General features: G+C 46.8%; 2 protein-coding genes across 2 annotated transcripts in view; one reads left to right on the top strand and one right to left on the bottom strand.

The window, feature by feature from the left end:
- Positions 1-25,615: 25,615 nt before the first annotated feature.
- emp2 (epithelial membrane protein 2) lies at positions 25,616-95,590 on the top strand. The gene is made up of 5 exons (XM_072481713.1): positions 25,616-25,788; positions 75,294-75,430; positions 88,812-88,908; positions 89,821-89,961; positions 91,694-95,590. Exons 2-5 carry the CDS (start codon positions 75,353-75,355, stop codon positions 91,858-91,860), a joined length of 483 nt encoding a protein of 160 aa, XP_072337814.1. The 5' UTR covers positions 25,616-25,788; positions 75,294-75,352; the 3' UTR covers positions 91,861-95,590.
- Positions 95,591-116,835: 21,245 nt separating this feature from the next.
- The window catches only part of atf7ip2 (activating transcription factor 7 interacting protein 2), a 144,840-nt gene continuing 117,496 nt past the window's right edge, over positions 116,836-144,179 (bottom strand). Inside the window, exons 10-12 of the mRNA XM_072479815.1 lie at positions 143,907-144,092; positions 121,677-121,762; positions 116,836-117,243 (exon numbers count right to left, since the gene is read on the bottom strand). Of these exons, the coding sequence (XP_072335916.1) occupies positions 116,836-117,243; positions 121,677-121,762; positions 143,907-144,092 (680 nt within the window). The remainder of the gene's footprint in view (positions 117,244-121,676; positions 121,763-143,906; positions 144,093-144,179) is intronic.

The following is a 144,179-nucleotide window of genomic DNA, read 5'->3' as shown; positions in this document are numbered from 1 at the left end:
CTGTTCTATCCCCCTTGTAAATAGTTAAGTGGAAATAATTACTTAATATTACTCCATCTCTCTATTGTTATCTGTGGTATTATCCTATCTGTCCATTAATAGTCCTATTCCAATCCTAACCTTTTGTTCTTTACTGATAGAACATAGAACATGACATTCAGCCCTCGATGTTGTGCCGAGCATTGTCTGAAACCAAGATCAAGCTATCCCACTCCCTGTCATTCTGGTGTGCTCCATGTGCCTATCCAATAACCGCTTGAAAGTTCCTAAAGTGTCCGACTCCACTATCACAGCAGGCAGTCCATTCCACGCCCTAACCACTCTCTGAGTAAAGAACCTACCTCGGACATCCCTCCTATATCTCCCACCCTGAATCTTATAGTTATGCCCCCTTGTAACAGTTACATCCACCCGAGGAAATAGTCTCTGAACGTCCACTCTATCTATCCCCCTCATTATCTTATAAACCTCTATTAAGTCGCCTCTCATCCTCCTCCGCTCCAAAGAGAAAAGCCCTAGCTCCCTCAACCTTTCTTCATAAGACCTATCCTGCAAACCAGGCAGCATCCTGGTAAATCTCCTTTGCACTCTTTCCAGTGCTTCCACATCCTTCCTATAACGAGGTGACCAGAACTGCACACAATACTCCAAATGTGGTCTCACCAGGGTCATGTACAGTTGCAGCATAACCCCGCGGCTCTTAAACTCAAGCCCCCTGTTAATAAACGCTAACACACTATATGCCTTCTTCACGGCCCTATCCACTTGAGTGGCAATCTTCAGAGATCTGTGGACATGAACCCCAAGATCTCTCTGTTCCTCCACATTCCTCAGAACCCTGCCATTGACCCTGTAATCTGCATTCAAATTTTTTCTCCCAAAATGAATCACCTCGCACTTATCAGGGTTAAACTCCATCTGCCATTTTTCAGCCCAGCTCTGCATCTATCAATGTCTCTTTGCAGCCTACAACAGCCCTCCACCTCATCCACTACTCCACCAATCTTGGTGTCATCAGGAAATTTACTGACCCACCCTTCAGCCCCCTCCTCCAAGTCATTGATAAAAATCACAAATAGCAGAGGACCCAGCACTGATCCCTGTGGTACACCGCTAGTAACTGGTCTCCAGTCTGAAAATTTTCCATCCACCACCTTCTTGTGGCCTCCAGTCTTCTATGTAATAGCCAGTTACTTATCCAATTGGCCAAATTTCCCTCTATCCCACACCTCCTTACTTTCTTAATGAGCCGACCATGGGGAACCTTATCAAATGCCTTACCAAAATCCATGTATACGACATCAACTGCTCTACCTTCATCTACACACTTAGTTACCTCCTCAAAGAATTCAATCAAATTTGTGAGGCAAGACCTACCCTTCACGAGTCCGTGTTGACTATCCCGGATTAAGCTGCATCTTTCCAAATGGTCATAAATCCTATCCTTCAGGACCTTTTCCATTATCTTCCCGACCACCGAAGTAAGACTAACTGGCCTATAATTACCAGGGTCATTCCTATTCCCTTTCTTGAACAGAGGAACAACATTCACCACTCTCCAGTCCTCTGGCACTGTCCCCGTGGACAGCGAGGACCCAAAGATCAAAGCCAAAGGCGCTGCAATCTCATCCCTTGCCTCCCAAAGAATCCTTGGGTATATCCCATCTGGCCTAGGGGACTTGTCGACCCTCAGGTTTTTCAAAATTGCTAATACATCCTTCCTCAGAACATCTACTTCCTCCAGCCTACTTACTGGAGGACTGAATCACACTCTCATCCTCAAAAACATGGCCCCTCTCCTTTGTGAACACTGAAGAAAAGTATTCATTCAACGCCTCTCCTATTTCTTCTGACTCCATGCACAGGTTCCCACTACTGTTCTTGACCGGCCCTACCCTCACCCTGGTCATTCTTTTATTTCTCATATAAGAGTAAAAAGCCTTGGGGTTTTCCTTGATCCGACCCGCCAAGGACTTCTCATGCCCCCTCCTAGCTCTCCTAAGCCCTTTTTTCAGCTCATTCCTTGCTACCTTGTAACCCTCAAGCGACCCTACTGAACCTTGTTTTCTCATCCTTACATACTCTTCCTTTTTCCTCTTGACAAGACATTCAACCTCTTTTGTGAATCATGGTTCCCTCACACGGCCATTTCCTCCCTGCCTGACAGGGACATGCCTATCAAGGACACGCAGTATTTGTTCCTTGAACAAGCTCCACTTTTCATTTGTGCCTTTCCCTGACAGTTTCTGTTCCCATCCTATGCTCCCTAATTCTTGCCTAATCGCATCATAATTACCCCTCCCCCAATTATAAACCTTGCCCTGCCGTATGGCCCTATCCCTCTCCATTGCAATAATGAAAGACACCGAATTATGGTCACTATCTCCAAAGTGCTCTCCCACAAACAAATCTAACACTTGGCCCGGTTCATTACCCAGTACCAAATCCAATGTGGTCCCCCTCTTGTCGGCCTATCCACATATTGTGCCTGTAAAATACCTTACTATTTTATTTCATGTTCCTCGATAATTCTATTTCATAGTTCCTTTTGTGCTGTCCTAATTGTTATTTTGAGTTATCTCATAATCTGTTTGTGTTCTCTCTTATCGTGTACACTTCCGCTGACCATGAACTTAAAGTATGTCTCTTTTCTTACAATCAATTGTCCCCTTCTAACTTTATTCATCATGGTGTTTCATTAGTGCTTCATTTATTCTTTACTTTGCGAGAAATATGTTTTCCCTGCGCTCTGTTGAACACCATTTTAAATGTCTCCTCTTATTATTCTACATTTCTGTTTGCCAATATTGTTAACTATTTTACTTTCCCAGGTCCTATTTTCAGCTTCACAAAATGTGCTTTTTTCCAGTCTATTAGCTTGGTTTTCATCAGACTTATGGCCTTTTTTATTGTCATCTTAAAGCGTATAATGTTATGGTCACTATTGCCTAGATGTTCCTCTACTTCTGCTTCCCTTATTTGCTCTTCTTCATTCCCATGACTAGATCCAGCATCAAATCTTCTCTTGTTGCACTTTTTCATATGGGCAGCACGGTAGCATTGTGGATAGCACAATTGCTTCACAGCTCCAGGGTCCCAGGTTCAATTCCGGCTAGGGTCACTGTCTGTGCGGAGTCTGCACATTCTCCCCGTGTGTGCGTGGGTTTCCTCCGGGTGCTCCGATTTCCTCCCACAGTCCAAAGATGTGCAGGTTAGGTGGATTGGCCATGATAAATTGTCCTTAGTGTCCAATTGTGCCCTTAGTGTTGGGTGGGGTTACTGGGTTGTGGGGATAGGATGGAGGTGTTGAACTTGGGTAGGGTGCTCTTTCCAAGAGCCGGTGCAGAATCGATGGGCCGAATGGCCTCCTTCTGCACTGTAAATTCTATGATTCTATGGTATTAGCAACCAACTTTGTAGGAACTCCATTCCTTTATCCTCTTTACCTAATTCTTGTGTCCAATTAATTTTGGGGTGGATGAAATCCCCCATGATTCTTATTGTTTTTTCAGTCAATTCTCTATTTTGTCACCATATTTCTTCTTCCACCTCCCCTCCACCATTAGGTGGCTTGTACACTAAATCTGTCAGTGTGATTGATGCCTCATTATCTTTTATTTCTATCTATATGGATTCTATTTTAGTCTTGTTGATAGCTGCATCCTTTTTTGTTACTGCCATTATGTTATCCAGGAGGTCTTGTGGCTCAGTGGGTAATGCCCCTGCCTCTGAACCAGAAACCCCAGGTTCGAGTCCCACCCTAAGACTTGATGACTGAGGAAGGTGTGTTCATAAAGCAACCAAACAGGTGGATTGTGTCAACCTGCAAATACTTCCAAACGTGCCAATGGTTGGTGCTAAGAGTGGGAGAGATTTCTGGTCAGTCTCGCTTGATGTGGAGTAGCGCCCTTGAAGCTACAAGCCCCGGCGACAGTCTAGTAATCTGTTCTGGGAATAATTAGCTACGGACGCAGAGGAAAGTCTGCCTTAGTGTACCATTGGATGCAGGAAGAGATTTGGAATTATGTTATCCTGAATAAGTACAGTTACTCCACCCCAGTCTTTCTCTCTCTATCGTTTATAAATATTTATTAACCTGCAATGTTTAATTTCCGGTCCTGATTTTTCTGAATTTACAAATGTTGATAGGGTTGCGAATACATGGAGATGCAATTCCAAAATAATGTTCCCAGAGGTTCCGGGATAGTTTTTCATTTTCAAAGGGTCTGCACTGTGGAGGGAACAGGGAACACACACTCACCTCCAATTAATAGTCCATTAAAATCTTTAAGGAGCTTATTTTAAGAGGGTTGTATGGTGGTGATAGAAATTTTCAAACCTTAATGTGACGAACCCAGTCTGGTGCACATTAGGGTTTACTGCAGGGACACCAGACATTTTCTCTCCATGTCATTTCCTATCCTGAACTAACTTGCACCAGTTCAAGCACTTAGCCTGCATGGCCACCTCCAGCCAGCTGGCTCTCTAAGGAGCTGCCTGCTCTCCTTAGAAACATAGAAACTAGGAGCAGGGGTAGGTTATTTGGCCCTTCGAGGCTACTCTGCTATTCAACATGACATACTGGCGCTGGAGGGTGTGCAGAGGAGATTCACTAAATTAATGCCAGAGTTGAGGGGATTGGATTACGAGGAGAGGTTGAGTAAACTGGGACTGTGCTCGTTGGAATTTAGAAGGAAGCGGGGGGATCTTATAGAAACGTATAAAATTATGAAGTGAATAGATAGGATAGATGCGGGCAGGTTGTTTCCACTGGCGGGTGAAAGCAGAACTAGGGGGCATAGCCTCAAAATAAGGGGAAGTAGATTTAGGACAGAGTTTCGGAGGAACGTCTTCACCCACAGGGTTTTGAATCTATGGAATTCCTTGCCCAGTGAAGCAGTAGAGGCTCCTTCATTAAATATTTTCAAGATAAAGATCAATAGTTTTTTGAAGAATAAAGGAATAAAGGGTTATGGTGTTTGGGCCAGAAAGTGGAGCTGAGTCCACGAAAGATCAGCCATGATCTCATTGAATGGCGGAGCAGGCTCGAGGGGCCAGATGGCCTACTCCTGCTCTTAGTTCTTATGTTCTTATGATCATGGTTGATCCTCTATCTCAATGCCATTTTTCCTCTTCTCAGTCATAAATCAGGTAACGTCCAACAGGTTTGTTTTGAATCACTAGCTTTCAGAGCGTAGCTCCTTCATCAGGTGAATCAGCTGCACTCCGAAAGCTAGTGATTCGAAACAAACCTGTTGGACTTTAACCTGGTGTTGTAAGACTTCTTACTGTGCCCACCCCAGTCTAACACCGGCATTTCCACATCAGTCGTAAATGGCGTACCCCATATGCCTGAGACTGTGACCCCTTGTTCTAGACACCCCAGCCAGAGGAAACAACATCCCTGCATCCAGTCTGTCCCGTCCTGTCAGAATGTTTTACATTTCAATTAGATCTGCTTTCATTCTTCTAAATTCCAGTGAATACGGGGCCAGTCGACCCAATCTCTTTTCATACGACAACCCTGCCATCCCAGAAATCAGTCTGGTGAACCTTCACTGCCCTCCCTCTGTGGCACGTACGTCCTTTCTTAGGTAGGGTGACAAAGACTGCACCAAAACCCTGTACAACTGCAGTAAGACATCCTTCCCAGTCTATCACCATTGAAATAATACCCAGCCTTGCTGCTTTTCCTTCCTAAGTGGATTTCTTCCACATTTATCTACGTAATACTGCATCTGCCATGTATATGCTCAACCACTCAACTTGCATAAATCGTCTTGAAGCCTCTTAACATCCTTCTCTCCACACACCTTCCCACTAAGTTTTGTGTCATCAGGAAACTTGGAAATATTACATTTTGGTTCCCTCATCCAAATCATTGATGTATATTGTGACAGCTGAGGCCCAAGCACCAATCCCTGAGGACCCCACTTGTCATGGCCTGCCATTTTGAAAAAGACCCATTTATTCCTACTCTCTGTCTCCTTTTTGCTAACCAATGCCCAATCCACTTCAATATAACACATTTAAATATCCCAGAGGAACTTAGGCTGCTTTCCCCTTTGAGAGAGAGAGCTGTCTGGTGGTGATTTAACCTGAGGGTCACCACACCTCAGGCAAGGAGCAAGGTTGAGAAGGCGGGGCCGTCATGAATGTATTACCCCCAATCCCATAGGCTTTAATTTTGCACACTAACCTCTTATGTGGGATTTTATCACAAGCTTTCTGAAAATCCAAATACATAATAATCTTTATTGTCACAAGTAGGCTTACATTAACACTGCAATGAAGTTACTGTGAAAATCCCCAAGTTGCCGCATTCCGGCGCCTGTTTGGGTACACTGAGGGAGAATTCAGAATGTCCAATTCACCTAACAGCACATCTGTCAGGACTTGTGAGAGGAAACCGGAGCACCCGGAGGAAACCCACGCAGACACGGGGAGAATGTGCAGACTCCGCACAGACAGCGACCCAAGCTGGGAATCGAACCCGGGTCCCTGGCGCTGTGAAGCAGCTGTGCTAACCACTGTGCTGCCGTGCCGGCCTCCACACCACATCCACTGGTTCTCCCTGATATACTCTGCTAGTTACATTCTCACAAAGCTCCAGTAGGTTTGTCAAGCATAATTTCTCTTTCATAAATCTAAATTAACTTTATCTAGTCCCATTGACATTTTCTATGTGCCCTGTTATCACATCCTTTACAATAGACTGCCATTTTCCATATTGTTGATGTTAAGCTAACCAGTCTGCAATTCCCTGTTTTTCAATGATGTCAGAGGGTGGGTGGAGCTGGGCTCTCTGTCTGCTTTTACTTACACTTTGGGCTTGCAGCTACAGGGTGTGTTTGGTTTTGTTTTACATTTGGAGAAGCCGCAGTCACAGCAGGATGTGTATGAAACTCTGCAAGCTTATGAATGTTCATTTGTTGATTTCAAAGTGGTAACTGTTCTCAGTAGTGACTTTAAACCTGATGTATTTCTGTAAAAAGGGTTCTTTTTGTCTTATGGATGTTGCAAGGAAAGATTAAGAGTTACTTAGAGAGTACTGTATTTTGGGGGGATTTATTGGTGTTGATAGTTGTTAAGATATTTACTGTAGGTTTATAAAGTATTAACTGGTTTCATAAATAAACATTGTTTTAATTTAAAAGTACTGTAGATTTCTGTTGCATCACACCTGCAGAGTGGGCCCGTGTGCTCCCCATAACCACAATCTATTAAAAGTTGTGGGTCAGGTGAACTCCATGATAGACTTCGGGTTTCTCTAAACCCTGGCCCATAACAAATTGAAAAATAAAAAATGCTGGAAAAACTCAACACATCCGGCAGCATCTATGTAGAGAGAAACAGAGTTAAGTTTTGAGTCCGTATGACTCTTGTTTAATTGCTCTGTCATCTCCTTGGTCTCTGTTATAAATTCCCCCTTTTTGGACTGTAAAGGTCCTACATTTATCTTCACTAATCCTTTTCTTTTTATATACTTATCAAAGCTTTTACCGTCCGCTTTTATGTTCCTTGCAAGGTTTGGCAGCAGCCTCCAACATGGCTACCACCTGCCTTTGCTCCAGGTGCTGGACGGGTTAAATGGAAGACTTAATTATAGCACAGTAAATGACAGGCTGCCAGATATGTTAAAAGTGAATTAATTAATTAAATGGGCATATGAGTCATGGAAACGTATCTGGCAAACCTTTGTTTTGCTACTAAACACATTTCCTGATGGTATATTTGCACCACATGTGTAACTGTGATGCAAATACTTGCCAAATTGATTTGTGACATTACTCACAGCTCTGCCCATTTGGTGGGACTGTTGCTGTTCAGTCAGACGGTTGTGAATTCTCATAGTGTTGGCTGTGATTTTCATCTGTACTATGGGAGTGTTGTGTTGTTCGTACTCAAATATATATATTTTTAAAATGTGTTCATTCCTAGTATGTTTGTGTCACTGGCAATGCAAGAACCCATTGTCCAAACCTAACTTTCTTAGTTTTGGTCTACTTCAGAAGAATGTTAAGAATGAACTGAGTTGGCTTGCGACTGGGGGCAGGTTCCCATCCAAAGGGCATTAGTGAACCCTGTTGGGTTTTTAACAGAAATCTGACTGCTTCATGGTCACTTTTAGAGATAAAAGATTTTCTCATTTTCAGGCTTTCCTTATGAAACTGGATTCCGATTCTCAATCTACTTTGGTGGGATTTGAACTTGCACATGGTGCATTGTTAGTTATAACGTCTAGATTACGTCCTCAGTAACATAACCATGTCACTCCCAGAATTGTACATCTGCTTGTTTTGGTGGGCCAGGAGGAGGTTAACAAAATCAAATGGTTCTTCCACAATGATCAGTAGGCAGTGTTCTGATCAATATTTTCCCTCAGTCAATATTATCACCTAAAGCAAATCTGCTGGTTATTTATTGCTGGCTGAAAGTTTTTTTTTGTGTGGAGCTAACAGATGGGTGGGCAAGAGGCGGAAGGGATTACAGGCATGAGGAAGACCATCACCTTGGCTTTTCCAAATCAGTACAATGTGAGTGACCTCCAATGGTCCCATTAAGGACCCCTCGTTACATCACTCGAATGGAGCATGAACTCGACACTCACGCCTGAAAATTGTGATGGAGGTCTTAGGATTATCATACGGCTCCAATTTTTATATTTAAAATGCCTGTTTCAGGCTAATGGGCTATTTAGCACCTCCCACCCCCCCGAAAATGACAACAAGTGGGTCTTGGGTCTCGGATTGATGGGCATGGAAATGTTCACAATTCACTTGTTGGCCACCCTTTTCTCAGGTGAGATACGGGCACAGAAGTTTGAAAATCGCCCCCTACCATTGCATACGAAACCTATCATTGCATGAAGCTCTTTGACAGGCCTTGAGAGGTGAAATATAAATTTATTAAGCACAGCAAAGCAATTTTCTCAAATCAGTAACTCGCAGTTAGATATGTCACTCATAGGAACAGCACAGTAACTGTAAAAAATAACCTCTGAAGAGGCATCATTTAGCCTTGTCAGACATATAATTGCAAAAACAAAATCGCTATGTGCAGCAGGGCCTGCTCTTAGCAGAATTGATTGTCGGTAGTCAAGATCAAGTAATGAAAATCTGTCCGAAGATTTCAAATACCTTTAGAAATCAAAAGGAGCACTGATTTTTAACATTGGTTTCAAGCTATAGATATCCAGGATATAGTTGGTTGTACATCAGCATGCATAATGCACATTGTAAAATATATTTGATCAATAATCTTTTCAAACTAAAGTCCAATGCAATCAACTGTGATTATAGTCAACGTCTTGCCAGGCACTAATGATGTAGGCAGCAATGTCACACCACAGTTGTATTATTCACTTTATTTTGTCATGGGAAAATGGACAGAAGTTGAATAAAGTGGACTCCTTGCATTGTTCGATTTAAGTATGAATTAGTAGCATCAGTCGGCCACTCAGCCCCTCGAGCCTGCCCCACCATTCAATAAAATCATAGCTGATCTGATTGTAATCACAATTCCACATTCCCACCTACCTCTGATTACCTTTCACCCCTTGCCTATGTCATGATAGGGAGATATTCGGAATTTGGGCCCAGAAATGGGGTCCAAGATGAAGCAGGCAATTTAGGGGGTTAAAACAGAATGAAAAAAACAAAGACTGCTCGCAGCAGAGTCAAGGAGATATGCCCACTACTGGCTGAGTTACACTTAAACTCTCTAGGGAATGCATAAGTATTGAGATCCTTGATACTTGAAATACTTGAGAACCATTGTCTTTCAGGACATTTCTGCATGACTAGCCATTATCTCATTAACCGTGTCTGATGACCTAATGGTCTATAAATGGGAGATAGTTGCACATGAATGGCATAGCTCTGGCCTTTTGTGTAAATAGGAGAGGGCTATCAGCCAATATGACGAGAATTGATTCAGGTTTGACCACCTCAGGGGAGAATCTTTGTTTGAACAGCTGGGAGGAGCTTAAAGAGAGAGAGAGAGAGACAGGAAATGTTTTTTGGATAGTTACAAGGATAAGGCTGTAGAAGTCACTGAAACAGGTCATGAAATCTGCTCCAGAGAGAAGGATGTGAACAGCCAGGAAAGAGGTCATGAAAATTGCCATAGCAAAAGGGAATCTGAAAGAGATGTCCTAATAGAAGAAAGATTGCTTCCTAAATGCAAGAATCATCTTGACCTGTCTATGTAAGTGGAAAGAGAGCTGTGTTTTATTTAGAGTGATGTTTAATGGCAACTGATTGTGTTAAGGTTAAGAAATTGCATGTAATCTGTTAGTGTTGGAACCATTAAGTAAAACTTTAAATATTGTTGCCTTTTCTTTTGTTTTAGTCAAGTTTTGCTTATAAAATAGCCAAGCCCTACTTCTTATATTCTCACTCCCAGAACAAATCGATCTTTCTGCACAGTCATAAAAGTTAAAAACGTTACACGTTTGGTTCAGTGTCCGAGCCATTGTTGAGGATTGACCAGGCGTCCATAACAGTTATCAAGAATCTATCTAGCTCAGTCTTAAAATTATTCAAAGAATATTCAAACATTCACTTTCTTGATGGTAAAATTGAAGTCTTAGTGGTAACATAAATTAAATTGCCAGTCATTTTGATGAAGTTTCACTTACTCTTAGTGAGTGGAGTTGGTCTGCATACAGATGTTCTTGAAAATATTTATTTATACCACTTTCAAAGACACCATGGTAAGTACATGGTTGTATGTATCTTGCTCTCTTAAAGACGTTCGGTCATCTGACCCTGATATCATGCTGACATCATCATTAACATAACCATTAGCCCTTTAACCTACATCACCCCACCTCAAGTATAATCTCAAAACTGTTACGTTATTTTAGACATAGAAACATAGACGCAGAAAATCCCCTCAGTGCAGAAGGAGGTCATTCGGCCCATCAAGTCTGCACTACCCTCTGAAAGAGCACCCTACCTAGGCCCACTTCCCTGTCCTACACCGTAACCCCACCTAACCTGCACATCTTTGGACACTAAGGGGCAATTTAGCATGGCAAATCCACCTAACCTGCACATGTTTGGACTGTGGGAGTGATGCACTATCAATTACGACGAGACGAGAGTCGAGAGTAATCGAGGCTTTATTACACAGAGATGTGTGGCCTCCTACAGCTGCAGCCAAAATGGCTGCCGTTCGGAGAGCACACACATTTATACTCTGCCTACTGGGCGGAGCCAGCAGGCAGGGATTTACCCCCATACCTGTAGTACAGGGGCCTTACCATAATACCCTCGTATGCAGTGCAGTATATACAATATAATACAACAGGGAGGAAACTGGAGCACCCGGAGGAAACCCAAGCAGACACGGGGAGAAAGTGCAAACCCCACAGTCATCCAGGTTTGAATTGAACCTGGGTCCCTAGTGCTGTGTGGCAGCATTGCTAGCCACTGTGCCGCCATGCCGCCCTTCTTTTAAACTATTCCCATCATCTGTTAACCACATTTCCATCTAACTCCTACCTCCCTTTCCCCCTCCAAGTCACTATCACTAAAGGCACCAATCCTCAACAGTGTCCTTGGCTCTCTTAGTGGATGTGTAGTTTGTCAGTGCTCCCTTATCTTGTGTACAGTTCAGGTCTCCGCTATAGAAAGGAAGTGATTCTTCTGGGGGCAGAGGAGATTCACGGGGATATTACCTGGGCCATATTGTTTCAGCTATCAAGAGAGACTGGATAGGCTGGGCTTGTTTTCCCTGGAGCCGAGAAGGCTGAGGGGGGGACCTGATTGAGGTGTATAAAATTATGGGGAACATCGATAGGGTGGATAGGAAGGTACTTTTTCCCTTGGTGGTGGAGGTCAATAACCAGGGGACGTAGATTTAAGGTGAGGGGATGTGAGGAAGAACCTTTTCACCCAGAGGGTGGTTGGAATCTGGAACTCGCTGTCTGAAAGAATGGTAGAGGCGGGAACCCTCACAACTTTTAAGAAGTATTTAGATGAGCACTTGAAATGCCATTGTATACAAGGCTGCGTACTAAGTGCTGGAAAATGGGATTAGAATAGTTAGGTGCTCGATGGTCGGTGTGGTGCAATGGGCTGAATGGTGTCTTTCCATGCTGTTAAACTACTCTGTATCTTGCTCTCTTGGAGTCTTTTGGTCATCTGACCCTGATGTCATGCTTACATCATCATTGTCACATTAACATAACCATTAACCCTTTACTCTACAGAAGTTAGGAAGCAAGATGAGGAAGAATCCAGTTTCATCGCTCCATTTACTAAGCTGACACCCGCTACAGGAACACGCAAAGGCCTAGGACTTATCCAATAGCATGTCATTCCTGACATCGTAATCGGAACTGTGCACCACTTAACGCTGTCTCTCTTTTTCCCTTTTTCCACACAATTAGATTTAGAATTCTAAGTGTGGGTGACAAGCATGGAAAACATGTGCGGTTCAGAAGTGGGGGCAGCTTTTGATTGGGGGAACCTGCCACCAGCTGACAATACAACAGGTACAGGTGGGCTAAAAGAACCAAGAAGTCTCGACATCACAGCAATAATTGTCATTATTGGAAACACAAAGGTGGCACGGGCGTTATTCAAAATTGAACTTCACTTGTAAATATTTCTCATTACATTGATTTCACTTTATTCATGTGTACATCATTGTTATTTATTGATACTAGCTCAGTTAGAGAGATAAATGTACTTGGATACCTCCTGGTTGACATACATTGATGGTTACAGAGGAATTGGGGACATTTCCATTATTGTGGAACTCTTTATTGACTGTTCATGTGAGTGTCGAGTGTGGGTGGCACTTGCCACTCTGTGGGACATAGCTGAACTTGAAGGGCCAGCTGGTCTTCCCTCCTATGCATTTTAAAATAGATTGTCCAAGATCACTTTAAGTGGGATCATTGAAATGTTGTGGGTGAACTTAAAACCCCATAAGGCCCTGCGATGGATACACATCTGGACAATTCTGACTGCCCTCTAGGTCCCTCATTTTGTTAAGTTGACTGGCTGCCCCCATCACATCCCGGACGTCAGGCCCTTCCCTCTTCCACTCCGCCATGCCCCCAACCCTTTTCCAAACACCCTCCAATCCTGACTTCCACTAATTGGTCCTGAGCATCCATGCAAGCATTCATTCTCTTGCTCCCTCCCATGCAGATAAACAAGGAAAGCCCCTGACCATATACACAACTGCATTAAACTAATGACGTATGCCATCTTTACGCAATCATGAACTAGAAGCCACAAGATTCCCGTGCACCATTTGCTTCATCTCAAAGGTAAGAGTTTATTTAAAAACTGTTTCACCCTGATGAGTATTCAAGGCAAGCGAGGATATTGTAAATACGAAGCCATCACAGGCCGATATAATGCTCAAAATGCCACTGACTTTATTCCTGCATCTCAACCCACCATCGGGAAATTGATGTTGTGCGTTCCACCTATTTAAGTCACCCCGCAGGACACATCACCCACTCTTGTGGGATTCATAAAATTCTCCCTAAAAACACTGCAGAGGCTGAAAATGTGAAATAAAAGCAAAAATTCCATAAATATTCAGCAAGTCAAGCAGTATCTGTAGAGAAAAATAATGAATGGGTGGAATAGATTGTACACGCTGCACCTCCCCCACCACCTCCTTGCGAGGGTGGGGGCGTGGGGTGTCAGTGTGATTGGGTGTGAGTTTGCCACTTAGGTGTCATATCACGTTGCCACTGCTATTCAACCAGCAGCGGGCAGGGCACTCGTTATTCGGCGAGGCCATCCAACAAACCCTGTCAGGTTTGCCAATGGCCTACCAGAAAGAGGAAGGGGGTCTCTTGTTCACAGTTACTCTGTACCCAATTGAGGGGCCCAGCATCAAGAAGCAGGAAGCCTGCCCTTTACTGGTGAGCCACTCTCCTCCACCTAGCATATCCATCGCACCGAAATCCACACCGTAGTACTGGTAATGGCCACCACTCTTGGTGTCACTGCCGATACTGCAGAGCCTCCATCCTCTGACTGGCTGCCAGTTCTCCGGGGTAGGACCTTTGCACTATTGGTGCCTTAATCAGATGGGGGGGGGGGGAGGGGGAGGTGGTTAGGGGTTGCAGGTGCTGCCCAAGGAAGTGCCTGATTAGAAAGAGGTTGCATCAGGCCTCCTGGGGAAAACAGTGTGCGGCTCGCACCGGTCCTCCAATTGTTGCTCGCGTAAAATCGTCGCCAATGTTTCAGGTTGATGAGCTTTTATCAGAGCTGGGAGAAATGAATCATTTACAAAAGAGTCATCAAGGAACCATAGTGACCATCTCTTGTGTAAAATTCTAGACCATTGATATTTAAATATTATTTGATATCAGTTGCCTTCTTCGGGTAATTTTGTAAAAGCTTCTGACTTCAGTTGACTCTTAACGCCCTTTTCAAGTCACCAGTTGTAAAATATAGCTACGAAATTAATGCAGACCCTGTTACAATTAGCAGGTGCATTTGTGCCGATGTGATTTATTCGCTATATGCAGCACGTGGTAAAATCTTAATAGATTGTAAGAAGTCTTACAACACCAGGTTGAAGCCCAACAGGTTTGTTTCGATGTCATTAGCTTTCGGAGCGCTGTTCCTTCCTCAGGTGAATGCAGAGGTATGTTCCTCTGCAAGACGTGCCAGATCATCGACATGGATACCACTATTACACGTGAGAACACCACCCACCAGGTACGCGGTACATACTCGTGCGACTCGGCCAACGTTGTCTACCTCATACGCTGCAGGAAAGGATGTCCTGAAGCGTGGTACATTGGCGAGACCATGCAGACGCTGCGACAACGAATGAACGGACATCGCGCGATAATCACCAGGCAGGAATGTTCCCTTCCAGTCGGGGAACACCTCAGCAGTCAAGGGCATTCAGCCTCTGATCTACGGGTAACCGTTCTCCAAGGCGGCCTTCAGGACGCGCAACAACGCAGAATCGCTGAACAGAAGCTTCTAGCCAAGTTCCGCACACATGAGTGCGGCCTCAACCGGGACCTGGGATTCATGTCGCATTACATTCATCCCCTCACTATCTGGCCTGCGAAATCCTGCCAACTGTCCTGGCTTGACACAATTCACACCTCTTTAACCTGGGGTCACCCCATCTCTGGATCTGTAAAGATTTAATCTCCTGCTAATGCTTGCATTCCAAGCATTGTCTGGCATCTTTGAATCTGTCTATATATGTGTTTCTGGAACATACCTCGTCATTCACCTGAGGAAGGAGCAGCGCTCCGAAAGCTAGTGACATCGAAACAAACCTGTTGGACTTTAACCTGGTGTTGTAAGACTTCTTACTGTGCTCATCCCAGTCCAACGCCGGCATCTCCACATCTTAATAGATTGAACTGCAAACACTCCCATTGTTGGTAACATGGTGATAAACTGATTTGCCTGAATCAACAGATCTTTTAAATCGCTAAATGCTGAACCACACAAACTAGTAATTCTCCCTTATTGTGTAGACAACAACTTGCACTGCCAGGGTGCTCAGGTGGCATGGCCAGGTTGGCAGTGCCAAGGTACCCTGGTGGCATTTGCCCATGCCAGGGATCAGGCCAGGGGGTGCCCTGCCATTGAGGTAGGGTCCAGGGGGCTCAAGGACCCCCCAACAGGTGAGTTGGGGCTTTGGGGGTCCGGGGCTGGTATCCAGGGATCAAGAGATTGGAATGGCTCCCCGCTATCTTCCTGCACTGAGGAGCTCCGCTTGTTAGAGCTCCTGAGTGCGGGAAATGTGACTAAGCGCGGCCTCGGTGGGGTGTTCCCCATCGATGCCCCCCAAAAAAAACAGAGTGCTGTTAGATAGTAGGGCCATCCCTGACGCTACAAGTGCCGTGAACGACGCCTCTAATCCTGCCCAGAATGGACTCTTTTTTTGGTTACGCCTTGCCCAATGTTTCTAATTAGCTACTCCACAGGGAACCTCTTAAATAAATAACAATCCATGATCTCAAACTTTTACAATGCTTTAATTGCACCGCTGTCTCCCATGAAGACTGATTTGCAAACCAGGATTTTAAAAAACATGACTGCAGCAGTCATACACACATTACCAAGGCTTTTGATCCTGACTGCACCAAATACGTATAATATAATACATCTCTCCCCCCCCACAACAGGACCAACACCACCCCTCCTGACCCCCGGCCCCCACCCCCTCTGGCCCGAACCAGCCCCAACCTACGGTGTGACCCAAAGCCGCCTTCCCTACCCGGTTCGCCCCCTCCACTTCTGGTACAACAACTCCCCCCACATTTGGTCTGATTCCCACCCTCCTCCCCTCTGATTCCCACTCCCCTCTGAACCCCCATCCCCTCTGGAACCCCCCCCCCACTCGTCCCCTCCAGTTACTATCCTCTTTTGGACCCCCTCCCCTCAAGTCCACCCTCCCTACTGCACCCCCCCTCCCTTCCGACCTCCTCCTCTCCAACCTTCTCCTTCCCCTCTGCCCCCCCCTTCACCCCCCACCGCTCTGGGCCCGCTTGTCCGCCCGCCGTATCCCCTCCCCTCTGGTATGCTCATCCCTCCCCTCTGGTCCACCCCACCCTCTCATCCCTCCTGTTCTTCCCCCCCACCCCTGTCCCCCCTCCTCTCACCTGGGGTCTTGCAGATTGCCTGAACCACTAACCTTTGAAACATACCTGCTCCCTATGAACATCCCCTTCCTGCAGTAGTGCCATAAAAGGAGGGCGGTCCTTTCTTCTCTGCACCCCAGTTACTCCTCACCAATGCAGTTGGGGGTGCTTTACTCCTCCTGTCTCACTCCAGTGTGATGGAGGAAGGTTGGGCGAGACGCGGGAGTGTGTGGGGGGAGGGGGGGGGGGTGGCTTAGCCACTCTGAGGAAGTCACAGGCCAATGTATGTAGTGACTGAAGCCTCATTTGATGTCACTATATTCAGGTTTCCTTCAGTTTGTGGGGTGGGTTGTGGGGCTGGTGTACGGGCCGCTGAAGCGCTAACAGCTGATTAGACGCCTGCAACCTAATTTAAAGGGAGATAAAGGGAAGCCAAGACTTGCATTTATTTAGTCGCTTTTATCACCCCAGCACATTCTAAAAGGTTTCCCAGCCAAGGAAATGTACCGGAAATTGGGAACAGCAACCCTAAATGGAAGAGCAGCCGCAAGTATTTTTTACCAAATGAGAGGAGACCTTATTGAGACATATAGGATTCTCAGGGGGCTTGATAGGGTAGATGCTGAGAAGTTCTTTCCCCTTGTGGGAGAGTCTAGGACCATCTCAGATTTAGGGGTTGCCCATTTAAGGCAAAGGGCTGTAGAGGCTGGGTCGAGGGTTTGAGAGAGATGGATTTCAATGGTTATGGGAATAAGGCAGGAATGTGGAGTTGAGGATTATCACATCAGAGCAGTCATGATCTCATTTAATGGAGAAGCAGACCTGATGGGCCGAATGGCCTACTTCTGCTCCTACGTCTTAGGGTCTAATGGATGGAGAGCAAAGGCTCCTTTGCAGAATACCAGCAAGCTTAATTACTTCACCAGTGAGGAGCTAAAACATACCAACAGGACAAACCTGTGTTGGTATTAATCTCATTCAAGTCCCCTGGTCGCTCTAACTGACCACCGCTCCCCAGTGTTATGAAGCAGAAGAATGAGAAGTGTTCGCATTGCAGTGGCTCCTGGTGGAACTGCACACATTGGAGAGAACACGATTATGGTTCCTCCTGTGGCCACTCACGTCAACACTAAGAGATGAAGAGTGGCCTCCAGGATGTAATATATTAGAAAGGGTGAAGAGGGCAAGACAATGGCTTCTGGATGGGAAGTTGATCACTTTGCGAAAACAAATTAGGGGGAATTTCTCCACGCAGAAGTAGAGATTTGCAGCAGTGGAGGGAATTTTGGCAAGGCCATCATTAAGGAAAAGTTAAATAAATATTTAAAAGCAGGGGAGGATACAAAGTTACGAGAAGTGACCAGGGTATTTTGGATTGTCCGAGCAAAAAATAGGCCTAGGTACAATGGTCTGAATGAGGCCTCCTTCTCAAGATATGGTTTCATAAGAGAATGACCAAGCCCCATGCAAGCATACCCATCATGAGAGTTAGCATCTGGGCAGCACGGTGGTGCAGTGGGTTAGGCCTGCTGCCTCACGGCGCCCCGGTCCCAGGTTCGATCCCAGCTCTGGGTCACTGTCCGTGTGGAGTTTGCACATTCTCCCCGTGTTTGCGTGTGTTTCGCCCCCACAGCACAAAGATGTGCAGGGTAGGTGGATTGGCCACGCTAAATTGCCCCTTAATTGGAAAAATTAATTGGGTACTCTAAATTAAAAAAAAAAGAAAATGAGAGTTAGCATCTTCCAGGGGCAAGGACAAAAATTGATGAGGAAAGAAGAAAGAAAAGAAGGATTTGCATTTATATATCTTTCGTGATCAGAGTGCTTTACAGTCAATGAAGCACACAAGAAACAGGCATTGGCCATGTGGCCCATCGCGCCAGCACCACCATTCAATACCATCGTGGCTGATCTCAAGCTTCGACTCTCCTTCCCATTCCACCCCCCAAATCCTTGTATTCCTGACAGACCAAAAATCTGTCTATCCCACAGCCTTGAAAAATATTCAATGATGGAGCACCCACAACCCTCTGGGGGGAGGGAATTCCAAAGATTCACAACCCTTTGAGTGAAGAGACTGCCAGGGTATCAGACTGGCACTGCCAAGATGCCAAGCTGGCATTTTCTTGCACGGTGGGGATCGGGCTGGCGGGGGGGGGGGGGCGGGTTGCCCTGCATGGGTGTTGGAGTGGGGTGGGGTGGGGGGGGCAGGGAGCCCGAGTTGGGGCTTGGGGGCCGTTCGGGATTTGAGTCGAGGGCTCGAAAGATCTGGAGGCCATTTTTAAATGCGTTGTGTTTTTTGGCGCTCGAACACGCAGCTAAACGTGCTATAATTGCCATTTGGTTCGATCACACCAGTTGGTTTTGCCAGTGAAGCTAAAAAATCTCTTTACAAACTGACATACAATATCATTTTTGGAAAGCAGACTGGTGTCTGAATATAGTTATGTCAACCTGACAGATTATCATATCGTTTTTGTGTTTATGAGCCTAAATCAGCAGGTCGCTCTGATTAGGCAATAGCATGTTTGCCATCAGGAATGTTTGACCAGATGGTGTATTTTTTTGCAAAGCCTTTTCTGATTTCTAATCCTAACATTACTCTAAGTGATTTCAGCTTGAGATGGCATCATCTTTTAACACCTCTGGCAAATGTTTTGCAAGATGTCAATATCCTTTTGAATACCATCTAAGCAGTCCACGTTAATTTTCATTCTCAGCCTAATCCTTTTATAGATATATTAATCTGGGATAAAGTACAGTTCTGATGTCCACAATTTGTGCAAACACTTTAATCTGTTGCTGATCCCAATTTACAGGCATGTCTATGAATGGATGCGTTTGTTATGTGATTTAAAATAGATATCAAAACACTTTGCAATAATTAGTGAATATATACAGACTTTAAGTAAACTTCTCACTGTGTATACATCTCACTACATGTACACACCTCATTAAGTGTACACTTCCCACCACCTGTACACATTCCACCGCCTGTACGCTTCCCACCGCCTGTACACTTCTCACTGCATGTATACTTTTAACTAAATCTGCAATTCTCACTGAGTGTACATTTTTCACAACATGTACCCTTCTCATTTCATGGGTGGAATTTTCCCAAATTCCAAAACACATGTCCAAAGCATGGTTAAGACCATAAAACATGGGAGCAGAATTAGGCCTCTCGGCCCATCAAGTCTGCTCCACCATTCAGTCATGGCTGATATTTTTCTCATCCCCATTCTCCTGCCTTCTCCCCATAATCCCTGATCCCCTTATTAATCAAGAACCTATCGACCTCTGTCTTAAAGACACTCAGTGATTTGGCCTCCACAGCCTTCTGCGGCAAAGAGTTCCACAGATTCACCAGCCTCTGGCTGAAGAAATTCCTCCTCATCTCTGTTTTAAAGGATTGTCCCTTTATCTGAGATTGTGTCCTCTGCTTCTAGTTTTTCCTACTGGCGGAAAGATCCTGTTCAGGCCTCGCAGTATCCTGTAAGTTTCAATAAGATCTCCCTCATCATTCTAAACTCCAATGAGTACAGACCCAGAGTTCTCAACCGTTCCTCATACGCCAAGCTCTTCAATCCAGGGATCATTCTTGTGAACCCCCTGTGGACCCTTTCCAAGGCCAGCACATCCTTCCTTAGATACAGGGCCCAAAACTGCTCACAATACTCCAAATGGGGGCTGGCCAAAGCCTTATACAGCCTCAGAAGTGCATCCCTGCTCTTGTATTCTAGCCCTCTTGACAGGAATGCTAAGATTGCATTTGCCTTCCTAACTGCCGACTGAACCTGCACGTTAACCTTAAGAGAATCGTGAACAAGGACTCCCAAGTCCCTTTGTGCTTCTGATTTCCGAAGCATTTCCCCATTTAGAAAATAGTCTATGCCTCCATTCCTCCTTCCAAAGTGCATAACCTCACACTTTTCCACATTGTATTTCATCTGCCACTTCTTTGCCCACTCTCCTAGCCTGTCAAAGCCCTTCTGCAGCCCCCCTGCTTCTTCAATACTACCTGTCCCTCTACAGATCTTTGTATCATCTGCAAACTTAGCAGGCAGGTTATAACAATCCCCACTCTCTGCCTTCAGCCAATCCTCTACCCATGGCAGGATCTTACCCTTAACACCATGGGCTCTTAACTTATTTAACAGTCAACTTGTCAAAGCTCTTCTGGAAATCTAACTAAATCACGTCCACTGGTTCTCCTTTGTCTAACTTCCTTGTTACCTCCTCAAAGAACTCTAACAGATTTTTCAGACGTGACCTCCCCTTAACGAAGCCGTGCTGACTCAGTCCTATTTTACCATGCACTTCCAAGTACTCCGTGATCTCATCTGTAATAATGGACTCTAAAATCTTGCCAATGACTGAAGTCAGGCTTATAATTTCCATCTTCGCCTCCCTCCCTTCTTAAACAGTGGTGTTACATTTGCCACTTTCCAGTCCTCTGGGACCCTTCCTGCCTCCAGTGATTCCTGAAAGATCACCACCATTGCCTCCACAATCTCCTCAACTATCTCTTTTAGAATCCTGAGGTGTAGTCCATCCGGTCCAGGTGATTTATTTTTATTTATTCACTATAAATTTAGAGTGTCCAATTCATTTTTTCCAATTAAGGGGCAATTTATCGTGGCCAATCCACCTACCCTGCACATCTTTGGGTTGTGGGGTTGAAACCCACGCAAACACGGGGAGAATGTGCAAACTCCACACGGACAGTGACCCAGAGACGGGATCAAACCTGGGACACCGGCACCATCAGGCAGCAGGGATAACCCATTGCGCCATCATGCTGCCCCTGGTCCAGGTGATTTATCCACCTTCAGACCTTTCAGTTTCCCCAGAACCTTCTCCTTAGTGATGGCCACTTCACTCACCTGAGCCCCCGCATCCCACTGGTGTCTTCCACCGTGAAGACTGATGCAAAGTAACTATTCAGTTCCTCTGCCATTTCTTTGTTTCCTACTATTACTTCTCGAGCCTCATTTTCCAATGGTCGATGTCTTGCTTCTCTCTTACCTTTTATATATTGAAAACAATCTCTTCCTATCTTCTTTGATATTACTAGTTAGCTTGCACTCATCTTTCATCTTCTCCCCCCTTTTTGCTTTTTTAGTTGTCCTCTGCTCGCTTTTAAAGGTTTCCCAATCCTCTCGCTTCCCACTAATCCTCGCCACTTTGTTTTGCTTTTATGCTGTCCTTGACTTCCCTTGTCAGCCATGGATGCCTCGTCCTCCCCTTAGCATGTTTCCTCCACCTTGGGATGAATTGTGCCTCCCGAATAACCACCCAAAACTCCTGCCATTGCTGTTCCACTGTCTTCTCTGCTCGGCTCCTTCTCCAATCAACTCTGGCCAGCTCCTCCCTCATGTCTTTGTAGTTACCCTTATTTAATTGTAATACCATTACATCTGATTGCAGCTTCTCCCTCTCAAACTGCAGGGTAAATTCTATCATATTGTGGTCACTGATTCCTAAGGGTTCCTTCACCTTAAGTTCCCTAATCAAGCCTGCCTCATTACACATCACCAAATCCAGAATTGCTTGTTCCCTAGTAGGTTCTGTCCCAAGCTGTTCCAAAAAAACCATCTCTTAGACATTCCACAAATTCCTTTTCTTGGGATCCACTACCAACCTGATTTTGCCAGTCCACCTGCATATTGAAGTCCCCCATGATTATTGTAATATTGCCTTTTTTACATGCCTTTTCTATCTCCTGATTTATTTTCTGCCCCACATCCTGACTACTGCTAGGGGGCCTGTACATAACTCCCATCGGGGTCTTTTTACCTGTGCGATTCCTCAACACTACCCACAGAGATTCTAAGCCTTCTGATCCTACATCACTCCTTGCTATCGATTTAACTTCATTTGCTGCGAACAATGCAACCCCACCCCCTTTGCCCATCTGCCTGTCCTTTCGATAGGACACATATCCTTGGATATTTAGATCCCAGCCCTGATCCCCTTGCAGCCACGTCTCAGTGATGCCCACAACATCGTACCGGCCAATTACAATGTGCGCAACAAGCTCATTTACCTTGTTTCGTGTACTGAGCGCATTTAGGTACAACACCGTCAATCCTGCATTGGCCACCTCCCTTCTCATTACACATCACCTTTTTTGCTCTGCCTGAGGTTAGATTCCTGCCACCTTCTATACTCTCTGTTCTATTACGTGGTCTGGAAACGTATTCATGTGCAGTGACTGCTGTTTGAATCAATCAGATAAGGCCTTTTGAGAAAGAGATAGAGAATGTTGCACTATGCATGTGGTATGCACTCTCTGTTTGAGGTTTGTATCTTGAACATCTGATGACCATGCCCAGAATGCTTAGATTGTTTATACCAGTTGTAAGGATGAGTTACTTGTGTGTCCTCCATAGTAAATATTCCCCTTACGATTCAAAAACTTGTAGTTTAAATCACACCCAAAAATGTAAACAGTGGTTTGACCTCTGAAAATAAGTGTATCGGGTGGAGTCAGAGTTATGTTTAATTCACTCTGCCCAAATACGTTTGTTATATTTTTGGTAATATGGCAACTCAGGTTATTGAAATCTTTCATAAACTCTGGATTTGGCATGGCGATTTTAATATTTCAGAAGTTCAGAAATTATTGCTAGGACACAGTGGGGAATATACATGGTCCCTGGATTCAAGGAATCTGTGCTTTCACATTCAGGCTAATAAAGTCACAGAGCAATTTAAAAATGTCATAGAATGAGAGGGCTGTATTTTCTGGGTCATTGGAGATGGGCTGCGTGACAGGGGGACTGGTAATATAATGGGGAAATGGCAGGAAGAGAGCCTTGTATCTTCTGACCAGCTTGGGATATTGCCAGTGACACGGCGCTCTGTGCCACTTCATGGCTGCTTCCCACTCCCGCCATCATTTTGCGCATGTCGGGAAGTCTACTGCTGTGTGGGGAGACCAACAGGTAAACACTGCTGGCCTTCTGGGATTTTTTAAAATGGCTTCTCCATGGTCCATGATTGCCACCCTTCCCCCCTTAACAATGGCCACCCCCATGGAAACAGTGCTGCCACTGAACATTGGCCCACCTCTCCTCCCAATTGCCTGAGCTGCCTCTCTGGCCCTGGCTGTACACGTAACCTCTCTTCAAGCACGCCTCGCATTGAGGCACACTCACCCTGGAGCTGCAGCCTCAACATTGGCCACTGCTGGTGGTGGCGCTGTTGAGTTGTCAGCCCTTTGATTGGGTTGGCATCCTTTGGTGTAAACCACAGTTCTCCAATTGGCAACGACAGTACTCGCCTGAGTGGGGTTGCCTCTGGCTTTTGGCCCTGTCGGTTGGACTTTAAGGTCACTGGAAAATTCAGCTCGTAGAATTGTACAGTGCAAAAACCCCCTTGTTATTGACCTGACTCTTTGAACAAGCTGTCCAATTAGTTCCACTCCTCTGCTCCTTCCCCAGAGCTCCACAATTTCCTTTCCTTTAAGTAATTATCCAATTCTTTTTTGAAAAGCACCATTGAATCTGCTTCTGCTGTCCTTTCCCACAGCGGATTCCAGATCATAACAACTCACTGCATAAGAATATCCTCATCATGTCTCCGACTCTTCCGCAAGTTATCTTTAATCTGTGACCTCTAGTTACCTAACCCTTCACCAGTGAACACAGCTTCTCCTTAATTACTCTTTCAAACCCTTGAAGGTCTCTGTTATATCTCCTCAACCTTATGAAGATATGAATTAGGAGTAGGCCATTCGGCCCCTCGAGTCTGCTCTTGCATTGAATAAGACCAATGCTGATGTGATTGTGGTCTCAACTCCCCAATCCCACCTCTCCTCCGGTAACCTTTGACTCCCTGTCTCTGGCTTAAAAATATTTAATGACCCAGTCCCTACCCCTCTCCAGGGCAGAGATTCATTCAGACGCATGACCCTCTGAGGGAAAATAATTCTCCGAATCACCGTTTTAAATGGGAGACCCCTTATTTTTAAACTGTGTCCCCTTGTTCTAGTCTCTCCCACAAGGAGAAAGATCCTTTCAGCATCCAACCTGTCAAGTCCCCTCCAGATCTTATATGTTACAGTAAGATCATCTCTTGCTCTTCGAAACACTAATGGATACAGGCCCAATCTGTGCAACCTTTTTTAATAAGGTAACCCCTCTCCCCTGCCCAGGTATCAGACAAGTGAACCTTCTCTGAACTGCTTCTAACACATTTATATCCTCTCTGAAATAAGGAGACCAAAACTGTGCTCCAGATGTGTTCTGACCAACTATACATCTGCAGTAAAAGTTCTCCACTTTTAGATCCCATCCCCCGGGTAATAAACATCAACATTGCATTTGCCGCCCTGATCACTTGCTGTACCTGCAACCTAACATCTCCTGATTTACCAGGTCCCCGAGATCCCTCTGCCTCACAAGATTTCTACAATCCCTCTCTCATTTAAATAACGTACAGCTTTGATACTCTCCCTTCCAAAGTCCTCAAGTTCCCATTTTCCTACATTTTGCTCCAGCTGCCTAGTTATTTTGCCCACTCACACAGTGGCACAGTGGGCAGCACGGTAACAGCGCCAGGGACCCGGGTTCGATTCCCGACTTGGGTCACTGTCTGTGAGGAGTCTGCACGTTCTCCCCGTTTCTGTTTGGTTTCCTCCGGGCGTTCCGGTTTCCTCCAAGTCCCGAAAGACGTGCTTGTTAGGTGAATTGGACACTCTGAATTCTCCCTCTGTGTACCCGAACAGGCGCCGGAATGTGGCGACTAGGTTTTTTTTCACAGTAACTTCATTGCAGTGCTAATGTAAGCCTACTTGTGACACTAATAAAGATTATTATTAAGTGCATGCTTCTGCTGACTCCTTTATGTCCTCTCCACATCTGGCTTTCCTGCCTTCTCTGTTCGAAGGGGAACGATCCCATCTTCACTCAAGCCTCCCCTGATCAATGGGGGTGGGGGTGATCTGCTTTTCCTGGATTTGCAGCGGGAGGCAGGCAGGGTGCAGGGCAGAGGGTGAGTGAGTGAGTGGAGACTGGGTGTGACTGGGGGTTGGCTGCACCGCGCCCTGTGGACTGACATCAGAGCAGAGACGTCCCTGTCTGGGAGGCAGACTTTTCGCAACACAGAGCAGCCAAGTGCACACTCAGAGCCTCCAGCCCGGACCCTGTGAAGCCCCAACTACCCGCCTCTCCCCACAGCGTGTAAGTAAAAGGGATAAACAAAAATTAACTTTGCATAGTGAACCGTAACACTGGGAAATGTAAATGCTGCATATGTTGTTCATGGCGAAGTAGACCGAGGAGGGAAAGATCCCGACCATTCTGAAAAGTTATTCCCAGGTGGGGAATTTTCCCAGATGGGGTGTTTTCAGGGCTGGGAGTTGAACATTTGCAATGAGGAATGGTTTGGATGTGATACTTTTTACTGGGGGGGGGGGGGGGGGGAACTGTGTATTTAGAAACTTTAGTTCCACAAAAAATGTTTTTTGAGAGGAATTCCATGGTTTCAATGGAATTTTTCTTGTCAGGCGCAGTTTGTTTGCCGGTTGGCGACGGGAATTGCATTTTGTGGGGATTTTTTTTTGGGGGTGGGTTTAATCTCAAACTTCTCTCTCCACAACAATCTTGTTTTTCTGGGGAAGGAGGGCTGGGTGTTTAAAAAAATGTTTGAAGTTGCAGCGGCCTCTGGAGGACTCGATCCCTGAAGCAGCCGAGTCCTGCCCCGGGGAGGGGGGGGGGGGGGGAGACACCCGCTCTGGTGCCTGCTGGTCTGATTTGCTGGTGCCTGCTGGTCTGATTTGCTGGTGCCTGCTGGTCTGATTTGCTGGTGCCTGCTGGTCTGATTTGCTGGTGCCTGCTGGTCTGATTTGCTGGTGCCTGCTGGTCTGATTTGCTGGTGCCTGCTGGTCTGATTTGCTGGTGCCTGCTGGTCTGATTTGCTGGGAGTTAATCCTGCCTCAGGGTTTGATGGGGACCTGGCCCTTGAGGGTTTCAGAGTTTCCTCACTCAGTTGCACCTGGAGTGGACCCACCTTAAACCACAAAGTTTCCTCCACTGAAACTGTGAAATGGGATGTCCAGGGTGGGGAAGGTTTGATTCACTCTGTTGGGGGCTGCGGCTACTAGATTACAAGGTTCCAATTTTATCAGAAGTCTGCAATAAATTTCCTTTTAATTCACTCAAGATGAGACCAAAGAGGGAGCGAGGGGAGGGTGGTGGTGGTGTGTTTGTGTGTGTGTGGGGGGGGTAATGGGGTGTGTGTGGGGTGTAATGGGGTGAGTGGGGGGGGGGGGTAATGGGATGAGTGGGGGGGGGGTAATGGGGTGTGTGTGGGAGTAATGGGGTGTGTGCCCGGGGGAGTATTGAGGGGGGGGTGTTCTGAAAAATTCATTTACAGGATGTTGGTGTCGCTGGTTAGGCCAGCATTTAGTGTCCATCCCTAGTTACCCTTCAGAAGTTGGTGCTGACTTGCCTACTTGACCTGGTGCCATCGCTGAGGTGAGGGTTCACCTACTGGTGGATGGGTTTGTATGGGGGTGATGTGAATGTGTGGGTGTGGTGAGGCTTGTGTGTTGGCATGGGGTGGTGATGAGGGTGTGTGTGAGGCATAGGATGGTGGTAGGAGTTTGGGGGAGATGCACGTGGGGGTAATGGGGATGTGGGCGTGGGAGGATGATGGTGTGGGTGTGTGGGCATGGAATGGTGATGGGCGGCCTGTTTGGAAGAGGGGGCAATGGGGTGTGTGTGTGGGCATAGGAGGGTGATGGCGGGTAAGTGTATGGGCATGGGCAGGTGATGGGATGTGGGTGTGGGAGCGTGGGAGGGTTATGGGTGAGTGAGTGTGCAAGCATGGGAGGGTTATGGGGGAGTGTGTGCGCGAGCGTGGGAAGGTTATGGGGGAGGGAGTGTGCAAGTGGGAGGGTTATGGGGGCGTGGGATGGTGATGGGGGCGTGGGAGGGTGATGGGGGCGTGGGAGGGTGATGGGGGCGTGGGAGGGTGATGGGGGCGTGGGAGGGTGATGGGGGCGTGGGAGGGTGATGGACGCGTGGGAGGGTGATGGGGGTGTGTGGGAGGGTGATGGGTGTGTGTGGGAGGGTGATGGGTGTGTGTGGGAGGGTGATGGGTGTGTGTGGGAGGGTGATGGGTGTGTGTGGGAGGGTGATGGGTGTGTGTGGGAGGGTGATGGGTGTGTGTGGGAGGGTGATGGGTGTGTGTGGGAGGGTGATGGGTGTGTGTGAGAGGGTGATGGGGGTGTGTGGGAGGGTGATGGGTGTGTGTGAGAGGGTGATGGGTGTGTGTGGGAGGGTGATGGGTGTGTGTGGGAGGGTGATGGGTGTGTGTGAGAGGGTGATGGGTGTGTGTGAGAGGGTGATGGGTGTGTGTGAGAGGGTGATGGTGTGTGTGGGAGGGTGATGGTGTGTGTGAGAGGGTGATGGTGTGTGTGGGAGGGTGATGGGTGTGTGTGAGAGGGTGATGGTGTGTGTGAGAGGGTGATGGGTGTGTGTGAGAGGGTGATGGGTGTGTGTGAGAGGGTGATGGTGTGTGTGGGAGGGTGATGGTGTGTGTGAGAGGGTGATGGTGTGTGAGAGGGTGATGGGTGTGTGTGAGAGGGTGATGGGTGTGTGTGAGAGGGTGATGGGTGTGTGTGAGAGGGTGATGGGTGTGTGTGAGAGGGTGATGGGTGTGTGTGAGAGGGTGATGGGTGTGTGTGAGAGGGTGATGGGTGTGTGTGAGAGGGTGATGGGTGTGTGTGGGAGGGTGATGGGGTGTGTGAGAGGGTGATGGTGTGTGTGAGAGGGTGATGGGTGTGTGTGAGAGGGTGATGGGTGTGTGTGAGAGGGTGATGGGTGTGTGTGAGAGGGTGATGGTGCGTGTGGGAGGGTGATGGTGTGTGTGAGAGGGTGATGGTGCGTGTGGGAGGGTGATGGTGTGTGTGAGAGGGTGATGGTGCGTGTGGGAGGGTGATGGGTGTGTGTGAGAGGGTGATGGTGCGTGTGGGAGGGTGATGGTGTGTGTGAGAGGGTGATGGTGTGTGTGAGAGGGTGATGGGTGTGTGTGAGAGGGTGATGGGTGCGTGTGGGAGGGTGATGGGTGTGTGTGAGAGGGTGATGGGTGTGTGTGGGAGGGTGATGGGTGTGTGTGAGAGGGTGATGGTGCGTGTGGGAGGGTGATGGGTGTGTGTGGGAGGGTGATGGTGTGTGTGGGAGGGTGATGGGTGCGTGTGGGAGGGTGATGGTGTGTGTGAGAGGGTGATGGTGCGTGTGGGAGGGTGATGGGTGCGTGTGAGAGGGTGATGGTGCGTGTGGGAGGGTGATGGTGCGTGTGAGAGGGTGATGGTGCGTGTGGGAGGGTGATGGGTGTGTGTGGGAGGGTGATGGTGTGTGTGGGAGGGTGATGGGTGTGTGTGAGAGGGTGATGGGTGTGTGTGAGAGGGTGATGGGTGTGTGTGAGAGGGTGATGGGTGTGTGTGGGAGGGTGATGGTGTGTGTGGGAGGGTGATGGTCTGTGTGAGAGGGTGATGGGTGTGTGAGAGAGGGTGATGGGTGTGTGTGGGAGGGTGATGGGTGTGTGTGAGAGGGTGATGGGTGTGTGTGAGAGGGTGATGGGTGTGTGTGGGAGGGTGATGGGTGTGTGTGGGAGGGTGATGGGTGTGTGTGAGAGGGTGATGGTGTGTGTGGGAGGGTGATGGGTGTGTGTGAGAGGGTGATGGTGTGTGTGGGAGGGTGATGGGTGTGTGTGAGAGGGTGATGGGGGTGTGTGTGAGAGGGTGATGGGTGTGTGTGAGAGAGGGTGATGGGTGTGTGTGGGAGGGTGATGGGTGTGTGTGGGAGGGTGATGGGTGTGTGTGAGAGGGTGATGGGTGTGTGTGAGAGAGGGTGATGGGTGTGTGTGGGAGGGTGATGGGTGTGTGTGGGAGGGTGATGGGTGTGTGTGAGAGGGTGATGGGTGTGTGTGGGAGGGTGATGGTGTGTGTGGGAGGGTGATGGTGTGTGTGAGAGGGTGATGGGTGTGTGTGGGAGGGTGATGGGGGTGTGTGGGAGGGTGATGGGTGTGTGTGGGAGGGTGATGGGTGTGTGTGAGAGGGTGATGGGTGTGTGTGAGAGGGTGATGGGTGTGTGTGGGAGGGTGATGGGTGTGTGTGGGAGGGTGATGGTGTGTGTGGGAGGGTGATGGGTGTGTGTGGGAGGGTGATGGGTGTGTGTGAGAGGGTGATGGGTGTGTGAGAGAGGGTGATGGGTGTGTGTGAGAGGGTGATGGTGTGTGGGAGGGTGATGGTGTGTGTGAGAGGGTGATGGTGTGTGAGAGAGGGTGATGGGTGTGTGTGAGAGGGTGATGGGTGTGTGTGAGAGGGTGATGGGTGTGTGTGAGAGGGTGATGGTGTGTGGGAGGGTGATGGTGTGTGTGAGAGGGTGATGGGTGTGTGTGGGAGGGTGATGGTGTGTGGGAGGGTGATGGTGTGTGTGAGAGGGTGATGGGTGTGTGTGAGAGGGTGATGGTGTGTGGGAGGGTGATGGTGTGTGTGAGAGGGTGATGGTGTGTGAGAGAGGGTGATGGGTGTGTGTGAGAGGGTGATGGGTGTGTGTGAGAGGGTGATGGTGTGTGGGAGGGTGATGGTGTGTGTGAGAGGGTGATGGGTGTGTGTGAGAGGGTGATGGGTGTGTGTGAGAGGGTGATGGGTGTGTGTGAGAGGGTGATGGGTGTGTGTGAGAGGGCGATGGGTGTGTGTGGGAGGGTGATGGTGTGTGGGAGGGTGATGGTGTGTGTGAGAGGGTGATGGGTGTGTGTGAGAGGGTGATGGGTGTGTGTGAGAGGGTGATGGGTGTGTGTGAGAGGGTGATATGTGTGCGGGATGGTGATATGTGTGTGGTAGTGTGGTCCCTGAACCGGGACTTTACTTGGCACTTCTCCAGGATGCCCGTGACTCCAGAATTCCCATTTATATGTGAGGCTTCCACCAAGGTCACGGCAGGTGAGCTGCCGATGGAATTTTGAGCATGAACATAGCTCAGTTATTAATGTGAGTCCTTCCCCAGTGCGAAGCTCTGGTTGTCTGCAGCCCATTCTGACTGAAAGTTGCACAGGACCTTCGATCTGTTATATGACTTGAATGTGTCTCACTGGTCAGATATCCGAGGAACTTTGTTTTAATAAACAAACCTTATTTCTTTAAATGTGTTTTATACAATATCTATCATGGAATATTTCCAAACAGCAGATTGAGGAATTTAATAGATTTAGCTGGCCAAATAATAATCAGTAATGTACAACCTGGATACCCAGAGGAGCAAAGCTAGTGGGTGTGCACAAAAGTTCAGAGCATAGAGATTGAGGGGACGGCAGCGGTTCAAGAAGGCAGCTCACCACCATCTTCTCAGGGGCAATTAGAGATGGGCAATAAATGCTGGTCATCCAAGCAGTCCCTGATTAAAGTCACCTAGAGCCTGTCATGATATGCAAACAATGAACACTCAGAATAGGACACAACCAATGGGCAGTCAGGACACTCCGAGGTGGCATCACCACAAGGGGGCATGACATAAACACTATAAAAGGGATGAGGCACTCACACCCTGCCTCTTTCCACAGACAGACATCTAGAGAGTTAGACAGGGTTGATCAGCAGCATCACACCCCAGCACGTGGCTTCGAGCAAGCTGGTACAGTTAGACTGAGTTACTGCAGTTAGATTAGCAGGGAGTCGAACTCATTTGAGAACTGTGTTAATAGTTCAATAAACACGTTGAACTCATTTCAGAGTCTGGAGCATCCTTTAGTTAAGACTGCATCAAGTAGCAGCCTGTGTTATCTGAAGCATAACACAACAGAGCCCACCGAAGAAGTGGAGGAAAACCCACAAGCAGAGGTACTCCACCCATGTGTACTAGGTGCTGAGCCAGGTCCACCTTCCACCCAGATCTCCTCCAAGGTCGTGAGCATCATGAACTCCTTTGTGGTCGACATCGCCTCTGAGGCCTCGCACCCCACTCAGTAGAAACCATCTCGGCCCCGGAGATCCAGGGCGCCGGGGGAACTGGCCAAACATGCTGTCTCCGAGGGCACGAAAACGGTCTCCCAAGTACACCATCTCCGTCTAACTCGATTGTAATGAAAGATTGAAACAAGTTCGAAGTTGTCAAACTTAATTTCCAGGTCGAGTGTTTGGATTCTGGATTGCTACTGAAAACAGATATACTGAGTTTCAGCCGTCTCTTGTGTTTCAACACTGAACTGCAGCCTCCTTCAGTTTAAAAAATCAGCTTTCACAGCAGAGATGGGGCAACCTAATCGAGTGAGTGGGCCACGTGAGTGATCCTTTTTCCTCGCAATGGCCGCAGGTTTGTTCACTAACTATGACCCTTGAATCAGATTGAATACATTTAATACACATCAAATAATTCCTAAGTTATCGAAAATGCTTAATCGTTTATTAAATGTTTATTAAAACAAAGTTCCTCGGATATCTGACCAGTGAGACACATTCAAGTCATATAACAGATCGAAGGTCCTGTGCAACTTTCAGTCAGAATGGGCTGCAGACAACCAGAGCTTCGCACTGGGGAAGGACTCACATTAATAACATTTAAGGGGCATCTTGACAGGTGTATGAGTGGGATGGGAGTGGAGGGATGCGGACTCAGGAGGTGTGGAGGATTGTGGTTTGGTCGGGCAGTGTGGTCGGCGCGGGCTTGGAGGGCCGAGGGGCCTGTTCCTGTGCTGTACATTTCTTTGTTCTTTGTTCTTTGTTCATATATTAACAGAACCTTCTTCAACTTCAAGTGGTAAAAACAAAATAACTGTTTACACTTATAGGACATAGGGGAGTGTACGGCACTCACAGTCGATGTTTGTGAGCACACCTCACTTCACTTGCCCTTGCTTTACGTGTGTACCACTTCAGTCAAACCGGTAGGAATAAAGCTACATGGCTGGAAACCAGTGGAATGTGGAAACTCTGCGTGTGGGCGACAGTCATCAAAATTCTCATGGGTTGCACTCAAACCCTGTTGGGCTGCAAGTTGCCCAGCACTGTTCACAGTAACAGAACTCTGATCAGCACCTTCATTTTGTCAGGTTGAAGCTGTCTTGTTTTTTTTTTAATGAAACGAGCCCTTTTATATATTTTTAAATGTGGCAAATGGAATGTTCATTACCGTGAACTTCGTGCTGGTTTAGGGGCTGGTTTAGCACAGTGGGCTAAACAACTGGCTTGTAATACAGAACAAGGTCAGCACTGCGGTTTCAACTCCTGTACCGGCCTCCCCGAACAGGTGCCGGAATGTGGCAACTAGGGGCTTTTCACAGTAGCTTCATTGAAGCCTACTTGTGACAAGCGATTATTATTATTGGTGGTAGATTGGGATGTCTGCATTAAAGAATAGAACATTTTTCCATTTGGCCATCCCATGCCCAGAAAATTTGCAGGGGCCGTGACTAAACACCAGCATTTGCCTATCTTGGGGCCTCCATTGTGCGTCCCGTCGTAAATTTGCAGAGGTAGGGTGGGGGAGAAAGAAGCAGGGGCGAAATTCTCCTACCCGCCCCGCCACATTTCTGCCCCGACCGGCCGGCGGGAGTCTCCGTAACACCGGCCGGTCAATGGGGTTTCCCATTGTGGGGCAGCCCCACGCCGTCGGGAAACCCCCGGGCGCCGGCAAAACGGAGACTCCCGCCGGCGGAGAATGACGCCCCAGGTCTATGTGAGGTGCTTGGTGATAGTCGGGCTCTCTCCTGGAAATAAGTATACGTTGCCCCTAGTGCACTTGCCTTGTGGGCCACCTCTAGTTCATGAAACCAAATGCAGTTCTCTCTTGAAGGCTTCAGCCCCATTTGGAACCCACTTTCCTGCTCCTGTCCTCCCCCAGATAATTATAATAATAACGGGTAACTTAGTGCACCTTATCTCCACTGAAGCCACCAGTACTCGTTCTGGCCTCACCCACCATGTTTGTGTTTTTAAGGGGAGGTGTGAGGCTTTACTAAGACATGGCAAGAATTCCAGGGCCTTGGCAATTTGGTGTCATCAGCTCCATCAGGCGATGCTTGTAGCTTCCCTGCTGGGATTCCACGGGAAGCTTTGGTGTCGGCAGCAAGTATCTCCAGGCGAGTCCAGGCCTGGCTGACTGAAGGTTAAACTTTAACCGGCTCTTCTCTCCAATATGTTTCAACCCAATTTCAGAATTGTAAGTACCCTGTCCAGCGCAAGTGTAATATTTCCATTTGTTTGTACAAGTCTGGCTTCTCTGGAGTGAGGTTTGTTAAGTTTATGATTCTTGTGCCAGCAGCGTGTGCATATGGAACCCTATTCATTGGCAACTAACTGGTTTAGGTGGCCTCAAACCTATTTCATGTAATACCAGCAGAGTACGGTTGTGGGCCTGATGGATTCCGAAGATCCCCTTTCAGCTCCGAAATAGAGATGCTGTTTTTTTTAAATGGTCTGACTGGAGCAGAAGGGAAGCTTTCATCTGGTTTCAGATTTACTGTCTGAGATAACTAATTAAAATCCTGTGTTTCACTTCATCCCCAGCTGTGTGGTAGAGTTCAAACACATCAAAACAGGCTAAATCCTGCAGAGTAAGTAAGGGTCTGAATGAAGTGAGCTGGGCAAAATCTGATCCAGTTCATTGTGGGCGTGGCTCCTGATGCAGTGTTAACTGAAGCTGCATGCAGAGTAAAACTGGCAAGTTACTATACTCAGCCATAGTTGGTGTATCTTATTCTTCACGGTGATGAGCAATCTTTACCACTTAAAAAAAAAAATCACTGTCACTGACTTTTGGTTCTAGCTATTAAGTCAGGAACTGGTGTCTAAGAACAAAGCCTGACTTTTCCACTGTTTAAAAATCCAGATAGTAAGGAATTCAGTTTGAACTGTAGCTTTTAGGTGAAGTATTTCAGTGACACAGTGCTTAGCCTCACAGCGCCAGGGACCCAGGTTCAATTCTGGCCCGGGGTGACTGTGTAGAGTTTGCACGTTCTCCCCGTGTCTGTGCGGGTTTCCTCCGGGTGCTCCGGTTTCCTCCCACAGCCCAAAGATGTGCAGGTTAGGTGGATTGTGTCATGATATGCAAACATGCAGAACTCATTGAGAACTGTGCTAATAGTTCAATAAAACACATTGAACTCACTTCAAAGTCTGGAGCATCTTTTACTCAAAACTGCATCAAGTGGCAGCACGTGTTATTCCAAATTACATAACGCAACAGATTGGCCATTCTAAATTGTCCCGAGGTGGGGTTACGGGGATAGGGTGAGGGATTGGGCCTAGGTAGGGTGCTCTTTCTGAGGGTCGGTGCAGATTGGATGGGCCGAATGGCTTCCTTCTGAACTGTAGGGATTCTATGATTCCAGTAGTGGTCACTGTTCTCTTGTCACAACTAGCGACCATCACTGCTGTATGATTTGAAGACAAGTTCTGAATTTGCAATTGCCTAACAGTACAGTAAACACCTCTGCCTCAGTTGTGCTGTCCAGTTTTTTTTACAGAGGCTGGAAGGTTCAGTGGGAGTGAAGGATAGCTCTGAGGGACTGTGTTGTAATATTTATTCGACCAAGTGCATTGTTAGTAGAGACGGTTGAGAAAAGCCTCTTCAAAACAAGATTCATATCTCGGCAAAATCAATTGAAACCTGCATTTATAATTGTCTTTAGCTGGCAAACTGAGAGGCTTTGATCAGTTGAAGGATCTGGTTTCAGGAGCAGTTTAATGCAAAGCACATGATATGGAAATGTTATAGTCTAGCACATTGTGCTTGATAAATGCAAATTGATCTTCATCTTTCTCTTTCCTCTTTGATCTAACTGCTATGTTTTTTGATCTAACTGCTATTTTTTTTCCATCTGCTCCTCTCCAATCGCTCAGCATATCATGCCCCTTGCCTCCCTCGTTTCTTTCCACCTCCTGCTGTCTCTCTCTCCCTCTTTCCTTTGCCTCTCCAATTGTGCATTATTCATTCCTACAGTGGCTTTGAGGAACACCCACCATGGACATCACTGACCTTTTATCGGGGAAATGGGAAAGAGCAATCTGGCTATTAAAAACATCTTGACGTAAACCTCTTTCAATTTCCTCAAAGGACGTGAGGGATAGGTGGGAAAGTAGAGTTGGAAATTGAAGTGACTGTTCGATCAGCCAAGCAAGGTCTTGCTGAATGGTAGGACAGGCTCGAGGGGTGAAATGACCTACTCTTGCTCCCTAACTTGTATACTTGTCATACGTATGTTGTGTTGAGCTGCTAATTGAATCCAACCCTGGGTGGTGTGAATGCAGCTTCTGTGTATCACCTTGAGGGCTTCCGGCTGCAAAATGCTTCAGGACGTCCAGCAGAGGTGATGAGTTGCTACGTGTGTACAAGTTGTCCTCCTATTTCATTGTGAATGAGACACGCAGTGTTACGCGTGCTTCAAGTAGAATCTCAGTAACATAGTGGCATAACCTTCATGGAAGGAGCAAAAAATTCTGCAAACACACTGGGTTAGGCAGCATATGTGGAGGGAACAAGCAAAAGTAAAGCAGAAACGTGGTAAGTGACAAGAGAGTCAAAATTATGTTTTCAAGATGTGGACCCTTCATCAGAACCGACATCTGTGGAAACTCTTACAAGGAGTGATTAGTAACTTGTAAAATATAATAATAATCTTTGTTAGTGTCACAAGTAGGCTTACATTAACACTGCAGTGAAGTTACTGTGAAAAGTCCCTAGTCGCCACATTCCGGCGCCTGTTCGGGCACACAGAGGGAGAATTCATAATGTTCAAATTACCTAGCAGCACGTCTTTCGGGACGTGTGCGAGGAAACCAGAGCACCCGGAGGAAACTCACGTAGACACGGGGAGAATGTGTAGACACGGGGAGAATGTGCAGACTCCGCACAGACAGTGACCCAAGCCAGGAATTAAACCTGGAGCTGTGAAGCAACAGTGCTAACCACTGTGCTGCATTATTATAGAAAGCATTGATGCCCTTGTGTTGGTTTACCCCCATTAGGTGTTGTCCATTCAGCTTTGACGGTGCCTATCTGTAATTGACTGCTTGAAGATGAGTGGAGTGGATTAACGCAATGTTTCAATTGAATTTTTCTCCAGTTGCTGTCGCGGCTAACCCGGCTTACTCATTACTCCATGTTTGAATATATTTTACACGGAATATACAGCACCGAAACCAGCCACTTGGCCCAACAGATTGGTGTTCCACGCCTGCCACCTCTTATTCCAATTTGCTTAATTTCAACAGACCGTTCATTTCTTTCTCCTTTTTAGTCATCCGGTTTTTCTTGAATGCAGCTTTGGCATTTGCCTCAGCCACTCCAACTGGTAGAGAATTCTACATTCCCTTATTCCACACTGAAATCTCTCTGTACTGTAATCCTCCAAGACCAATTTAATGATTTCTGCAATCTAATAATACCAATTTACTGTCTCTCTTACTCTATCCAACTGTTGGCAAAATGTGCGAGGCCGTCTTTACTGTTTGAGGCATGGGCATGTTTGAACAGCACATACACCCTTTTTGTAATCCATTCATAGGCATCACTACTAAGGCCAGCATTTATTGCCCTTGAGAAGGTAGTGATGATCTGCCATCTTGAACCTCTGCAATCCCTCTTAGCAGTTTTGATAGAGCTGAGTCGCCTTGCTAAGCCACTTCGGAGAGCATTAAGAGTCAAACTGTGTTGTTGTGGGTCTGGAGTTGCAAGTAGGCCAGACTGGGTAATGATGGCTGATGGTCTTCCCACCGGACAGTGACAACAATCCTTAGTTTTATGGTCACCACTGCATTCACCCGCTTTTCATTCCTGATTTTATTTGGTTAACTGAATTTGAATTCTGTAGCCGCGTGGTCAAACTTGAAATAATGTTTCCCACATTATTAGGTCTGGATTACCAATCCACCTAACACAAGTATTTCTCCAGTATGCAAGGCAGTCACAATTAAATGATGCCACAAAGTACAGATGTCTGAAGATGTTTAATGTTAACACAGGCTGCCAGAAAAGGGAAATTATTTTAATTTCTGGCACTGATGTGTAAAAGCTCAAACATGCGATTGCACAAACCTGTGTGTGTAGATTTATGAGTAGTATAATGGAGCAAGGACAGGTTTGTAGTTGTGTCTATTGGCTATTTTTGTATGCTTCAGCTATAGTATTTTTGGTTGCGTCGTCATTCATTGTTAGTCATGTGAACATGGAGTTACTATTTAATTGGACAGCCCAGTAGTGCAGCCTACTGGCCTGAGGAAATATGTAATAACTGTGTTTGACTACTCTAAATTGGCTGGAGTTGCACAATCCTTGTGTTTGCTGTGGCAACACAAACAGTTTAGAAAAGGAATGACGTATATTCTCAGAGAAGCACCCAGAGCCACGATGTTTTATAGCACGTCTGGTAGATCAGTTTATGAATTTAAATTTGATTTATTTTCACGTGTACTGAGTTACAGTGAAAAGTATTGTTCTGCGTACAGTCCAGACAGATTGTTCCATATATGAAAAAACATAGGACATGCATAAATACGTAATGTAAATACATAGACACAGGCATCGGGGGAGCATACGGAGTGTAGTCCTACTCAGTAGAGAAGTTGTGTGAAGAGATCAGTGAGCTGGTGCCACGGGGAGACTAACTGTAACTCAGTTACAGTAATAGACCGACCATGATGAGGCTTTGCACATCACACAGACAAAGTTGTGGGTGAGGAGCACAAACAGCGATCTGCGTTCGAGCTTTCATTGGGATCAGGCTACTGGGAGAGGCATTTCTACTGAACGTGAAAATGGAAGGCCAAATCAGCCCTTTGTTTCTGGTTTATCTATTAATTAATCATTTGTAAACCAACTGCAACTATAGATCTTGACCGCCAGTCAGTCTTTGATGTGCGGGGTAGGTGAATTGGCCACGCTAAATTGCCCCTTAAGTGGAAAAAATGAATTGGGTACTCTAAATTTATTTTTAAAAAGTTATAAATTTTGACTAGTTTCTCTGTTACAGAATAGCGGAGTGGAAATTCAATATAATGCATATAACATTTGCGAGAGAGCAGCTTAACTGTGTATTTGTAAGTGGCCGAATGTTTTTCATTCTAACGAAATGGAAAAGGCTGAAGATAGCAGTTAACAGTCTGTGTTCAGTCAAACACACTGCTTGCGATTCTGAGACATTCCTGAACTGCAGTTGAACTTAAACTTACTAAACCCATTGTTACTTTTAGGTTGGACCTGGCCTGGCCATGTCTGACTGTGATGGTTCACAAAACAGACGTTGTAATCTTGAAATCCACTTGTTTTCTGTAGATGAGCTTAAATGAAGCCTTTCACGAGTTGTCGTTTTGTCGGAATCCCGATGTATGAGGGGTCAGGCATTACATGGCCAGAGGCAGCAGTTTGAACAAAGGAAGTTACTGTCTGCATTTTCATTATACGGGGGTAATAATTTCACAGTGACAAAATTAGCATTAATTTAGTTGATGTAGGCAGCACGGTGGCGCAGTGGTTAGCACTGCTGTCTCACGGCGCCGAGGTCCCAGGTTCAATCCCGGCTCTGGGTCACTGTCCGTGTGGAGTTTGCACATTCTCCCCGTGTTTGCGTGGGTCTCGCCCCCACAACCCAAAGATGCGCAAGGTAGGTGGATTGGCCACGCCAAATTGCCCCTTAATTGGAAAAAAAATGAATTGTACACTTTAAATTTATATTTAAAATAAAAAGAAATTTAGTTGAAGTCATTGAATTGGGGCATTGGAAATTCTCGAAGTTTTTTTAATAAGATGCTACTGCAGTTTTATATTTTGATGCAACAGTTTTTTTTGGTGTTTTGGGTTATGTTCACAAGTTAGTTTCTCACTGGTCTCCACTATGCACCTCGTTAAGCAAGAAATCTCTCACCACAAAAAATACAATTGCATCAATAGCAGAACCGATTCGGAGATTGGACCTTTATTTAAAAAAACATTAGTTCACGGGATGTGGGCGTTTAGCAAGGCCAGCATCCATTGTCTATCTCTAATTGCCCATGAAAAGGTGGTGGTGGTTGTGAGTTGTCTTCGTGAGCAGTGGTAGGCAGTGTGGTAAACATAAATTTACAATGCTATCACAGAGGGTGTTCCAATGATTCTGAGGAACAGTGATTATATTTCCACATCGCAATGGTATTCCCATATGCTTGCTGCCCTGGCTAGTTGAGGTTTGGGAGGTGCTGATGAAGAACCCTTGGTGAGTTGATGCAGTGATTCTGATAGACAGGACACACTGCAGTCATAGTGGAGGGAGTGAAAGTTGAATGTGGTGGATGAGGTACTGATCAAGTGGGCTGCTTTCTCCTGGATGATGTTGAGCTTCCTGAGGTGTCTGGAGCTGCACCAACCAGGCAAGTGGAGAGTATTCCATCACACTCCCCCTGATTTGTGTCTGGTAGATTATGGAGGAACTACTTCTCATAGAGGGTGGTGAATTTGTGGAACTCACTGCCCCATCTTGCGGTGGAATCAGCGTCATTAAATGGTTTCAAGAAGGAGACTGATACATTTTTGATTTAAAAAATTGGTTAAAGGGATATGAGGAACAGGTAGGGAGGTGTATTTGAGACCAGGAAGAGATCAGCCATGATCTGATTGAATGGCGGAGTAGGCTCGAAGGGTTGAATTGCCTACTCCTGCTCCTAGTTCCTATGTTCCTATGAAAGGCTCTGGGGTTGGGAGGTTTGTCATACTCCACAGAATTCCCATCCTCTGCTGGTTATCTGGCTGGTTCAGCCACGTTTCTGGTACCTTTGCAGGATGTTGATTTAAAAATGCTACGGCCATTGAATGCCGAAGGGAGATGGTTCGATTCTTTTTGGAGATGGTCATAGTCTGGCACTGGAGTGGTCTGAATGCTCCTTGCTGCGTTTCAGTTCAAGTCTGGGTGTTGACAAGATTTTTGCTGCATGCTGGCATGGACTGCTTCATTATTTGCACCATTAGTTATTTTGCAAATAGAAGTACATTGAGATTTACTAAACAATTCTTTCCATATTCTCCTAGATATCTAATAAATGGGATGAAATGCTGGCTAGACCATACAAATCTGGTATTTCAACATGTCTAAAAGGCTCATCGGAGTGGACATTTGGCATTTGCTACCAGGTAGTGGAGGTGACCTTGTGCACACTGGGTTGCATCCTTGCCTCTGAGCCAGAAGTTCAGGGTTTGAGTCCCACTTAGGGATTTGATGGCCAAGGACGGCACATCCATAACTCGGCCAAACAGGTTGAGTATCAACTGGCAAAATCCTTCCAACACACACCAAGGGGAGGTGGTAAAACCGGAAGAGGTCCCTGGTCAGCCATGTGATGGAAATAACCTCGACCTTCCTTGACCATAGCTCCAGATTACAATGTGCACATTGCCACTGAGTGAACTGTAGCACATCAGGAAATTCAGAAGGCAAGGTCCTTTCAATGATCTCATGATTGTAAATAAGCAGCAGTGTAGGCCACCTACTCTATCCCCTAGATTTATGAATGGCAGTGGGGAAAAAACAATCTAAAGAAAGGATGTAAAATATGGAAGGAGAATAGATATTTTTGTTGCTGTGCCATGTTCCAGGAACAAACTGGTTGAGTGCCGTTGTTGTCTGCTGCTTTCTTTGGCATTTTGTGTAAAATTGGGCGAGGAAATTTGCAAACATCACATGGGGCTTGATTAGAATCTGCTTCAGACTCCACATATTCCGGGGTGACTGGTGATGTTTGTTCATATTAATATACAGTATCAACCTTGTGACCATATTAATTATTAGAATATCTGAATGATGGTCACGTGCACATTATAAATACTATAGTCTGTGTTTCTATAAACGCGAACAGAGGGGAGTTTTTTTTTTAAAGGGATGGAACGTATGAATCAAGAACTATGGGAAACATTATTGGATCACATTTTTATCTCCCTCGCTATTTTACTGGCAAGAATTAAGCTGTTTGCTTTAATGGAATGGCGAATCTTACAATAGTGATGGAGAAGAATTTGTTATGACCTGTTAAACATCCTCACCGTCATATCCCTTGCTGGAATTTCCGGCCTATTCAAGGTGTTGAGAATGGTTGCTTTTGTGTCTTTACTTACAAAGGCATCAAAACATAATTACTGTTTGGCCCAGAATATTATCTGGTTTAATCGTGTGTTGCTGCAGGAGGGAGTGGAGACCTGAAATGGCAGAAAATTCAGCTTATGGAACTGATTACCGTCATAATTTGAAAGAAAATGCCTTCTGAGCATGTTCACACATCTCCCTGGCATGATGTTTTAAAAATTCATTCATGGGATGTGGGTGTGGCGGGGCCAGTATTTACTGCCCATCCCTAATTGCCCTTGAACTGAGTGGCTTGCTAGGCCATTTCAGGCCACTCTCTTGCCTTCTGGTGTGCGACAGTTCACTCAGTGGCAACGTGCAGCAAGGACCTCTCCCGATTTTATCACTGTGGTGTTGGGTGCTCTGACACACAGATGAGCCAACACGGTTGCATATGGTACAACGCTACTTTATTTAAACTTACTATTTACAGTTTGGTCTTTGCACTCTGCACGTGGGGGGTTCCCTGCTTGTGATGTTTTAACAGCTCTTTCTTGTTCCCTTCTCCCCAGACCTACTGACCACCAGGTGTCGTGCTCGTGCTTTTTATGTGGTTGGTGTTCTTGTCTGTGATTGGTTGTGGTGTTGTGTACTCTGATTTGCCTGTTAGTGTGTCCATCATGATGTGTGTGTTTGAATATCATGACATCCCCCCTTTTTACAAAGATATGTGCCTACGTGGTAATAAATATGATCGTGTCGTGAGTGCATCTAAGAGTGTGTGTGTGTCGTGTGCAGCATGTGCATATGACGGAACTATGTACATGGGGCGATGTCGGGTGCGTCACATGAACCAAGTTGTACCATAACATAACATAAATGCGAACGAGAGAAGAAGAAAAAAAAAACTTGAACAGTTGTCCAGTCAGACGACATCTGGAACGATAAACAACAACAGGTTATCATGTAAAATTGTGCGACTTGTTAAACATATGAACGGTATTATAAGTCCAGTCTAATGGGCTTGCGACGAGTTCGGGTTGACCGCCTCAAGGGTGGATCAAGAACCACCGGCTGCTGTGCAGGCATGGCCATGGGTGGCGATGGAAAGGGCGTGATGTGCGGCAGCTCCACAAAGTCATCCTCGGAAGCCTGTTGAGGATCTGGCGTGTGCGTGCTGTGTGGCTGTGAGCGTGGAAGTCGGCGAAGGGCGCGCCGATTGCGGCGACGCACGGAACCATCCGGCATGCGAACCAGGAACGAGCGGGGAGCCACTTGTCGGAGGACTTCGGCCGGTGCTGACCAGCCACCATACGGTTGATGAACGCGTACTTTGTCTCCGGAGGACAGGGGGGGCAGGTCCGTCGCTCGTGTGTCGTACCGACTTTTCTGGCGATCATGCTGCAGTTGCATGTTCCGAAGAACCGCCTCATGGTCTGTTGTTGGTGCCAGGATGGAAGGTACCGTCGTCCTGAGGGAGCGACCCATTAGTAGCTGCGCTGGCGAGAGACCCGTGGATAGCGGGGCCGATCGATAGGCCAGCAAGGCAAGGTTAAAGTCCGATCCGGCAGCAGCCGCCTTGCACAGGAGCCGCTTGGCGATGTGGACACCCTTTTCAGCCTTCCCGTTCGATTGTGGATGCAGAGGGCTGGATGTCACATGAGTGAAACCGTATGCTGCGGCAAAGGACGACCATTCACGGCTGGCAAAACAAGGTCCATTGTCTGACATGACAGTCCTTGGAATGCCATAGCGAGCAAATGTTTCCTTGCAGGCCCCAATGACTGCGGACGACGTCAGATCATGGAGAGGCATGACTTCCGGGTAGTTTGAGAAGTAGTCTATAATAACAATGTAATCTCTGCCGAGCGCGTGAAATAGGTCAACACCCACCTTCGCCCAGGGGGACGTCACCATCTCGTGTGGTAGAAGTGTTTCCGGAGGTTGCGCCGGCTGAAACCTCTGACAGGTTGTGCAGTTGAGCACCATGTTGGCTATGTCTTCATTAATACCCGGCCAATATACCGCCTCCCGGGCCCTTCGTCTGCATTTTTCGACGCCCAAGTGGCCTTCGTGTAGTTGATGAAGAATCATCTGGCGCACGCTGTGCGGAATAACGATCCTGTGTGATTTCATAAGGACCCCGTCTATGTTGGTGAGATCATCTCGCACATTATAAAACTGGGGGCACTGCCCTTTTAGCCACCCTTCCGTCATGTGGCGCATCACTCGCTGCAGAAGGGGGTCAGTCGCCGTCTCTGCGCGTATGTGGGCCAGACTAGGATCATCAGCTGGCAGATTTGCTGCTGTCAGAGTTACGTGTGCCTCAATTTGACGCACGAACCCCTCCGCATCTGGTGGTGTGCTCACTGCTCGGGAAAGAGTGTCCGCCACGATGAGTTCCTTCCCCGGAGTGTAGATCAGTTCAAAATCGTACCTCCTGAGTTTGAGTAAGATGCGCTGGAGGCGAGGAGTCATGTCGTTCAGGTCTTTGTTAATGATGTTGACCAGGGGGCGGTGGTCAGTTTCGACCGTAAATCGTGGCAGGCCATACACATAGTCATGGAACTTGTCCAGTCCAGTTAACAAGCCCAGGCATTCTTTTTCGATTTGCGCGTAGCGCTGTTCGGTAGGGGTCATGGCTCGTGAGGCATATGCAACCGGGGGCCATGACGACGTGCTGTCTTTTTGCAGGAGTACCGCTCCAATACCAGATTGGCTGGCGTCTGTTGAGATCTTTGTAGGGCGAGTCGTGTCAAAGAAGGCCAGCACTGGTGCCGTGACTAGTTTGTGCTTGAGCTCCTCCCATTCCCGCTGATGCGATTGGTGCCAGTTGAATTCTGTCGATTTTTTTACGAGATGGCGCATATTTGTTGTATGAGAAGCCAGGTTGGGAATGAACTTCCCAAGGAAGTTGACCATGCCCAGGAATCTTAAGACAGCCTTCTTGTCAGCCGGTCGTGGCATGGCTGTGATGGCGCTAACCTTGTCTGCATCGGGACGGACCCCTGACCTTGAGATGTGGTCCCCGAGGAATTTCAGCTCCGTCTGGCCGAAGGCACACTTCGCACGGTTGAGACGCAGGCCATTTTGTCGTATGCGGGTAAAGACACGTCGTAGACGATGCATGTGTTCCTGCGGAGTGGTGGACCAAATGATGATATCGTCCACATATACACGTACCCCTTCGATGCCTTCCATCATCTGCTCCATAATGCGGTGGAAAACTTCAGATGCCGAAATGATGCCGAATGGCATCCGGTTGTAGCAGAATCTGCCAAAAGGGGTGTTGAATGTGCATAGTCTTCGGCTGACCGGGTCCAGTTGGATCTGCCAGAATCCTTTGGACGCATCCAATTTAGTGAATATTTTGGCTCGCGCCATCTCGCTGGTGAGGTCTTCTCGTTTCGGGATGGGATAGTGTTCCCGCATGATGTTGTTATTCAGATCTTTTGGATCTATACATATACGGAGCTCGCCAGAGGGCTTCTTTACACAGACCATGGAGCTGACCCATGGCGTGGGCTCCGTGACCCTGGATAGGACACCTTGGTCCTGAAGAATCTGCAGTTGTGCCTTGAGGCGGTCTTTGAGTGGCGCAGGAACCCTGCGAGGTGCGTGAACGACAGGGATGGCGTCCGGTCTGAGTCGAATCTTGTACGTGTATGGCAATGTCCCCATGCCTTCAAAAACCTCCTGGTTGTGAGCAAGGAGGGAATGGAGACTTGCGTGGAACTCAGCATCCGGGAAGTCGGATATCTCATCTGGAGAGAGAGACCTAATGCGCTGTACCAGGTGAAGGACCTTACACGCCTGTGCGCCCAGTAACGAGTCCTTTGATGAGCCGACAACTTTGAAGGGGAGTGTGGCCGTGTACCTCTTGTGAGTCACCTGTAGCTGGCAAGATCCTATGGACGGGATGACGTTCCCGTTATAGTCAACCATCTTGAGCCGGGATGGCGTGATGGGTGGTTTGACCTTCATGGCCTGGACTGCAGAGTAAGCAATCAGGTTGGCGGATGCGCCGGTGTCCAGACGGAAGGCGACGCGCGATCGGTTGACCGTCAGGGTGGCACACCACTCATCGGCTGGATTGATGGCATTGACCTTGTTGACATCAATGACGGAAACGCGGAAGGCATCCTGGTCATCTGCATCACTTAACTGGAAGTCTTGATGCGTGGGCTGGACGGTCCTGACTTGTCTGCGAGATTGTCGAGGATGCGCCGGATCCATGGGTTGAGCCGAACGACAGTGGGCTGCGTAGTGGCCCATCTTGCCACATCTGTGGCACTGTCGGTTTTTTGCAGGACATTGCCCTTTTAAATGTAGAGCTCCACAATTGCCGCACGTCATGACGTCACGGCGTTCGTTGCGCCACTGCGCATGTGCAGTGCGATCTTGCGGTGGGCGCGCCTGCGCAGTGCGTCCCTCGTTGTGGCCGTTATTTTTGGCGCGCACCTGCGCGGGAGACCGCGAAAAGCGCGGGAAGCGGCCGCTGTCGTCCGGGCCGTGGGTCGGGAAGTAACCGACGGCCTGGATGCGTTCGACGTCGTGTGCGGCCTGGCTTGCCGATTCGACGGCTGGGGACCCCCTCCGTGCCAACTCGGACGCCTGAAATCGGGCAAAACGGCAGGTAGCATTTTCGTGGAGGACACAGGCTTCCACAGCAGACGCTAAGGTGAGGCTTTTCATTTTAAGAAGCTGCTGGCGTAGGCCACTAGAGGCAACGCCAAAAACAATCTGGTCCCTGATCATGGACTCTGTGATGGTGCCGTAACCGCAGGACTGCGCTAGAATCCGGAGGTGCGTCAAAAAGGGTTGAAAAAGCTCCTCCTTACCTTGCAGGCGTTGCTGAAAGAGGTATCTTTCAAAACTTTCATTTACTTCAACTTGAAAGTGCTGGTCCAGTTTGAGGATGACCGTGTCATATTTGGCTTGGTTTTCGCCTTCTTCGAACACCAGTGAGTTGAAGACGTCGGTGGCGTGCGGACCTGCGTAGAAGAGGAGCATTGCAATCTTCGTGTCATCCGAGACATTCTGTTTTTCGGTGGCACGGATGTACAGGTCAAATCGCTGCCTGTAGAGCTTCCAATTGGTGCCTAGGTTCCCCGCGACTTGCATCGGCTGCGGTCCGTCGGTGTGGTCCATGTCCAGAATGGCAGGTTAGTAGGCAGGTATCGATCCACTCCTGTACCATGTGGTGTTGGGTGCTCTGACACACAGATGAGCCAACACGGTTGCATATGGTACAACGCTACTTTATTTAAACTTACTATTTACAGTTTGGTCTTTGCACTCTGCACGTGAGGGGTTCCCTGCTTGTGATGTTTTAACAGCTCTTTCTTGTTCCCTTCTCCCCAGACCTACTGACCACCAGGTGTCGTGCTCGTGCTTTTTATGTGGTTGGTGTTCTTGTCTGTGATTGGTTGTGGTGTTGTGTACTCTGATTTGCCTGTTTGTGTGTCCATCATGATGTGTGTGTTTGAATATCATGACAATCACCTCCCCTCGGTGTGTGTTGGTAGGATTTTGCCGGTTGATACACTTTTGGCATGTGGGAGTCTTTTAAGGAGCAGTTGATGGGAGTGCAGGACAGGCATGTGCCGGTTAAAAGGAAGAACAGGAAAGGCAGGATTCGGGAACCATGGATGAGCAGGGAAATTGAGAATAATGTCTAAAAGAAAAAAGATGCATATGTGAGGATAAAAGCAAATTACTGCGGATTCTGGAATCTGATACAAAAGAGAAAATGCTGGAAAATCTCAGCAGGTCTGGCAGCATCTGCAGGGAGAGAAAAGAACTAACGTTTTGAGTCCAATGACACTATGATAAAGATTGTCAGAGAATACAACAGGATATAGATAGGCTAAAGAATTGGGCAGAGAAATGGCAGATGGAATTTAACCCGGACAAATGCGAGGCGATGCATTTTGGGAGATCTAATTCAGGTGGGAGCTGTAAAATAAATGGCAGAACCATCAGGAGCATAGAGACACACAGAGATCTGGGAGTGCAGGTCTACAGATCCTTAAAAGTGGCAGCTCAAGTGGAAATGGTGGTAAAGGGCATATGGCATGCTTGCCTTCATAGGACAGGGTATCGAGTATAAAAGCTCAAGAATTATGTTACAATTATATAGAACTTTGGTTAAGCCGCGTTTGGAATACTGTGTCCAATTCTGGTCACCGCACTACCAGAAGGATGTGGAGGCTTTGGAGAGAGCACAGAAAAGGTTTACCAGGATGCTGCCTGGTATGGACGGTATTAGTTATGAGGAGAGGTTGAATAAACTGGGATTGTTCTCCCTAGAGAGACGGAGGCTGAGGGGTGACCTGATATAAGTTTATAAAATGATTAGGGGTATAGATAGGCAAAGGATAGGGTAGCATTGTGGCTAGCACAATTGCTTCACAGCGCCAGGGTCCCAGGTTAGATTCCGACTTGGGTCTCTGTCTGTGCGGAGTCTGCACATCTTCCCCGTGTGTGCATGGGTTTCCTCTGGGTGCTCCGGTTTCCTCCCACAGTCCAAAGATGTGCAGGTTAGGTGGATTGGCCATGGTAAATTGCCCTTAGTGTCCAAAATTGCCCTTTGTGTTGGGTGGGGTTTACTGGGTTATGGGGATAGGGTGGAGGTGTTGACCTTGGGTAGGGCGCTCTTTCCAAGAGCCGGTGCAGACTCGATGGGCCGAATGGCCTCCTGCACTGTAAATTCTATGAAGATAGGGTGAACAGTTGGATGCTTTCTCCCAGGGCTGAAATGACAATTACAAGGTGGCACAGGTTCAAGGTGAGGGGGGGGGGGGGGAAAGATTCAATGGAGATGTGTGGGGGAAGTTTTTTACGCAGTGGTGGAATGCACTGCCAAGTGAGGTAGTTGAGGCAGATACGTTAACGACCTTTAAGACATATCTGGATAGACCTATGAAAAGACGGGGTATAAAAGGATAGAGGCGGTTGGTTTAGATAGGATACGTGATCGGCACAGGCTTGGAGGACCCAGTCAATTGTTTGCCTCCTGCCTTGGATGGAGAAAACCAACATTTTTTGAAGAGAATTCAAGCGAGCAAAAAATTCAAATCTCACAAAGGTTGTAAAATGGACAAATCTGAAATCAGCTACTTAAATAGTGTCATGTGAGAGTACCTTTAAGAAATGGGTGTTTATAAATGGGTGTGTATATAAATATCTGCAGTGAGAGTACCTTTAAGAAATGGGTGTTTATAAATGGGTGTGTATATAAATATCTGCAGTGAGAGTACCTTTAAGAAATGGGTGTTTATAAATGGGTGTGTATATAAATATCTGCAGTGAGAGTATCTTTAAGAAATGGGTGTTTATAAATGGGTGTGTATATAAATATCTGCAGTGAGAGTATCTTTAAGAAATGGGTGTTTATAAATGGGTGTGTATATAAATATCTGCAGTGAGATACCTTTAATAAATGGGTGTTTACTACTGCAGTGATGTCAGAGAGTGGGTGGAGCTGGGCTGTCTGTCAGCTTTTTACTTTCATTTTAGGCTGTTTGCTGCAGGGTGTGTTTTAGTTTTGTTTTCAGTGTGGAGCTGAAGCCAGACCAAGCAGGTCTACTGCTGTTCTCTCTGCCATCAAAAGACTATCTCTTGATCATTTGGTGAATTCAGAATTATAAATGTTCTCAGTGTGAATGTAAACCTAATGTGCTTCTGTTGAAAGGCGTTCCTTCTGTCTTCTGGATGTTGTTTGGGAAGCTTAAAGGATTACTTAGTGTTGTATTCTTTGGGGATTGTATTTGAATTAATGGTTGCTAAGATGTTCACTGTATGTTTTAAAAAGGTTAACTTGAGTTCATAGAATGAATATTGTTTTGTTTTAAAAAATACTTCTCCATTTCAGCTGTACCACACCTGTAGAGTGGGCCGTGTGCTCCCCATACCACAATCTATTAAAAGTTGTGGGTCAGAGAAGAGGTTGGAGCGGCAGAGGGTAATAGATGAGATGTTGGAGATAGATAGGAGGTATGCAGAGGATGGGGACCCGGCGAAGCTGGAAAAGAGGAAGGAACTACAGGCGAGCTTCTACCGACTGTCTACCAGGAAGGTGGTGCGCCAACTGAGGCGAGCAAGGGGTGCAGTTTATGAACATGGAGATAAGGCAGTATGTTAGCAGGTCAGCTCCGGAGGGAGGCAGCGGCAAGGGAAATTCTTCAGGTGAGGGATAGGGCAGGGAAGTTGGTGGTGGCTCCAGTGCTGATTAACAAGGTTTTTGAGGAATTTTATGAGAGGTTGTACAAGTCAGAGCCACCCGGGGGAGACCGTGAGATGCAGGAATTTCTAGATGGGTTGGCGTACCCGAGGCTAGGGGAGGGGGACAGGGCTACATTAGAAGGAGCAATAGTGGAGTTGGAGATAAAGGATACGATTGGGAGGATGCAGTCGGGGAAGGTGGCAGGGCCGGATGGGTTTCCAGTGGAATATTATGAAAAATTTAAGGATAGGTTGACACCCCTGATGGTGGGGATGTTTGAGGAGGCGATAGGGAAGGGGGTGTTGCCGCAAACCTTGGGGCAGGCATCGATTTCACTGTGCTAAAAAAAGATAAGGATCCGACGGAGTGTGGGTCGTATCAGCCCATATCACCTCTGAATGTGGACGCAAAAGTGTTGGCGAAGGTACTGGCGGGTAGGCTGGAGGAGTGCCTCCCGAAGATGATAGGGGAGGATCAGACGGGGTTTGTGAAAGGGAGGCAGCTGTTTTCGAACATTAGGAGGGTTTTGAACGTTGTTATGGCACCGGCGGAAAGAAAGGAAACAGAGGTAGTTGTGGCATTGGACGCCGAGAAGGCGTTTGATCGGGTAGAATGGGGGTACCTGATGGCAGTGCTGGAGCGGTTTGGGATTGGACCAAGGTTTGTGAACTAGGTAAAGCTATTATATAAGGAGCCGAGGGCGAGTGTCCGCACAAATAATATCAGTTCGAGATACTTTTCTCTCCACCGTGGGACGAGACAGGAATGTCCTATGTCCCCCCTGCTGTTTGCACTTGCGATTGAGCCGTTGGCCATCGCATTGAGAAGTTTGGGAGCATGGAAAGGAATAGTGCGGGGGGGGGGGGGGGGATAGAGCATAGGGTGTCCTTATATGCCGACGACTTGCTGCTGTATGTGTCGGAACCGAGTGCGTCGATAGGAGGAATATTGGAGCTACTGTGGGTATTTGGGTCTTTCTCAGGGTACAAGCTGAACTTGGACAAGAGTGAGCATTTTGTGGTGTCTCGGTCAGGGGTGGGGGCAGGGGAGGGGGGGCTGCCATTCTGTAGAGCAGGGACTCATTTTATGTATCTGGGGGTGTAGGTTGCCTGGGAGTGGGGGAGGCTTCGCAGGTACAACATCTCTAGTTTGGTGGGGAGAGTGAAAGCCGATCTGGCAAGGTGGGACGGCCTTCCTCTGTCACTGGCAGGTCGGGTACAGGCAGTTAAAATGAATGCGTTGCCGCGATTCCTGTTTATTTTTCAATGCCTACCGATTTTCCTGCCAAAGTCTTTTTTCAGGGAGATTGAGGGAAGGATTACCTCATTCATATGGGGAGGGAAGGTGGCCAGAGTGAGAAAGGTGCTGCTACAGAGGGGAAGGCAGGCAGGGGGTTTGGGTCTCCCAAACTTGTTGTACTACTACTGGGCGGCGAATGTGGAGAAGGTGCGGAGCTGGGTCAGAGGGGTTGATTCTCAGTGGGTCAGAATGGAGGAGTGTTTGTGCAGGGGGTCGGGGCTGAAGGCACTAGCAACAGCGCTGCTCCCGATAGCTCCGGGGAAATATTCAGGGAGTCCGGTAATAATAGCTTCATTGACAATTTGGAGTCAGTTTCGCCATCACTTCGGGTTAGGTTTAGGATCAAGGGAAATGTCGATTCGGGGGAACCACAGATTTGAGCCAGGGAAGTGGGATGGAAGTTTTCGGAAATGGGAAGAGAAGGGGATTAAGACGCTAAAAGATTTGTTTCTTCAGGGTCGGTTTTCAGGATTGAGGGAGCTGGAAGCGAAGTATGGGCTAGAGCAGGGAGAAGTGTTTAGGTACATGCAGATTTGGGATTTTGCCAGGAAGGAGATACAGAGCTTCCCAGAGGAACCGGCCTCCACATTGCTGGAGGAGGTGTTGACGACAAGGGGACTGGAGAAGGGGGCAGTGTCAGCGGTGTACGGAGCTATTCTGGAAGAGGATAAGGCACCACTGGAAGGGATCAAAGCAAAGTGGGAGGAAGAGCTGGGAGAGATTATAGAGGAGGGGTTCTGGTGTGAGGTGCTCCAGAGAGTGAATGCCTCCACCTCATGTGCGAGGTTGGAGCTGATACAGCTGAAGGTGGTATATAGAGCGCACCTCACGAGGGCGAGGATGAGCCGATTTTTTGAAGGAATAGAGGATGTGTGTGAGCGTTGCGGGTGGGGGGGGGGGGGGGGGTTGGGGGGGGTGGGGGGTGGGTGGGGTGGGGGTGGGGGGGGGTTGGGGGGGGGGTGGGGGGGGGTGGGGGGGGGGTGGGGGGGGGTGGGGGGTGGGGGGTGGGGGGGGTGGGGGGGGTGGGGGGTGGGGGGGGGTGGGGGGTGGGGGGGTGGGGGGTGGGGGGTGGGGGGGTGGGGGGTGGGGGGGGGTGGGGGGTGGGGGGTGGGGGGGGGTGGGGGGTGGGGGGGGGGGGTGGGGGGTGGGGGTGGGGGGGGGGGGGTGGGGGGGGGGGGTGGGGGGTGGGGGGTGGGGGGGGTGGGGGGTGGGGGGGGGGGTGGGGGGGGGGGGGGGTGGGGGGGGGGGTGGGGGGTGGGGGGTGGGGGGGGTGGGGGGTGGGGGGGGTGGGGGGTGGGGGGGGGGGTGGGGGGGGGGGGGGGGTGGGGGGGGGGGGGGGGGTGGGGGGGGTGGGGTGGGGGGGGGTGGGGGGGTGGGGGGGGTGGGGTGGGGGGGGGTGGGGGGGTGGGGGTGGGGTGGGGGGGTGGGGGTGTGGGGTGGGTGGGGGTGGGGGGGTGGGGGTGTGGGGTGGGTGGGGGGGTGGGGGGGGGGGTGGGGGGGTGGGGGGGGGGTGGGGGGGGGGCTAATCACGTTCATATGTTTTGGTCCTGTCCAAAGTTAGGGGAGTACTGGAAGGAGGTGTTTAGGGTAATTTCCAAGGTGTGAAACTGGACCCGGGTCCCCAGGAGGCCATATTCGGGGTGTCGGACCAGCCAGGGTTGGAAACGGGTGCGGAGGCAGATATCATAGCCTTCGCCTCGTTGATCGCCCGAAGGCAGATCCTGCTGGGATGGAGAGCAGCCTCTCCACCCAGTGCCCTGGCGTGGCGGGGGGACCTGTTGGAATACTTGACCCTTGAGAAGGTTAAGTTCGAACTGAGGGGAAGCTCGGAGGGGTTCTACAAGTCATGGGCACTATTTATTATGAACTTTCAAGAACTGGACAACATCGAACATTAGTTGGGGGGGTGGGTGGGGGGGGAGGGGGGCTGTGTAGATTAAGGGTGACTCTGGGTAATGCCGGATTCCTTTTTGGCATTTGTTTATGGAAAGATGCGGGCTGAGGTTTGGGGGTTGGTGGGCAGATGGGATCGTTGTTATTATGGGGATTCACATATTTTGCTGATTATTGTTTATTCTTGATGGGTGTAAATGTGGGAGAAAATGTGAAAAAGGAGAATAAAAATATTTAAAAAAAAAAAAGTTATGGGTCAGGGAGGAGCTGAAAGGTAAGTGGGAGGAGGAGTTGAGGGAGGAGATAGAGGAGGGGAAGTGGGCAGATGTCCTAGGGAGGGTGAACTCTTTCGTGCGCGAGGCTCAGCCTCATACAGTTTACGGTTCTGTACAGGGCACACATGACCGGGACAAGGATGAGCCGTTGTTTTGGGGGTGAGGACAGGTGTGTTAGGTGCTCAGGGAGCCCAGCAAACCACACCCATATGTTCTGGGCATGCCCAGAGCTGGAGGAATTTTGGAAGGGCGTAGCGAGGACGGTGTCGAGGGTGGTAGGATCCAGGGTCAAACCGGGCTGGGGGCTCGCAATATGTGGGGTTGCAGAGGGGCCGGGAGTGCAGGAGGCGAAAGAGGCCGGTATTCTGGCCTTCGCGTCCCTGGTAGCCCGGCGAAAGATACTTCTTCAGTGGAAGGATGCGTGGCCCCCAAGTGTGGAATCCTGGGTCAACGATACGGCGGGGTTTATTAAATTGGAGAGGGTGAAATTTGCCTTAAGGGGATCGGTGCAAGGGTTTTTCAGGCGGTGGCAACCGTTCTTAGACTTCCTGGCAGAACGGTAGACAATGGTCAGCAGCAGCAACCCGAGGGGGGGGGGTGTTCTATTTTATTTTTGATTGTCTATACTGGGGGATCTGAGGGGGTGTATATATTTGCTCTGTTTGCTATGTGTTTCGGCGGGTGTTAATTTATTATTTATGTATGGGGGTGGGGGGAGGGGGTCACTGGGTTGTTTTGTTTTGTATTTAATTCTACTGGGTTCCTTTTACATTTTGTTGTTGATATTTTGTGAAAACGTTAATAAAAATTATTTATTAAAAAAAAAAGTTGTGGGTCAGGTGAACTCTATGATACATTTTGGGGTTCTCTAAACCCTGGCCCATAACAAATTGGGGGCTCGTCCAGGATAAAAGTCTATCTATTGGATTGGCTTAGTGAACTTAATGACAGTGAGGGTTCTGCATATTGTGGTTGCTTTTCAGGTGTGGTATTTTAGTTTAAGTGGGGAGTGTGTTGTGGACAATGGCTCTTTCAGAGGTTCTGAAGTTTTTGGGGGTGGAGATGGTCACACGCAGTACCTTACGGACAGAGACTTAAAGCAGACTGTTAGATTTGGCAAAAACATTGCAGTTAACATTACCTGACAAAATGCGAAAAGATGAGGTAATTATGGCGGTGGCTAAGCATTTAAAGTTGCCTGAGATACAGTTTGACTCATTGGAAATGGCAAAAATTCAGTTGCACATTAAACAAATGGAACATGAGAAAGAATTAAAGCAGCTTGAATACGAAAGAGATAGAGAGGAAAAAGAGAACGAGAGAAAGAGAGAGAGAGGAAAAAGAAAGAGAGAGAGAGGAAAACGAAAAGGAGAGAGAGGAAAGGAGAAAAGAAAGAATAGCCCTAGCAGAACAAAAAGAAAGAGAAAGGGAGATACAGATCAGGGAAAAGATAAAGAGAGAGAGTTTGAACTTGAGAAAATGGCCATGAAACATGACAGTCAGTTAAAATTGGCAGACGTAAAGGGAAACGTACAGTTGGATGATAGTGATGAGGATAGTGAGAAAGAGCGTCAAAGTCAAAGGCTTGGTCGGGATCTATTTAAATATGTCCAAGCATTGCCAAGGTTTGAAGAGAAGGAGGTAGAAGCCTTTTTCATTTCATTTGAGAAGGTGGCTAAACAAATGAAATGGCCACAGGACGTGTGGGTATTACTGATTCAAACAAAGCTGGTAGGTAGAGTTAGTGAATTTTTTGCATCACTACCGGAGGAGGTATCTGGGACGTATGAGGACGTGAAAAAAAATCCATCTTAGGTGCAAATGAGCTAGTGCCTGAAGCCTACAGACAAAGGTTTAGAAATGCAAGGAAAGAATTTGGTCAAACATACATGGAGTTTGAAAGGATTAAACAGAGTAATTTTGATAGGTGGATAAGGGCTTTGAAAATAGACCAAATGTATGTAGCTCTCCGAGAAATTATACTTTTGGAGGAGTTTGAAACTTCAATTCCTGATGTAGTGAGAACTCATGTGGAAGAACAGAGGGTTAAAACTGTAAGATTTACAGCAGAAATGGCAGATGATTATGAATTAGTTCATAAATCAAAGCTTGGTTTCCGACATAAGTTTCAGCCTGTGGGGGATAGAAACTGGGGACATGAGAAATACTCATGTGATAGAGGCAAAGGTGATCTGATGGGAGATAATAAGGAGAGTGTACGTCAGATTAAAAAAGAAATCCAGGAGGGTGGAAAAGAAATGAAAAGTTTCAAATGTTTTCACTGTAATACACTAGGTCCTGTAAAGTCACAGTGTTGGTGGTTGAAGAAAAGCACTGGGAAGGTTGATGTGGTAAAACAGGATAAGACAGTGGGGTTTGTTAAAGTGGTAAAGGAAAGCCCAAGTGAAGCAAAGGAGGTGCAAAAGATTGTACAGCCTGATCAAGAGGTGATTGATAAGAAGGTGCCAGATGTCTTTAAATAAATTACTTGTGTGGGTAAAGTTTACTCTTGTGTATCAAGAGGAGCAGGTAAAGAAGTCACAATTTTAAGAGATACGGGAGCTAGTCAATCTTTAATGGTAAGAGATGAGGAGTTATGTAGTTTGGGAAGAATGTTGCCAGAAAAGGTGATAATATGTGGAATTCAGGGTGAGAGGAGTAGTGTTCAATTATATAAGGTAAGGTTGGAAAGTTCACTGAAGAGTGGTGAAGTGGTAGTAGGAGTAATAGAGAAACTATCTTGTCCAGGAATACAGTTTATCTTTGGGTAATAATATAGCTGGATCGCAGGTGGGAGTGATGCCTACTGTGGTTGATAAGCCAGTGGAAAATAAGACAACTGAAGTGTTGAAGGACGAATATCCTGGGATTTTTCCGGATTGTGCAGTAACAAGGTCGCAAAGTCACATGTTAAGACAAGAGAAGAAATCGAAGAGTGAAGTTTAAGTGCAATTATCAGAAACGATTTTTGATCCGATGGTTGAAAAATATGTGATAATATGTGGAATTCAGGGTGAGAGGGCAGCACGGTAGCCTGCTGGTTAGCACAATTGCTTCACAGCTCCAGGGTCCCAGGTTAGATTCCCCGCTGGGTCACTGTCTGTGCGGAGTTTGCACGTTCTCCCCGTGTGTGCGTGGGTTTCCTCCGGGTGCTCCGGTTTCATCCCACAGTCCAAAGACGTGCAGGTTAGGTGGATTGGCCATGATAAATTGTCCTTAGTGTCCAAAATTGCCCTTAGTGCTGGGTGGGGTTACTGGGTTATGGGGATTGGGTGGAGGTGTGGACTTGGGTAGGGTGCTCTTTCCAAGAGCCGGTGCAGACTCGATGGGCCGAATGGCCTCCTTCTGCACTGTAAATTCTATGTTTAAAAAAAAGAACAAGAACAGGTGGAGGATGAGGAGGATATTTTTAGTTCAGGAAAATTGGCGGAGTTACAACAAAAAGATATAGAAATAAAATGGATGTATCAGAAAGCATACACGGAAGAGGAATCAGAGTGTCATTATCGTAAAAGTGGTGTCTTGATGAGAAAGTGGAGACCTTTACATATGCAGGCGGATGAAAAGTGAGCAGAAGTTCATCAAGTAGTATTGCCGGTATGGTATAGAAAGGAGGTGTTGCGAGTTGCACATGAGGTACCAGTGGGAGGTCATTTGGGAATAAGGAAAACTCAAGCTAAAATCCAGAAACATTTTTATTGGCCTGGACTACATAAAGATGTAGTTAAATTTTGTCAATCATGTCACGCATGTCAAGTGATCGGGAAACCTCAAGCAGTGATAAAACCAGTGCCCTTCATACCCATTCCAGCATTTGAGGAACCTTTTACAAGAGTCCTAATTGATTTCATAGGACTGCTTCCTAAAATGAAAAGTGGGAATCAATATCTTTTGACTATAATGGATGTGTCTACTAGGTTTCCAGAGGCCATTCCAGTACGTAATATTACAGCTAAAAAGATTGTGGAGGAGTTACTTAAATTCTTTACTAGATATGGACTACCCACAGAAATGCAATCAGATCAAGGATCAAATTTTACGTCAATTTTGGGATAAAGGAATTCCATTCGTACTGTTTGCAATTAGGGCTGCACCTAATGAATCAACTTTGAACTAAGTTTTGGTCATGAGGTAAGAGGACCACTTAAATTGATTAAGGAAGAATTGGTGAGTGAGAAATTGGAAATTACATTATTGGATTAAGTGTCAAATTTTAGGGAACGATTAAATAGAGCAGGTGAATTGGCTAGAAACATTTAAAAGTTGCACAAAATGTGATGAAATGGGTAGCCGACAAGAAATCCAAAGTTCGTAGTTTTGCCAGTGGAGATAAAGTTTTAGTATTGTTACCAGTGGTAGGTGAACCTTTAAAAGCTAGGTTTTGTGGACCTTGTCAGATTGAAAGGAAATTAAGTGAGGTGAATTATGTGGTAAAAACACCAGATAGAAGAAAGACTCACCGAGTGTGTCATGTGAATATGCTTAAAAGGTACTTTGAAAGGGAAGGAGGTTTTAATGATTCTAACTCAAAGTGACAAAGCAAATCCAGATGACTGTGAATTCGACATACCTCAAATTCAATTGGAAAACGCGGATGTTCTTAAAAATTGGGATAGATTGTTGAGTTACCTTCCAGAGGAAAAACAAACTGACCTGAAAGAGTTGATATCACATGGGCAAGTTTGTCGAGATAAATTGGGAAGTACTAAAATGATGTAGATGTGGGAAATGCTGTTCCAATCAAACAACATCCATATAAACTAAAATTGGCACAGGTTAACAAAGAGATTGAGAGTATGCTTAAAAATGGCATAATTGAAGTGGGTTGCAGCCAATGGAGCTCACCCATAGTGATGGTACCTAAACCAGACGGTACCCAACAGTTGTGTGTGGACTATAGAAAGGTTAATGCAGTTACAAGAACGGACTCTTATCCTATCCCACATTTGGAGGATTGCATTGAGAAAGTGGGACAATCAGCTTTTATTTCCAAACTGGATTTACTTAAAGGTTACTGGCAGGTACCTTTATCCGAAAGGGCGAAGGAGATTTCAGCCTTTGTGACTCCAGATGGTATATACCAATTCAAAGTTGTGCCATTTTGCATGAAAATTGCACCAGCCACATTTCAACGGTTAACTAACAAAGTTGTTTCAGGATTACCCAATTGTGCGGTATACATCGACCATCTGGTAATTTTCAGCTAGACGTGGACAGAACATTTGAAACATCTGAGGGAGTTATTCGATCGACTTCAGGAGGTGGGTTTGGTGATAAACCTAGCCAAAAGTGAATTTGGAAAAGCCCAAGTCACTTTCCTTGGCCATACAATCGGACAGGGTCGACTGGTCACACGGGATGTGAAATCGACAGTTATTGAGGAGTTTCCAATACGCTCAAGATGAAGGGAAATAATGCGATTTCTAGGCATGAGTGGATTTGATCGAACATTTGTGCAAAGGTTTTGTAGCGTGATTGCTCCACTGATGGACGTGCTGAAGATACGTCGAACATTTCAATGGACAGCGGACTTTCAACAGGCTTTTGACTGCCTGAAAGCTGTGATAACCAATGCTCCTGTGTTGGAGAATTACAAGGGACTCTGTGATCAGATTGAACTAACGTATCTGACTTTAAAGAGAAATGCCGAGGCGTAGAGAAATAGACGGATCGTGCAGAGACCTTCTTGTTCAAAGAGACTGTCAATCGAGAAGGATTTCAGTTGGAGGAAGAAAAATGAAAAAAAAATGGACTATATTATTATACCTGTTTGCCTGTGTTGTTTTTCGAAACAAAAAAGTATATTTACTGTGTGCATTTCTTAAAGGATAGTGAAAGGGTGAAAAATGAAACCATCTTAAAGTTGATGGTTGTTTTTTTTTTCTTGGGGGGGGGGTGGGGGGGAGGTGTCATGTAAGAATGCCTTTAAGAAATGGGTCTTCATAAATGGGTGTGTATATAAATATCTGTAGTGAGAGTACCTTTAAGAAATGGGTGTTTACTACTGCAGTGATGTCAGAGAGTGGGTGGAGATGGGCTGTCTGTCAGCTGTTTACTTTTGTTTTAGGCTGTTTGCTGCAGGGTGTGTTTTAGTTTCGTTTTCAGTGTTGGAGCTGAAGCTGGACCAAGCAGGTGTACTGCTGTTCTCTCTGCCATCAAAAGACTATCTCTTGATCATGTGGTGAATTCAGAATTATAAATGTTCTCAGTGGTGAATGTAAACCTAATGTGCTTCTGTTGAAAGGCGTTTCTTCTGTCTTCTGGATGTTGTTTGGGAAGCTTAAAGGATTACTTAATGTTGTATTCTTTGGGGGTTGTATCTGAATTAATGGTTGCCAAGAGGTTCACTGTATGCTTCAAAAAGGCTAACTTGAGTTCATAGAATAAACATTGTTTTGTTTTAAAAAATACTTTTCCATTTCTGCTGTACCACACCTGTGTCCTCCCCATACCACAATATTAAAAGTTGTGGGTCAGGTGAACTCCATGATACACTTTGGGGTTCTCTAAATCCTGGCCCATAACGATAGGACGTAGTTAGGAAAGGTTGTGCATTCTGGATAGTGCTGGCATCATTCCGGATGCTTGTGAGCATCGTAAGATTATGGACTGGAACGCTATTGGATTTAATATCGAATGATTTGCAACCCCTCCCCCAACACACAGCTCTAATTGGTGGCATTTGGCTTAAGTACGATGCAGGCCAACCTCAAATTATTTTTTGCAAATAATATTCGTGCATGAACTGATTGCTAATTAAGTCATATTTTATACTCGTGTCCTTCAAAAGAGAACAGCAACTCGAGTTCGAACCATGTGACTTTGCAATTTGTATTTCCAATCTCCTTGCATGCCGGGGCCTCTGTAGAATCGCAAATCACAATGTCTGTCATTGTATGTGTAAGTTGCTAAAAAGAAACAGATTGAGGGTTGGCCCATTACCCATATCTACGAAACCACTAGCTTTATCAATACTTTCAATCTATACTCAATAATGTTGCCATTTCTCGCCAGGTTGGATGACAGTGCAGTGCAGGGTAGGGGAAGCTGTGAGAATGTGGCTTGAATTCTGATTATGTTTTTGCAATGAATGATACTATTGGCCCCACATTGCTTTAAAATATGTGGAATGCATTTTAGTATTTCTTATTTTCAGAGAGAGGCTGGTCAGGGGTGGTGCCAGGAAGCACTTCTTCACACAAAGCGCGGTGGAATTCGGGAACAGTCAGGGTGACATGGTGGAGCAGTGGTTAGCACTGCTGCCTCACGGCGCCGAGGACCCGGGTTCGATCCTGGCTCCGGGTCACTGTTGGTGTGGAGTTTGCACATTCTCCCTGTGTCTGCGTGGATCTCACCCCTCAACCCAAAGGTGTGCAGGGTAGGTGGATTGGCCACGCCAAATTGCCTTAATTGGAAAAAGAAATAATTGGGTACTTTAAATTTATATTAAGAAAAAAAGACGGGAATTCTGGAACAGCCTATTCCCCATAAAGCTGTTGAGGCTGCTGAGGTCAACTGAAAATTTCAAAGCTTTGTTTATGTGAAAGGTTTTGAACGATAGTGGGCAGATGGAGTTAAGATACAGATCTTATTCAATGATGGAAAAAACATAAAGGGTTGGATGGCCCACTGTTTTCTGTCGAATCTTCTGAACAATCACTCAAATTAAACTGGCCAAACCAAACTGATCAGGGTGCAACCTTAAAAATTGATGATGTTGATGTGAATTAAGATGAAACATAAAAGACTTTATGCAGATAAAATAATGCGTGAATAAAACACGATTGACCAGTTGTAATATAGAAAGAAGTCAAGTGTAAGGCAGCGGCCTAGTGGTATTGTCGCTGATTAGTAATCCAGAGCCCTGGGTAATGCTGTGGGGGCCCGTGTTCCAATCCCACCACGGCAGATGGTGAAATTTGAATTCAATAAAAATATGGCATTAAAAGTCTACTGATGACCAAGAAACCATTGTCTATTGTTGTAAAAACCCACCTGGTTCACTAATGTCCTTTAGGGAAGGAAACCTGCCACCTGTAGCTGGTCTGGTCTACATGTGACTCCAGACCCTCAGCAATGTTGTTGACTCTTAAATGTCCTCTGAATTGGGCAAATAAGCCACTCAATTCAAGGATAATTAGAGATGGGCAATAAATGCCGGCCCTGTCAAGACATTGCAGTTGAGGCTGACACGTGGAACGACTTAATCAACTTGGGGAAAGTCAAGAGACACTTGTAGTGAACAATAGAAATTGAAATGGTTAACTTTTCTAAATTTGCATTGCTTTTAATGTTTGTTAACAATAGACACAAAAAGATCAGTGGGACTGGAAGATCCCGCCAGCATGAACAGCTGGAAGATCTCGCGCAATGGGCCTGAACTTCCTCGGAGTGATAATCAGCATCAAATTGCCACACCCTGTCCAATTACCTACCTCAATTGGTCTTAAATACTATCTTGCCTGACCTTCCAGCTCAGGCCACGTGAGAGACAGTGCAACCTGTCTCAAACTGTAAAAAGTTAAGTCCCCTTTTTTAAGAGCACGAGCTGCTGTAAACCAGATAAATTTTAACGGTCCTGTGTAGTCTAAAGGTCCTTGACAATCCAGTGAGAAGGCAAGTCTCTAGGATAGAATTTAGGGGTTTGAGGGAGGATTGAAGTCCAGGAGTGGGATGAGAGTCATGCCTGTCCGGGCACATCTTGTGCGAATGGGGGTGGAAATCCCACGGGGGGTTAGTCAGGTAGTTGGGAGATGGTGGCAGACCTCTGCGGGGGTTCGGTCTGGGCCTGTACAATTCTTACTCAGAAATTTAAAATGTATTTAAAAAACATTTAAAAAAAAAAAAAACTTTTTCTTGTCAGTTATTGATGTAACTCAGATGAAACCATCCAAAGTTTGCGATTGAAGTTGAATTTGAATTTTCGCATGGTTCCCAGCATAGTGCAATTACCCACCAGAGGTTTGAACGTCTGGGCAATTACCGCATAAACCTTACCTGTGAGCTTTCAAAGGGATGGGTCTTTGGGGTGCCCCTGAAAGGGATGCTTCCCTACTGGGGAGCCCAGAAGTTAAGGCCCAATGCAAATAATAAAGTAACATTATTAGAGAAAAAAAAACCCAATAGACACAAAAATGTTGACAATTTCCAACAATCCCCAAAGGGTTAACCTAACCTCATTCCAAACCAGTTTTTTCAATTGGGTTAATTGTAAGCTTTAAAACTCCTGAAGAAAGAGGAGATATAATGACTGACACTAGATACACTGTGATCGTACCATTGAGGGTTAAAAGCAGACAGTTCTTCCCTCCCCCACCAACGCCCCTCCAACCAAAATAAGAGCTAATTTTCTGGGACATAAAGCGTTTGAATTTGGGACTGACCAACCCTAAATTACCAATTACCAGGACAGTTGAGGCATTTCTTCATGTAGATCATATGAAAGATTTATTTTCACCTTGGGAATATGTTTTCCAATGTTTATTGGCCTTTTTTTCCACATCTATCTGGCTGGCAGATTGCATATGAGTCAGACACTGCTGATGTTTGGTATTTCAGATGTCACTGAGTGAGTGGGTAGAGCTCTATTAAAATCTTATAAAACTCAAAGCCCTTCTCCATGCTAAGTTTGTTGGATCTTAAATTGAACTGTTGTGTAAAATTAGATTTAATTACTATTCAAAGTACAAACCAGACATTGTGTGCTGTTCTACAATAGCATAGTTCTGGTCTAACCCCTTGAATGTTAAATTCTCTGATTATATATCCACCTTTCATATCATGTATCAAGCTAATTTAAAAAATGTATATATTCAAAAATGTTCCTTTTTTTTCTTCTCGGCTCCTGAAGTTGAAGTTTAGTTATGCAGAGTATGATTGTCTTAAAACATGCAAAACCAAGGCAGTTAAATGGAGTTAAGTTAGCCAGGGGCTTATTGAATGGTGAGCAAGAGCGAGGGGTTGAATGGTCTGTTCTGATCTCTGGTACCTTGCTGAGTTGGATTCCCATGAAGCAGGAAAGCTATTCAATCGAGGAGCGTCCCCGAGCTAAAGGTCGGTTCTGTCCAACATCTGCCTGTGCACTTTCCAGAGGATATTGGATGGAAATTGAGAGTGAAAACCTGGCTCGCTTTTTCCACCCTAAGTTGCTAACCATAGTATCCAAACTGCTCTGACTAAGATGAAGTAACTCCGTACGGGCCAGGAAAACACCTGTACCTTCTGCTCTGTGCACAATGCCTTTAAGCAACTTGGGCATTGAGGGAGCCAATATTTTGTTTAAGGTTCAAATAATATCTGGAGGAAACCAAATTCTGTAAATGTTGGGCATCATACTAGCAAACTTCTGTAGAAGCATTTTCTAAGGTGCAGATCTGTTACTGGTTCAAGGTGTTTCTGTGATTTAGGCTGAGTGGACATACTGGTTTTCCTACCACTCACTGAGGATGCCTCAATCCTGATAGTGTGTTTTAAAAAATATATAATTATTTGCTTCATTGAATTATGCATTTTGTGTGGCATGATGAGACATGCTCAAGGTGTGCTGCATTAGTGAAGTATAGATGGAATAGGAATTGTTCATCAATTTGATGGCTGCTGGCAGCCACTCTAACTTACAATACAGCAAAGGTGAATAATGTGAGGCAAATTGGGCACAGCTAATTTTATGTCTTTTTGTGAGTGGGTGGCAGTATAACACTGCAAACCAGCACACCATTACTGATTAAGTGGGAATATATTTTCTGCTTGCTTTGGTGTCCTCCCTCCAGCTGCAGATTCTAGTTTAAAATGCTACCTTGGAAATTGCAACATTGAAAAGAAAATTTGCAAAGATTTGCACTTTATCAGTAGCTGTGGTGCTCTGTCTCAGAAAGGAGAGAACTCTTTTTACAACAGCATAATCTTTGGTGTAGATCGTTTTCCCCACCAACATATTTACCACCTTGTGCACAGTAACGTTTTGTGGAGTAATCATACCTGTAGCTCCTTCACACAGCCAGGTGGGGGAGAACACAGGCTAGTACTAGTTAACTGTAACAGAAATTTGTGGGCAGCACGGTGGCGCAGTGGGTTAGCTCTGCTGCCTCACGGTGCCAAGGTCCCAGGTTCAATCCCGGCCCCGGGCCACTGTCCGTGTGGAGTTTGCACATTCTCCCCGTGTCTGCGTGGGTCTCACCCCACAACCCAAAAGATGTGGAGGGGCGGTGGATTGGCCACGCTAAATTGCCCCTTAATTGGAAAAAAAATAATTGGATACCATTTATAAAATTTTGAAAAACTGTAACAGAAATTCACTCGGTGATTACATGCATGGCAGTGTACTGGGGGCGATGCTCCAAAATGGAGCCCAAGTGTTCGCGCCGTCGTGAAACACTGTCGCGTTTCACGACGGCGCGAAACGGGCACGGGGACGACCGATTCTGGCCCCCATTGGGGGCCAGCACGGCGCTGGAGCGGTTCACGCCACTCCAGCCTCCCTCCCCGGCGCCAAACGGGCGCCGCGCCAACCTGCGCATGCGCGGGGGACGTCTTCCGCGCGCTGGCCCCGACTCAACATGGCGTCGGTGTTCAGGGGCCGGCCGCGCAATAAAGTATGCCCGGGGGGGGGGGGGGGGGGGGGGGGGGGTGGGGGGGGGGGGGGAGAGGTCAACCCGCCGATCGGTGGGCCCAGATCGCGGGCCAGATCCCATTGGAGGCCCCCTTGGTGAAGGATCGCTTTTCCCCGCCCCACAGGCTGCTCCCCGGCCCTTCGCACAGAGTTCCCCCGACCAGGGGTGAACGGCGCCGGCGGGACTCTGTCGTATCCGTGCCGCCGCTCGGCCCATCTGGGCCGGAGAATCGGCGGCCCGGCCGATTCCAGCGGCCAGACGGGGTGGCGCAAATGGCACCAGTTCTCTACACCTCAGAGAATCGCGCACCGGCGTTGGGGCGTCGTGGCGCGGTTGCGGCGATTCCCCAGCGCGGGGCTCGGAATCCTATGTGTTTTGTGTAAATTAACTGGTATGGTTTTCAAGCACTGTAGTTGGCTAGTGGAGATGGTCTATAAGATTCTTGCACGTGACTCTAAACAACAGATCAGGTACATGCTGTTTATCATTGCTGCCATTTGATGATAAATCGTAAAAGATGGAACAGATCAATTGGACTGGACTTTCTGCACCGACATTGGAAAATACACCATGATGCCCTTTGTCATCTTCTTGCTCAAGGTGGAACCTTTTTCATTCATGTGGCTTGCAATGCAGAACAAGGCCAGCAGCGTGAGTTCAATTCCTGTACCGGCCTTCCTGAACAGGCGCCGGAATGTGGTGACTAGGGGCTTTTCACGGTAACTTCATTGAAGCCTACTTGTGACAATAAGCTATTATTATTATTATTTGTCCACTTTGGGTTGATTCAGAATTCCAGGCTGGGTTTTTGGCTCTTGGCAACCCATTATTTTTGCACCACTTAAAGTGAATGGGAAGAAATATCACCAACAGGTAAGTACAGAATCAGGAAACCCAGGTCCGTGCTAACACCTCCAGCGCTATCCTGTCAGTGAAATCTCGGGGAGCCAACACTGGGGGGTGAATTTTCCGTGCACCCTGCGGCGTGTTCCTTGACGATGGGAAGCAGCCTGCCATTGGCTGGTCTGCCGCTGTCAATGGGATTTCTCAGTGGAACCCCCCCCCCCGGCAAACCACTGGGAAACCTGCAGCAGGGAATCGGCGTCGGGACTGGAAGATTCTGCTGGTGAGAACGGCCAGAAACCCCCCCCCCCCCCAACCCCCAGATTTTTAAGAACCTCCCCTTTGGCTCTCTGCTACTCAGTAGCTGAGAACTCTGCTTCTATCTGGAGGAACTCTGCACACTGCAAACTGGTAGATGTCCAGCCGAATGAGACCATGAGGGATATACGGTCAACAAACACACATTGGCTCTGCAATATTGTGCCACCACAAATCCATGTGTAACTAGCACAGCGCGATTGCTAGAAAGAGTGCACAAAAACCGGAATCCGCCTTTGGTGGAGGACATCACCCACCCACCCAGTGTATGCCACATCCCAAGGTGGCCAATCTGGACCAACCTGCCCGAGCTAGCCAGTTCTGCCTAGTCCTGTGGCACAACACCGCCCAGAATCAGCACTTGGTTGATGGCCCCCACATTGGAGATCCCAGGCTTCGGCGAATGGGTCAAACTGAACAGGTTTCGCACTGGAGCTGGACCCTGGCACAACAACCTCTTCCACTGGGGCCATCGTGACTCACCCCCCCCCCCCCCCCCCTCGTGCGACTGTGGCAAACCATGGTGCAGGTAATCAACAAGGCCCCCGACCTGTGCTTCAGTATCGGTCTCACTGCCCTACCCCAGGCTGATGAGGCTGCCAACTGGCTGAAGAATTTCAAATTTGACATCTAGCTGCTTCATCAGTGCTTACGATGGTAGTAATAGAAGTGAAATCAATCCAAATTCAGCTTTGGATTGATGATTGTGCTTCATTCTACAAACTGGTTGAGCCTGTAATCTGAGACCTATGGCCCAAGTCGCTGCTTTCCTCTGGTATCTGTACATACATGTATCTCATAAATACAGAGCTTATCATTGTAGTGAAAATCCTGTAAACATGCACTTCAGCATTTAGTTTGAAAATAAATTCTCTCCTTGCTAGCTGTACTCACACCCATTCCCCCACCATTTTGAAAATGTGAAGTTTCCAAAATGGGAGTTGCAAGACCACTTCCATCTGTATGCCAGCATTTTTCTGAGTTAAATATGCAAGCAATTATCATCATTGCACGTTTTGCTGTACAGCACAAGCCAGCCACAGAGCCAAATTCACAGCCAAAGAACAGAGGCTTCATTCGATTACTGAACTGCTGGCAATGGATAAATGCATATCTTCAGATTTCAGTTTTTCCACTCGTACTGTCCAGTTTTCTAAAATTATTTTGTCAGTCCTAATTTGTCGCATATAATGGAAGTCATGATTTTCACGAAGTGGATTTAATTATCGCTGTGGTTATCAAGAAATACACTATTCACATCCTATTTAAGTTAGTGATGTGATGCTGCTTGATGACTCTTTCACATCCATCTGCTCGTTCTTCTCTTCCCTCTTCCAGACTCCTTCCATCCGTCCATCCAAGTAGAAATCAACCATCTATCCACTGCCGTTCAGATACTTGGTTTAGGGTTTCTAAGGGTGGTGCTGTACCCCTCTGAACATTGACATGCTTTCGTCACTAGCTGGGTGTGACTGACTGCTAAGGCTGAGATAGGCAGGATTGTAATCAGGGGAGTTGTGGATTATCACATCATATCTCATTGAATGGTGGAGCAGACTCGATGGGCCGAAAGGGTAGGTCGTGTCTGACTAATTTGGTAGAATGTTTTGAGGACGTTACCAGTGCAGTAGATAACGGGGAGCCAATGGATGTGGTATATCTGGATTTCCAGAAAGCTTTTGACAAGGTGCCACACAAAAGGTTGCTGCATAAACTAAAGATGCATGGCATTGAGGGTAAAGTGGTAGCATGGGTAGAGGATTGGTTAACTAACAGAAAGCAGAGAGTGGGGATAAATGGGTGTTTCTCTGGTTGGCAACCTGTAACTAGTGGGGTCCCTCAAGGATCAGTGTTGGGCCCGCAGTTGTTCACAATTTACATAGACGATTTGGAGTTGGGGATCAAGTGCAATGTGTCAAAGTTTGTAGACGACACTAAGATGAGTGGTAAAGCAAAAAGTGCAGAGGATGCCGGAAGTCTGCAGAAGGATTTGGATAGGTTAGGTGAATGGGCTAGGGTCTGGCAGATGGAATTCAATGTTGCCAAGTGTGAGGCTATCCATTTTGGGAGGAATAACAGCAGAATGGTTTATTATTTAAACGGTAAGATGTTAAAACATGCTGCTGTGCAGAGGGACCTGGGTGTGCTGGTGCACGAGTTGCAAAAAGTTGGTGTGCAGGTGCAACAGGTGATTAAGAAGGCTAATCGAGTTTTGTCTTTCGTTGCTAGAGGGATGGAGTTCAAGACTAGGGAGGTTATGCTGCAATTGTATAGGCTGTTGGTGAGGCCGCATCCGGAGTATTGTGTTCAGTTTTGGTCTCCTTTCCTGAGAAAGGACATATTGGCACTGGAGGGTGTGCAGAGGAGATTCACTAGGTTGATCCCAGAGTTGAGGAGATTAGATTATGACGAGAGGTTGAGTAGACTGGGACTGTACTCATTGGAGTTTAGAAGGATGCGGGGGGATCTCATTGAAACATAAAATTATGAAGGGAATAGATAGGATAGATGCGGGCAGGTTGTTTCCACTGGTCGGGGAAAGCAGAACTAGGGGGCATAGCCTCAAAATAAGGGGAAGTAGATTTAGGATGGAGTGTAGGAGGAACTTCTTCACCCAAAGGGTTGTGAATCTCTGGAATTCCTTGCCCAGTGAAGCAGTTGAGGCTCCTTCTTTAAACGTTTTTAAGAAAAAGATAGATACCTTTCGAAAGAATAAAGGGATTCGGGGATATGGTGTACGGGCCGGAGAGTGGAGCTGAGTCCACAAAGATCAGCCATGATCTCATTAAATGGCGGAGCAGGCTCGAGGGGCCAGATGGCCTACTCCTGTTCCTAGTTCTTATGTATGTCTTAAGTCAATATGAAGCCAACTGTTTTTGCATTGGAGGTGGTTTAAATTTGTTTTCCTGTTGTGCAACTCCTCTGAGCGGTTGGAACAATCCAAATTGCCAACACATTTAGAGTCAGTTGATGCATTGAAAGTATGAGAAGAGATTTCCCTCAGTCAGATCATTCTGCTTTTGACCGACAGCCTATTGTGGCTTTCGGGGCAGGACACAAATGAAGCAGAGATTTTACATAATCTTCGACTGAAGTAACTTTTGGGTCCCATTTGCACAGATTTTGATGAGTTCCTCAGCGAGAGGGGCATTAGCTGCGTCTGATTTTTGCACAGCAAACGTGGTTGGTGCACATTTGCATTGACAAAGTCCAAACTGGCCATTCGCTCTGTATTTTTCTAGTACTCCCTGCAAGGTGAAAATATTTTTTTTGCACCTTTTTTTAAAGAGTCTTCTCACTTCTTATGATTAAATTGGTGAGAATTTATTGGCCTCGGTCTCCAAATATTAAATCATCATCGTACCGTCAGACATTGTCTTGGGCCGAGTTACATGGGCTGACTGACTGGAAGGAACTGGAACATTGAGGGTGACCATTGAAATACTGAATGGACTTTGGGATTTGGCTCAGGGCCATTACACAGATGTTGAAAGAAATCGTTCAATTTGTGCCTTTTTGTTCTCCCTTTTTAAAAGGGATGTCAAGGTTACAAGAAAGAACGCTCTTGCACATTGAAGGAATGTTGGGCACTGTAGTTGGAATGAGTCAGTTTGGTTTAGATTTGTGCAGTGGACCACACCCAGTGGTAGTAAAAGATCCATTAGTAAGGCATGCAACTATGGAATAGTTGAATCCTTGCTGGAATTTTCTTTACGTTCATTAACTTTTAGATCTTGGGCCAAATTGGTTTTTTTTAAAGTGGAGGGAGGGATTTGGTTTGGGGGGGGGGGGGGTGGCGGGGGAAGGGAATGTTTGGGAGGTATAGGATTGAATGAAAATCACCAGAATTATTAAAAGTAGCGCAATGAATTCTTTCATGGCACCCGAGTAACAAAAAGCACCATTGTTCACACTGGGAGTGGGAGGAATTGCTGCCTGCTCATTGGTCTCCCTTATGTTCTGGGAGCCTTTAAAAAAAATTCCAACTATGCAAATAAACATCTGAGAGCAATGAGATGTGCGGCAGCTCTGAATGTTTGGGAACTAATCGTAAAAGCTAACCGTCAATTCTAAATGCGCAGATAAGGGTCTTCAATTTATTGTTTGTGACAGATGTACAATGGGACCCTGCTATAATGTGGTCAACCCCTGTTCAGAACTCAGTACAATACAGGCCCAACTTCTACAGATGTGCGATAGAGAGCATCCTATCCGGCTGCATCACAGCCTGGTATGGCAACTGCTCGGTCCAAGATCGCAAGAAATTGGTGAACTCAGCCCAACGCATCACACAAACTTGCAACCCCCACATTGATTCTGTGTACACCTCCCGCTGCCTCAGGAAGGCAGACAGCATTATCAGAGACCCCTCCCACCCAGGCATTGCCTTCTTCTAGACACTTCCATCAGGCAGAAGGTACATAAGTATGAAGATTCACACATCTAGACATAGGAACAGCTTCTTCCCCACAGCTACCGGACTCCTCAACGACTCCCCCTCGGACTGATATGTTCCCTGTAAGAACACTATTCATGACGCCCTATGCTGCTTTTGCTCATGTATTTGCTTTGTTTGGCCCTTGTTCCGCACTGCAACCAATCACTGTTTGTCGATGTACCATTTGTCAATGTTCCCTGTTGATTATTCTTGTGTCTACTATGTACGTACTGTGTACACTCCTCGGCTGCAGAAAAATACTTTTCACTGTACTTCGGTACATGTGACAATAAATCAAATCAAATAAAAAAAATCAAATCATGGCCCCCAAATTGCAGATATTTTCCAGAAATTGCTGATTCAAAATCATTTATAGAGCATTTACACTTCAACAATGAGGTGCCATCCTTGTGACCAAATAAGGCACCAGTTTTCTCTGTATAAATGCTGGTCAAACGTGCAGTGGCACCCATACAATGATCAGTGCAAAATCATGTGTACTGAATCATGACAGCCGAGAAGCTGAAAATCATCAAAGTGCGACCCAAGCATTCATCCCACTGAGAATGGGGATCGCTGAATCAACGCTCTGTGGGTGGCTTAAAAAGGAAGAGAAGTTGAGAAGTGTGTTGATGCAGTTGGAACAAAAGTGTCCAAGCAGGAACGAAACACAAACAAAACATCAGCTGATGTGTACACGTCGTTCAGCCAGCATAGAGCTGAGGGCGCATCCATATCTGGCAATTTTATTCAACATGGCAAGAGGTTTTTGCCACCAAAAACTGTGCGGCCGCACGGTGGTTAGCACTGCTGCATTACAATGCCAGGGACCTGGGTTCGATTCTGACCATGGGTGTCTATCTCTGTGGAGTTTGCACATTCTCCCCGTGTCTGCATGGGCTTTCTCCGGGTGCTCCGGTTTCCTCCAACAGCCCAATGACAAAGTGTCATTCCTGCTTGGACACTTTCGTTCCAACTGCATCAACACACTTCTCAACTTCTCTTCCTTTTCAAGCCACCCACCGAGCGTTGATTCAGCGATCCCCATTGTTAGTTGGATTGGCAATTCTAAATTGTCTCTTAGTGTCCAAAGATTAGGTGGGGTTATGGAGTTACATGGGTAGGGCAGGGGAGTGGGCCTAGGTCAGGTGCACTTTCAGAAGGTCAGTGTTGACTTGATGGGCTGAATGGCCTCCTTCTGCACTCTAGGGATTCTATGTTTTTTTTTAATGCATGGCATTAAATACCCAGGCCAGTAGCGTTTGGAGCCAGCAAAGGATGATCAGCTAAGAACCAATCAGGAGCATGTGGACAATAACGACAAAGTGACAAGTTGCCTAAAGAGACTCAACATGAAAGAAGGAATGTACTTATACAGCCATGCTTGGCGAGAAATCATCATCAACTCTATCAACAATTCCTGGAAACCTGCCCTGGGTGCCACATTCAGCAGCAATGCCATGGGAAGGTTTTGAATTCTTCACCTGAGGAAGAAATACTTGTAAGAACAGAGTTGCGGACTATGATGGATTCAGTGCCCACGATCTAAACGATGTCAAGTCTATACTTGGAGCCACATTAGATACTGATTGTACTGATGCAGGGCTGAAGATTGATGCCCAAGAAGATGCCAATGAAAGTTGACATTAATGCCTTGTGTTATGGAATAATGGACCTGGGATGAAGCTTATCTAATTAGTCGCACAAAACGCCCCATTTCTAAGAGTTGCAATGTTTGTCCCTTGCAAGCACTTACCTTAAATTCCATTCTGAAAGTTATTTTCTGCCCATTATTCTGTTTCATAATATATAGTAGACACATTTAAAACAGCTTCATAAGTTTACCCATCTCCTTGAGTTCCCATTTAATAAGCACTCTTAATTGAAACAGTTTGCCAAACTAGTGATCAAAGGTTGGAACAAATAAACAGGATCTTATTAATTGGCAGTAAGTTGTAAGCAGTCATTTTGGATGGGACGATGGAATTCCTATGAGAAATATGCAGGCACATTTATGCTGTTCTGAACTGTGTCAAAAATTCATGGGAATGATAAATGAATCAGACTACAGAAAACCAGACCCACCATCTAACAATGGAGAGAGCCACGTGCCACAGAGGCTTCAAGCACAGATGATTAACAGAGGGTCTTGGCAGTCGGGTCAATGCTGAGATTTAACCTCTCCTCTGCAGCTGGAAGGAGAAGTGCAACAAACGTCAGAACTTGATTCTCAAGTTGACTGGCCATATTGTTATTTTGCGGCCAGTTTTCTTTTTATTCATTGAATGTGGGCCTCTCCTGAGGGCATTTACGAATCAACCACATTGCTGTGGGTCTGGAGTCACATTTAGGCCAGACCAGGAGAAGGACGACAGATTTCCTTCCCTCAAGGACACTTAGTGAATGGATTTTTATGACAATCGCCAATGGTTTCATGGTCACCGTTAGACTTTTAATTCCAGATTCTTGGTGAATTCAGATTTCACCATCTGCTGTGGTGGGTCTTGAACCTGGGGCGGGATTCTCCGACCCCCCCGGCGGGGGCGTGAATCTCGCCCCCGCCGAATTCTCCGGCACCGGAGATTCGGTGGGGGCGGGAATCGCGCTGCGCCAGTCGGCAGCCTCCCGGCGATTCTCCGGCCCGCGATGGGCCGAAGTCTCGCTGGTTTTATCCTGGTCCCGCCGGCGTGAATTGAACCACGTCCCTTAAAGGCGCGGGCGGGCTTCGGGGTCCTGGGGGGGGGGGGGGGCGCGGGGCGATCTGGCCCCAGGGGGTGCCCCCACGGTGGCCTGGCCCACGGTCAGGGCCCACCGATCCACGGGCGGGCCTGTGCCGTGGGGGCATTATTTTCCTACGCGCGGCCATCAGCCTCCGCCATGGCCGACGCGTAGATGACACCCCCCCCCTCCATGCGTGGGGATGATGTCAGCAGCCGCTGACGCTCCCGCGCATGCGCGGACCCCCGCCGGCCGGCGGAGTCCCTTTGGCCCCGGCTGCCGTGGTGCCAAAGGCCTTCCACGCCAGCCGGCTGGGCGCCAACCACTCCGGGGCGGGCCTAGCTCCTAAAGGTGCGGAGGAATCTGCACCTTTGGGGTGGCCCGGTTCACGTCACTCCGTCCCGCTGGGACTCCCCGCCCCGCCAGGTAGGGGAGAACCCCGCCCCTGATCTCTGGATTACTAGTCCAGTGACAATATCACTGCGCCACTACCTTCCCTGTCTCGCTCCTTTTCTGAGCACCAGTGAGTGGGAGTTACCATCCCTACGTGTGAGAAGGGCTGGGTGAACAGCATGATAAATTCTGTGCTGACTCTCCATTTTATGCAAGTACTAACATAGTTTGCAATGCAATGTATTATCAGTCAATACAAATAGACTGTGGAATATCCGTCTGATTGCGAAATAAAACCTAGAAAAAGTGCTTTTTTAAAAATTAGCTTTTGAATTAAAATTATTTTCAAAGTAGGTGTTTCCAGTTGTCTATGAAACATTTCTCAAACTATTTAGCAAGTGCTGGCTATTCATTCTTTTAACCTGTTCAGTTTGTTTATATTCCTGACCGTGCCAAAACCCTCTTCCAATATGTTATAGTTAATGGACTACTATTAAGTATATTTGCCATTGTTGATTATTAAAATAACCCAAGATTAAAATGTTTGTACATCAGATATTGTATTTAGGTGAGAACAATACTCCAGGGAGCAAGTTTCCTCATGAGATTGGGGGAAAAAATAGTTTTGTACCTGATGATTAATTCTCAGTTCTGAAACTGACAAGATTGGGTCTCTTACGTGGCAACTTCCTGGTGGACTGATGGGGAAATTTACTGGATAGGTAGGATCAATGCTGACTCAGAACTGATATAGAATCTACAGTGCAGAAAGAGGCCATTCGGCCCATTGAGTCTGCACCAGCCCTTGGAAAGAGTAAGTCACATAAGCCCATGCCTCCACCCTATCCCCGTAACCCAGTAACCCCACCCAAACTTTTTGGACACTAAGGGCAATTTATCATGATCAATCCACCTAACCTGCACATCCTTGGATTGTGGGAGGAAACCGGAGCACCCGGAGGAAACCCACGCAGACACGGGGAGAACGTGCAGACTTCGCACAGACAGTGACCCAAGCTGGGAATCGAACCTGGGTCCCAGACGCTGTAATGCAACTGTGCTAACCACTGTGCTACCGTGTTGCCCTTCTCAACTCTTGATGCAAATGTTCTTGCTGCAAAGTTGTTCTGAAGTTTCGTGTTCAGCCAGTTTTGAAATCTTGTTCAAGTACTGAGGATCTAAGGTTGCTAACCACTGCGGAACTGTAAGATGCAGGAATGTACGTCATTTTCTGATCAGAAACTATGAACTAAAATTTATAGGATCATAAGCTTTTAACTTTGAAACAAGTAGCGAATGGAGTCCTTACTCATAAAATATCTGCTTGGTCCAGATGCTGGTGCACACTCTCTTGCTATAGCATTTTTTAAACAAAATGCTGTACAGTGGTTTGGTAGTTTATTTTTTCAGGCAGGAACAGACTATATATTTAAAAACTGCTAAAGGGGCACTTCAAATGGGAAAACATTTAAAATAGATGGTTTTGCCAGATGTGCCTGGCTTGAAAGTTAACTGCCTGTTCTTTCCGCAACATTCTTTTCCACGAATTGTGCAAGCATAGCATTTTATCAGCGTACCACACACAGTCTGTCCTCCATGTGCAACAATCCGCTGTGCGTGGAATAAATAATCTGTATTTTTTTTGCAGCAAGCTCTCGTGGTTTGAAGAGTTTTGGTCTGAGACACGTCTAAACGCACGTTATCGTGATGCTTGTGCTTCTGGGATTTATTCTTGTCTTTCACGTTGCGACAGCAGCCCTGCTGTTCATCGCCACAATAGACAATGTGAGTAGATGATCCTGAATGCTTCGATTGGTATAAGTGCAGAGGTTGGAAATGACCATATTTTTGGTAAATTAAGGATTAAGAAAGCAAGTTGTTGGAATGTGAATCTTTATAATGAGTTTTTAAAAAACTTTGTGGGTGGTTGCAGCAGGGATGAGGAAGGTTGAAACTCTCCAAAAGGGGAGCATATTGAGTTCGACTTCCAAAATGTAAAAATAACAATAAATAAAGTGCCTTTAACATTGAGGTCCCCCTGGGACATTTTTCTGAGGCTGAAGGAAAACAAATGAATGTTTATCAAGGAAATATTAGGAGAGCCTAATGTTTGTTTGGTTACATTTCACCCACCAATGGTTGTATTGTGCTTCCAAGTGGATTGGTTCAGTTATTGAATACATTTACAAATCACATCTTGTGTTTGTAATGGATACAGTGATCTGCAGATATATATATATTTATAATGTGTATATATATATTTTACATATAAAATGCACAGATTTTAGGATTTATTCTCCTAAAAAGGTAGTAGACAGCTCATTAAATGTTTGTCAGTCATTTTAAATTGATGTTTATTTGCTCCTATACACATTGTTGCTGTTTTACGCTGATTTTGTTTTTGCAGCTCTGTTTAGTATATAACATTTGCCGACAGATTAACAACTGGGCCCCTTTGCCTTCCCTATCGCTCATCTTCAAACGCTTCACTCCCCACACTGGCCAAACCCACCCAAGCTGTTGATGGAATATTTCTGGCTGCTGTAGCTGGGAATTCCCATGGGAACAGGAGTTTCTGTTTATAGTAACTGGTTGGGATCTCTTCATTTGCTAAAAGGGCTCCTGGAGAGAAGGGAAAGGGGTGAAGCAGTGGCATGCACTAAATGAGAAAGCAATAGGGAAATCTATAGATTCCATAGAATCCCTACAGTGTAGAAGGAGTCCACTTAGCCATCGAGTCTGCAGTGACCCTCCGAAAGAGCACTCTATCCAAGCTCACGCCGCTGCCCTATCCTCGTTATTCGGCGCATTGATCACGGCCAATCCACCAAACCTGCGCACGTTTTGGACTGCGGGAAGAATCCGGAGCACCCGGAGGAAACCCACGCAGACACTGGGAGAACACGCAAACTCCACGGTCATCCAAGAACAGAATTGAATCTAGGTCCCTGGTGCTGTGATTTAAAAAAATATATATTTTATATTTAATTCCAAACTTATACAATTCGGGGAGCAAACTCCACAACACCCAACTGCACAGATTGTACAAACTTTTCCCTGTCACCACCCCCACCTCCAGCGCCGAAGAGCTCCTCAAACAGGACCACGAACATCCCCTACCTCGAAGCCCTCCGCTGAACCTCTTAATTCTTCATTCTTGCCCGAGTCATATGTACCCTGTGTACGACCTTGAACTGTATCAGGCTCATCCTTGATAGCGCCTCACTCCATACTCCCCAGTTTATCTCCCCTCCCACCTTTCCTTAATCTTCACCACCCACTCACCCCCCTGTTCTTCCAGTCACATGTAATGTCTCCGATCCTGCCCTCCCCTTACGCATCCGGAAGCAGCAGTCGCTACAACAGCATACACCTCGCAACCTGGGGAATTCTTTCCAAACCTTCCGAGTGAACTCCCTTACCCGCAGGTACCTAAACTCCCTTTCTCTTGGGAGTTCTACGCTCTTCTTTAGTTCCTCTATACTGGCAAACCCCTCTTCCAGGTACAGATCGCTCACCTTAACATCTTCTCTCCACTTCCTATACGTACCGTCTGTACCCCCGGCTCAAACCGTGGTTTTTGCACAGCAGCGGCAGCACCGACATCCCTTCTGTCCTGAAATGCCTCCTCAGCTGGTTCCAGACCTTTACTGTGGACGGCACCACCGGGCTCTCTGCACCTTTCCTTGGTGCCATTGGCAATGCCACCAGCACCATAGCCCTCAAGCTGGACCCCCTACAGAATTCTTCCTCCATCCTAACCCATTCGATCCCTTCTCCTTCCAATCACCGCCTCACCTTCTCCACGTTCGCCGGCAAGTAATAATGCAGCAGGTTCGGCAATGCCAACCCTCCCTTCTCCCAGGGTCCTCTTAACCCGTGGCACCTTCCCTGCCCATAAAAAGTCTGAGATAATCATCGGCAGTTTTCGAAAGAAGGTCTTTGGTACAAAGATCGGAAGTGTCTGGAATATGAACAGGAATCTCGGCAGAATGTCCATCTTCACCACTTGGACCTTCCCTTCCAGGGTCAAATGCAGCGTGTCCCATCTCTTCAGATCCTCCCCAACCTCCTCCACCAGCTTTGTTAGATTCCATTTATATAACATCGCCCATTTCCTCGCTACCTGAATCCCCAGGTATCTAAATTTGTCTCTAGCCACCTGAATGGCAACCCCCCTAGATTGGCTCACCGACCCAACTCATTCACCGGGAACACTTCTCTTTTCCCTACGTTTAGCTTATATCCCAAGAACGCCCCAATCTTCCCCAACAGGCCCATGATCCTCTCCATGCTTGCCAGCGGGTCTGAAACATACAACAGCACTTCGCCTGCGTATAGCGACACCCGATGCTCCCTTCATCCCCCTGTAATCACTCGCCACTCTGCTGACCCCCGAAGAGTCATTGCCAGACACTCTATCACTAGCGCAAACAACAGCACAACAGCGGGCGCCCCTGCCTTGATCCCCTGTGCAGTTCAAAGTTCCGTGAGCCCATGTCGTTGGTCCACACACTCGCCTTTAGTGCCACGTAGAACAGGACACCCATGCCACAAACTTAGGCCCAACCCCGAACCTTCCCAGTACCTCAAACAGGTACTGCCACTCCACCCGGCCAAATGCCTTCTCCGCGTCCATGGACACCACTCCAGCACCTGGGCTCTCGACGGGGCCATGACCACATTTAACAGCCTACTTACATTACTAGAGAGCTGCCTGCCTTTTACGAAGCCTGTTTGGTCCCCCGCAACCACCTTGGGACACAACCTTCCATCCTTCCCGCCACCAATTTAGCCCGCATTTTCATATCTGTATTTAACAGTGACATGGGCCTGTACGACCCACATTCCAATGGGTCTTCCCCCTTCTTTGGTATCAATGTGATCGTTGTCTGCGTCATCGTCTCCGGCAGCTCCCCCTTCTCCAATGCCTCATGAAACGCCCCCAAGAGATGCGGTGCCAGGTCCGTTGCAAACTCCTTACAGAATTCCGCCGGTAACCATCAGACCCCGAGGCCTCCCCAACTTCATAGCCCTTATCCTAGCCAATACCTCCCTCGGGTCCAAGGGTTCCTCTAGCGCCTACCTCTTCCCTTCCTCCAACTGTGGATACTCCAGTTCATCTAGAAACTGTCACATGCTCCCCTCTTCACCCCTCGGGTCCACCCTGTACAGCTCCGTTATAGTAATCCCTAAACGTCTCATTTATCTTCCCTGGCTCCGACACAGATCCCCTGCCCCAGTCCGTAGCTTCAATATTTCCCTGAATGCGGCCTGCCTTCGTAGCTGATGCGCTACAGTTTTTTCCTCTTCGCCATTCCCTCCATGGTGGTCACCGTTGTGTACTCCCTATCTACCTCAACTATCTCGTTCATTAGCCATTCATATTCCTCCCTCCTTTCCCTATCCGCATGTGCCTTGAATGAGATAATCTCCTGCCGGACCAGAAGACATAGAAGCAGAATTAGGCCACTCGGCCCATCGAGTCTGCTCCGCCATTCAATCATCCCCATTCCCCTGCCTTCTCCCCATAACCCCTGATACCCTTATTAATCAAGAACCTATCTATCTCTGTCTTAAAGACACTCAGTAATTTGGCCTCCACAGCCTTCTGCGGCAAAGGGTTCCACAGATTCACTACCCTCTGGCTGAAGAAATTCCTCCTCATCTCTGTTTTAAAGGATCGTCCCTTTAGTCCGAGATGGTGTCCTCTGGTTCTAGTTTTTCCTACAAGTGGAAACATCCTCTCCACGTCCACTCTATCCAGGCCTCGCAGTATCCTGTAAGTTTCAATAAGATCCCCCTCATCCTTCTAAACTCCGAGTACAGGCCCAGAGTCCTCAGCCGCAGAGTCCACCGCTTTAATGCTTCTCAAAATGAGGCCGCCAACACCTCCCCATTTTGGTTCAATACTGCATAATTTTTAATCACAGCCAGTACTTTATCGCAAACCTCTCTATCTGCTAACAACCCTGAATCGAGCCTCCACCCCGGCCTCGGCTCCCGTCCCGATCTAAGCCGAAACTCCATCCAATGGGGTGCATAGTTCGAGATTACAATCCCCACGTACTCTGCCCCCTCCACCACAAGCAAAACCACCTTGAATACACCCTAGAAACATGTGAGAAAAAGGAATACTGCCTTCCCCCTGGTTTCTTGAAGCGTCACGTGTCCACCATAACCATCTTTTCCATAAACCCGCCCAGCTCCTTTGCCATTTGTATCCTACCCATTGACCTGGGGCTTGATCTATCTACTCTCGGCTCTACGACACAATTAAAATCTCCTCCCATAATCTTTTTTAAAAAAATATATTTTATTGAAATTTTTTTCCCTGAGCAACATTTTTCCCGCTTACAAAACAAGCGAAACGATAACAGTACCAAAACAGAAATTTTTAAACTTTTTAACAATAATAATAATAGTAATAATAATATACAAGTAACAAAACCCCGTACTCTATTGACCTATACTCAACTGTCTCCCCCCCTCCCCCCCCCCCCCCCCTCCCCCCTGGGTTGCTGCTGCTGGTCATCCGTCTTCCCTCTAACGTTCCCCTAGGTAGTCGAGAAATGGCTGCCACCGCCTGGTGAACCCTTGAGCCGATCCTCTCAGGGCAAACTTTATCTGCTCCAGTTTAATAAACCCCGCCATATCGTTTACCCAGGCCTCCAGTCCGGGGGGTTTCGCCTCCTTCCACATGAGTAGGATCCTGCGCCGGGCTACGAGGGACGCAAAGGCCACGACATCGGCCTCTTTCGCCTCCTGCACTCCCGGCTCTTCCGCAACTCCAAATAGAGCTAACCCCCAGCCTGGTTTGACCCGGGCCTTCACCACCTGCGAAATCACTCCCGTCACTCCCTTCCAATACCCTTCCAGTGCCGGGCACGCCCAAAACATATGTGCATGGTTTGCCGGGCTCCCGCCACACCTCCCACATTTGTCCTCCACTCCAAAGAACCTGCTCAATCTTGCCCCCGTTATGTGTGCTCTATATAGCACCTTAAATTGAATCAGGCTAAGCCTGGCGCATGAGGAAGTGGAATTTACCCTGCTTAGGGCATCAGCCCACATACCCTCCTCTATCTCCTCCCCTAATTCTTCTTCCCACTTTCTTTTTAGTTCGCCCACCGACTCCTCCCCCTCTTCCCTCATCTCTCTATAAATCTCTGACACCTTGCCCTCTCCGACCCACACCCCTGAAAGCACCCTGTCCTGTATCCCCTGTGTCGGGAGCCGCGGAAATTCCCTCACCTGTTGTCTAGTAAACGCCCTCACCTGCATATTTACGGTAGGCTATTGGAGAATAAAACGGAGGCTGGGGATTGAGGGTGATTTAGAGATGTGGATCAGAAATTGGCTAGCTGAAAGAAGACAGAGGGTGGTGGTTGATGGGAAATGTTCAGAATGGAGTACAGTCACAAGTGGAGTACCACAAGGATCTGTTCTGGGGCCGTTGCTGTTTGTCATTTTTATCAATGACCTGGAGGAAGGCGCAGAAGGGTGGGTGAGTAAATTTGCAGACGATACTAAAGTCGGTGGTGTTGTCGATAGTGTGGAAGGATGTAGCAGGTTACAGAGGGATATAGATAAGCTGCAGAGCTGGGCTGAGAGGTGGCAAATGGAGTTTAATGTAGAGAAGTGTGAGGTGATTCACTTTGGAAGGAATAACAGGAATGCGGAATATTTGGCTAATGGTAAAGTTCTTGAAAGTGTGGATGAGCAGAGGGATCTAGGTGTCCATGTACATAGATCCCTGAAAGTTGCCACCCAGGTTGATAGGGTTGTGAAGAAGGCCTATGGAGTGTTGGCCTTTATTGGTAGAGGGATTGAGTTCCGGAGTCGGGAGGTCATGTTGCAGCTGTACAGAACTCTGGTACGGCCGCATTTGGAGTATTGCGTACAGTTCTGGTCACCGCATTATAGGAAGGACGTGGAGGCTTTGGAGCGGGTGCAGAGGAGATTTACCAGGATGTTGCCTGGTATGGAGGGAAAATCTTATGAGGAAAGGCTGATGGACTTGAGGTTGTTTTCGTTGGAGAGAAGAAGGTTAAGAGGAGACTTAATAGAGGCATACAAAATGATCAGGGGGTTGGATAGGGTGGACAGTGAGAGCCTTCTCCCGCGGATGGAAATGGCTGGCACGAGGGGACATAACTTTAAACTGAGGGGTAATAGATATAGGACAGAGGTCAGAGGTAGGTTCTTTACGCAAAGAGTAGTGAGGCCGTGGAATGCCCTACCTGCTACAGTAGTGAACTCGCCAACATTGAGGGCATTTAAAAGTTTATTGGATAAACATATGGATGATAATGGCATAGTGTAGGTTAGATGGCTTTTGTTTCGGGGCAACATCGTGGGCCGAAGGGCCTGTACTGCGCTGTATTGTTCTATGTTTTATGTTCTATATCTCAAGAAATTCCCCCGGGGTAACTTATACTTTTCCTCCAGAGCTCCCAAGCTCGCAAAAGTCCCATCTATGAATAAATCTCCCACCTTCCTAATTCCCAACTGGTACCAGCTTTGAAATCCTCCATCCATTCTTCCTGGGGCGAACCTCTGGTTGTTCCTGATAGGGGACCCCACTAGGGCTCCCCGCACCCCTCTCTGTCGCCTCCACTGTCCCCATATGTTCAGTGTTGCCGCCACCACCGGGTTCGTGGTGTACTTTTTCGGTGAGAACGGTAGCGGCGCCGTCACCAGCGCCTCTAGACTCGTCCCTTTACAGGACCTTCTCTCCAGCCTTTTCCACGCCGCTCCCTCACCCTCCATCATCCATCTACGTATCATTGCCACATTGGCGGCCCAATAATAATCTCCCAAGTTCGGTAGTGCCAGTCCTCCTCTGTCCCTACTGCGCTGAAGGACCCCCCTCCTTACTCTCGGAACTTTCCCTGCCCACACAAAGCTCGTAATGCTCCTATCTATTTTATTAAAAAAGGTCCTGGTGATTAAAATAGGGAGACATTGAAATACAAATCAGAACCTCGGGAGGACCATCATCTTAATTGCTTGCACCCTGCCCGCCAGCGATAAAGGCTGCATGTCCCACCTCTTAAAGTCCTCCTCCATTTGTTCTACCAGCCGTGTCAGATTAAGTCTGTGCAAGGTTCCCCAGCTCCTAGCGATCTGAATCCCCAAGTATCGGAAGTTTCTTTCCACTTTCCTTAGCGGTAAGCCTTCTATCTCTCTACTCTGGTCCCCTGGATGTATCACATATAATTCACTCTTCCCCATGTTTAACCTATACCCCGAAAATTCCCCGAACCTCCTCAAGATTCGCATAACCTCTATCATCACTCCCGCTGGGTCCGACACGTATAGCAATAGGTCATCCGCGTATAACGAAACTCGGTGTTCTTTTCCCCCTCTAGTCACCCCTCTCCATTTCCTGGAGTCTCTCAGCGCCATGGCCAGAGGTTCAATTGCCAGCGCAAACAACAATGGAGACAGCGGGCATCCCTGTCTTGTTCCCCTATATAATCGGAAATACTCCGATCTATGTCGACCTGTAACTACGCTTGCCGTCGGTGCCCCATAAAGTAGTCTAACCCAGCGAATAAATCCGTTCCCAAACCTCCTTAACACTTCCCATAAATACTCCCACTCCACCCTATCAAATGCCTTCTCTGCATCCATTGCCGCCACTATCTCTGCCTCCCCCTCCACTGAGGGCATCATTATCGCCCCTAATAGCCGTCGCACGTTAACATTCAATTGTCTCCCTTTTACGAACCCTGTCTGGTCTTCGTGCACCACCCCTGGGACACAGTCCTCTATCCTCGATGCCAGCACCTTTGCTAGCAGTTTGGCGTCCACGTTCAATAGCGAAATAGGTCTATAGGACCCACACTGCATCGGATCTTTGTCCCTCTTCAAAATTAGCGATATCGTCGCCTCCGACATTGTCGGGGGTAGTGTCCCCCCTTCCCTGGCCTCATTGAACGCCCTCGCCAACAACGGGGCCAACAAGTCCACATATTTTCTGTAGAATTCCACCGGGAACCCGTCTGGCCCCGGGGCCTTCCCTGCTTGCATGCTTCCCAGTCCCTTAATAACCTCGTCCACCTCAATCTGCGCCCCCAGGCCTGCCACCGCCTGCTCCTCCACTTTCGGGAACCTCAACTGGTCCAGGAACTGCCGCATCCCCTCCTCTCCCTCTGGGGGCTGAGACCTATACAGTTCTTCATAAAAGGTCTTAAACACCTCATTTATCTTTCCTGCCCTTCGCACGGTGTCTCCCCTTTCATCCCTAATTCCTCCTATCTCCCTCGCTGCTGCCCTCTTTCGCAGTTGGTGCGCCAACAGGCGACTAGCCTTTTCCCCATATTCATACCTCCTCCCCTGTGCCTTCCTCCACAGTACCTCCGCCTTTCTGGTGGTCAGAAGGTCAAACTCGGTCTGGAGTCGTCTCCTCTCCCTGTACAGCTCCTCCTCCGGGGTCTCTGCAAATTCCCTGTCCACCCTTAAAATCTCCCCCAGTAATCTATCCCTTTCCTTGGCCTCTGTTTTCCTTTTGTGGGCCCCAATAGAAATCCGCTCTCCTCTGACCACCGCTTTTAGTGCTTCCCAGACCACTCCCACAGGGACCTCGCCGTCGTCATTGACCTCCAGGTATCTCTCGATACACCCCCTCACTCTTGCACACACTCCCTCATCCGCCATCAGTCCCACATCTAATCGCCAGAGTGTTCTCTGCTCCCTGTACTCTCCTACTTCCAGGTCCACCCAATGTGGGGCATGATCCGAAACCGCTATGGCTGAGTATTCAGCTTCTTCCACCCTAGAGATCAACGACCTTCCTAGAACAAAAAAATCTATCCGGGAGTACACTTTATGGACGTGGGAGAAGAAGGAATACTCCCTAGCCCTGGGTCTAAGAAATCGCCATGGATCCACTCCCCCCATTTGGTCCATAAACCCCTTAAGTACCTTGGCCGCTGCCGGCCTTCTTCCAGTCCTTGAGCTAGATCTATCTAGCCCCGGGTCCAGCACCGTATTGAAGTCCCCTCCTAAAATCAAATTTCCTGCCTCCAGGTCCGGAATACGCCCCAGCATCCGCCTCGTGAACCCCGCATCGTCCCAATTTGGGGCATACACATTAACCAACACGACCTCCATTCCCTCCAGCCTACCACTCACCATTACATATCTACCTCCACTATCTGCTACGATGTTCTTTGCTTCAAATGCTACCCGTTTCCCCACAAAAATGGCCACCCCTCTGTTCTTTGCGTCCAGACCTGAGTGGAACACCTGTCCCACCCATCCTTGCCTTAGCCTAACTTGGTCCGCCACCTTTAGGTGCGTCTCTTGGAGCATAACCACGTCTGCCTTTAGCCCTTTCAAATGCGCGAGCGCTCGGGCCCTTTTTATCGGCCCATTCAGGCCTCTCACGTTCCACGTGATCAGCCTCACTGGGGGGCTACCTGCCCCCCTCCCGTGTCGACTAGCCATTACCTTCTCTAGGCCAGTCCCATATCCCGCCTCCGCGCTCCCGCTCGCTCCCCCAGCGTCGCATTCCGCCCCCGACCACCTTCTCTTTAGCCATTTCCTTTTGGATTTCCGCAGCAGCAACCCAGTTGTCCCCCCCCCCCCCCCGCTAGATCCCTATCTAGCTATCTAGCTTGATTGCTCCCCCCATATCACTTCCGTAAGTCAGCTGACTTCAACTGACCCCGGCTACTCCTGCTCGCTCCTCGGCCCCCCCGGTGTGAGGGAACTCCCATCCGCCTTGCGCCTGTTTTCCCGCCTTATCCTTTCTGGCGCGGGAACATCCCTTTACCTGTCCCGCCTCTTATGGCGCAGCTCCCTTTCCCCTCCCCCTCTCCTTCCCCATTCTCTGACTATGTCCCGCCTCTCCCCCCTCACCGGCGCCCACATTTCCCCAGTGTCCCCCCCCTTCCCTGTTTACTTCTCGCTTAACTTTCACCATCCCATTAACAAAAACAATAATAACAACAATAACAGTTCCCTGCAGCATCAGTCCCTCGGTTCCGGTCCAGTTTCTCTTCATTGATGAAGGACCATGCTTCCTCCGCCGTCTCGAAATAATAGTGTCTCTCCTGATGCGTGACCCATAGCCTTGCCGGCTGCAGCATCCCAAACTTCACCTTCCTTTTGTGCAAAACCTCTTTGGCTCGGTTGAAGCTCGCCCTCCTTCTCGCCACCTCCGCACTCCAATCCTGGTAGATCCTTACCACCGCATTCTCCCATCTGCTACTCCGCACCTTTTTGGCCCATCTCAGGACCTCTTCTCTGTCCTTAAGGCGGTAGAATCGCACGATTATCGCCCTCGGTGGTTCTCCCGCTTTTGGTCTTCTCGCCGGGATCCGTCCTGCCCACTCCACCTCCATGGGGCCCGCAGGGGCCTCAGCACCCATCAGTGAGCTCAGCATCTTACTTTCGTACGCTCCACAGTCCACACCTTCCACACCCTCCGGGAGACCCAGTATCCTAAGGTTCTTCCTTCGCGCTCCATTTTCAAGGGCCTCAATCCTGTCAGCACACTTTTTATGAAGTGCCTCGTGCGTCTGAGTCTTGACCGCCAGGCCCAGGACCTCGTCCTCAATACCTGACACCTTCTGCTCCACCACGCGAAGTTCCGTCTCCTGGGTCTTTAAAGTCTCCTTAAGCCCCTCAATTGCCTGTAACAACGGGGTCATTACCTCCTTCTTCAGCAGGTCCACGCACCGTCTCACCACCTCGGCCTGCTCAGGCCCCCGTGTCACCTGTGGTTTCTCCGCCACCATTTTGTTTCACTCCCTCTCTCTCTCTCTCTGATCTTCTGGCTGCAGATTCTTCGGGCTGCAGCCGCCGCAGCCGGTTTTTCCCTCCGTCTTTCGGGGGGGACTCCCTTCCCTCGCGCCTCGCACCGGGTTTTACGGCCGTCCAAGTCCCCGTTGGGGCTCTTAAAAGAGCACGAAGTTCCGTCGGAGCTGGAGCCGCCGAAACGTGCGGCTAGCTCATCCCTGCCGCAACCGGAAGTCCTCTCCTCCCATAATCAACCGGTGCGTGGCCAAGATAGGGATTGCTGCCAGCAACCCCCTCATAAAACCTACATCGTACCAATTCAGTGCATATACATTCACCAGTCCCACCGGCGTCCTCTCTAAAACCCCACTCACCATCACATACCTACCACCCGGGTCCCTCACTTCCTTCACACTCCACAAACCCCATTTTCTTTCTCCTCAAATTGGCCACCTCCGTGACTTTGAATCAAACCCCGAGTAGAAAACCTGTCCCACCCATCCCTTTCTTAGCCTAACCTGGTCCTTCGCACAGAGGTGTGTCTCCTGCATAAAGACCACCTCCGCTTTTCAAACCCTTAGGTGCGCAAAGACCTCTAATCTTTTCACCGGTCCATTGAGCCCTCGCACGTTGAGGAAAAGAAAAAACACCCCCTCCCTCCAACCCCCACTCGACCCGTATACTCCATTACTCCAGAGAGCCAGCACCTCCATCTCTTAAACTGGGGGTGAACAGAACAATTTTATGCTCCTTTGATAAAGTCATTGGCCACTTCTGGGGACACAAAATAATTTTCCCGGTGTTCAAAAGTCACCCATAGTTTCGCCGGTTAGAGCATCCCAAACCTGATCTGTTGATACAGCATTGCCTTAGCCCTGTCGAATCCCACACGCCGCTGTGCCAGCTCAGCTCCAATGTCCTGGTATATTCGGACTTTGTCCCCCCTCCCATTTACAGGGCTTCTCCCTGGCCCACTGCAAGAAGTTGTCTGTGTTGTTAATATGGATATAACAAGTAATTGAGGAAAATGTGGTCAATATTCTACCCACTTGTTGGTGAACAAAAAAAAATTGGCATTACTAGAAAAATTGGACATTTTCAATAGGTTATTAAAGTAGAATATTTTATCAAAGTGACCATTGATTGAAGTGGAAATGGCTGATATAAAGACAAGAAAGAGCAGATAATCATTAGAGAGCTGGGGGTGCTGGGGCTACTGAGCTGTAGGTGCTGTGGCCACAGAGCTAGAGAGCTGGGGGTGCTGGGGCTACTGAGCTAGAGAGCTGGGGGTGCTGGGGCCACTGAGCTAGAGAGCTGTAGGTGCTGGGGCCACTGAGCTAGAGAGCTGTAGGTGCTGGGGCTACTGAGCTAGAGAGCTGGGGGTGCTGTGGCCACTGAGCTAGAGAGCTGGGGGTGCTGTGGCCACTGAGCTAGAGAGCTGTAGGTGCTGGGGCCACTGAGCTAGAGAGCTGTAGGTGCTGGGGCTACTGAGCTGGAGAGCTGGGGGTGCTGTGGCCACTGAGCTAACAGCAGCATTGGCATGATGGGTGAATTGACTTATTTCATGCTGTTAATTCGAAGATTCTTGGTTAGAATTTTAATGCCAACTTTGGATAAACAAGTCCAATTTTTGTGTTTCAGAACAAAAATAAGTAAAGCTGCCTTTAACCTGTAGGTTAAGTGATGTGGTTCATTTGTCTATGACATGGAATTACTCAAAGCAGAAAACAGTGGTGACCAGTTGTTCTTTAGACTGGGGTCGGGGAGGGAAGTTGGGGGGGGCGGTCGGGGAGGGGAAGAGAGGAGGAGGGAAGAGTATAAAATATGTTCCCCAAGGGACAATGATATAAACTGCCATCTGTTTTGATCTAAGAATGAGCTGGATTTGAGTACAGAGAACAATATTTCCCAGTTTTGGATGGGAAATGTAATAAATAGGGAGAACAATGACAGATTCGAAGGGGAAGACGTGCCAGTAACCAAAGGGCGCAGGTTCAAGCTGATTGGCAAGAGAATCAGAGGTGTCATGAAGAAACATTCTTTAGACAGAAAATTACGATCTGGAATGCACTGCCTTAAACGTTAATGGAAGTGGGTTTCAGATAATTGGATAAACACTTGTAGGAAAGAAAATAAAGATTACAGGGCTATGAGGAAAGAGCAGGACTCAATTGGATCGCTGAACCAAAGAGGCAGCATGGGTGTGTTGGGCCAAATGGCCTCAGTCTATGCTGGTTTGTGCTACGGTTCTAGATTGGTCTAAACACTCATCAGGTGCTTCTGAAAGTAGAAAGTAATGAACTTGACCTTTTTATTGTGAGAATAGAAAATCCAGGTGTCCAACTTTGAAAAACTACACTTAACCCATATTCCAGCTCTTTAATTTTCCAACATGCGTTTTTATTTTTTATAGGCCTGGTGGAAAACTGAGGCTGCCAGCACTGATATATGGCAGACCTGCTACTTCAATAAATCTGACTGTGACGATATTCACGTTGAGAGCTATGGAGGTAAATATTTGCACTAATCGTCTTCTCTTAGATCCGCATTGATTTAATTCAAAGTGTTGTGTTTGTTCTTCAATCTCTGCTGCTGTAACAATGGTAGAGAGGGATGCATCTTATGGACATTTGTGCCCAGTCCCATTGCAATTCCTGGGTTCAAAAATGTTAATGTAGTTGCTTGCACCAGTAACAGCCCAGCTGGGAAGCAGCTAGGGATCAATACTGACAGCTCGAGCCAAAGATTGAAATGATTGAACTGAAAATGGGGCCTTTTGGTTGTTGGACTTTCCCAATGTGGTGGGCTGTATTTAAAATGTACACACTTGCATTCAGTTCCCACCCCAAAACTATGTTCCCTGTCTCTGTCAGCTGGCTGTGGGTGAACCCGACCACTGGCTACATAGTCCCCGCAATGAGCTGCTGACCCCACACATCCATCAGGAAGACCACCTCCACAACTCTGTCCAACTCCGCCCGTGCCTCAGTTCAGCCGTTACTCAACCCCTTTATGTCTTTTGTTTCCTATGAATTTTACTCTTTTAATCCTCCTCTTGCTGACTCCCTCACATTCAAACTCCGGGATGATGCATGGCATAGAGTACCAGAAAGACACAGAATGTGGGAAAGGGAGGAAAATATAACCACAAAATCAGTTTTATTTGCCATAACCTATTGTATTGATTTCTTTATCACTTTGCTGTTTCATGGTGTCTTTCTTATTTCTCTTTGCTAACTTGCCGATTTTTAAGAAAAAAATCACCTCGTAATATATTTTCAAAACTGGTGAACTTCTGAAAAATGAAGTAATGGAACAAGTAATGAGAACTTTTAAAAAATCCAGCATTAAATTAGCTTTTGGAGTCCTTAAAAGTTGGTGGAAAGACAATCTACTTAACCATCTTTGTTTTTATTCGGCAGATTGCATCAAGGCAATACAGGCGACGATGTGCCTGTCGGTGATCTTTTGCTGCATTTCATTCATTGCGTTTGTCATTCAGCTCTTCCAGCTGCAGAAGGGACAGCGGTTTTTCATTGCTGGAACCCTGCAACTGCTTTCTAGTAAGTCTGCTCTAGTGTAATACAACAAAAGTACTTTCACTCCAGCTTCCATCCTGCTCGCAATGCCAAGATCACCTTGGCTCAAGGCACAAAAGTAGTCTGTGACTGGGATCATATTATTATCTCTGCTTATATTGCACAACTTCTCTGGGATGATGGAATATGCTGTCTTCTCCATTGTCCGACACTGTGCAGCCTTTGTGTGGTTTCACGACAGCCTCTCTGAATACAGCCACTGCATTATTCTTACTTTTTCTTTACCTCTACAAATTCACCACCTCCAGTTTTCCAAGGATATGTGGTCCATTGGTGACATCATTTACAGTCTTGGGGTCAGCTTTCCGATGTATGTTGATTACCCATGGTGGTACCTACCTACCTATCATTTTCCTGGTCCGCATTCTTATCAGCCCTTCTGACAGCCCATCATTTCCTCCAACTGAACATCAGGAAGACTGAAGTCCCCTGTTTTAGTCCACGTCATGGACCCTAACCCTTTACGGCAAGGCTGTGCAAACCTTGATTTGAATTTGGCCCAATACTACGTAATATCCAGTACAAAGTTTTCTTTCTCTTTACTTGTGTACCATTGTTTGCCTCTTCTGCTGAAATGAATATTCATGCTTCTGTTGCCACTGGATTTCTGCAACATGCTCCTTTGAAAAAAAAATCCAATTTATTTGAAGCTCATCATGTCTGACCTATACTGGTCCCATACCCGTTAAAGCATGACATTTAAAGTCCTCTTCAAGTTCCTTCATCCTATTTTTGTAACCTCCGCTTTGCACCTCCTGCCACAGTCTACTGAATTTGGTCTGCTGTGCATTCCACCTGCTTAACCCCGCTACTGGTGGAAGAATCTGTTTGTTTTAGCCCTATTACCTGATGCTCCCTTTCTTAAACTCTGTCTGTCTCTCTCTTCCCCTCCACTTCCCAATTGATGACATTGACTATCTTCCCATTACCATTCCATGTCTGACAGCATGGCTCACTGTCTGCCCCCTTTTGCCTTTTCCACATTTTCCTTGGTTAGTTATTGTTGTGATGAAACCTGGGGCAGAATGTAGCCCCCCCCCCCCCCCCCCCCCCCAAGCAATCAGGTTTGAAGGTGGGGTGGCGGGTTGCCATTAAACTCTTCAATGGCCTTCCAACTGGGTCTCACCTGTTCTGACCTCCTGCAAGCAGTCACCATAGTCTAATGTTTGCCACTTTGTTGAAATAATAAAATTCAGCAACAATGTAGTGGCACTAAATATGCACCTTCGGATAATTTGCTGGCCTAAAAAAACACTATAAACTCCAGTTTTGTGGTTCAAATGGAATGTGTAAACAATTGTTTGGCATGCCTTCAGTGGTTAGCACTGCTGCCTCTCAGCGCTAAGGACCCAGGTTCGATTCCGGCCTTGGGTGACTGCGTGGGTTTCCTCTGATAGCCCAAAGACGTGCAGGTTAGGTGGATTGACCATGGTCAATTGCCCCTTAGTTTCCAAAGATGTAGGTTAGGTTACAAGGTTGCGGGAATGAGGCGGGGGAGTGGGCCCAGATGGGGTGCTCTTTCAGAGGGTTGGTGCAGATTCGATGGGCCATATGTCCTCATTCTGCTCCGTAGGGATTCTATTATACAATACAAGTTACAGTGCTTGTAAATACTGAGAGCAGTTCCTTTTCTTAGTCCAGTTCTGTGTTAGGGAATGAATTGTATTAAAAACTGATTTGTCTTATTTTGTTGCAGGTCTCAGTGTAATGATTGCAGCTTCCATTTATACAAGCCAGGAAGCAAACTTCCACAGTACAATGGTTCCAGGAAACTACGGATACTCTTACATTCTAGCTTGGATTGCTTTTGCTTTTACTCTGATCAGTGGTGTGATGTATATGGTTTTACGAAAACGTAAATAGAGGTTTCAAATCCTTCTGTTGCATCACTACAGGAGAATGGTTTCTGAATGAATAGCTTCAATCTCCTGCAAACAAAAACATCTTCTGCACAGTGACCGTCAGTCAGATGAAGCAAAAAAAAATCATGCAATAGTTAATTTTACACGTTGTTATGAAACCTTATTAGTTACAAATTCTTTAAAACCAGTTTGGCACAATTTTTACAAAAAATATTCACATTTGTCTGCAATTAAGGTACATTTACAAGTTTTTTTTGTCACGTGATGAGCACTTTTTTTGCATTATTATCCTACAACTATTCAGCTTGCCTGTTCATGTTCACAGAGCAGGTGGTTTAAGCACTCCCATCTCCATCAAAGTGGGTTGATATTTTAGTTCATTAGATGCTTTTTAAACTGGTTTCTTATTACTCCATCTGAAATTAAGCCTTCCCCAAAGTTGGCTTATTTTGTCTACGATCAAGTTTAATTTTCAAAAACACTAAAACAACTTGTCAAAATTACTTGGATAAAATATCCTGAAAAGAAAGTGGCAGTAAATCTTAATTTGGTCCTTTTACATTATTGATGTTCATCTATAAGCCAGAGAACTGTGCCGTACAGTGTCCACTGGGAAAGCTTATTTTCTTCAATGTTGCATTAATAATGTAGCAGTGTTGTAACAGTGTATTCAAAAGACACAACAGATACTTTGTACAGTTAGTGAATTGTGTGAATTTGGTTAAAAGTATCCAAACCAAAAATGATTAAAACACAATGGTACCTTCTTTAAAAATAAATGTTATTTTTTGTTAATGTTCATTCTTGAGAGCTCAGATAATTAGTGCAGTGTCGAGTCAGGAGCAGCATAGCCTTCACATGTCATAGAACTGGATCTAATAACATGTAAATATACTCATGTTAGTTGGCAGCATTGGGTATCAAGGAACTGAAGGTGGTGGGTTTCAAAAATGTTTTCAGTACAATCAGATGCAAATGGGATCGAAGATTTGGATTAAATGCAATTGTTTGCAAAATGTTTATTACTTTCTATTGGTCAAGTACATGGAAATAATTACACCGATATGCCGGAGAATCAAGACTGAAATCATAAGCCTCCCTGAATTTGTCTTTTTAAATATGGTCCTGTTCTGAAAGCAAAATCTAAAACAAATGCTTAGTAGTTGCCAGTGATGTCTGGGCATATTTATACCATTGATTGAAGTGTAAACTGCTGGAAACAGGCATCTGTTTTCCTGAGTACTTTTTCATTCTAAAGCAGAGAAGCTACTGATTGATAAAATAATAGGGTTTGTTTCAGATCAAACTGATATTTTTGGCTTGTTAGATATTTATCTCTTTTTCTTGTAAGTGAAGCAAGCACCACCAGATTTTTTTTTTAAACCTAGCCCCTCTGGGATTCATGGCACCAGACTAATTAAAAGCTTCATGTTCTTGTGCTGATGTGGTGGGTAATGAGAGGACTTTTGATCTTTTGAGCGCGGGTGAAACTTCTAAAGTTTGTTTTATGTACTCACCTACTGAAAATCATGTCTTCTGCGTCACATAATTCTGTCATTGATTTTCTGCCACTAGATGTCACTTAAGTAAGCTTTTTAAATTTTACTCTATAATAATGAGACTATTGCAAATCACTGATTGTGAATGAAGTACTGAAATTGAACTAAGCTCTGCCAGCACAGTCCCCCCCCCCCCTCCCCTCTCTACATTAAAACTAAAGCAAATAGATTTCCCCCAAAACTAAATGAGAAACTCTTGCCCAGAGAAAATTACTGCCTTGGCTTTTCTGGGAAACAGAAAGAAAATGCTGCTGCTGAGAAATACTTGAATTCAGCATTAAGAGTTTGTCAAGTTCATGTTGCGTGTTCTATTTCCTGAATATCAGAAGGACATTGCAACAACTCTTAAATCTAAACAAGAGAACTAGTTTCACTTTGTGTTTGATTACTCTCAAAAGATGTTGATATTTTTTCCTGTACCTGTTTGATAATTCGAGAGTGAGCATCAACATAATAGAAAATAATATAATTGCACTGAAACTTGGCATTCAACCTCCAGGCAAAGGAGCGTTGCGTCTCTCAAAAGACTCCTCTAGCCCACAAGTGAATTTTATTTCAAGATAACAAATTTTAACTTTATAAATAAATCGATTAGCTCACATGTAGGAAATGCCACTGCAGGTTCAACAAAGAGCTGTGACTGCCAATGTAATACTGTAGAATGGTTGAAATATATGCTAGTGACTTCTAGTGGCAGTAGGATGGTACTGTCAGATGACTTGTTAATGAATAGTTTGGTACTTCTGATTTTCTTAAATGTTGTGCCCAACAAAATGTGCTTTTATTTTGTTTCACAAATGTAACAATGTTAATAGTATAGCAAACAACCATTTACTATCTTTCGTATGAAATGTTGGTGGGGGGTACATCTTTTTCAGTAATTCAGTGGTCTATACAAACTGGTAAATGGTTTACTGTTGTACAGTTAAATAAGGTCAGAGGGGGCACCACAGATTTTCATAAAGAAGGATCAAATTTAAAAACTGGTCTATCTTGCAAGTAGATTCCATTTTATAAGCAATGAATTAGGACTACAACGTATTTCCCTGATAATCATTATTTAATGACATTTACATCACATCCGCATCCAATCAGAATTTGAAAGTTTCACTTGCAGGAGATCTTATCCAGTTGGTCTTTCATCAAAAGCTTAGTAACGAACAATGATATAATATTCCTTAGCTAGCAGTGAAGCTAGCTATTTTAAGATATTTTTTATATAACCAATATGTATTTATTGCATGCCAACTCTTTTACTCTAATAGTATTGTACACCGTTAAATAAGACTCGAGCGCCCAGTAGAAATTCATATTTTAAAGTATTCATACATTTGATACCTGGTGTATAATAAATAGTTTATCTAATGCGGTGTCATACAAAACACTATCCTTTTCCTGCCTAAATTATCAGCCACAGAAAGAATCAAAACTATTGAACATGAAAAGAAAAACTTAGTATCATCTCACCCTGAAATACATTTGTGGGTATGTACAAGTCAGGAATATTGCATTGTGAAGCTTTCAAATAAGAAACACCACTGCATGCATTTTAATGACTTTAACATTTGGCCATCGGCCCCCAAGTCAAGTTAATTTCTGTCATTTAATTCCCAGTTCATGTGTTCAACACACACATTGATTTGAATCTACATTCATAGTTTTTAAACAGCAAGCTAATGATTTGGTGTTGACTTGAAACCAAATCTGATACTTTAAGTTGATAAGTATGTTTGATTATTTCTACAACATCAGATGAAATATTCCAGTATTAAAATTAGGTGAAATCATGATTACCTCAACAACCATCCTTAAGTAAATTTATGGTCATCCAGGATCCTATTTCTTATATGCTACATAAACTATGATAAATTAGGAGGTTAATATGAATTTAATTTAGGGATTTCTTCCTTTTGGGTGTTATTGACAATACTGATTAATTTTTAGGCAAAGACATATTGAAAATACTGTACACTATTGATAAATATGCTTTCTTCAATGATAAGCCCTTTGGCACGACTTGGACTCTTATTTCTCCTGGCATTTTTTTTTGTTTAGTTTTGATTTCCTGATTCAATATTTGTGTAATAAGGACTGCTATGTAATGAGATCTAAAATATAAGAAATGATTAATAATTCTGTATTTTGTATGTAATAAAGTACCTGCCGAGTAAATCACTGACAGGATTGTGTTTGTACACAAGGGTCGAACAAATGTTTTGACAGTGAAACACATGTCCAGTTCTCCACATTAATGGTCAAAAGACTTAACATCTAATATTTAATCATCTGCTGTCAAAGAAAGCACATCAGAATTCAGCCTACAGCCAAAAGCTTTTGAGTACATTACTACATTGACTACATTTATTTTAATTGGTTCCAAAATGCTGTGGTTATTCTGACATTGCAAAATGCAATAACAGTCTTATGGTCTGCAGCTCTTGGTTCTGAAGGTACGGGGTAGGGCAACTAAGACCCACAGCGCATTTTGGGCCAAGCTCTTTTCCTGTGGGCGGTATTTTCCAATCTCCCAGCCATGTGTTTCTCAGCGGTGGGAAGCAGTGTGCTGGCGGCGGGATTCTTGGCTCCCGCATGGGAATTCCCATTGAATTCACCCCATCTGCTGGGAAATCTACTGTCCGGGGGGGGGGGGGGGGGGGGGTGCTGCTGGTGGGATCACAGAATCCAAATCAGACTTTACAGTGCAGGAGGTGCCATGCGGCCCATCAAGTCTACACCGGTCCTTGAATGTGCACCCTACTTAAGTCCACACCTCCACCCTATCCCCATAAGCCCGCAGGGATCAGTTCTGGGTCCTCTGCTGTTTGTGATTTTCATTAATGACTTGGATGAGGGAGTTGAAGGGTGGGTCAGTAAATTTGCAGACGATACGGAGATTGGTGGAGTTGTGGATAGTGAGGAGGACTGTTGTCGGCTGCAAAGAGACATAGATAGGATGCAGAGCTGGGCTGAGAAGTGGCAGATGGAGTTTAACCCTGAAAGGGGTGAGGTTATCCATTTTGGAAGGACAAATATGAATGCGCAATATAGGGTTAACGGTAGAGTTTTCTCGGCAATGTGGAGGAGCAGAGAGATCTTGGGGTCGATGTTCATACATCTTTGAAAGTTGCCACTCAAGTGGATAGAGCTGTGAAGAAGGCCTATGGTGTGCTAGCGTTTATTAACAGAGGGATTGAATTTAAGAGCCGTGAGGTGATGATGCAGCTGTACAAAACTTTGGTAAGGCCACATTTGGAGTACTGTGTACAGTTCTGGTTGCCTCATTTTAGGAAGGATGTGGAAGCTTTGGAAAAGGTGCAAAGGAGATTTACCAGGATGTTGCCTGGAATGGAGTGTAGGTCTTGCGAGGAAAGGTTGAGGGTTCTAGGCCTTTCTCATTAGAACGGAGAAGGATGAGGGGCGATTTGATAGAGGTTTATAAGATGATCAGGGGAATAGATAGACTTTTTCCCCGGGTGGAACAAACCATTACAAGGGGACATAAATTTAAGGTGAACGGTGGAAGATATAGGGGGTATGTCAGAGGTAGGTTCTTTACCCAGAGAGTAGTGGGGGCATGGAATGCACTACCTGTGGAAGTAGTTGAGTCGGAAACATTAGGGACCTTCAAGCAGCTATTGGATAGGTACATGGATTACGGTAAAATGATATAGTGTAGATTTATTTGTTCTTAAGGGCAGCACAGTAGCATTGTGGATAGCACAATTGCTTCACAGCTCCAGGGTCCCAGGTTCGATTCCGGCTTGGGTCACTGTCTGTGCGGAGTCTGCACGTCCTCCCTGTGTCTGCGTGGGTTTCCTCTGGGTGCTCCGGTTTCCTCCCACAGTCCAAAGATGTGCAGGTTAGGTGGATTAGCCATGATAAATTGCCCTTAGTGTCCAAAATTGCCCTTCGTGTTCGGTGGAGGTGTTGACTTTGGGTAGGGTGCTCTTTCCAAGAGCCGGTGCAGACTCAATGGGCCGAATGGCCTCCTTCTGCACTGTAAATTCTATGATAATCTATGATTAATCTAGGACAAAGGTTCGGCACAACATCGTGGGCCGAAGGGCCTGTTCTGTGCTGTACTTTCTACGTTAAGCCCACCAACCTTTTGACACGGCCAATTTAGTGTGGCCAATCCACCTGACCTGTTCATTTTTGGACTATGGGAGGAAACCCACTGAGCGAAGTTAGGAGGAGGATGCAAGGAGGCTTCAAGGTGATTTACATAAGTTGAGAGTGGGCAAGCACATCGCAGATGCAGTAAAACGTGGCTAAATGTGAAGTCATACAGTGCGAAACAGAAAAGAAGAGCATTATTTAAATGGTGATATATTGGGAAGTGTAGATGTACAAAGGGATCTGGTGTACACCAGTCAGAGAAAGTGGAGAGGCAGTGCAACAAGCAATTAGGAAGGCAACTGGTATGTTGGCCTTCATTGCGAGAGGAATTGAGTTCAGAAGTGGGGATGTCTAACTGCAGTTACACAGGGCCTTGGTGAGACCATACCAGAGATATTGTGCAGTTTTGGTTTCCCTACCTAAGAAAGGTCTCCCTACTTGCGATAGAGGGAGTTTAGCAGAAGTTCACTAGGCTGATACGGCGATTGGTGAGACTGTCCTATGAAGAGCGAATGGTTTGGCTCGGCCTGTATTCAGATTTTAGAAGGATGAGAGGAGATCTGATTGATATGTATAACATTCTAACAGAACTAGACAGACAGGGAGGATGTTTTCCCTGGTTGGGGAGTCTAGAACCCAGGGGAACACAGTCTCAGGATATGGGGTAGACGATTTAGGACTGAGATGAGGAAACATTTGTTCATAGGGTCGTGAACCTGTGGAATTCTCTACCACAGAAAGGTGTGGAGGCCAAGTCACAAAGTATTCAAGAAATAGATTTTTTTTTTTTAGCTTTTAATGCCATTGAGGAGTCTGGGGAGAAAGTGGGAATGTGGCATTGAGATCAAGGGTCAGCCTTGATTATATTGAATGGTCGAGCAGGCTCGAAGGGCTGAATGGCCTACTCCTAGCTTCTATGTTTCTAAAAATAAACTCTCCTTCACCAGCCCCTTTATCCAGGTGTTGCAAACATACATACAAATTAGGATCACACAATAAGATCATGGTTTATCTGGTTGACCTCAACTCTACTTTCCTTTCTACCCCCATACCTTTTGACTCCCTTGTCAATAAAGAATTTAACTCCACCTTAAAATGTCAATGACTTTGCCTTCTGGGGAAGTATGCTCCACAGATTAATGACCCTCAGGAAAAAAATTCTCCTCATATCCGTCTTAAATGAGAGACCTCACTAAAGTTGATTTTGGAAAAAAAAGCAGCATGCTGAAGCTTTTTGTCTTGCACTCATCAAGAATGCCAGTTGTAAATGGAACAACAATTTATACTACATGGAAAGAGAGTGCTGACTGGCTGGGAAGTTGGTTTGCCATCGCCACAGGGAATACACCAGGAAATAGTAAACTGCTAAGCCTCGAAAAATTAAAAACAGGCAGGTCAATTTTGACTGGTCAAGGTGCTGCCATGGGGGAATGAACCAGGGAATGGCTGTACCCCAAGCATAGTTGAAAGTGGCACAATGTGTGAACATGATCCTTTGCAAAGGTCAGGGCTGTGTGTGTGCATGTATGTAGCTTCTAGCATGCGTAAGTGAGCCACAATGCAAACCTGACTGTTTATCTTAAATTGGTTATCAGTACAGTTTTTAGTACAATCAAGATTGTATAGCAAGCACCTAATGTTGGACACAATGTTTGCGGTTTTTAAGCATAAGTCTGCCAGTTGTTGGCACATACGGCTTATATAACTTGGCATCACACTGGAACCGAAATTCATAAACCATATCACTGTGTGATAGGCAATATGCCTTTTTGGAGAACCACTTATGCTGCTCCTGCAAATTATTGACCATGTCCATGTAGCCCGGGCTTGCAAAACCCCAACACTGCATGACATTAGATGTGATTCCGTGATGGTTTAGCACTTGCTGTCCAATCCTGAGTGTGCTAAGAATTACATTATCAACAAATTTATTATTTCAGGCTCGCAGTGTGGTTATAAACTGCATACATTCACACACACGGCCTCGACCGTTGCAGATAGAAGAATGTACACACATTGCATCTTTTTCAACTAAACAAAAGCTTCGGGGACAGTTATTACCTGGTTCATTTCCAAGGCAATGCCTTGACCAGAGTCAACCTGCCTGGTTTGAATTTAGACATAAACTTGGCAGTTAACTGTTCTCTGGTGTATTCTCCATGGCAACACCTCTACCAGTGTCCACTAGCCAACCAATCAGCATTCTCATGCAGTATAAATTGTTGTTCCCTTTATAATTAACATTCTTGTGAATCTGTTCTGGTGAGTGGAAAACAAAAAGATTACCAGCGTGTCGTTTTTCAGCAATACTCAAGTTCTGCACTACCGAACAACTAAAGCATTAATTATCCGGATCTGGTTGCTCATATGCTAATTTACATGTGGCTCTGGCAATAATCCAGAGATTATTACCCTCAAGGTTCTGCTTTAAATTAGAATCCAAGTCCTGATACCCCCACCCTATGTAGTTTGTTTGAATATGAGCCACGACAACTGCATTTGCCACTACAATTGGACTTACCCCTCGCTTTCCAAGTTCCTTTCTAGCTGCCATCAGGTATCTATCTTACCTTGGATCCTTTGTGATTTTTGTTCTTCACAGAATTGTTATGGTGCAGAAGGAGGCCATTCATCCCATTGTGCCTGTTGCAGTTCTCCAAATAAACTATCACTTGGTGCCATTCTCCTGCCTTTTCCCCATACCCTTGCACATTTGAAAATAGTAATCTAACGCCCTCTTGAAGTCATCGATTGATCCAGCTTCCACCACACTTCCCGGTAGAGCATTCCAGACCCCAAACACTTCCTGTATGAAAAAGGTTCCTCACATAACATTTGCTTCTTTTGAAAATCACTAAGTCTGTGCCCTCTCGTTCTGGAATCTTTTACGAGCGGGAAAAGTTTTTCCCTTTCTGCTCTGAACGACCCTCATGATTTTGAGCACCTCGCTCTTAGTCGCCTTCTCTCCAAGGGGAACAGTCCCAACTTTTCCAACCCATCATTATAATTGAAATTTCTAATTCATAGGACCATACTTGTAATTCACTTCTGAATTTTCTCCAATGCATTCACATCCTTTCTATAGTGTGGGACCCAGAACTGTATATGTTTGCTTGGGATAGTTTTACCACGCACAAGCTCTCATTTGGCAATCCAGACACACAATCTGCTCTTCCATATTTTAGGAATAGCCTTAATTTATGGCAAATCATCAAGCTGACCCATATTGATGGCAAGGCCCGTGTTCTTAGCACCTGGCTGAACCTTAGTGCTACTTGGTGTACTGTTTAGTTGTTTCACTGTTTTGGACAAGAGAAAGGGAAAAACGAAACTACTTTATCCTCTCTCCTCCTGTCCCTAATGAAAGGTATATTTAATTGTTTTGAAAACTAGGCTGTGATGTGTTTTCCCAAACCCTTGGTTTGTGCGATCCAATTTATTTAACATGCACCAAACTCGCTTTATGATTAACTCAGGAGGTTAGTTTATTCACGCATTCAAATCCAGGGGGATGGGATGTGTGCAATATATATATATCTAAGTAAGGGGAATAGAATAATGAGAGTTTTACAACTATGGGTAACAGTCAAAGAACCACAGATTAACATTAGTTCACGTGATTTCCAGAGTCTAGAAAGTAAATAGCCAGAGGATGGTTCCTTCGTGGAGATATTCCTTTTCCAGAAGGTAGAGGGCAGCGCACAAAAATCCTTTTAAATGGAGATCAGTGCAGTACGATGAGATTTAAATTCAGTGACTTGTTCTGCTTGGTACAGAGTAGCCTGTGACTTCCAGATGAATAGATTTTTAAGGAGTTGATATTTGTTTCCGGCTGCTTGGTGAACTGGGATCTTGCTCTTTATCTTTTCAGGAATCGGTAAATCAGCACACTGTGACCTGCTTCGGAGTTCTCAACTATAGAGGTCAATTTCAAAATGTTCACTTCGTAGAATCCTTACAGAGCAGAAAGAGGCCATTTGGCCCATCGAGTCCGCACCGATCCTCCGAAAGAGTACCTCACCTAGGCTTAATCCTCCACCCCTATCCCCGCCTAACACTTGAAATGAAATGAAAATCGCTTATTGTCACAAGTAGGCTTCAAATGAAGTTACTGTGGAAAACCCCTAGTCGCCACATTCCAGCGCCAGTTTGGGGAGGCTGGTATGGGAATTGAACCGTGCTGCTGGCCTGCTTTAAAAGCCAGCTATTTAGCCCTGTGCTAAACCAGCCCCTAGCACTGCGGGGCAATTCTGGCACGGTCAATCCACCTAACCTGCACATCTTTGGATTGTGGGAGGAAACTGGAGTACCCAGAGGAAATCAACAGTGACTAAGGCTGGAATCAAAACTGGGTCCCTGGTGCTTGCTAACCACTGGACCACCAAGACTCATGTGATCTCCTGCTTCCATAATGGTTTCTCAAAGGAATATTTATCCGCGGCTGGATTCTCTGTTCCTGAGACTAAGTGTTGATGCAGGGGCAGGAATCATGGACTTCCACGATAGCAACACTGGCACCGCACCTGGACTGATTCAGCGGTTGTTAAGAGGCTAGCACCGGCGCCACGTGGAACACAATTGATTTCAATGAGGTCACACTGCTGAGTACATGTAATATTATCTACAGGCATATCACCACATCACCCTTCCTTAGGAGATATTGATGTTTATGTACAAACATGACTGATATGTTTACTTTATACATTTGGTATATGCATAAACAATACAAGCATATTTAACTAGTGTGTCCATAGACATGATATGCCTGTTTGGTGTATGACCCTTGTACACAGCTCATTGTGCCTCCCTCACGGGATCACCCTTGTGATCACTTGGGCTATTGCCAGCCTTTTTGAAGACTGTTTTGTATGCCGGTCTTTTGCTTCGTATTTTTTTGACACAATTCCTCTTGAAGGCATGTATCCTTAATGGCCACACAAGCTTTTTCTTTTTACGCTTCTTCCGGTTTGCTGCTTCGTTGTATGTCCTCTGTCTTGTCAGTCACAGCACCGACATCTTTTTGTTTTCATCAGTGGGATGTGCTAGCTCTCCCACTCTTCTCCACTTCCTCTTTTTTGTTTTAATGATCATCTGGCGAGTACTTTTCTTTTTATGTTTGGGTTTGGCAACCCATGTTTTAGTGCTAGTCTGCACCCCATGCAGAGAAGTGTGTGGATCCTCAATTGGGACCTGTGTCGCTGGCGTGCTCCCAAGCGATTGTGTAGCTATGCCCAATTCTGTGCCCTCAACTGGAGGTTGGAGAACATCGCTCTCTGGTGCCTGGGTAAGTCACATCTATAACATCAGGTGTTGTCCCTTCTTGACTTGTTCGATCAGCGATTAATGGCTCTTCACCGCTAGAAATCATGATTCAGGCAATGGATCATCCTGGTCTTGCTCTAGTATAAAGAGGTGTGAATTGTGTCAAGCCAGGACAGTTGGTAGGATTTTGCAGGCCAGATGGTGGGGGATGAATGTAATGCGACATGAATCCCAGGTCCCGGTTGAGGCCGCACTCATGTGTGCGGAACTTGGCTATAAGCTACTGCTTGACGATTCTGCATTGTTGCGCGTCCTGAAGGCCGCCTTGGAGAACGCTTACCCGGAGATCAGAGGCTGAATACCCTTGAATGCTGAAGTGTTCCCCGACTGGAAGGGAACATTCTTGCCTGGTGATTGTTGCGCGATGTCCATTCATTCATTGTCGCAGCATCTGCATGGTCTCCCCAATGTACCACGCTTCGGGACATCCTTTCCTGCAGCGTATGAGGTAGACAACGTTGGCCGAGTCGCCCGAGTATGTACCACGTACCTGGTGGGTGGGTGGGTAGATCTGTAAAGATTTAATCACCTGCTAATGCTCGCATTCCAAGCATTGTCTGGCATCTTTGAATCTGTCTATATACATGTTTCTGGAACATACCTCTTCATTCACCTGAGGAAGGAGCAGCGCTCCGAAAGCTAGTGACATCGAAACAAACCTGTTGGACTTTAACCTGGTGTTGTAAGACTTCTTACTGTGCTCACCCCAGTCCAACGCCGGCATCGCCACATCATTGCTCTAGTATATGTGTGTGATCCGACGACCAAATGTATATACCATATCGTGATATGGTCATCAGTTCCTCTAACTCATGTTCCGGTGGAGTAACTTCAAGCAGCAGGGAGTCGATTACCGGAACCATTTCAGAGGCTGAGATGATTCACCATGTGCCTCCGGAACCAGCATCTCCATCGTTGGTTTTATGTCCAGTGGTATCATCGCATTACGTCCTCGAAACCATCTTACCAGCGTTTTATCATCGCCCTCCGCTGACTCACTCTTGAGTTCTCATCATATTCACATTCTTTGTATGCGTCCTCATAGGCCTCAGCATCGGAGTTCATATCATTGTGCTCATCATCAATATCTTTGTTCTCATCATCAATATCCTCGTATTCATCATCACTATCTTTGTACTCATCATCAATATCCTCGTACTCATCATCATCTTCCATGAAGTATAACACTGCTCATGGAAGTATATGCTTATGCAGGAATTGACCTACTTTCAAATCAGTAGCTTGTCTTGCTGCAGAGTTTCCACGTAACACTCCATGGTTCGACCTAAGGGGGAGTAAAGAAATTGAAAATAGAGTTATTTAGCACAGTTTTCGTGACTACTTTACAAGTAGGCAGACTCTCATGCGATTGGTTCAGTCAAATGAATGAGTCTGGTGGCACGGTAGCACAATGGTTAGCAATGTCGTTTCAGAGCTCCAGGGTCCAAGGTTCGATTCCCGGCTTGGGTCACTGTCTGTGCTGAGTCTGCACGTTCTCCCAGTGTCTGCATGGGTTTCCTCCGGGTGCTCCGGTTTCCTCCCACAGTTCAAAGATGTGCAGGTTAGGTGGATTGGCCATGCTAATTTTCTGAGTGTCCAAAAAGGTTATGTGGGGTTACAGGGATGGGGTGGAGGTGTGGGCTTAAGTGGGGCGATCTTACCAAGGACCGGTGCACTCGATGGGCCAAATGGCCTCCTTCTGCACTGTAGATTCTATGATAATGGTTTTCATTGTGACATTTTTTTCCATTCCTCCAGTGGATGTGGCAGCCTGTGCACCCCATAACTGTAAATATGAAGAGGCCTGCCCCATCAGGCCGCAATTCCATATGGCATGCTTTTACGAGCACTTCATTCGTGAAGTTCTCAGAATGATGCCCATTGGCTGTCTGGGATCCAAAAGGTTAATTGTAACGCCCTGTAAATACTGTAAAATGGGCTCATCATGCTTCTGTATCATGTCCCTGAGCGTATCTTCATTCCTGAAGATGGATAACCAGAACTCTGTAGTGTCTTTCGGATTCTCCATTTCCATCCCTAGCTGATCTTCCTCCACTTTCACTATTGCTCGTATCTCATTGAATAGTTTCACCATTGTATCGGGTTGTGAATCGCTGTAACGCTTTGTCGGCTCGCTGACTGGGACGTACAGCTGTTCCACCAGGTTCAGGGTCTCACACCATCCGCTTCTAGGATGGATTCATGTTTTCTGTCCACAATGGAGAAAGGTAGGGCGTGTCTTCTATTGTGTACCCAAGCTCCTGGGACACATTCCTCCAATGTCTCAAACTGTAGTCGACCAACGTTCTTGGCCAGGTTACGACTTTCAGAGGCACACACAGGCCCTGCTGATCACCAAAACTGAGGAAGTTTGCATTCGCTCCCGTGTCAAGTTTGCATTTTATCAGTGTGTCGTTTAACATCACTGGAATGGTCCCTTTGATTTCGACGGTATCAGCTGGATTGGAACTGTTGTTCCAAGTGGTCATCAAAACTTCTTCCTCTTTTGGTTTTAGATGAGATCCACGAAAAATAATTCATCAAAGGTCATCTCATTAACTGCATTGATTGATTCCATCTGGTCCATTGCAGAATGCGAAAAACACTTTGCAAAATGGCCAACATGGCTGCACCTGGAACAGACTTTCCCAAAGGCTGGACATGGTCATGGGCTATGCCGATTACCACATTTCTGGCACAAGATGGCGGCTCCTGTCGGCCGCTTAAAATGGCAGTCTGCACGGAGACCGCGTTTCTTTATGATGTGCATCACAGCGTTAATGACGCTGGAGTCTTCCTTTATGTTGTCGCTAAAATGTTTCGAGCAGGGGCAGCACGGTGGCGCAGTGGTTAGCCCTGCTACCTCACAGCACCGAGGTCCCAGGTTCGATCCTGGCTCTGGCTCACTGTTCCTGTGGAGTTTGCACATTCTCCCCACGTTTGCGTGGGTTTCGCCCCCACAATCCAAAGATGTGCAGCGTAGGTGGATTGGCCACGCTAAATTGCCCAGTAATTGGAAAAAATGAATTGGGACTCTAAATTGCCTTTGAACCTTCCATCTCGAACTTCAGTGTCTTTTACGGTGTTGAGCCAATGGTCGCAGTTCACCAGGCCGCTTCTTCAGCCAATTTAACTTCGCCCCTTCCGACGGTACCCTCAAATCTTCAGCACTTCTGGTAGCATGGCATTCTCCCCATGCTGTGGTCTTCTCTTGCAATGAATCTAAAGCTGCTGGTGACTTAGCCAGAACGATGATTTATTAATGTACACGTGATAAGGTAATGATCAGAAGCTTATACAGACCAAGTTATTAGAGTTACATTAGTCTCTCCTGGAACTACCCTTCTGTAAGACTGTCCTCGTATGCGCTTTGCAACTTTCTCCTGGTTGCCGTATGCACCTGACTGATCCCTGATGCCACCTGCTGGTGCGCGGTCACACTGCTGAGTACATGTAATATTGTCTACAGGCATATCACCACAACTAGCAAACAGTAAATTTCAATAGGGAATCCATCCAGACCCAGAATAAAGTTCATGACCACGTCTGGTCCGATGCCTCCAACTCCTGCCTTCTCTCCTGCTCCACCTCCATCAACCCATCCAAATATTGCATTATTGATGAACACCCCTGCGGTGAGCTGGTGAGCTAACAGGACGGCTGGCCTTCTCCCCATCCTCATTAAAGATCCCTTGAGTGTCACAGCTGGCACACCGTCTTACCCATTGACAACAACCCAAACTCCATTTGCAATTTACACCTGTTCACATCTAACTCCGGTGTCGTGGAGCTCAATACTGGCGATCCACCTCGAAAATGGAGTCCACCAGCTTCTGCCTCTTCACCTTTCTAGATTTATCCCTATGCACCTTGTAAGAGATTATCTCGCCCATAATAACTGCCTTCAGGGCTTCCCAGAGCATGGAAGGTGAGACCGCCTCATTCCTGCTAAACTTAACATATGCCCCAATGGCAGAGGATACATGGCAGAGAACTGCATGCCGAATTGCCACAGGGGTTGCTGAGCGGCCCCGCTCAAACAGCAGGTCCACAAAATGCAGAGCATGATCCGAGTTAATGATCGGCGAGTACCCCGCCCGTCTCTCCCCGGGGAGAAGTGACCTACCCACCACAAATAAATCAATCTGGGAGTAGACCCGATGGATGTGGGAAAAAAAGAAAACCCTTTATCCTTCCGATACCTAAATCTCCACGGGTATGCCCCCCCCCCCCCATGTTCTATGAACACCAATAACTCCTTCCCCACCTCTGATGGACTTAAATACTTGGGACTCTATTTATCCAACCTAGGATCCAGAAAACTATTGAAGTCCCCTCTCCCCCCATAATTAGCTGATGCAAATTGAGATCGGAGATAGAAGCCAGCACCTTATTAATGAATGCTGTGTGATCCCAATTCGGTGCATACACATTGACCACACCACCAACGTGTCCACCAACGACCCACTGACGATTAGGTACCTCCCACCCAAGTCTGCTAATATATTAACTGCAGAAAAAGCCACTCTCTTATTAATTAACACAGTGGACCCCACGCCCTACAATCAAAACCTAAGTGATATACCTCCCTCACCCATCCCTTAATCCTTGATTCTCAAATGGGTTTCCTGTCGAAAAACTGCATCAGCTTTCAAGCTTCTCTGGTGCGCAAACACTCTGGACCTATTTACTGGCTCATTTAAGCACATTCCAAGTTATGAACGGGACAGAGGGCCTCTGACCCCACCGTCCCGTGCCAGGATCAGTCAGTCATATCCACTATGTGAGGCAATCCAGCAGTGCTCTGGGCTTCCCCAAGATGGCCACCACATCTCCCATAAAGCTAGCCCAAAAACAAAGGAACCGGCGCCGTCAGCAGTCTACCCCTCCCGTTCTCCTCCCCGCCCTACCTCAACCTGAATACCAAACAACCAACAGAAGTGTGGTAGTCACCACTGTTGTATATATCACATACGAGGTGTAATACGGTAAGGCTCCTGTACTACAGGTACGGGGGTAGATCCCTGCCTGCTGGCTACGCCCAGCAGGCGGAGTAGAAATGTGTGTGCTCACCGAGCGGCAGCCATTTTGGCAGCAGCTGCAGGGGACTACACATCTCTGCTTAATAAAGCCTCGATTTCACTCTACTCTCGTCTCATCTTAATAAATTGATGCACTATCAATTAAGCAGAGATTTTACAACGATGGACCTCCGCATCAAGCCGGATCGTCTGCAGCTGCACCCTCAGACAACACCAAGTCGGCCTTCGCACATTAGCTAGCTTGCTTTGAAGCCTACATCGTTCTGCGACAGAACCATCCTCAGAGGCACAGAAGCTCCAAATCCTGGATATGTGGCTGAGCTCCGATATCTTTCCTCTCATCCAGGACGCGCCTACCTACGCTGAGGCCATGGCGCTACTGAAAGAGAACTACACTCAGCAGACCAACAAGCTCTACGCCAGGCAACTCCTGTCCACGTGGCATCAACTCCCCGGTGGAAGATTTCTGGCGTGCCCTGCACGCCCTGGCGAGGGACTGCGATTGCCAGGCCGTTTCGGCCATTGCACATTCCGAACTCCTAATTAAGGATGCCTTCGTTACGGGCATAGGGTCGGTGTACATCCACCAGCGTCTCTTAGAAGGGGCTACCCTCGACCTCGCGGCAACCAAGAAACTCCTGATCTCACTAACGGTCGCCTCCTGTAATATACAAACGTACGTCCCTGACCGCACGCCGCCCCCCCCCCCCCCCCGGACAACGTGGACCCCACCAGCGAACACCCCATCGTGGACCCCACCAGCGACCGCCCCCAGCCAACCCCAAGCCTGCGCCGCGCGGCAGCCAGCCAACCCCGGGGGACCCAAGTGCTACTTCTGCGGACAGACAAAGCACTCCCGGCAGCGCTGCCCGGCGCGGAGCGCATTCTGCAAGGACTGCGGGAAGAAAGGACGTTTCGCTGCTGTGTGCCAGGCCCGCTCGGTTGCCGCTGTAACCAGGCCCATTGTTCCTGCACCCCCATATGCGACCCATGGCCACCGCCATTTTTGCCCCCGCAACCCACGTGCGCCCCGTGGGCGCCGCCATCTTTCCCACCTCAGGACCCCTGCCCGTCGGGCACCTCATCGGGCAGCTCATCGCCTGCCGACCAGCCAGGTGCCTTCCAACACCAGCTCCAGCTCACCTCCAACATGATTGACCAGTCCCGGCTGCACAACCTCACAACTGCGTCGACGACGGTAAAGGTCGATGGGCACAAGAAATCACGCCTTCTTGACTCCGAGAGCACAGAGAGCTTCATCCACCCAGATACGATAAAGTGCTGCTCACTCGCTGTACACCCCATTAACCAGAAAATCTCCCTGGCCTCCGGATCCCACTTCGTAGAGATCTGGGTGTACTGCACCGTCACCCTCACCATCCAGGGCGTAGAGTTCAGCGACTTCCGGCTCTATGTCCTCCCCAACCTCTGCGCTGCCTTGCTACTCGGCCTGGACTTCCAGTGCAACCTCCAAAGTCTAACCCTGAAATTTGGCGGGCCCCTACCACCCCTTACTGTATGCGGTCTCACGACCCTTAAGGTCGACCCGCCTTCTCGGTTTGCAAACCCCTCCCCGGATTGCAAACCCGTCGCCATCAGGAGCAGACGGTACAGCGCCCAGGACAGGACCTTCATCAGGACCGAGGTCCAGCGGCTGCTGCGGGAAGGCATTATCGAGGCCAGCAACAGACCCTGGAGAGCCCAAGTGGTAGTTGTGAAAACTGGGGTGAATAACAGGATGGTCGTTGACTACAGTCAGACCATCAATCGGTACACGCAGTTCAATACGTACCCGCTCCCACGCATATCTGATATGGTCAATCAGATTGCACAGTACCGGCTCTTCTCGACAGTGGACCTGAAATCTGCCTACCACCAGCTACCCATTCGCAATGCGGACCGCCCGTACACCGCGTTTGAAGCGGACGGCCGCCTTTACCACTTCCTTAGGGTTTCCTTCGGCATCACTAATGGGGTTGCGTCTTCCAACGGGAGATGGACCGACTGGTTGACCGGTATGGACTGTGGGCCACCTTCCCGTACCTGGATAACGTCACCATCTCGGCTATGACCAGCAGGACCACGACGCTAACCTTTCCAAATTCCTCCACACCGCCAAACTCCTCAACCTAACGTACAAGAAGGAGAAGTGTGTGTTCAGCACCAACTGCTTAGCCATCCTCGGCTATGTGGTGCAAAATGGAGTTCTAGGGCCCGACCCCAATCGCATGCGCCCCCTCATGGAACTCCCCCTCCCCCACCCCCACAGCCCGAAGGCCCTCAAACGATGCCTGGGGTTCTTCTCATACTACACCCAGTGGGTCCTTAACTGTGAGGACAAGGCCCGCCCACTCATTCACTCCACCGTTTTCCCCCTGACGGCCGAGGCTCACCAGGCCTTCAACCGCATCAAGGCCGACATCGCCAAGGCCGCGATGCACGCGGTCGACGAGACGCTCCCCTTCCAAGTCGAGAACGATGCATCAGACGTCGCTCTGGCCGCCACCCTCAACCAGGCAGACAGGCCCGTGGCATTCTTTTCACGCACCCTCCATGCCTCCGAAATTCGGCACTCCTCCGTCGAGGAGGAAGCCCAAGCCATTGTAGAAGCTGTGCGGCATTGGAGGCATTACCTGGCCTGCTGGAGATTCACTCTCCTCACTGACCAACGGTCGGTTGCCTTCATGTTCAATAACACAGCGGGGCAAGATCAAAAACGATAAAATCTTGAGGTGGAGGATTGAGCTCTCCACCTACAAATACAAGATTTGGTATCGCCCCGGTACCCAATGCCCTATCCCAAGGTACATGTGCCAGCCCACAAGTGGACCGACTCCGGACACTTCACGACGCTCTCTGTCACCCAGGGGTCACCCGGTTCTTTCACTTCATAAAGGCCCACAATCTGCCCTACTGCATTGAGGTCAGGGCTATCACCAGAGACTGCCAGGTCTGCACGGAGTGCAAACCGCACTTCTACCGGCCTGACCGCGCGCATCTAGTGAAGGCCTCCCGCCCCATTGAATGCCTCAGTGTGGATTTCAAAGGGCCCCTCCCCTCCACCGACCAAAACACTTGCTTCCTTAACGTGGTCGACGAATACTCCAGATTCCCCTTCGCCGTCCCATGCCCCGATATGATGTCTGCCACCGTCATCAAAGCACTCAACACAATCTTCGGCCTGTTCGGTTTCCCCGCTTACATCCACAGCGACCGGGGATCCTCCTTTATGAGTGATGAGCTGCATCAGTACCTGCTCAGCAAGAGCATCGCCTCGAGCAGGACGACCAGCTACAACCCCCGGGGAAACGGGCAGGTGGAGCGGGAGAATGGGACGGTCTGGAAGGCTGTCCAGCTGGCCCTACGGTCCAAAAATCGCCCGGTCTCCCGCTGGCAGGAGGTCCTCCCCGATGCCCTTCACTCCATCCGATCGCTACTTTGCGCGGCGACTAATGCAACCCCCCATGAACGTCTCCTAGCCTTCCCCAGGAAGTCCACCTCCGGGGTTTCGCTCCCAACGTGGTTGGCAGCTCCAGGACCCATTCTCCTCCGCAAGCACGTGCGGCTCCACAAGGCGGACCCGTTGGTCGAGAGGGTAGCTACACCATGAAAACCCGCAGTACGCCTACGTGGCATACCCCGACTGCCACCAAGACACAGTCTCCCTCAGGGACCTGGCACCAGCTGGGCCCCCCCCCCCACCCCCACCCCCCACCCTGCCCCGGTGCCACCGTTCCTCCCCCCAGCGCACCTCACCACAGCCCCCGCTCCATGACGATCCGTCCTCCCCTTGGTCCCACACGGGGATGAAGATGAGGTCTACAAGCTCCCGGAGTCACCGGCGACCGAGCCGACACCTGCATCGCCACTGGGACTGCAGCGCTCACAGCGGAGGATCAAGGCACCCGATCGGCTGAATTTGTGAACTTTCCCCAAAATGTTAACCTTAAAGTGCATGTAAATAGTTTTCCACCCCCACCGCTGGACTCTTTTTGAAAAGGGGGTGAATGTGATAGTCACTGTTGTATATATCACATACGAGGTGTAATACGGTAAGGCTCCTGTACTATAGGTACGGGGGTAGATCCCTGCCTGCTGGCTCCGCCCAGTAGGCGGAGTATAAGTGTGTGCGCTCACAGAGCGGCAGCCATTTCGGCAGCAGCTGCAAGGGGCTTCACATCTCTGCTTAATAAAGCCTCGATTATACTCTTCTATTGTCTCGTCTTAATTGATAGTGCATCAAGAAGAACAAAAGCCTCCCTCCCCCTACTCTGTCCCCAATCACAAACAAAACAGGAACCAAAAAACCTGTGCTCATTACCTAAATTTTTTAAAAAAGCCTCACCTCAACGGTAACAAGCTGCAGACATGTCCATTTCTCCGCTCCCATTAACTAGCTTCAGATAGCAGGGTGACCACCTCCCCACCCCAAGGCAAAATCAAAGATAACTAAAACGTATGGACAGGATTTTTCGGCCGCACCCGTCCAGGACCGGAAATTCCTGCCAGAGGTCAACGAACTTTTACATGGTCCTCGTCCCGTACGTGGCCATCTTGGGGTGGGCGTGCCCAAAAAAATCCATCCCCACATCAGCAGTCAGCCCCCCAACTTTAATACAGAATAAGAGGAAAATAAGCACACAATGCCCCTCCCCTGAACTGCTATGAAAATTAGCAGAGCCATTGTCTTTGTATCTTGACCAATATCACTTAAAGGAGATTGGTTCTAAAAACTTAGCTGCTCACTGTGGCCGAAAAGGTTTGGGGTGGGGTGCACTAATAAGGCCAGAGAATCTCCAAGTAATTTGACCTAATTGATGTCATCTTGATATTTAACTGCTGCCCATGTCTTCATCCCATTAATCACCAGCCAATTGCTGCCTCAAAGCTCTATTATTACAAAGAATCAATTAAGTTTCAATTAACCATATTGTTGCACATTTTCTCATTGGCTCAAACCTTAGAGAAATGAATCATTTTTGTACAGGAGGAAAGTTTGACAACAATCGGAAATCCAGAGTAAACACTGGTTCTGGATTGTTTGGTGGCATTAAATACCAACAAATAAATCTCTTTGACAAGTAAAATAACTATCTCAATATCTTAACATGGATGTATATTCAATTGACTGATTTGAATTAGTTTTTTTCAGTTGACACTTCAAAAAGGTGACAAATTAATGGTTATCAAGCCACCTTTGTGAGCCGCTAGTTCACTATGCGCCTTCCCATGTGTATATTATACAATAACCCTTATACTTTCTGTAGAATCACAGCAATTCAACAAGCAAAGGGAAAAGTAATTTTAATCTTTACAAGGCAATTTCAACTAAAGTGATATACAATAATCACCATTCATGTAAAATTCTTATGCCGTATGACCTTACTATATCTTCTGTATAATTCAATACTGCAGTTAACAAGCGATCAAGAAGAAAAAGGGACTATTGTAACGTTATAAAATCATACTGTCTTGGGCCATGCATGTTCTGGCGCATAGGTCAATCATTGCTCTTTCCTGGCATCACTGCTAGTTCCATTCCAGAGATTTGAGCATGTCATCTGGGCTGACGCTTTGTGAAGAATACTTTCCAGGTCAGTAACCCGTGGGTGCCAGCACCTCAAGCACAAATCTGATGCTCTTGATTAATAAGGGGTTATGGAGAAAAGACAGGAGAATGGGGACGTAGGACATATCAGCCATGATCAAATGGCGGAGCAGACTCGATGGGCTGAATGGCCTAATTTTGCTCCTATAACCTTATGGTCAAAGAGTGCGCCAACGTTAGCGGTGCTAACTTTTGAGGATGTGAATGGTAATATGATTGCAAGTTTGTTCATTATTTCTTTCTCCAAGACAGCAAAATAGTAAATATACTATTTTGTTTATAGCCAAATAATCTGCTGAAAACAGACCATAGTTTATGAAATTATTTTTTTTCCCCACATGAATTGACTGAATCTCAAAAAATCCCAGAACTTTGTGAAGAAAGCAATTCAACTTTTATAAATCTCTACCCAGTTGAAAGACAAGGTGGAATTTATCTAATTATTCTGATTTCTGACGAATGATTCATTCCACCCACTTTGCTTCTGCGTCGAGACTTGAACTCCCTCTCGGAGCAAAACCTTGAGCATTAAAGCTGTGTAGAGGAAATAAAGAGTAGAATTACATTTGTCCTACGGGTATAATTAGTTATGCCACCCATAGTATTCCGTATTTGGAAAAACCTAAATGAGGAAAATCCACATGTGTAAAGTAGAATTTACCAATTTGTGAAAAACAAAGGAATGGGCCCTCTACTTTTCAAGTGCTGTATATTACTTTATTCAAAGTCTATGGTGCATAACTGAGAAACACAGATACTGTACTAATGTGGCTTTTAATGCTGAAATTAAAGTTATAGGAAGACTTCAAGTACAATGAATTCCTGAGACATGTGTTCAACAACATATAAATTGAGAATATTTAAATAAAATTAAAGACATTTAATTAGTTCTTTGCTTGAAAGTAAAATTGCCTTCTAAACACCAGTGTGTTCAGACAAAACAAAAAAGTCAAATACATTCTTTTACAACTAACTGCAACATTAGGTGTAGCCAAAGTACAGTTAAAGTTACTTTGTCTCAGAGTGATTGTAATACCATTGGCAATTAAGCACATCATGGCTAATTTAGCACCCTTGTGTCTTTGGTTACACATTAATTTTTTTCCTTCAGGTTAATAACCTGAGGAATTGAGAGGCACATTTTATAAAGAGCATTTTTAACATCCGAGTTGCAATGGAAGGGGCAATTTTAACTCCAATAATCTCTATGTTCGAAATCTCATACCAGGTCAAAGTCCAACAGGTTTATTTGAAATCACAAGCTTTCGGAGCGTGCCTTCACCTGATGAAGGAGCAGCGCTCCAAAAGCTTGTGATTTCAAATAAACCTGCTGGATATTAACCTGGTGTTGTGAGACTTCTTATTGTGCCTATCCCAGTCCAGCACCGGAATCTCCACATCTTGGAAATTTTGGATTTTGAACAGTTTGGAACATTTTTCATAATCCCCTGGTGTCTGTGTGCAAGATACAGACTGTAAATTGCAATTTGGATCAACAGTTGAAAAAAAATAGAATCAGAATGATATTTACAAAATAAATTAAATTCTTGTGTTCTGCAACCTGCTCCTACAGTTGATTGCACAATTCATGCATTGTTTGACTAACAATTAAGTTTAGTGTTAACAGAAAATATACAACTTCAGACCAACAAATTTCAATCTTTCCAGATTCATTCGTGATGTGGGAGGCAAAAAAGTTCAATTATCTAAATTTCCATGAATAAAAGGTTATCACCACTGATTCCACACTAGTGTAACTGATTCCACACTAGTGTAATACACTCTTCTTACAAGGAGTAAATAACTTGGCTACACTCCACCCATAATAGCTGAAAGATGTAAAATCTGCCCCTAAATTCTTTTGATCAAGCCTCAACAGGCTAATTTCCAACTCATAAGGCTCTGTTGTGACAGACATGTCTCACACCAAGCCAATTTATTAAACAGTCCATTCCTCACATGGGCTTCATGATGTCTTCATCCATTTATATCAACCTCTATACATATAGATAATTAGTCTGTCCAAAATTGCCACGAGCCAAGTTTAGATGTGATGACATTAGTAAAATGTCAGTTTTTGCCAAAGCGGGAAGAGCAGCCTTCAAAAATGTAATATGCCTACAAAGGTACAGGCTACACAGTATTTACCTGATTACTTTTCCTACAAATTCTGAACAATTTAGGTTTAATCAAGTTAAGAAAATAATTTTACCAGCATTTCTGATGGAAGTGATGTCATTGACATCCATCTGTTGTGAATAGTAATGATCGGGCAAGATTTCTATATTGTTCATTTTAACACAGTCCAGGTAAAGCCTAATATATTGTTTAGTCTCCATCGTATTTAGAAGTTTAAGGTGACATTAGAAGCTTAAGGCGGCATTATTTTTAATACCTAAAATTCAACATTGTGCAATGTAATTAAAAATTCTGGATTTTGCATTTTTATAACTGTCATGATGCCATATAGCTTTAATCTTGCATCTTTTTTCTTGCAAGAGCTTTTAAATTTCAAATGTGCATGGAGCACAGGAAAGTACTAACAAGTTACACGATAAATGGAACAAGGAATGGATTTTTGAGCCAAGGTTGTCACTAAAGTGCAAATTTCAATGATGGGGATACAACAGAGGCCAGGGATTGTCTTGGAGCAGGTGGGGGAAACCTTGGGAAAAAGTGGCAGGAGAAATACCCTGGGATATTCTTGCATGTTTAATGATCAGAGCATTATTGACAGAGGGCTGAACGCACATTATCTGCCCTGATGGTTGAGGATGAAACGAGGCACAAGGAGATCAAAAGGAAGCAGAAAATGTAAATACCTTCATTGAATTTGACACTTGATCACCGCAAGAAAAAAATTACGGAGAATTAAGAAGTCACAAGTTAAAAAGGGAAATATTCTAACATTTGGATCCTTTTCAACTTATGCATACAACTTTGAAAATGTCTAAAGTAGCTGCAACATTTAACTAAAAACTGGAACCTAGATTTCTAGCTCAGTGGAAAATGAACCCTTTTTAACCCAACATTGTGCTTAAGAACCATGCCTGATTTTTGAATTTACTTCTATTCAAAAGCGAATACCACAATGACAATTACCTAAATACATTTACTAACTTGCTCATTTAACATTTAGAGCCATACCAAGATCCTCTCAAATTAAATATGAATCCTTCCAGAACTGTTGCCACACTAAGCGAGCTTTACTAGTTATCATTTGCATTATCAATTGTCAATAGTTTACAAATGAAGACCACAGTTTAAACAAGAGTTTATAATGCAACAATTAATACCCGTCAATATAAATTTAATCTGTATAATATTTAGGATTCTAGCAAACAAATAGTTCGTGGTTCACAAAAAGGGCCAAAACGCCCATAAATGTCCTTTGCTCTAACTGTAAAATAATACTTGCTTCCAAGCTCAAATTGAGTCAAAGTGCAAGCCATTGGAAGAGGAAGGGCTTTTATTTCTCCAATTATTTTCCACTGTGATGAACACTTCAAATTGGGGTCTTCATGATATGCATACAACTGATAAGAGTGTACAGGGGCACATATCTGTTTAACATCTGTGATATTCCAGGAGAGTGCAATTCCTTTTGGTTTTCTCACTTGTGCCAGATTTAGTTCAGGCTTCTGGGGAGGACTTGTATTATCAGCTTCAGGAGGTAAATCAGATGTTGTCTGTATCTTGGATAGTGGAGCAGGTTGCACAGATTTAACAGAAACCTACATAATACAGAATTATTAAAGTAATTATCTATTTAAATCGATAAACTTTATAGTATGCAGTATTGCAAACATGCCACATCTTTGAAAATATGGCAAATAGTTTTTAAAAAATATATATTTATTAAAGTTTTTAACACAATTTTTCTCCCTTACAAACAATAACCCCCCCCCCCCAGTAACAAAAAAAACCCGAGAAATCGCGCAGAGCAAGATATATACATGGCAAAATTATATATTTACACAGCTTTGTACACTGGCCCTCACCCATACGTGCCAGTTTCCCCAACCCTTCATGTTATCTCTTGCTCATCCACCCTCCCAGGCAGTCCCCCCTTTCTTCTACCCCCCCCCCCCCCCCGCCCCCCGCCCCAAGGTTGCTGTTGCTGCTGACCGACCTTCCTCTAACCCTCTGCTAGATAGTCTAGGAACGGTTACCACTGCCTGTAGAACCCCTGCGCAGACCCTCATAAGGCGAACTTAATCCTCTCCAACTTTATGAACCCACCCATATCATTTAACCAGGCCTCCAGGCTGGGGGGGCTTCGCCTCCTTCCACATTAGCAAGAGCCTTCGTCGGGCTACTAGGGACGCAAAGGCCAGAATGCCAGCCTCTTTCCCCTCCTGCACTCCCGGTTCGTCCACTACTCCCAATATTGCTAGCCCCCAGCTTGGCTTGACCCGGACTTTCACCACCTGAGATATTGCTCCCGCCACTCCTCTCCAGAACCCCTCCAGTGACGGGCATGACCAAAACAAATGGACATGGTTCGCCGGGCTCCCTGAGCACCTTCCACATCTGTCCTCCACCCCAAAGAACCTACTCAACCCCGCCCCCGTCAAGTGCGCTCTGTGGACCACCTTAAATTATATCAGGCTGAGCCTGGCACACGAGGAGGAGGAATTAACCCTACCTAGGGCATCAGCCCACAGACCTTCCTCGATCTCCTGAAATATGGCAAATTCTTCACACTTACTTAAGATTATTCTCCAGCTCTTTAGTTTCCGTCAAGTACCATACATAATTTTCTAACCAAGAGGGTGCTTGTCCTGCTTGTAAAGTACCAGGAACTGGGAGCTACATTGAAGAACAGGGCCTCAAAGATGATAATTCCAAAGCCATGTGCAGATTAACTTGGGATAAATAGATTTAGGAGGGGAACATATGGCTAAAGGAGTGGTGTATGAAAGAGCTGGTGCTGGAAAGAGGAGTTATATTATACAAGGCACTGGCATCAGTATTATGACAGGAAGAAGCTGTACCATTGGAACAGGCTTTATCTGAACGGGACTCGAACCAGGGATTCCAGCAAAAAGGATAACAAGTGCGGTCTCAAGGAGCTTAAAGTAGTGAAGTGGGGGGAGAGCCCAGGTGGAAAAGTTAAAATACATAGTTTGAAAACAGACAAGCTAAGGAAGAGAATAGAGCATGTCAGAAATTCTGGTAAACTAATAGATGTAAAGTAAAGTATGAAATGTGAAAGCTAAACATCAGAGCAAAAGGACAGGTTAGAGTGCGTGGCCTAAATAAATGCTTTTAAAAGTTCATAAGGAATGAATTAAATGAACTGCAGCACAATTTCAATGTGGAGGGTATGGCATGGTAGCCATTATTAATACATGGTTCCAAGTCGGTCTGGATTGGTAAGCAAATATACCAGGTTATTAGGCATACAAGAGAAAAGGTATATGCAGACTAACAAGTCAGAAAGATGTGATTTTGTTTTTCTGTGTCTGGGATAATTTTCTGCAGAAATGTCCCAGAACCAACAAGGGGGATCTTCCAGCTTCATCGTCATTGAGGATGTCCATCATCTAGCCTCCGGATATCCATCTTTTTCAAGAGGTCAATCTTGTATTTTCAGGGTTCAACACTAGGTGATGGATATTGGGTGCCTTTTCAATATGGCGATCAGATAGGATGGTGCCTGCCCCGTCATGGGATATGGCGTAAAACTCCCAGCTGCATAATTAGGTTGCGGCCGGAGGATTCTGCGACCCCCCGCGGAGAATCCCGCCCATGGTGTGGTTTCCCTCCAGCCTCCGCAGCAGTAAACGTCCCATGGCACTGCCAAGGGACTTACTCCCAGGTGGGAGAATTCCCCAGTTAGGAGAATTCCGGCCAAATATTCTATATGTAGGTAAAACTGACATCAATGGGATGAGAAGTAGACACCTGGAGTGATCAAGCCAAATCTATTAATGGGCAAAATAACAGATTCATGAATCAGAAGCTGATTCATAGGGCTGGCACACTATTTGCCTAAAAAGGAAACCTGGGTAGCACAGTGGTTAGCATTGCTGCCTCACGGCGTTGAGGTTCCAGGTTCGATCCCGGCTCTGTCCGTGTGGAGTTTGCACATTCTCCCCGTGCTTGCATGGGTTTCGCCCCCACAAGCCAAAAATGTGCAGGGTAGGTGGATAGACCACGCTAAATTGCCCCTTAATTGTAAAAAATGAATTGGGTATGCTAAATTTTTAAAAAAAGAAACCCGATCTGGCATGATCGTATTAAATGGTGGAGTATACTCGAAGGGCTGAATGGCCTAATCCTGCTTCTAATTCTTATGTTCTTTGAAACAGAGCCATGGAAAACTGTAGAGGTAAGAGACAAGAGAAAAATAATATACAGGAATGTAAAACAAAAATAAATCCTGCCATGAGAAAAACAACAAACAGCAAAGAGTGGCAAAACAAATAGCATGAGCTACAAAAATGGAGTATGAAAAGAAACTTGTAAGCGATATGAAAATCAACACAAAAAATCTTTTGCAATTACATTTGGAAAAAGGTATCAGAAGCACTGTGTATCCTATGAAAACTGTAGATGGTGATAACTGTCAATGAAAATAAAGAAATGGCAGACATGCTGAATAATTACTTTGTGTGACTACTTACACAAAGCACTGACACAAAGTAATTGTTCAGCATATCTGACCCACTACTTCACCATCACTGACCCACTAGTGAAGAAAGAAGATGGACCTCCTGAAAAAGATGATGGATCTCTGGGATTGCGGAGGTCAGAAGAAAGACACCCTCAATGACTATTATTAGGATACCAGACCAACCCCAACATTTTGTTAGGATGCCGGACAAGACCACCAATTATTTTTCAATTGGAGGATGGCACGGTGGCGCAGTGGTTAACACTGCTGCCTACAGTTTTGAGGACCTGTGTTCGATCCCGGCACCGGGTCACTGTCTGTGTAGAATTTGCACATTAATTTGCCAGGATAGCAGTGCCAATGTGCCTGGGTGCCAACTGGAGCGTGAGTGTACTACCCTGTCCTGACCACACAGGGATCGGGCCCATAGGTGCCCTTTCCTTAAAAGGTGGGGATGGGGAGAGGGGGTGGGCTTGATGATTCTCTGAGAGGTATGTTGGGACGGGGACGGGGTGGGGGGTTGGGTCCAGAGGCTGTGGTGGAGGAACAGGTCAAAAGATTGGGGCGGCATTTAAAAATGACTGCCCAATGGGCAAGGTGAGTGTGGCCTCGACGAGGCGGGGGCGCTTTCCCGGTCGAGGCCAAACAAACGTCATAACAAACGTTAGATAGCAGTGTCATTCTTGGCGTGGCAGGCGCCGAGAAACGCTCCTCTGTATGTGCCCTGAATGGGACTCTGTTTTTTTGCATGTTAAATTGCGCCCAAATATCATTTGGCCGCAGGGTCACATTTTAGTGCAATAATTAGTAATTAGTTAGTCTCATTGACAATAAATCCAAGGGAAGAGACAAGCCAATTAATATAATAAACATTTAACAACATGATTTTTATGCAATGCCAAAAAATAAAAATCAGCTCTCGTAAATTAAAATATTCTTTTGAGATGAGTACTATATGGTGGTGTAATCCTTCATGCATTTTTTTTGAGGCTCACCTAATTAAAAAAAAAGGTATGCTTGCGTTGTGTGACCAGTGTCACTTTGGCATTGTCACACTGAAAAGTTCTCCACAGAAATCCAGCTTGGGAGTTCTAAACCTAAAGTTACATCTTTACTACAGGATTTTCTTCATCTTAGAAATACCAATGGAGGATTGCCTATTTGTCCTGCAAGGTAATTTCAAGATGATTTTGTACAACCAGCCCTTGTATTTTCCATCATTTGTGAAAACTGAGGAGCTAAAAAGTGGATTATAATCTGGGGAATATCAGTGGAAGCAGAATGACTGAATAATTTAAGATTGAACAGTTTTAAGATGCCCAATTCTGTTTGGAGATAGTCTTGCATTGTACAGAAAGGAAAGGTCATACACAGAAACATACATAGAAAATAGGAGGAGGAGGAGGTAATCCATTCATGCTGTTCTTAAATAATCTTAAACGCGTGCTTGTGAAAATATAACACTTTATAACATGCTTATTATTAACATGCTTTTCGAAGTACTGGCAATTTAAACATATTTACAATTTTTTCATAATTACTTGCCTGAGGATGCTGTGATTGTTGATCCATCATAGGGTCAGCTGGCTTTAGATTTTCAGTCATCACATTATTTCCTCTCATTGGTCCACCTAAACAAACATGTGTATTTATTGCTTGCAGTGGCTGATTTTATTAGTGTTTTATTTTGGGCTGTAAAGTAGATATTAAAGCATATGGGGGTTTAAGTTAGTTTAAGTTTGAATAATGAAAACAAAAATTAAATCCATCAGTGCCAAAGCAAAATTTTAGTGCTCTTTTTACACCGAGATTTCTTGATTGGGAAAGAACTTGCTGATATAACACTCACACAGATGTACTAAGTGAGACTAGTCTAACTGATGAAGTGCAAACTACAGAAACTGGAGCTGAATACACATTCTTATTGAATGGTTGCAAAAGCTTAAAAGTGTCATGAAGCAGTAGGAGTTTGGGATAAAGTCCATTCTGGTCCCCAAACTGCCAATGTCTCAAGGCACATACAATTCATGACAGAACCACAGAAAATATAGTGCAGAAGAGGTCCTACGGCCCATCGAGTCTGCACCTACACATGAAAAGCACCTGACCTACCTATCTAATCCCATTTGCCAGCACTTGGCCCATAGCCTTGAATGTTATGTCGTGCCAAGTGCTCATCCAGGTAATTTTTAAAGGATGTGAGGCAACCTGCCTCTATAATAATAATTTTTATTGTCACGAGTAGGCTTACATTAACACTGCAATACTGTGAAAATCCCCTAGTCGCCACATTCCGGCGCCTGTTCGGGTACACAGAGGGAGAATTCAGACTGTCCAAATTGCCAAACAGCATGTCTTTCGGGACCTGTGGGAGGAAACCGGAGCACCCGGAAGAAACCCACGCAGACATAGGGAGAACTTGCAGACTCCACACACAGAGATCCAAGCCGGGAATGGACCCTGGACCACCCTCCCAGGCAGTGCATTTCAGACCTTCACTACCCTCTGGATAAAAAGGTTTTCCTCAAATCTCCCCTAAACCTCTAGCCCCTCACCTTGAACTTGTCTCACCTCGTGAGTGACTCTTCAACTAAGGGGAACAGTTGTTTCCCATCTACCCTGTCCATGCCCCGCATAATCTTGTACACCTCAGTTAGGTCGCTCCTCAGTCAGCCCCAACGAAAACAACCCAAGTCTACCCAACCTCTCTAACATTAACATTGCAATGAAGTTACTGTGAAAAGTCCCTAGTCGCCACATTCCGGTGTCCGGTGCCTGTCCGGGTACACAGAGGGAGAATTCAGAATGTCCAAATTACTTAACAATACCCGGAGGAAATCCATGCTGACACAGGGAGAACATGTGTTCTACTCCACACATCATTAGCGGGCCTGATCTGGTATTCTCCGGGGCCTCCGCGATACTCTGCCGGGAGGAATAACCAACGGCATGTTTCACTTTGTGGTTTCAAAAATTGGGAAGTAGGCACCATGATCAATGAGGGAGAGAGAGAGGAGGTAGGACTTGCAGAGGCACGACCATGGGCTGCTGGTCCTGTCCCTGGCAGGGCTGGCTGGGGGGAGAGACAGCAGGAGTGACCAGGGGATGGACCATTTAACCCCCCCCCCCCATGGGACCGGGGAGACCAAGCACGGAATGCCATTGCAGTGGCCTGCAAGGCAGCCACCTTGTTGCGCACCCCACTGACCTCCCTCCGTGGCTGTGCAGAGTGACACTGGCCGTATGGGTGCCCCCACACCACCACCCGCAACCCTGCCCCACTCTCCACCCTGAGGTCCACCGCCCACCCCACCAACTCCCCTCCCCTCCAACCAGCTGCCACCCAGCATGTGGCCACCCAAGGGCAACGCCCATGTGGTAAACCACTGTTGCACCTGTATTAGGTAATGCAAGGTAGGACCTGTACTACAGGTTCGCCGAGTCCCTGCCTGCTGGCTGGCTCCGCCCAGTAGGCGGAGTATAAATATGCGTGTCCTCCATTCAGCAGACATTTTGGCAGTTGCTGTGGGAGGCCACACATCTTAGAGCAATAAAGCCTCCGTTGTATCCAACTCTAGTCTTTATTCAATTGATCATGCCTCAATTTATTGCTCTAAGATTTTCTAAAAGATGGACCTCCGAAACAAACCAGATCGCCTGCAGCTGGATCCGCAATCAAGCGACGCCAAAAAGGACTATAATCACTGGCGAGCTTGCTTAGAGGCGTACATCAACTCAGCGACCACCCTTGTTCCGGACGCTCAGAAGATACAGATCCTGTAAGGTTGAGCTCCAACGTGTTTCCGCTGATCCAGGAAGCCCCGAGCTACGCCGACGCCATGGCGCTTCTCAAAGAAATCTACGCACAGAAAACGAACACATTCTTCGCCAGGCACGGACTCGTCACTCGCTCTCAACTCCCTGGTGAGTCCATAGAAGACTTCTGGCGGGCCCTAATCCCACTCGTCCAGGACTGTGGCTGTCAGTCCGTTACGGCCACCAAACATTCCAACCTTCTTATGCGGGACGCGTTTGTAACGGGGATTGGGTCAGACCTCATACGCCAAAGACTATTAGAAGGGGCCACGCTCGACCGAGATGAAACAAAGAAGCTAGCGCTCTCCATGACGGTTGTCTCACGAACATTCAGGCCTACACCACCAGCCGCGCGGCCCACCCCTCCTGGACCCCACAGACGGCCGCCACAGCGGGGGCCTTACACAGCCAGTACGCCTGCGCCACACGCCAGCCCGCACACCCCGGTTGTCCCCGATGTTACTTCTGCGGCCAGCAGAAGCACCCTCGCCAACGCTGCCCGGTCCGCGCTGCCCTTTGCAAGACTTGCGGCAAAAAGGGGCACTTCGCCGCGGTGTGCCAGGCCCGCGCAGTCGCCGCTATCGCTCCCACCTCCTTAGCCTACACACAATGGGTGCAGCCATCTTCATCTCCCTGGACTATGCGCAGCCAGTGGGCGCCGCCATCTTCAGCTCCCCAGACCACGCGCGGCTAGTGGGCGCCGCCATCTTCACCTCCCGGGGCCAGGCGCGGTCAGTGGGCACCGCCATCTTCACCTCCCGGGGCCAGGCGCAGTCAGTGGGCACCGCCATCTTCACCTCCCGGGGCCAGGCGCGGTCAGTGGGCACCGCCATCTTCTCCCCCCTCAGTCCACATGCGGCCCATGGGCGCCACTATCTTGTTCAACCCCTGCAACGTGCGGCCCATGGGCACCGCCATTTTGTTCCCCGCAAGATCATCAGGCGCCGCCATCTTGTCTCCCCCACGGGACATGGACATCGACAGCATTCCAGGACCTGGGCCCCCCAGCGTCCGACGTCAGCGACAACCGATCACGACTCACCTCATGACGATCGACCAGTTTCGTCCGCACAACCTGGCCACCGCATCGACCAGTGTGAAAATCAACGGCCATGTGACCTCTTGGCTGCTGGACTCCGGGAGCACCAAAAGCTTCATACACCCGGATACGGTAAGGCGCTGCTCCCTCGCGGTACACCCCGCCAACCAAATAATTTTCCTGGCCTCCGGATCCCATTCAGTGGTGATCCGGGGGTTCTGCATGGTCACACTCACGGTCCATGACGTAGAATTCAGCGGTTTCCGCCTCTACGTCCTCCCTAACCTCTGCGCTGCCCTACTACTTGGCCTGGACTTCCAGTGTAACCTCCAGAGCCTAACCCTCATATTCGGCGGGCCCCTATCACCCCTCACAGTGTGCGGCCTCACGACTCTAAAGGCCGATCCACCTTCCCTCTTCGCCAATCTATCCCCGGATTGCAAACCCGTCGCCACCAGGAGCAGACGGTACAGCACCCAGGACAGGACCTTCATCCAGTCCGAGGTCCAGCAGCTGCTTCGGGAGGGCATTATTGAGGCCAGCAACAGCCCCTAGAGAGCCCAAGAGGTAGTCTTTAAAACTGGGGAGAAACACAGAATGGGCATGGACTACAGCCAGACCATCAATCGGTTCCCGCAGCCCGACGCGTACCCCTTCCCACGCATATCTGATTGGTCAATCAGATTGCGCAGTACCGGGTCTTCTCAACGGTAGACCTCAAATCCGCCTACCACCAGCTCCCCATTCGTAAATCAGACCGTCCATACACCGCTTTCGAGGCGGACGGTCATCTCTATCACTTCCTCAGGTTTCCCTTCGGCATCACTAACGGGGTCTCGGTCTTCCAAAGGGAGATGGACTGAATGGTCGACCAGTACGGTTTGCGGGCCACCCTCCCGTATCTAGACAACGTCACCATCTGCGGACATGACCAGCAGGACCACGATGCCAACCGTGCCAAATTTCTCCACACCGCCACTCTCCTCAACCTCACCTACAACAAGAAGTGCTCAGCCATACTCGGCTATGTGGTCCAGAACGGGTTCTGGGGCCCGATCCCGACCGCATGCGCCCCCTCATGGAGCTTCCCCTCCTCCACTGCCCCAAGGCCCTCAAACGCTGCCTGGGGTTCTTCTCGTACTATGCCCAGTGGGTCCCAAACGATGCGGACAAGGCCCGCCCACTCATTCAGTCCACCCATTTTCCCCTGACGGCCGAGGCACAGCATGCCTTCGCCCGTATAAGAGCCGATATCGCCAAGGCCGGGATGCACACAGTAGACGAGACACTGCCCTTTAAAGTAGAGAGTGACGCATCGGACGTCGCCCTCGCCGCCACCCTCAATCAGGTAGGCAGACCCGTGGCATTTTTTTCCCTGCACCCTTCATGCCTCAGAAATTCGCCACTCATCCGTCGAAAAAGAGGTCCAAGCTATCGTTGAAACTGTGCGGCATTGGAGGCATCAGCTGGCCGGCAGGAGATTCACTCTCCTCACTGACCAACGGTCGGTAGCCTTCATGTTCAATAACACACAGCGGGGCAAGATCAAAAACGATAAAATCTTGCGGTGGAGGATCAAGCTCTCCACCTATAATTACGAGATTATGTATCGCCCTGGCAAACTCAACGAGCCCCCAGGTGCCCTATCCCGAGGTACATGTGCCAGCGCACAAGTAGACCGACTCCGGACCCTGCACTACAGCCTTTGTCACCCGGGAGTCACAAGGTTGTACCATTTCATTAAGGCCCGCAACTTGCCCTACTCTGTCGAGGAAGTACGGATAATCACCAGGGACTGCCAGGTCTGTGCGGAGAGCAAGCTGCACTTCTACTGGCCGGATCATGCGCACCTGGTGAAGGCCTCCCGCCCCTTTGAACGCCTCAGCGTGGATTTCAAAGGGCCCTACCCTTCCACCGACCGAAACACGTATATTCTCAGTGTGGTCGATGAGTACTCCAGGTTCCCCTTCGCCATCCCATGCCCCGACATGACATCTGCCACCGTCATCAAAGCCCTAAACACTATCTTCGCTCTGTTCGGTTTCCCCGCCTTTATCCAGTGACAGGGGATCCTCATTCATGAGCGATGAGCTGTGTCAGTTCCTGTTCAGCAGGGGTATCGTCTCCAGCAGGACGACCAGCTATAACCCCCGGGGAAACGGGCAGGTAGAGAGGGAGAACGGGACGGTATGGAGGGCCGTCCAACTGGCCCTACGGTCCAGGAACCTCCCAGCCTCTCACTGGCAGGAGGTCTTCCCTGATGCACTCCACTCCATTCGGTCACTGCTGTGCACTGCTACTAACACACCCCATGAACGTCTTTTTGCCTTCGCCAGGAAGTCCACATCCGGGGTGTCGCTCCCGACTTGGCTCGCAGTTCCAGGACCAGTCCTGCTCTGTAGGCACGTCCGCCTCCACAAGGCGGACCCGTTGGTGGAAAGGGTGCAATTGCTCCATGCCAACCCCCAGTATGCCCACGTGGCGTACCCCGACGGCCGCCAAGATACTGTCTCCCTCAGGGACCTGGCACAAGCAGGTTCCAGACACCCACAACTCTCCGGCCCGGCGCCACCCTCCCCTCCCCCGGCGCTCCCAGCATTAAACCCACAAGGACCATCCGTCCTTCCGGTGTCCACGCCCGAGGATGAAGAGGATTTCGGCACGCTCCCGGAGTCACCGAACATCAGGTCAGCATCCACATCGCTGCCACCGCTACGTCGCTCCCAGCGGAACATCAAGGCACCAGATCGGTTAAATCTCTAACTGGCACCGGATTTCAAAAGACCATTCTTTTTCTGATAAAATACTGTAAATATAAAATCATTGCTGTATATAGTTCTCCACCACCCCCGCCGGACTCAATTTTAACGGGGTGAATGTGACGAATGTGATATAAAATAGTTACTTTAGAGATATTAGTTAATGTAATGTAGAGGTAGGCCAGTCTAATTCTGGTGAGTTCACAGACAAAGGATTTCAGACCGCATGGCAAAGCAGGAAGAGGTGTGTCCACCAAAGGAGGAGAAAAGGATGCTGGGTAATAGGGGCCAGAGGAAGGGATTGGAAGTGAGCCAATCAGAATATATCAACAGGTCAGGAGGGATATAGGATGACCTATGGGCATCGTGTATGTGAAACTTGATGCCATTTGAATGTATCAGTACAGACTCCTTTGTTCCACATCCTCACTTGATTCCAGAGGTCTACGGAGCAGGATGTGCTTCGTGCTCCTGAGAATTGAGGAAAGCTTGCAAGCTAAATAAAATAACTAATGCTGTACCTGCAAATCCATCTCTACTTTTATTGAGGCCAGACTGACGGGTAAAGAAACTTGGGATTTGACAATTGGTGCCGAAAACCCGGGATTTCTCAAGACGGTTCTGACCAACTGCGAAATCAGAATTAGACTGATTATGAACAGGAGGATGGGGAAAAAGGGCCCACAAATGTAGAGCTGGAAAATGACCACGCATTGATTTTTCCCCTCTTCTTATCGTCTGATTAGTCTGGTCACTCGCGGTTGGTACGGAAAGATCGTCTCGACAAAATCAAAGGTCAGTCTGGGGATTAGCAAATTAAACTGATGGGATATTATAATTGATAGTTCAGTTTTGGGTTAATTGTGTTGTTGACGACTGATGTGATTTCAGCAGATGAGGGGTCAGTTAAATAAGTGTTTTTAAATCTGAAGATGGTTCAACTCCATGTGTGAGTTCTGATTCGGCTTGGGTTAGGTTATGGGTTGATGTGACATCTAAAATTGAAGATGGTTCAACTCCATGTGTGAGTGTTTTAAATATATAGTTGATTAAGCTAAAATTGTACCCTTGGACTGTAGTGGCGAAGGGCGCAGTTCTGAGGACTAGTTGAGATTGTGGGGAATGCTGCATATTGGTTGAAGCAGAAGTCTCTCAAAGGGTTAACAAGAGCAGTCAAAGTTAAAGACGACAGACTGTGCTTCTCACTCAGGCCTTGAGATAACAGCAGCAGCCTGTAGTGTAATCGGATACCTTTCCTTTGAGTCAGTGAACTCCAGCAAAGTTACGTTTTGAATTAATTAAAGGAAACCAGTGGGTTTCTCCACCTCTTTGATAAAAGTTATTATTTTCGAAAGCAATTGATTGAAATTGCCAGAATCTTAAGTTTTACTTACTTGAAATAATGTTTATCTCATTTTATTTGTGAATTAATAGAAACTTAAAGAAGATCACTAACACCATTTTAAAAAGTGTAAATCTGGAGATGATAGTTGACTTTGCCAACATTTTTGTGAATGTAAGAAAAACTTGTTAAAAGAAAAATTGTTAAGATAAAGAATTAATTAAGTTGTAAATGTTATACAAGTTGTGTTAAGCAAATCGTAAATTTAGTTCTGAGTTGAGATCAGAGCTAAGCTTGCAAGTTGCAGTAATTCAATTTGAATTTTCAAACATTTTTAAGTTTTAAAAGAACACTGTTAGAACCTTTTCAATCATTTTGCCAAGAAAAAAAACAAAAAAAAACGCGCAAGTAGAGACAGGAAAGTCTCGGGTCATACAAAAGATGAGCTACGTAGTTCAATGGCTGGCCTTGAATTGACAGAAAATGATAAATTCAATAATTTAGAAAAGTCACTAAAAGTTCCGACTGCACCTGTAGCATTGTCTGCACTAATTCCAGAACCACCAGAGTATAATAATTTATATCCAGTCACTGCTCCCCAGATTTCAATCATGCCAGTAACTCAAGCCCTTTTGGGTGATAGTGTGGGTCCTGATTTACCATCTTCACGATCAGTAGAGAAAGAGGAGCTCTGTTCCGCAAGCCCAGTTAGCTCTAGGACCAGATCTCGGACAGCGAGAGAAGGGCTTGATTCTAACCAGAAACAATTAAGCATACCACCTAAATCCCTCCAAACCAAGGGGAAACCGCAAATTTCAGAACAAAGGGAGCTGCAACAGATGATTTTGAAGAGAAAGAACTCCCTCTAGTGACAGGGAGGGACGTCGAAGTCTTGGAAGAACCAGAGGAAATAGCTAGAGTGCTCCCTGGTGACACTCGGAGACAGTTGCCGATTAGGAAGATACCAATCACCTAAATTATGCTAGCCACGCCGCACTTCAGCAAGCCCATGCGTTAGACGATAGACGGACACAGATCCTGAATGCGCTGAATAGCACATTTCAAAAGCCCATAAATATTTCTGCTATCTTAGACCTAAAACCTAAGAAGACTGAAGAGCCAGAGGAATTTCTGGAGCGTTTTAATGAAATCTACCGTGGGCAGTCAGGCGACTTGCCATATCAAAATGGTCAGAATTCCCCTCAATATTGTGCTCTGTTAATGCATTGCCTACCACCTTCTGTGGCTACTGCTGTGAAATGTAATAACATGAATTGGACAGAGAATGACCCTTCCCAGATGGCAAGGGCAGTCAGATTTTATTGGAAGGAGGGTGTAGGCCAAGAAGGAGGCTCAGTTACAAAGGTTAAGACTGAGTTATGTAATGAAAAAAGATGATCTGCGACCCCAACAAGCGGCAGAAATGGTAGTTTACCAGCAGGAGCCCCAATATTGTGACTTTGGGTGGGTGGATCAGCGAGGGGGAGGATATCAAACCCACCCAAAGGGACCCTCAGCTCCTTTTTATGGCCCACCGTATGCATCAACAGCTTTACAACCGCCGCCCCCTCTGAGGGGCCATTGGTCTACTGGGAGAAGAGGACGGGGCAGATATAGAGGGAGCAATGCATGTTTTAATTGCGGCCGTGCAGATCACAGGCAACAGGAATGCCCCTTTAAAAGACAGGCAGTAGAAGGAGATTATCCGACCCAAAGGAGGGGGTACCCACCAAGGGGAGGACAGACGAGATACACTGACTTCTCCCAGGCAAACCCTTTCCCAACACAGGATTGACTAGCTAATTTAGTCATAAGGACTCTCCAATCGGACAGGGAACCTATTATCTCTCTGCAGACAGGAGATCAACATCACTCATTTGTAATCGACACTGGAGCAGCCATGTCTTCTGTGCAATCAGAACTTCGACTACCACTATCCGACCACATGCAGCAATTGTCGGGGTTCGAAGGACAGGTGTGTGAGTATCCTATTTCTGAACCTGTGACAGTCACTTACGAGAATAAGTCTGCAGATCATCAGTTTGTAGTGACTACTGGATTGGACTGTAACTTGTTGGCCCAAGATTTACTGTGTATCTTCCAGCTACAGCTAGAGTGCGGAGACGAGGGGGTAACGGTTAAATCATGGAGGATGAGATAACAGTGCTATATTTCTATCACCCCCAGTGGTGGACGTTAGACATTGAACATTCACTGCATCACGTTACCCTGGCCTATGACAGAACCGGACAAACAGGGAGTTGGAGGACAAATACCGGCCATTAATTGGGACCGAATGGCCAGTCAAAGGTACAGCCACAGTCAGGGGAAAAGAATGTACAGCCGATTTTGTTACAATACCACCACATTTATGGCCACAGTCAGCTTCGGTAAGCCCTCATATTACACGTCAGGTCCACGACCAGTACCATGCCAGGGATCTGGGGCAAATGGTAAGGAGGGCAGTGGATCATTCGGATCCAACAGAGTACGCACTTCAAGTCATGCCGGACGGCACTGCCATAAAATATTTTGAGGTCCCTGAAACAATTAACACTCGACTGCAGCATCACTGGGGACATGATGTTTTGGAATATGTCAATCCACAGGTCTGGGCGAAATACCCATCACAAGTGGGAAAGACAAATGTTACACCTATAAAGGTAACGATTAAGGATCATGTAAAGCTACCTTCCATTCGGCAATACCCCCTGAAATCCCAAGCTGCTCCGTCTATAGACAAATTAATTCAAGAGCTGTTGCAACAGGGTATTTTGGTCCCTTGCCAATCAGAATGTAACACCCCCATACTTGCTGTGCCTAAACCAGCCAAACCAGACCAGTACCGATTAGTACAGGATTTACGTTCAATCAATGCCATCGCATAGCCGTTACATGCTCTCACCCTCCAACAGGATATTACGGTGTATAGCTCCCACTCGGTCATCGCACTACTGAGGCAACTGCAGACTCGGCATCTTACCGCAGCTCGTCAGAATAGGTATGAGATATACCTTTTGAACAATCCACGTCTGACATTTAAATATTGTACCACTATCAATCCAGCCTGTTTTCTTAGCGGTCCCCCTGTCCATGAGGACGCACCTGGTCACGACTGTTTAGCCTTGATTCAGGAAACTACAACAATAAGGGACGATCTGAGAGATATTCCGTTAGAACAACCTGACATGATTATGTATGTTGATGGCAGTGCATTAATAAGCCCCACTGGCCGGAGATTGTCCGGTTATGCAATCGTAGAACAGGATGGTCTGATTCTAGAAGCGGCAGCTTTCCAGACCCCTTATTCAGCTCAACAAGCCGAACTTTTTGCCCTCACCCGTGCATGTATACTTAGGGTAGATCGTCGGGTAAATATTTACACTGACTCCCGATATGCTTTTGGGGTAGTTCATGACTTCGGACAACTCTGGAAGAATAGGGGATTCCTTACCTCGGCAAGCACGGAAATATCCCACCGGGGTTTAGTTAATGACCTACTGCAGGCCCTCCTTATGCCCGCGCAGATTTCCGTTATTAAATGCGCTGCCCACACAAATGGTAAGACCCCAGTTGACGTTGGTAATGAACAAGCAGATTGTGCAGCGCGGACAGCCGCGCAAATTCAGCAAGTGATAACAAAGAACAAAGAAATGTACAGCACAGGAACAGGCCCTTCGGCCCTCCAAGCCCGTGCCGACCATGCTGCCCGACTAAACTACAATCTTCTACACTTCCTGGGTCCGTATCCTTCTATTCCCATCCTATTCATATATTTGTCAAGATGCCCCTTAAATGTCCCTATCGTCCCTGCTTCCACTACCTCCTCCGGTAGCGAGTTCCAGGCACCCACTACCCTCTGCGTAAAAAACTTGCCTCGTACATCTACTCGAAACCTTGCCCCTCTCACCTTAAACCTATGCCCCCTAGTAATTGACCCCTCTACCCTGGGGAAAAGCCTCTGACTATCCACTCTGTCTATGCCCCTCATAATTTTGTATACCTCTATCAGGTCTCCCCTCAACCTCCTTCGTTCCAGTGAGAACAAACCGAGTTTATTCAATCGCTCCTCATAGCTAATGCCCTCCATACCAGGCAACATTCTGGTAAATCTCTTCTGCACCCTCTCTAAAGCCTCCACATCCTTCTGGTAGTGTGGCGACCAGAGTTGAACACTATACTCCAAGTGTGGCCTAACTAAGGTTCTATACAACATGACTTGCCAATTCTTATACTCAATGCCCCGGCCAATGAAGGCAAGCATGCCGTTTGCCTTCTTGACTACCTTCTCCACCTGTGTTGCCCCTTTCAGTGACCTGTGGACCTGTACTCCTAGATCTCTTTGACTTTCAATACTCTTGAGGGTTCTACCATTCACTGTATATTCCCTACCTGCATTAGACCTTCCAAAATGCATTACCTCACATTTGTCCGGATTAAACTCCATCTGCCATCTCTCCGCCCAAGTCTCCAGACAATCTAAATCCTGCTGTATCCTCCGACAGTCCTCATCGCTATCCGCAATTCCACCAACCTTTGTGTCGTCTGCAAACTTACTAATCAGACCGGTTACATTTTCCTCCAAATCATTTATATATACTACAAAGAGCAAAGGTGATTTTGATGGTGCCTAAAATGTTAAGTCAGACTAAACGATCTACTATAAATATGTCTGCTTCTGACAAGTCAATGCCAACCATCCAAGACGTCATAAGGTTACAGGAGGACGCTCCTGAGAGTGATAAACAAATGTGGAAACGGTTAGGTTGTACATATGATTCTATTTCCTCTTTATGGACCACGCCAGCACATCAGACTTGTATGTCTGATGTACTGGCTTTATGGGTCATTGAATGTGTACACTTTGCAACTCATTGTGGGGCTCGAGGGACTAGTGATTTGTTGCTGGTCACTTGGTGGCACCCTAAAATGCAGGGGTTGGCCCAGAGTATCAGTAATCGGTGTTTGATTTGTCAGCAATATAACACCGGAAAAGGTATCCCTTGTGGGATGGGGCAAACCCCGTTGCCCAGTGGTCCCTTTGAGACACTCCAAATGGATTACATTGAGTTGGAAAGGTGTCAATGTTATAAATATGTTTTGGTCATTGTGGATGGGTTCAGCAGATGGGTTGAGGCGTATCCGACTACCGATAATAAAGCTGCTACTGTGGTTAAAGTTCTGATGCGGGAAATCATTCCCCGGTACAGTAGACCAGCTCAGTTGAGTTCTGATAATGGGCCTCATTTTCTTGGCCAGATTAACCTACCTCCCTTCTCCAGTGCTATTTTACAGGTGTGGAGCATGATGGGGTGGCTACGCACCGTCTGTGATATTTGGCCTCACCTCGCTTGGAGTGTTATTGGCGACGGACATAGAAAAGGGGAATATTATCTATATTTGTAACCCCAACCAATCTACAAGGATACATCACCTATGCAAAGGTGATGTTCTTCGCTGCCCCCATATACGAAGACATGGTATCGACTCATGGAAGGTCGTCAAAGTTAAGGAGAATGCAGGAGTCATGAAGCAATTGCACCGGTCCCGGCGATGGGAAGGGAACATTATATGGACATTGCCTTGTTTTTGGAGTACATGTAAATTTGATCTTGGATGCGTTAAGATTGGTGCGATAAAGGTAACATCAGACCGGCAGGAGAGCGTAGGAAGAGATTGTGAGAGAGAGAGGGACGAGAGAAAGGACGGGGCGTGTGAGAAGGGAAGTACAGCTAGAATGTAGGTTATCGGGAGATACACTTAATTTAGTTAAAGGCCAAACTGAGGAAAACCTGGGTAGTATAAATCACTTCTACCAGATTTACCACCGCTTGTATGGCCACGGACGGGTTGTCTGCTATCCGAACCCCGCAGCGGTGTCTAGGTTATTTTCTGTTTCACCGCTTTGGGGAACTCCCCAAACGGTGGTTCATTGTCAGCGTTCCGAGCCACCGCCCGAGCAGGTCACTCTTCCTTACGATCCGGGTTCAGCACCACCGGCTATTTGCCTTCCCCTTCCTCGGGATAATTCCCATTCACAGTATGATAGGCTGCAACGGTGGAGGGCATATATACCTAGCCACTTCACTCCCAATAGGGATTCCCGGTCGTACGAGAATTGTTTCAGCAGTGAAGGATACGGCTGTTTGCTGGTGGAGGTGGAAACGAATATAACATGTCTGTTCCCCACCTGTACGGACAGGAGGTGCCATATCACCCAGGCGTCTGGCCAATGCGTTTGTTACAACACCACTTGCGTTCCATTGAACGCCGGCCTCCAGCTCCTTTGTGGCTGGGGGAATGTCTCTCATATCACTGTTGGGACAAGGGCTTTCCGCATTGCTAGGCGGCCCGAATGGGCGTTTCGAAGCTAGATAAACTGGGCTACTGGGGAGTTCCTTGGCTGTCAGCAATAGGAATTATTTTATTTGTGGCCTTACCCATCTTGGGAAATGAAACCTTGGGAGCCCTCGGGGCAATAACCAAGGAATTGTCTCAGCTACGGTTGTTTGCAATGCAGAACCGGTATGCTCTTGACTATCCTCTGGCCCGTGAGGGTGGGGTATGCGCCATAGTGCAGGGCAAGTGTATCATGGGAGTTCAGGACTTGACCGCTAACATCACTAAATTTATGGATCACATACGGGATCACCTGGACGGAATGCAGGATCCTGGCTCTTGGGGTAACTGGGAATTTGGAGGTTGGAAGGACTGGTTGATAAATATGGCCATGTATTTAGTGGTGGCTATCGGCTGCATCTTTGTGGGCCTAGCCATCCTTAAATGTGTGATGGGTAGAATGCGGGGTGCACTGGAACAGATCAACGCCCCTAAAATCTTAACTGTGAAAATCCATGAGGGTGCAGCAGATGAAGGGGGGCTAAGCCAGGAATTGGAAATGCAGCGACGGATCTTTTTAGATGAGGAACCGTAGCTATGGATTGGATAGTTCGGTTATCATGGAATGATAATAGGAGGGAATGACGAATGTGATATAAAATAGTTACTTTAGAGATATTAGTTAATGTAATGTAGAGGCAGGCCAGTGTAATTCTGGTGAGTTCACAAAGGATTTCAGACCGCATGGCAAAGCAGGAAGAGGTGTGTCCACCAAAGGAGGAGAAAAGGATGCTGGGTAATAGGGGCCAGAGGAAGGAATTGGAAGTGAGCCAATCAGAATATATCAACAGGTCAGGAGGGATATAGGTTGACCTATGGGCATCGTGTATGTGAAACTTGATGCCATTTGAATGTATCAGTACAGACTCCTTTGTTCCACATCCTCACTTGATTCCAGAAGTCTACGGAGCAGGATGTGCTTCGTGCTCCTGAGAATTGAGGAAAGCTTGCAAGCTAAATAAAATAACTAATGCTGTACCTGCAAATCCATCTCGACTTTTATTGAGGCCAGACTGACGGGTAAAGAAACTTGGGATTTGACAAATGTGGTAAACCACTGTTGCATCTGTATTAGGTGATGTAATGTAGGACCTGTACTACAAGTTCGCCGGTAGTCCGTGCCTGCTGGCTCCGCCCAGTAGGCGGAGTATAAATATGCGTGTCCTCCATTCAGCAGCCATTTCGCCAGCTGCTGTGGGAGGCCACACATCTTAGAGCAATAAAGCCTCAGTTGTATCCAACTCTAGTCTTTCTTCAATTGATCGTGCCTCAGCCCACAATCGCCCCAATAGGAGGGTGCAGAGCGGGGGCTATGGAGTACACCGCTGGCGTGGGTAGCGCCAGCCAAGGGAACCCCTGACAGTAGGGACCTGTGTCAGGGCCAGAGGCTCCCATGGTGCCGGGGACCAATGGGGCCAGGTTGTGGAAGGCAGCAGCTGGGTGTGGAGATGGAGAAAAGAGGGGCACATGCGGGGGCAGGGGCTGCAGTGCAGGCTGGGGCCACCATTTAGCCCGTTTCACCATTCTAACGTGTCTTACTTTCACCCCCCACAGACAATGGACTTCGGGGGCGAAATTCTCCCCCAACGGCGCGATGTCCGCCGACTGGCGCCAATCAGACGGGCATCGGCCGCCCCAAAGGTGCGGAATGCTCCGCATCTTTGGGGGCCGAGCCCCGACATTGAGGGGCTAGTCCGGCGCCGGAGGGATTTCCGCCCCGCCAGCTGGCGGAAACGGCATTTGTTGCCCCGCCAGCTGGCGCGGAACCCGTCCATGCCGCCTTGTCCCGCCGGTAAATACCTACTTTAATTTACGCCGGCGGGACAGGCAATTTCTCGGCGGGACTTCGGCCCATCCGGGCCAGAGAATTGAGCGGGGGGGGGGGGGGGGGGGGGGGGGGGCCCGCCAACCGGCACGGCCCGATTCCCGCCCAATCTCCGGTACCGGAGACTTCGGCAACCGGCGGGGGCGGGATTCACGGCGGCCAATGGCCATTCTCCGACCCGCTGGGGGGGTCGGAGAATGACGCCCCTGAATTCAACAAGGAATGTTGGCCTTCCTCCTGGCCACCGCAGCCCTGGGCGATGCACTTACTCTGTACGAGCTGGAACTGCTTGAGGAGGAACCTGCAGCGGCGGAGCCTGCTCCAGAGGAACAGGTAGCAGTCGGTGAGGATGGGAAGCCGGACACCCAACAGGCAGAGGAGGAGATGGGAAGGAAGCGTTGCATCAGGTCTCATGTGTACCGGCAGTGCCAGTAATTCGAGGACCTGTCAAGCTGGGCATGCCGAAGTCTCCGTTTTGAGCGGGGGACAGCGTGATATATCTGTCCAGTCATACGCCCCTGGTATTGACGGGGTATGGGGGTAGGAAATCCACTCCCAGTGGCTGTCATGGTGACGCTCGCCCTGAACATTTAGTGCAGGATCTCCAGCTCTGCGTCTGCAAACCTGGGTGCCGCTCCCCATGCTGCCATCTTGGTGGCTGGGATGAAAGTGTGTGGGGAGTGGAATGCTAATATGTGGCTACAGCTAGTCAGCCGCTCGAGTTCAATCCCGACTCCAGCATGTCCGACACCTTTTCTCATTGGATTCGTTCGTGTTCCACGTGGCGTTGGTGCTAGCCTATTAATGGTTGATGGATTGCTCTGGGAACTGCGCCAATTTTGCTGTTGTGGAAGTCCACCGATTTTGTCCCGACACCAGCACTTAGTCTCTGAAACAGAGAATCCCGGTCATGGGGTTTTGGTATTTTGTTGTTTCTAACCATTTTTCTCACAAGTTGGGAGTCTGCCTGCTAACTTAAGAAATAGCTAAGGGGTGTGATTTTGAAAGGTTTGCTGCAGCTCATTATCGCAGTTTTTTAGATAATGAGCTTAGAGTTCTTGTTTTGTTTGGTTTTGTTAGACATAGACGTTAGTAGTTTATGTTTGCCTCACTTCCATTTGTATTTGCATGTGGGTGTGGTTGTATTCAAGCGCGATGGCACTGGGGGTGGGTGTACTTTGCTGACGACGTCTGTAGATTTTTCTGTAACCAGTCATTTGACTTGGTTGGGTGAATCTGTTTACTGTGGCCTTTAAGTATCCCTTGGGCAATCTCTCTTGGTGGAAGTGGCTGATGGCTTTTCGATTAAATTCTAGAAGAGGTTCACGGAGCAGCTAGTGCCTTTAATTCTGGATGTGTTCAATGACTCCTTATCCCGGGTTTGGTTTTCCTCTCCTTTTCTGGTGTCATGAGAATGTCACTTTAAGAAATGTTTGGCTGCTCATGTTACTGCAGTGATGTCAGAGTGTGGGTGGAGCTGAGCTCTGGCTCTGTTTTTTAGCTTCACTTTGAGAAAAGCTTGGGTGTGTCTGTGTTTTCTTTGGTTTCATTTTCAGTGTTGGAGCTGAAGCCAGACAAAGCAGGTGTACTGCTGTTCTCTCTGCCATGAAACGACTTTCTCTTGATCATTTGGTGAATTCAGAATTATAAATGTTCTCAGTAGTGAATGTAAACCTGATGTGCTTCTGTTAAAAGGTGTTTCTTTTGTCTTCTGGATGTTGTTTGGGAAGTTATTAAGGATTACTTAGTGTTGTATTCTTTGGGGGTTGTATTTGAATTGATGGTTGCTAAGATGTTCACTGTATGTTTTAAAAAGGTTAACTTGAGTTCATAGAATAAACATTGTTTTGCTATTAAAAAATACTTTTCCATTTCTGCTGTACCACACCTGAGAGTGGGCCGTGTGCTCCCCATACCACAATCTAGTAAAAGCCGTGGGTCAGGTGAATTCCATGATACATTCTGGGGTTCTCTAAACCCTGGCCCATAACACTGGGTATAAGTTGAACATAGACAAAAGTGAATGATTCCCAGTCAATGCCCCCCCCAACCCCCGAGAGGAAAGTCAAACTGGGGATGTTATCGTTTTGCCTTGCCAAGATGAGCTTCGTTACCTGGGGCTCCGGTAGACCTAAAGCTGGCCTTCACTTCATAAACTAAACTACAGTAGTCTGGTTTGCAGTTTTAAAACAGACTTGCAGAGGTGGAACAATTTCCAGTCTCCTTGGCAGGTAGGGTACAGACGATTAAAATAAATGTGCTCCCGAGATTTTTATTTCTCTTTCAGTGTCTCCCCATTTTTCTCGCCAAATTATTTTTTTGTTAAAAGTCAACAAATTGATTTTTTCCTTTATTTGGGCAGGTAGAATCCGTGATGTTCTGCTCAAAAGAGACAGATAGGGGGCCTGGCCCTCTCCAATTATTTGCTTTACTATTGGGCAGCCAATATTCAGAAGACATCATTATGGTTTAGCGATCAGCGATCAAGGTTCCATATGGGGACAAATGGAAGCGAGCTCCTGCACTACTTCTAGTCTTCGTGCAATAGTTACTGCACCGTTGCCTTTTTCCCCGGTTAGATTTTCCTCGAATCCAGTGGTGAACTACTCCGAGAATTTGAAAGCTGTTTAGGCAGTATTTCAAGCTACTTTCCCAGTCTTCGCTAGCCCCCATTTGTAATAATCACCTTTTCCGACCAGCTGGTTTGTACTTGACATTTAAGTCTTTGGAGTGGAGGTTTGGGGGTCGATTCGTGGAGGGGCGGTTTGCTAGTTTTAAGGAGTTGGCTGAGAAATTCCAACTGCCCGGTTCCAGTCTTTTCAGGTATTTTCAAATTCGCGATTTTTCACACAAGCTTTTCCCTCCTTTCCTTTGGCACCGCCCTCTTCTCTGTTGAAGATTCTATCTCTGGCTAGTTCTGATGGAGGTCCTGTTTCAGACATATATGGCTATATCCTTTCAACAGATTCTGCTCTATTGAGTGGGGTGAGGACGAAATGGGAGGGTGAATTGGGTTCCATTCCCTTCACAAGGTCAACTTCATGTCATCATGTACTCGGCTGAGTCTGATTTAGTTCAAGTTTCTGCATAGGACGCACATGGCTGGGATGGGTGGGCCAGCTAACAATACACATATTTTCTACTCCTGTCCTAAGTTTATAGGCTTCTGGGCTTCTTTCTTAAAACACCATATCGGACATTATTTGGATCCATGTCTGCTCGTGGCCATATTTGGGGTGTCAGATTCGCCAATGATTCAGTATGGGGTGCAGACTGATGGGTGTCCTTTGCCTCGGAGACAAATTCTGTTTGGGTGGAGGTTTCCTACTCCGCTCAGAGCTTCAGCTTGGCTGTGCAACCTCATATCATTTCTGCATTTCGAGAAGGCCAAGTACACCATCAGGTGTTCGGTGGAGGGGTTCTACCTAAGATGGCAACCATTCATCTTTTAAAAAAAAGTTAGTCACTGTCAGCTGTCAGAGGGTTTAGATAAGTTTTTGAGAGAGTTAATTAGGCGTTTGTGTATTTTTGCTTTTTTTTTTCTCTTCTATTGTGAATTTCTGTTTGATTGTTTCAGGTTGTTTTGATTAATATGAACATTTTAAAATAAATATATTTTAAAAAAGAAATCTCAACAGAAAACCATCACCAGTGAGTTATATCTCACACTGTGGACATGATACGAGTTGAAAGAATGTTTGTGTTTTTAAAGGTGCTCTTTCATCTGTCCAAAACTAGTTGGTCTCCCGCGCAAAGAACTATCACCGACCAAGTGTTACACCCTGACACTTTCCAAAGAACAAGGCTATGTGCTGAGGGATGCAAAAAAGCTTGGGGCAGCCACCGCAGAGGCGCAATGAGGAAGGTTGCTGTCCAAGACCTTTCAGACATAGTGAACTGAGGAGGGAACGTGGGATTGTACAGACCTGCTCGGGGTGTATGACTCACACTGAATGCATACAGTGAATTTTACATGCATCACAACTACATTCAAGCACCAGTGCAACTTGATTTCCGTAGACAACTTAAATACCATTGCATTTATGTAACAACCAATTTGAAATGTCTGTAATAATGTTTCTTTGACTGTATTAAAGCACCTAAATTGTGCAACATTTTTTATTATTTTATAAATTTAGAGCACCCAATTTTTTTCCCCAAATAAGAGCCAATTTAGCTGGCCAATTCACCTACCCTGCACATCTTTGTGTTGTGGGGGTGAGACCACGCAGACACAGGGAAAATGTGCAAACCCCACGTGGACAGTGACCTAGGTCAAGTGTGCAACATGATGTATGTAGAGAACTTGAATATTATTGCACTTTGTGTGATGACCATTTTGAAATGTTTGTAATGTTCTTTCAAATATTTTACAAATAAAGTATATTTTTCCAAAAATTTTTTTTTCTGCTTCCAGGAATATCAAGGAAGAGTGTTAAAAGCCAAATGCAACCCTGGTCTCTGCATGCTAATCTGGTGTTCTAGTTCTACTGTGCTAGTGCAGGCTTTCCGAAACGTAACTAACCAAGGAACCCCTTTGACCATCCAACGATACTGAATGAACATCGGAGAAACATTCTTATGATATTGAAGAATTAAACGTGATTAATGAGCTATAGGTACAGACGAGAACAAACTTAAAATATTTTTTGTCTTGTATGTATACATTTATTGTCGTAAAAAAGTTGTTATTCAACAAATACGCGGCCCCGACTCCTATTGGACCTCCCAAACCATCACAGCCCCACTCTTCTCGGACCCCTCCACGACTGCTGCCCCAACACCTCTCACCTCCCCCTCCCTATCACCACTGCCCCGACTCCTCTTGGACCCCTCTACTCTCCCACCACCACTGCCCCAACACCTCTCGCCTCCCCCTCCCTATCACCACTGCCCCGATTCCTCTGTGACTAGTCCACTCTCTCACCACCGCTGCCCCAACATCTCTCACCTCCCCTCCCTATCGCCGCTGCCCCGACTCCTCGCGGATCCCTCCACTCCCCACCACCGCTGCCCCAACACCTCTCGCCTCCCCCTTTTCCACCACCCCTGCCCGATTCCTCTCGTCTTCTCCCCACCGCCGCTGCGATTCTGCTCGACTCCACCGCCCCATCACCGCCCTTGCTCCTCTTGGCCCTCCACGGCCATAGATCTTCTCGGACCCACGTCCAAATTAACCAAGTTTGGGAACCCCTGTGCTAGTGTGTGCTGTGAAGGTCACAGCTGAAGAACATCCACAAGCAGCCCTGTGCTCGCAGGTACAAAGGTTTCTCTCTCAGATTATTAGAAGTCACAGGTCAGAAAAGCCACAGTCAAAAAGGAAATAGGATAATGCCTTCAGCCTGAAGAATCAAGAATCTCCAAACCAAGTACCAAAGTCAGAGCGACCAAGGTAACAGCTGAAATGTTTCACCATCTACTGTGAAAGAGTTTTGCATATCTTTTAACTTTCATTTTTTGGACTTAATTTTGGACTAATCTGCGTGCACGTGTTGTGTTTTATTATTTTCTTCTCATGTTTTAATAACTAATACACTCAGTCTTTAACTCAAGAAAGCCTGGTTAAATGGTCTCCTTTTAAACAAATACATAGACTGTGAAAAGGTATCCACAAAGGAAGGGATCTTTTAAAATTAACCTTGACGAGCAACAGGGTTGAACAAAGGGGATCCAGTTCACCCCTCCTTTCCTGGGAGAAGTACAATTTTGGAATATTCTGCCCAGTATCATAACAAATATAGGGACCTCACCTGGGGACCAGTTGTAACACTGTCCAGGCCCTCGCTGCACTCTGGCTGCCCCTGCCCTAGCGGCCCACCCAGGCTCCCCAGGCCCTTGCACCACTCTGGCTCCCTTGTTCCCAATCTCACTGTAACTTTGCCTGCCTTGAGACTGGCAACCCTCAAGACCAATACCATGACCAGAGACAAGCTGCCTGGTTTAGACTTTCAACAATGCTTGGCAGTTAACTGTCAGTTACCATGTCCTGGTGCATTCTCCATGGCAATGCCTCGATCAGAGTCCACTTGCCAACCCATCAGATTCTTCTCATTCAGTATAAAGCTGTTGGTTGCCTGACACTGGTATTCTTGAGATAGTCCCAATGAATACAAGTCAAACAGCTTTGACAATATTCAAATTCTGTACTACTTCATAGTATGATTTCAATTGAGACTGTCAAACATAGCAGAAGATCACGTAACCACAATTTAAAAAGGTAGAAAAATGAGAAAATTCTGTTGCTCAGACTTTCCGGGAAATACTTTCTCAAATCAGAATATTAATTAAGTGAACAAATATCAAATTAAGAAAAGCCTGCCAAGCCATTATCCAACCACTATGTTTAGGTACACATCTCCAAAAACAAGTCTGCCAGATAACTTACGGGGGAGTTAATCTGCCTTACAAGTAGAGATGGTGATTAAATTACACTATTGGATGTATTAAGCATATAATACTAGTTATGCCTTCAATTGGGAAACCAATCTTGTAGGCAACAAAAAATGGCTTGCAATCCTTTTGTACTGTCACTGTCAGCGAGGTCATGCAATTCTGTTTAGACCAACAGATCTCTACATCTCAAAGATTTACCTACCTATTGAAAGTATCTGCACACACAGAGTCTGTGATGGTTTTATATTAGCAACATTGATTTGTGGCTTGGCTGGCTGAGCTTCTGAAACAAGTGGCATTTGCACAGAGTCATCATCAATCCCATTGTCTGATTGAGTGGCTGATGGCCGCGTGTCTGTGGTCATAACAGATGTTTGAATTTCGGATTCTGGGAAGTAAAAAGATTATGAAAACATTAACAAATTAAGAAAATAAAGTTGCAGTATGGGGAAAGCATTTGTCAATTGCCGAAAGA

This window comes from Scyliorhinus torazame, chromosome 17 (assembly GCF_047496885.1).
Source record: "Scyliorhinus torazame isolate Kashiwa2021f chromosome 17, sScyTor2.1, whole genome shotgun sequence".
Taxonomy (NCBI): Eukaryota; Metazoa; Chordata; class Chondrichthyes; order Carcharhiniformes; family Scyliorhinidae; genus Scyliorhinus; species Scyliorhinus torazame.
The sequence above is the reverse complement of the archived record's forward strand: the minus strand, read 5'-3'. Positions and strand labels throughout refer to the sequence as shown.

Bases quoted from the DNA above. Each gene is read 5' to 3' on its own strand.
- emp2 (XM_072481713.1), top strand. From the start codon at position 75,353: ATGCTTGTGCTTCTGGGATTTATTCTTGTCTTTCACGTTGCGACAGCA. The intron at 75,431-88,811 runs GTGAGTAGATGA...TATTTTTTATAG, and splicing joins TCATCGCCACAATAGACAAT to GCCTGGTGGAAAACTGAGGC. The intron at 89,962-91,693 runs GTAAGTCTGCTC...ATTTTGTTGCAG, and splicing joins AACCCTGCAACTGCTTTCTA to GTCTCAGTGTAATGATTGCA.